At 50.1% G+C, this 141543-nt stretch overlaps 2 protein-coding genes across 13 annotated transcripts; one reads left to right on the top strand and one right to left on the bottom strand.

Annotated features, from left to right (window-relative positions):
• Positions 1–30179: 30179 nt before the first annotated feature.
• OPA1 (OPA1 mitochondrial dynamin like GTPase) lies at positions 30180–85489 on the bottom strand. 8 transcript variants are annotated; one of them, XM_083503971.1, is made up of 31 exons: positions 85306–85438; positions 81854–82172; positions 79498–79594; positions 77619–77726; positions 76836–76889; positions 75839–75906; positions 69949–70062; positions 66406–66459; positions 65625–65729; positions 65069–65155; positions 64112–64225; positions 63893–63973; positions 63156–63230; positions 62920–62991; positions 61445–61544; positions 60185–60315; positions 58474–58546; positions 58271–58343; positions 56432–56547; positions 55549–55613; positions 54971–55047; positions 52653–52818; positions 51458–51610; positions 50311–50419; positions 49958–50037; positions 49165–49305; positions 47739–47855; positions 45748–45841; positions 44168–44278; positions 33249–33329; positions 30180–32135 (listed from the first exon to the last, which is right to left on the bottom strand). In XM_083503971.1, the coding sequence occupies exons 1-30, from the start codon at positions 85332–85334 to the stop codon at positions 33262–33264; spliced, it is 3051 nt and encodes a 1016-aa protein (XP_083360097.1). In that variant the 5' UTR covers positions 85335–85438; the 3' UTR covers positions 30180–32135; positions 33249–33261. The 8 variants fall into 8 exon arrangements, with proteins under 8 accessions (XP_083360097.1, XP_083360096.1, XP_083360098.1 ...); XM_083503970.1 differs by having other exon boundaries at positions 30180–32132; XM_083503972.1 differs by lacking the exon at positions 76836–76889 and having other exon boundaries at positions 30180–32132; positions 85306–85489.
• Positions 85490–87907: 2418 nt separating this feature from the next.
• Positions 87908–135534, top strand: LOC310707134 (putative cation-transporting ATPase 13A4). 5 transcript variants are annotated; one of them, XM_083503931.1, is made up of 30 exons: positions 87908–89279; positions 96079–96252; positions 98085–98222; positions 101810–101880; positions 101974–102054; positions 103273–103342; positions 105188–105322; positions 106632–106704; positions 108006–108137; positions 109066–109230; positions 111842–111999; positions 112398–112586; positions 113743–113804; positions 114946–115096; positions 115477–115554; positions 116465–116624; positions 118470–118581; positions 119720–119844; positions 121810–121982; positions 122720–122842; positions 123243–123322; positions 125197–125239; positions 126804–126913; positions 127590–127686; positions 128027–128099; positions 128206–128321; positions 128496–128689; positions 130586–130674; positions 131968–132048; positions 134775–134918. In XM_083503931.1, the coding sequence occupies exons 1-30, from the start codon at positions 89217–89219 to the stop codon at positions 134786–134788; spliced, it is 3330 nt and encodes a 1109-aa protein (XP_083360057.1). In that variant the 5' UTR covers positions 87908–89216; the 3' UTR covers positions 134789–134918. The 5 variants fall into 5 exon arrangements, with proteins under 5 accessions (XP_083360057.1, XP_083360054.1, XP_083360056.1 ...); XM_083503928.1 differs by having other exon boundaries at positions 87910–89279; positions 128206–128380; positions 134775–135534; XM_083503929.1 differs by lacking the exon at positions 87908–89279 and adding an exon at positions 89897–89941 and having other exon boundaries at positions 128206–128380; positions 134775–135534.
• Positions 135535–141543: the final 6009 nt, after the last annotated feature.

The raw sequence follows: 141543 nt of genomic DNA, 5'->3' as shown, positions 1-141543 counted from the left end.
GGGTCCCCCAAGACCCCGAGATCCTTTTCAAGCCAGGTGTCCCCCACCCTATATTTGTGCATCTGGTTCTTTCTGCCTAAGTGCAGAAATTTACATTTGTCCCTTTTGAAATTCATTTATCAATCCTACAATTCTATTATCTTTTCATTGCATATGAATGCTCAAGGAGTCTAATATCGTGTAATTTATTGATTTTGTAAATCAAACCATGAAGCAAATATTAAACACAAACAGAGAGTGAGAAAACAGCAAGAAAGTAGATCAGGGAGAATTTGCTGGTGGTAAAAGTTGTTTGACGGGGGAGGGTCTCCTTTGGGAGGTGGTGGACCACAAAAATGCAGTTTCTTTCCCAAAGCGGATTTGTTCCCCTTTCATTGGCTTTAATTGCGCAAACCAAAATTTTCAGGATGTGCCTGAATTCCTCCCACGAAACGATGTCAGTCTCTTTCCCCCACATTTCCTCTCCACAGCAACCTTGCATGGTAGGTCAGGCTGAGAGGGAACGCCTGGCTCCAAGGCCACGCCTAGTACGCTTCATATCTGAACTGGATCAGGCCAGTGGCCCATCCACTCCAGGATCGTGTCCTCACAGTGGCCTCTTCCTGGAAATACGAAAGCAGGATTTGTGCACGAGAGCAGCGCTCTCCCCTCCTGCGATTTCCAGCAACCAAAATTCAGAAGCAGTGCTGCCCCTCATAGTGGAAACACGGTCTAGCCATCCTGGCTAGGAGCCCTCAAAAGCCCTCACTGCCTCCTGTGGCAGGGAGTTCCACAGTTTAAACGTGCCCTGCATGAAGAAGGTCTTCCTTTTCTCTGTCCTGAATCTCCCAACATCTGGTTGGAATAGGATGCTGGGCTGTGAGAACTGTGAGCACAGGATGCTGCTCTTATGTTCTTTGTGCCCTCAAGAGGTTTCTGAATTAGTTTGGGACTATTTTAAAAGAAACCTTTTGGAATTGTCTCCTCCAGCCAGGTCTGTGGTGCCTGTCTTGTGGAGCTTCCTTGTGGAAGCTAAGCAGGGTTTTCTCTTCCCTCCCTCTCACAAGTCCCAACTCGGTGTGGCTTTAATTTTTTAAAAAGGAATCATGCCATTCAGAAATACAGTAAAGTGAACTGCTTTGGTGAGGGGCTGGAGGGGGCTCTGCATTTTAATTCCCCTCATTAAGATCAATGGGTGTTTTTATGCATTTCCACCCAGAGCGAGGGGGGGGGGAATATCCTGCCTATCGATTCCCAGCACTGGAGAGATGAATAACGGGGGAATGTGCTAGGCGAGTTCTTTGTGGGTCTTGTGAGAGCCGCCACCAAGGAAATGTAGATGCATACAGAGATTGTGATTATGCTAACGAGGCACTAAATTAGTGCATTACATGCCCCATTAAGTCCGACTGTGCCAAACCTGAAAGTACTAATAAATTTTGTTTCTAGGGTCGGGAATAATTAAATGATGGATTCTCTGCCATTACTTAGCCTGGAAATTAAAGTTTGACAGCTGCTTGTCTGTTCCAATTTGCTTAAATGGCAGACTTCCATCGGGAGGGCCGGGTCGGGGCTGGGAGCTGGAGATGTTTCTCCAGGGGGGCATTTTCTCCAGCAGAGGTGCCCCCCCCCCAAGACTCAAGGCTCACCCACACTGCCTTTTGTGTATCAGGTCTGGCGTTTCCAAGCGCAGGTCCCAGCAAGTTCCTTTCCTGTCCCGGTTATTCTGCAGATTGACTTTTCCTCCACCAGTTTTCCGGGGGAAAGTGGCAGGACAAAAAAACCCGGGCTTCTGGGACCTGGAAAGTGCAGACGAGCCCTTCCAGGCTGAGATCTGGTGGATCCATTCGAGGGGCCGCTGGTGTTGTTGCCTCCTAACATTGACCGGCTGCTGCTCCAGCTGCACCCCCATCTGGCTCTGGTAAACTCTAGTCTGGATTACTGCAACACGTTAGATGCAGGGCTGCCTCTGAAGACAGTTTGGAAACTTCAGCTGGTGCAGAATCCAGTGGCCAGGTTGCTCACAACTGCACTGGCTCCCCATTAGTTTCTGGGCCCAATTCAAAGTGCAGTACCGCAACACCCCAAGGACCTATGACTTCCCTTCTTCTCTTTCTGTGGTTCATTTTACATAACATAAATCCCCGCATATTTTACAGAAACTATACCATTCAGTATTCCACTATTGCATCCATCAAAACTTATTTACACGGTTGAATTTATCTTAATGCTGCCAGCCTTTTCAGCTGTACACAGTTATTTCCCATATTCGGCTACAAGTGATCGCCAAAGAAGATGAAGAAGAAGAAGATACATTTTCCAATCTTCTTTAAACATGTGTTCTTCTTGTTCTCCGATTCTATATGTTGAGTCTGCAAGCTGCGCATATTCTGTCAACTTAAGTTGCCATTTGTCTTTAGTTGGGACCTCGCTCGTTTTCCATTTTTAGGCTAACAAAACAGGGGCCACAGTAGTAGCACACATAAATAACTTTTTTGACAGCTGGGAATGTCAGTCTGAATGATCACCACAGAAAGGATGCTGGGTTTTGGGGGGAAAGTACTTTTAAACTTTTTTTTTTTCAATTCATCATGGATCATTTTTCAATGCTCTTTTACCCTTTTACAAGTCCACCACATATGAAAGAAGGTTCCCTCAACCTCTTTGCATCTCCAGCACTTATCTGATTCAGTCTTGTACATCTTAGCAAGCCTACTCGGAGCTGAATACCACCTGTGAATCATTTTCAAGGACCACTTTCCTATACCTTCTGGATAGCCCAGCTGGTGCTGATAAAGCCAAGGTTGCCAGAGTTGGGTCCCTGTACGGGACAGCTGCATATTCCTGCACTGCAGCCGCTTGGACCTGATGATCCCAAGGTTCCTGATTCTAAAGCTTCTATGTGAACTGCCCCAGATCCTGAGACCATCCTCTGAGACCCTTCTTGGTGTGCTTCCTCCATGAGAGGTCCGAGGGTGGCATCCCAAGAAGGGGCCTTTTTTGCGGGGGCCCCCCATGTGTGGAAGTCTCTCCCCAGGGAGGCTCGCCTGGTGCCTTCACTCAGGGCCAGCCAAAGATAGATGAGCACCCAAGGTGTGCATCGCCGCTAGGGAAGAACAAGGAAGTTTGTGGGAAGGTTCAGGGAGGCAGGAGACAATATATTGTTTATTACTATCCTTCCTAACTTGTGCTAGCAAGATCCTTTACTTAGCAGAGTTTTACATTCCCCTTTTAAATGTACAGAGGGTAGCTGGTTGCAGGCTTGTGTAAGCCTGTTGCTATTATGTTCCTGGTAAAGGTAAAGGGACCCCTGACCATTAGGTCCATTGTGGCTGACTCTGGGGTTGCGGTGCTCATCTCGCTTTATTGGCCGAGGGAGCCAATCTACAGCTTCCAGGTCATGTGGCCAGCAGGACTGAGCCGCTTCTGACGAACCAGAGCAGCGCACGGAAATGCCGTTTACCTTCCCGCCGGAGCAGTTCCTATTTATCTACTTGCACTGGCATGCTTTCGAACTGCTAGGTTGGCAGGAGCAGGGACCGAGCAATGAGAGCTCACCCCGTTGCAGGGATTCGAACCGCTGACCTTCTGATCGGAAAGCCCTAGGCTCTGTGGTTTAACCCACAGCGCCACCCGCATCCTGGCAAGTTCCATTTATATCCCTCTTAAAAGAATAAACACACCACAATCTTGTTTAAAGTCAATAAAAGAACTTTACTCACATCATCAGTTCACAGTTGGATCCCTGAAGGCAGATTTAGTTACAAAGTATATACATGTGGATCTATCCCATATGGGAATAATCCCAGTGTCATCTGTTGGCTGAGAGGCAACAGAGCATTTCTAGCTAAGAGAAGCTGCTCCAACGACGGAGGAAGTCAAAGAGAGAGGGTGTGCTGCATGCCTTGTCCTTTTGTTACCTGGACAGGTAAGGTCACGCCCACCTCTAGTTACATGCAAAGGAAGTATGTCCCAGTCAGGAGGAAACAGGAAGTTTTTGACTGGCTGGACCAAACATTCCCCTGCATGTCCATTCTAGGAAAACAAGGAATGTTGTACTTGACTGCTACTTATGTATCACACCCCACAGAATTAAGATCTTCCTTGGGACCAGGGGGTGGGGGTGGGGTGAAGCTCTGCAGGCACCTTGTCAAAAGCTTTTCGGAAGTCCAAAGTTAATTCTGGAAGTGCACTAGGTCGCTGCCCGCTCAAAAACTTATGCATGCCAGATGAATTGTAATCAACCGGCATAAAACTAAAACAGATTAGACTATGCATGTAAATATAAGCATCTTAATCTGCAGTATGTTTATATGCATATGCATGTATGTATATGAAGAATTTGTAAATGAAGTAGTAGAAGGAATTTCGCCCAGCCCTGACTGCGGTTGTTTCCTAAACTTTTAAAAAGGATGAACTACCACACAATACATTTATGAACTGAATAAATGGGATGCAGCCACCAGAATCCCCGATGGATTATGCTTAAACCCACTGCTTCCTCCGTTTATAATAGGCATAGGAAATAATTGTGGGTTTAAATGAAATAAAATGTTGTTGTCAAGCCCATAGGTCAGGGCGAAGACAAGAGGGAGGCACAACAAATATGATCAATTTGGAACAATTGCTAGAAGTTCAGAAAAATTGCTGAAGAGCACCGGCATCAATTAATAACGCAACCTGTCTCAGTTTTAGTCATGCAAAGAATCAATCATTTCGGCATCTAAAAATGTCCAGCAGAGTTAAGCTGCCAAGCTGCAAAAACAGGCAGATGAAGACTTTCCCTTGCATTCAAGCCAGCAAACAAATTCCACTGCCGAGAACAGGAACAGAATGAACTCAAAATCTCGGCTCAGCATTTCATTTTGACAGATTTTGTTTGCCTGCGATTCTGTATTTCAGGGGGTTGGACTAGAGAACCCCTGGGGGTCCCTGCCAAATTTACAGTCCTGTGGGTCCAAGATTTGCCTGTCCGGGACAACGGAGCCAATGGCTCAGGGTGGAGACACTCAGGAACTTTGGCTCTGCAGATAAACAACGTAACAGCCAAACGGAAGAGAAAATATTTTCAAGCAAAATGCAATAAAGGGAAGGAGCATTGTAGCAACCGGCGCCGCACCCCCCCCCCCCGGGCTCATTATTATTTATTTATTTATTTATTTATTTATTTATTTATACCCCGCCCATCTGGCTGAGTTTCCCCAGCCACTCTGGGCAGCTCCCAATCAAGTATTAAAAACAATACAGCGTTAAATGTTAAAAACTTCCCTAAACAGGGCTGCCTTCAGATGTCTTTTAAAGAGAGGATAGCTACTTATTTCCTTCACATCTGAAGGGAGGGTGTTCCACAGGGTGGGCGCCACCACTGAGAAGGCCCTCTGCCTGGTTCCCTGTAACTTCACTTCTCACAGGGAGGGAACCGCCAGAAGGCCCTCGGAGCTGGACCTCAGTGTCCGGGCAGAACGATGGGGGTGGAGACACTCCTTCAGGTCTACTGGGCCTTTGGGGCCATTTAGAGCTTTCAAGGTCAGCACCAACACTTTGAATTGTGCTCGGAAACGTACTGGGAGCCAATGCAGATCTCTCAGAACCGGTGTTATGTGGTCCCGGCAGCCACTCCCAGTCCCCAGTCTAGCTGCCGCATTCTGGATTAATTGCAGTTTCCGGGTCACCTTCAAAGGTAGCCCTTTACATTTACATTTACTCCTAAGAGTTGACTTCCCTCTTTCCTTCTGGCTTTTTTATGTCGTCTCTAAGTTTTTCGCATTGTCTTTATCGATTTTGTATATTGTTCTTCTTTCAACTTTATCCGTACAGTGTCTATATACAAATAAATCTTTCTGTACATACACATCTTGTTGTTTGTCTATATGCACTTATAGATACAATTAGTTACCTTGATTGTATTTTACATTTTAATTCATATTGCCATTAACATCCAATAAAGTTTCTTTTAATTTCCCATTATGAGGTTTATTTCCATTCTACTTTCACTATTTCACCTTATCCTATGTATAACATAAATTTTCCCCATTCTTTTTGAAATGTTTCATCGCCCTGTTGTCGAATTTTCCCCATTAATTTGGCTATTTCCACATATTCCTTGTAAGGTCACAAAGACTATGGACAATTTAGATGGATAATAAAGTGGATAACAGACTGATAGGCAGATGTAAATATTGACACACATGGAGGGGATGGGAGGGAGTCATGAGATTCAGAGAAATCTCATTATAAGGATTTTTAATTGAATTTAGGTAAAGGGACCCCTGACCATTAGGTCCAGTCGTGGCCGACTCTGGGGTTGCGGCGCTCATCTCGCTTTACTGGCCGCGGGAGCCGGCGTACAGCTTCCGGGTCATGTGGCCAGCATGACTAAGCCGCTTCTGGTAAACCAGAGCAGCGCACGGAAACGCCGTTTACCTTCCCACCAGATTTATCTACTTGCACTTTGATGTGCTTTCGAACTGCTAGGTTGGCAGGAGCAGGGACCGAGCAACAGGAGCTCACCCCGTTGCAGGGATTCGAACCGTCAACCTTCTGATCGGCAAGTCCTAGGCTCTGTGGTTTAACCCACAGCGCCACCCACGTCCCATTTTAATTGAATTTGTTATTAGTTTATATTTTAAAAAATCAAATAAAAATTATTTTTTAAAAAAAGATAAAAACATATAATTTTTTTTAAAAAAAATCCATACCCTCCTCCCAGTTTATAAGGCCATAGAGTGTTGAATCAGCCCAAGGCCTGGGAGAAGAGGAAAGTTTTTGCCTGGTGCCTAAAGATTTGTAATGAAGAAGCCCAAGGGGAGAGCATTCCACATATAGGAGCCACCACAGAAAAGGCCCGTTCTCCTGTTGCCACCGGCCGGACCCTTCATGCACGGGGCACACAACAAAGAGCGTCAGAGGACAAGCACAGGATCCGGGTCTCTCTAGGAGGGGACAATCCTTGGAAAATAGGGAAATTTGGAGAGTCTGTCCTTCAGAGGAGTATAGCAGGCCACCACCCCCGCCCCCGCTGCCTTTTCTGAATACCACCCATCTTGTTCCTCACCCCACCTGCATCCAGGGGGAGCCGGTCTGGAGTCAGCTAGGACAGAAGAGCAAGAGAAATTACGATGAAAGAAGAATGGCAGACGAAAATAATGGACTATGCAGAATTGGACAAAATGACAGGAAGGATTCGAAACCTGCGGGACCAGAGATTTACAGAAGATTGGAAGAAGTACACGAACTATTTGAAGAGCATTTGTAATTAACAAATTACACTAGTAGGACTACAAGAAGTTTTGTAGGGAGAAATATACAAAGTGCTACGAAGTAGATAAAGAATAGAGATATTGGTTATGAGTTTGAAATGTAACAGGGAAAATAAGAAATGTATACTAAGAGATTAGATTGGAAAATTGTCAGACTGGACAGATGGAAGTCAAAATATTGAAGAAGGTGTAAAAATATGTTTAATTACTGTTGAAAATTTAATATGTTTAATTACTGTTGAAAATATATATATAATATATATATATTCTGATGCCAAGGATGTTCTGGCTGGCCCTAGCAAGAAGCGGGGAGGTTCAAGCCGTCCCAGGAGGTTTCCTGTCCTCCGCCTTCGCCCGCAAGAGCCCACGAGGGTCTCCAGCCCCCCAGCGTGGCCTCGGAGGTGGCCGCAACCGGCCTTTTGTCTCCCCACACAAAGCCGCTTTCTGCTCCGGCGGCTCCAAACAAGGTCTCCATTAACTCTGGCCCTGGCTGCAGCCGCACGTGCAAGAGAGAGGCCTTTAGCAGCTCCTGCAAGATGGAGACAGGCGGCCGAGGGGCGGCTCTCGCAGGCCAGACTCATTGGCTGGGTGTCACTGCTGATAGAAGAATTTAAGGTCTCAAATATCTAAATTAAATGTTCATAAATTTACAACACAAACACATACATGAGTATCAGTTACAGATAGGTAGCCGTGTTGGTCTGCCATAGTCAAAATAATTTTTTTTTTCTTTTTTTTCTTTTCTTCCAGTAGCACCTTAAAGACCAACTGAGTTAGTTCTAGGTATGAGCTTTCGTGTGCATGCACACTGAAGAATCTGAAGAAGTGTGCATGCACACGAAAGCTCATACCTAGAACTAACTCAGTTGGTCTTTAAGGTGCTACTGGAAGAAAAGAAAAAAAAGATTTTTTTTTTTTATTTTGACATACATGAGTATGTAAACCACGTGTCTGAAATAGTACAGGAGAGCAATCCTGAAGCCATTTTGACTGTTCCAAATGGACCTTAGATGTTTCTCTGCAAGGAGGAAGGAAATGGGAAAGCCTCTTCCTTGTCTTTTGCTTACCTGTCTTAAGGGTGTATTTGTGTATGAACAGGGTGAGCCTGTGACCGGGACTCAGGAATTAAAGTATTTACCATCCCAAAAGTTACTGCCCAAATAAGCAATCAGTGGCCATTGTCAGGTATCCTGGCAGACAGGATTTTTGTTGTAGAAAGCCTCTTTCTGTGATGTATGTATGATGTTTTTGGGGGTGGTCTTGAGCTACAGGGGGGCAGTTTCAAAAGTCTATATAAGACCTTGCACACCGTTGTTCTAGGTTCCTCCTCCCTCCATGCGTGGGGTGAGCGAGGACCCTGTTGCAACAGTTCAATAAAGATCAGGCTTACTAGCTGCTTTGCTTCTCAATATTCTCTGGTTAGCCTCTGTTATTTTCTCCCACCATTAGGGAACCCACTTAAGGGCCTTCTCGGTAGTGGCGCCCACCCTGTGGAACACCCTCCCACCAGACGTCAAAGAGAAGAACAACTACCAGACTTTTAGTAGACATCTGAAGGCAGGCCTGTTTAGGGAAGCTTTTGATGTTTAACAGACCACTGTATTTTAACATTTTGTTGGAAGCTGCCCAGAGTCGCTGGGGAAGCCCAGCCAGGTGGGCGGGTTATAAATAAATTATTATTGTTGTTGTTGTTGTTGTTGACTCTATATGGGCTCTTGGGTACCCCAGAAGGGAAAAGGAGCAGATTCTGTTTACATCACTGCCTATATTTACCTCCCTGGGAGCCTATTCAGGGCCCTTTGGGCAGTGGGGTGTCAACATGGAGGGCAGAGCAGGCTGCCGATGTCGCCATGGCAGCAATGTAGGAGGGGAGCCGTGGGAGAATCCCCAGATAGCCCCCCACCCCACCAAAGGGCCCACCAGAATGTTAGAATTCCTGCTCCCTGATTGCAGTCATGGGATTGTTGTCTATCCCATGACGGTGTATGTTTTGACTCCACCGAGTGGGAAGTGCTGGAGACAAGGTGTTTGTGTCACTGTGTTCCGTGAAGGGGGACTATTGTCCTTTGTCCTTTCTCTCTTTGCTGTCTGATCCTAGAGAGAGAGGGAGCCACGTTGCAGTGCTCTGTGTGTGTAAATAGATGTAAATAAAGTAGATTGGCCAAAATACTGAGTTGCTGATGTCTGTCACGCGAACTGTGAAGACTCTGTGGATCCCTAAGTGTGCCAGTGTCTGTTGGCATCGGTCGCTGTGATGGACGCTGCCATGTTGCTTTCAATATGCCAGTAAGATGATAACAACGTGTTGCCATGTCTGAGTGTCACTATTTGCTTATATCAAGTTTTCTTGCCAATAAAATTCCATAAACTGGAAAAGAAAGGAAAAAAGAAAGGCTCTTGCCCTGGGCTGCATCTTTGTGCCCAGCAAGAGTTGTTGCCAGCTCCCTCCTCTGCCACCTGGGCATTCACAGCCACTCCCAGGGCCCACCTGAAGAGCCCCCAGTGCCACTGTGTGCCGGTGAGAGTCTTACAACTAGCCATTAAAGCCGACATTGTTCTCGCAAAGAGAGGGAGGGAGGGAGGGGGAAGACACACCGAGACTTTTCTCACATCCAGCAATTTAGGTCACGGAGTCCCCCTTGGGAGCAGGGAAGAGAGCCCTGGCTGGGAAGCTAATGAAGATCTATGTTCCTGGCGAGGCAGCGCTCAGGGCAGGGAGAGGCCTCACGCAGCCACTCTCCGCAATTAGAACAAAATGCCAAAAGCCTCCCAGGCAAGGATGCTCTTTGCAAAAGCTGGACACCCCCAGACCACCCCCTGGAGAAAGATGTCCAGGAGGCCATCCCCAGAAATCTGAAATCCCCTTTGCAGGCTCCCCACCACACCCTGAAGAGCATCTCTGAATTGCCCCCTGTCAGTTTCTGTTCCCACAGGAGGAAACGGGCAATGTTTTGGTTTGTGATTTTCTTGCATTCCACCCCCCTTTCCCTTTTTCAGATAGCCCTATCTTGCTATGCAAAATGAACAGAAAGAAATTAGAGGAAATCAGACAGTCAGGCCACTCTCAAACCTGCTCCCCCCCCCCCCATTGGAGCAATTCATAGAGGCTGTTTAAGGACAATTAATAAGCTATTGTTCATCCAGAAGTTTGAAAAATGGGCTGAACCCTACAGGGAGGAAACTTTGGATTACCGTATTTTTTGCATTATAAGACTCACTTTTTCCCTCCTAAAAAGTAAGGGGAAATGTGTGTGCGTCTTATGGAGCGAATGCAGGCTGCGCACTATCCCAGAAGCCAGAACAGCAAGAGGGATTGCTGCTTTCACTGCGCAGTGATCCCTCTTGCTCTTCTGGCTTCTGAGATTCAGAATATTTTTTCCTTGTTTTCCTCCTCCAAAAACTAGGTGCGTCTTGTGGTCTGGTGCGTCTTATAGAGCGCAAAATATGGGCAGGGGTGCCACCTCGCCCTCGGGATTGTGGGTGCCCACCCCGCAACACAGATGTGTGAGTGTGACGTCCCATGCACATCTGCATCCAACCTCTGCTCAAAGACCTTCAACGTAGGAGTTCTTGCACAGCAAGAAAGGGCCATCTCAAAGACCTTCTGAAGGAGTTTGTTCCACTGTCAAACAGCTCTTACTGTCAGAAAGTTCTTCCTGATGTTTAGTCGGAATCTCCTTCCCTGCAACCTGAAGCCATGGGTTCGAGTCCTATGCACCAGAGCAGGAGAAAACAAGCTTGCTCCATCTTCCATATGCAACACTTAGGTTCCTAAGGAGGCCTGATCAAAATGCGGTGGACAACCCGTGCCACTCGGGGTGGTGAGCTGAAAAGGCAGCCTGCCACCCATCTGCCCCCTCAACGCCCCCCCCCCATTTACAGCAGTAGCAACAGCAGCTCCTGGGACTCTGCACCTCGAAGAGAGTCCCCCCCCCAGCTTAATATTAATTAGGGGCCCCACTTAAGGGTTTTATTCCAGCTACTTTCAAGAGAGAGCCATGAAAAGGCTTTTCATAAGTAATGGCAGCGGAGAATGGCAGCCGCTGTCACGCCAAGATTGCTGCAAATGGGCTATAATTAACACCTCCAGGAAAGGGTGGCTTGGCTTTCAGGCACGTGCAAGCACCTTTCTCAAAAAAGGTGATTAAAAGCTTGCAGGCAGTGGGTGGGGGGGGGGATGGAAGAGGAAGAGGCCAGAAAGGACCGCAGTGAATTGCAGGCAGGTTGCATCAACCTGTTTGGGTTGAGAAACAACCTGGGCCAGCGGTGCAAGGCAAGGGGGGAAACTCTTGACCCCGATATATCTTGGTAATGAAGTCCACAGAGGCGGCTTCCCCAGGAGCCGGTGACAGGCGATCCCGCAGCAGCAAGCTGGCCAGCGCTAATGGGGGGCTGTCGCTGGGCTTTTCCAGGTCACGGACTCCGAAGGGCAATTAAGTGCAATTGGAGGCCACAGACTGGGCTGGGCTGGGGGACCCCCTCGGTGGGCCCAGGTACCTGCGTCGTTAAAGGCCTGTAGCTTCAGCATGATGAATGGTTGCGGGCAGCGAAAGACCCAGCCGCCCATTAATCTGCCCTAATCAGCTTGAAAGCTGGCTTGGTTTATTTAGCAATTAAGTGTTTGGGGCGGGAGAAAATGATCCACCAGCCCTTGCAGTTGTGCAGGGCTGCCACCCCCCCCCCTCGGATAATGGCAGGCAGCTGCAGGGTCTCCCTTTTCCGCCGGGGAGAGCAAGCCGTGCCTTTTCAATTACCGTCATCAGCAAATGCTGGGAAATGGGCCCCCGGGGGTGTGGGGAGAGGCTCCCGGGGGGGGGGCCAGATCGACTCTTGAAGGGTGGTAATTGCCTCAGGCAGGCTCCAGGAGGAGGCCTCCAAAATGCTCCTCCAAGGAGCCATGGAGATGCATTCTGGAAATCAGGGTCTGGAAGCCAAGGCTTCAAAGGAAAGTTGGGCATGTTTAGCTGGGAGAAGAAGAGACTGAGAGGAGATGGGATGTTGTTGTTGTTTAGTCGTTTAGTCGTGTCGGCCTCTTCGTGACCCCCTGGACCAGAGCACGCCAGGCACTCCTGTCTTCCACTGCCTCCCTCAGTTTGGTCAAACTCATGCTGGTAGCTTCGAGAACACTGTCCCACCATCTCGTCCTCCTTCGTCCCCTTCTCCTTGTGCCCTCCATCTTTCCCAACATCAGGGTCTTTTCCAGGGAGTCTTCTCTTCTCATGAGGTGGCCAAAGTCTTGGAGCCTCAGCTTCAGGATCTGTCCTTCCAGTGAGCACTCAGGGCTGATTTCCTTCAGAATTGAGAGGTTGGATCTTCTTGCAGTCCATGGGACTCTCAAGAGTCTCATCCAGCACCAGAATTCAAAAGCATCAATTCTTTGGCGATCAGCCTTCTTTATGGTCCAGCTCTCACTTCCATACATCACTACTGGGAAAACCATAGCTTTTACTATACGGACCTTTGTTGGCAAGGTGATGTCTCTGCTTTTTAAGATGGAGATGGGATAGACGCCTTCAACTGTCCCAAGGGCTGCCCCAAGGAAGATGGGGCAAGGCTGTTTTCTCCTGCTCTGGAGGGGAGGACCAAGACAACAGACACAAATTATAAGAGGAGATTCCAACTAAACACCAGGAAGAACATTCTGGCCATGAGAGCTCTTTGAGGATGGAATGGACTCCCTTGGAAGGTATTTAAGCAGAGGTTGAATGACCATCTTTTTAGATATTACCACCCACACACTTCCGCTGCGCTTTTCTGCTTCTGAAATATACTCGGAGCCGAGAGTGGATTCCATGCTCTTTATTCGGCTCACAGTGGTGAGGAGGAATGGAAGTTCCCCCAGAATGTCTGCTTTATATACATTACTGACACAATGGGCCCCACGTGATTGGCTAATTCTGGGATTCTCCTGTAGGCCAATCAGGTTGCGAATTCACTTCCACCTGAATCTGGATTGGGTGGCTCCTGTGGACCAATCAGACTGCTGCATTCTGAATCCTATTGTTCTAGGACCAATCAGACTGCTGCCTTTTGGATCCTATCCAACTCAGTACACAACAGCTTCTGTGGTGACACCTCGGTAAAACCACTTCTTACGGTTTGTAGCAGAGTTTTCCCCGGAGGCAGAGGACAAGAACAGGAGTCATATTCAAATTCACAGTAAAGAGCTTCTTCATTGCTTGACTGGTTGCACAAGCATTTCTGCTACTTTTATGTTCAGTTTCTGTTAATTGATTCTTATGAAAACTTACAGATTCTGGCTTCACACAATTAACTCAAGGCAGTGTCAATTTACTCTTGGCAGAAAGCCAAGGTCTGCTTGACCTAGAAACTATTTGCAGTGATTGGTTAATGACCAGCACTCAACTCTGTTATCTAGGAATGCTAGTACAGTTTGGTGGTTAGGTGTGTTGAAGGAGTAGAAGTGCTGTGTATGGTTAAGAGAGAGAGAGAGAGAAAGAAAGGATTTATTTGCTTTGCTTTGTATGCAGAAACTCTGCTGGTTTTTTTCCTTTTAATAAATCCTGTAAATAGTTATTCTGAGTCTAGCTGACTAGTCATTTCCACCTCAACTAGCTTCTTCGCTGTGTATCTGAAGAAGTGTGCATGCACACGAAAGCTCATACCAAGAACTAACTTAGTTGGTCTTTAAGGTGCTACTGGAAGGAATTTTTTATTTTGACTATGGCAGACCAACACGGCTACCTACCTGTAACTACCTTCTTCGCTGTGCAGGAAAACTCTGCTACGTTTGGGCTAAAGCCATTAGGGCTATGCCTGACACTTCAAAGTTCCATGATTTTATATACAAGCTATTGACATTCCTTCTTTATCTCTCCAGCACGGTATAATCTCAGCCCAGTAATTAACAATCCTGACACAGCAAAACTCACAGTACCAGCAGCACAAACTGCCTTACTTCCAACCTCTGCCTCCACAGCTGAGAGACAGCCATGCTTCTTGAATCCACAGGAGGGCAGGGTGCTCTTGTGAATAATAATAATAATAATAATAATAATAATAATAATAATAATAATAATAATAATAATTTATTTATACTCCGCCCATCTGGCTGGGTTTCCCCAGCCACTCTGGGCGGCTTCCAACCAAATATTAAGATACAGTAATACATCAGACATTAAAAGCTTCCCTAAACAGGGCTGCCTTCAGATGTCTTGTAAATGTCATATAGTTGTTTATTTCCTTGACATCTGGTGGGTGGGCTTTCCATAGGGCAGGCACCACCACGGAGAAGGCCCTCTGTCTGGTTCCCTGTAACTTTGCTTCTCGCAAGGAGGGAACCGTGTCCAGGCTGAATGATGGGGGTGGAGATGCTCCTTCAGGTCTACTGGGCTGAGGCCATTTAGGGCTTTCAAGGTCAGCACCAACACTTTGAATTGTGCTCAGAAACATACTGGGAGCCAATGTAGGTCTTTCAGGACCGGTGTTATGTAGTCTCGGCGGCCGCCCCCAGTCACCAGTCTAGCTGCCACATTCTGGATTAGTTGCAGTTTCCGGGTCACCTTCCAAGGGAGCCCCACATATATCAAATCCTGCTTGTGTGTTTCCCAAGAAGTGCTGCATCTGGTTGGCTGTTGTGTTGCAGCAAGATGGAGGATCCTTTAGATCTCCTTAGACCAGGGGTCTGCAACCGTTAAGACTAAAAGAGCCACTTGGACCTGTTTCCGAAGAAAAAAAAACTGGGAGCCGCAAAACTCGTCATTATAAAAATAACTTTTTTGTCACTTTTTATTATTTCTTTGTTTGACCCCTCAGAATTACTCCTCCTCATAGAAATAAACGTTAAATTAACAAGATACCTTTTTCTGTGTGTGTGTTCTTCACTCCCCTTCAAAACAGTGACCAGCGTACATGCCCCCTTTCAATGCAGTGACCAGCGTACATGCCCCTTACAATGTAGCGGGCGGGCGGGACTAACGCACGCACCGCCCCCATGCGGCGTCACAGCCAGTACAGCGCCCGCCACAGTGGGGAGTGTTGGGGAGCACAATGCGCCTCCTCCCCTCGCTAGTATCCTCCCCGGAGCCGTGGCAAAGGTGTAAAAGAGCCACATGCGGCTCCGGAGCCGCGGGTTGCAGACCCCTGCCTTAGACCCATGGGCATAGCCAGAGGGGGCAGCAGTCCCCCCCCATTAAGTAAATAAATAAAAATAGTTAACTAACTGACCAATTGTGTTGCTGATAACTGGGTACTGCCCCCCCCAACAAGAAACCTGCCCCCAGCCAGTAAATCCTGGCTGCTCCCAGGCTTGGATCCCCACCACCCAGCCAGCCAACATGGGCCAATGGCCAGAGACTTCATAAAATTTACACACCACTAGATTTTGTTTTATTATTTCAAAAACCCTCAAAGGAAGAGGCTTTGCAAGGTCAGGAAACAAATACGGAACCTCTTCTTGGAAAAGCTCCTCAAAGCAGGAGCCCTTGTGTGTTGCTTCCCTGGCCTTGGGGAAAGATGCTGTGAGGAGGCTGAGAGCCAGAGCAGGATTCTGGTGGGCCACTGCTACCCCACAGGGCTGCTTCCCACAATGGGGCGCATAAGAACAGGGGGAGGGCAAGCTTTTCTGCCAGGAGCCCCACCAGGCGCAAGAGACACGGGGAGGGACCTCCTTGCCATCGCTAGACTCTGGGGCTAGGATTGGCTGAGTGCTTGGCAGAGAATAGGAGATTGACAGAAAGGCCTTAAGGACACATAAAATATGTGGGGGGCAGGAAAGTGTGTGTGTCTTGGCAATGTTGAGGAGGAAATCCTTTCCAAAACCGCTAGATGTTTTCTGTGGCAGGAGCTGCAGTGGAGCAGCCTCCACAGCCATCCTCCACGGTGGCACTGCTTGTTTCTCCCTGGGTAGCCTGCTGCCCAAACACCTTCCCACCTGCCTGTTCTGTGCCCCTCAGGACAATGTGGCCCCCCAATATCCCTGCTGGTCTTGCAGGGGCCTCTCCCCCCCTCCCAGCCATCTCATTTGGCTTTCTCCAGGGCATCATATTGGACCCCAAAGACAGAGAGCAGGATGACAGCATCCGCAGGGTGCTTTGGGGCAGAGAAAGGCTCTTCTGTGCCTGCCTCAAGCGCCCACTCATCCTCTCCTCCTGCCCCCAAATGCCCCCTTTTTATGAAAAAAAAGAGGGTGGCTTTGTTGGACCCTTCTCCTCCCCTGGCGGTGCCCTCCTCACAGGGACACAGCCAGCCTTGTTCTCCCCTGAAAGCCAGAGACGCGCTTTGTCCTGGGGGGGGGGGGTCCCCAAAGGCTCTGCAGCTGCTTTGGTGGTCGGAGGAAACGGGGAGACAATGGAGGCAACTCATTGGAAATATGGTTGCTTGTCACTAGCTGCCAAAAGGGGGTGCCCGCATGATCAATGAGGGCTGGGGGGGGAGCAGTCAGGCCAGAAGAGTGATTGGGGGGGGGGCTGCCAGGGGAGGAAGATGGCTGCCTCCACCTCACCCCGGCTCCTGTTTCCCAAGGCCTCCTTGCCACAAGGCGGAGAAGATGGAGACGGGCCATGGAAGAGGATTGGGACCAAAGAGAAGGGGGTGGGCCAGGGAAGCTGATGCCCCAGGAGGTGCAGGGGGCGGGCAGAGGCCACAGAATGGCCCCAGCCATTTCCCCATGCTTTCCCATGCAAACCCGCACCCCCCGGTTGCTTGGAACCCAAAGTGGGCTGCCTGCCTGCCTGATCCCCTTTCAGCAACACAGACAGGTGTTAACAGAGAAATCTGAGGGCAGCCAGTAGGCTTGGTCTTTACCTGCCACAAGGTGAAACAAGATGGAAGCCCCAAACAAAAGAGCCCCCAAACTTTTATTAGCTGCTAATCCCCATGTTACACCCCCCCCAAACTACATCACTCATACATCATGGTTACATCATGAAAGGGGAGGTCTGGTGGCAGTAATCTGAGCATCCTGGACTTCCTGACAGTAAGAGCTGTTTGACAGTGGAATTTGCTGCCAAGGAGTGTGGTGGAGTCTCCTACTTTGGAGGTCTTTAAGCAGAGGCTTGACAACCATATGTCAGGAGTGCTCTGATGGTGTTTCCTGCTTGGCAGGGGGTTGGACTCGATGGCCCTTGTGGTCTCTTCCAACTCTAGGATTCTATGATTCTTTGACCCTGCCCCATGGTTCCCCTTGCCCTCCACCAAACACCCATCAAGTGTAACAAAAGAGATATTTACATTCCCTGTTTCCCAGCCAAGTTCATCCCACCCTTTTGTCTTCACCTAGGTTTGTTCTTTCTGGAATGGCTACCTGTCTGGCACTCAGGTATCAGGATGCCAGGAATTATCACTCAGGCAGAGGGGCTGCTGAGGAGCTGAGCTCACCTGTCTATATGAATTTCTGAAGTTTTCCCTGTGAGCCAGTACATAGATACATTTATCATTTGGTATTGTGCAGCAGGGGCCCTTTGAATAGATAGGAAGAAACTGTGATGAAGTGTTTTGTGGGGACAAATCACAAAAGTCACAAAAGCGATGGTGCTGGTTTTGGTAGTGGGCTGCATGTGCATGATATCTGCTGGAGGGGCAAACCCCTCAACCTGTACATAAATTCCTGCAACACAGGAATATCCCCTGACCAAGGCAGCAGGCAGAGAGGCGCCCAGCTCCAGCTGCCCACTCCAGGAGGGACCTTGCTCTGCTTACGGGACCCCCCGCCATTGCTAAAGTGCAGGCAACTTCTATTGACATTCCCATGACTTGGCCTCACTGCTCAGTTGCACCTCTGAAAATCCTACCGCTGTTGCTACTAATCAATATTTCTCCTCCTCCTTTTGTTGGTTCTCAAAGGCACAAAGAAGGCAGACCGCAGGACTCTGCAGTGAACCTTCCCGCCCATTTGCTGCCAGGAGCGGCTTGTTTCAGGGTTGCTCGGACGTAACCATGGCAGGCCGCGGGGCTGCTGGCGCTTGGCTTTGCGGAGGAGGCGGAAATGTTCTAGTGGGAGAGCAAACAGGAGGGACTCTGCCTGGCCCTCGCGGGGTGTTGACACAGAGAGCATTATTCCAGGATCCATCGCCAAGTTGCACTTCAGGGGGACAAAAGGAGACAACCCTGTAAGCTGGCTCGGGGGGGGGGGCAGGACGGGGTTATCAAGCTCAAGATGTTAGTTCAATATTTGCCGCTGGACGGAAGGCGTTTGGGGCTTCCAGGAGTGTTGACATCATGCTTGGCCAGCTCAAGATGAACATATTCAGGAGAGCAGAGAAGGGGTGCCTGAGCGACAAACGGCGGCCACTCTGGGGGCAAAGAAAGGAGGCATGGGTTAATAAAAGCTGCTGCTAATGCTCGGGCCAGGTCAGTCTTCCTGCCCTCCCACTTTTATTTTTGCAACAGCCCCATGAGCTAGGAGAGGCTGAGTTAATATGTGCTCATAAGCAGCGATTGTTGTCAATAGATGCAGGAGGACAGGATGGAGGGGCCCAGTCGGCATACAGGGCACCAGTCCCAGGAACCCCTCTTGGCATCTCTACTCAGAGGGATGGAGCAAAAGCGTGCAGAGTTTCAGACTTTTTAGTTTAGAGACAAGGTGAATAAGAGGAGTTTATAAAATTAGGCATGGCAGGGAGGAAGTGGGCAGAGGAAAGTTTCCCCCCCCTCTCTCATAACCCCAAAAAACTTGGAAGATGTAGGACAGATGAAAGTCCTTCTATGTGCAGCACAGAGTTGAACTATGGAACTCCCTCCCACATGAGGCAGTGATGGCCACCAACTTGGATCTCAGTAAAAGAGGACTGGGCAAATTCATGGAGGAGGAGAGGGCAGCCGAGGGCTTCCAGCCACCACAGCGATGTTCTGCTGCAGAGTCAGGGGGGGCAATGCTTCTGAACCCCCGTTTCTGGAAAGCACTGGAGAGGATGGCATTGCTCCTGTGTTCAACTCCTCCTTGCTGGTTCCCCCCCCCCCCAGGCATCTCTGGTTGGCCACTGAAAGAAGAGGATGCTGGACTCCCTGGGCTGATCCTGCAAGCCCCTCAGAGCCTCTTCGCATCCCAGCCGAAAGCAGAGCTCTCCTCCAGGCACACAAAAGGCCTCGTCCGGCCGCTAAGCCCCCACTTGAGAAAGCCGAGTCAGATCACCAGACCCCCAGTTGGCGCAGGCAAAGCTCTTGGGGGATGAAGAGACACGGGGAGAGTCCATGAAGCTGGCTGGGATGGGGGGGTGGCTTCTGTCGCGTATTCCACGCGGCGTTTTCAGCAAAGCACTAAGAGTTCCAGGTTTTTCAGTGCAGTCCTTTTTAATGTGAGTTATACACAGGCTATATACAAAAGAAACAGTCCATACAGAGTACTTACAAACGAATACTCTCCACCACAGCACCACCACACTACAGCACAACCACCACACCCCCTGTTAAACAGGCTTTCCTTTTTAAAACAGGTGATAGCCAATTACACTAATCACACTCCTGCTGAGTCACTCTGACCCAGCAGAGTATTGCATCATCCTGTTGAAGCCTGCAGACTTATCCAGTATCCTGCGAATCCCAACACTCCTCCTTAAGTCAAAGGCTTGAGACCCAATAATTCTCTTAAGTCTCGAAATTTAGGAGCATCCAAACATTTTGTATACAAATCTGCCACATTACATTTTGTGTTACAGTGCTGTACCTTTAACACATTTCTTTCCAAAGCATTTTTCACATTTCCGTATCTTATAGCAATATGTTTACTTTTGCTCTTAAAGTTCTGTTGGTTAGCAAGTTGTTGTGCAGCCATGTTGTCACTTAGCACAGTGATTGGCATTTCAGAAGGTATTCCAAGCTCTTTTGTTAGGCAAGCAAACCACTCTATTTGTGATACACATTCGCTTATGGCTGAGTACTCTGCTTCACAAGTACTTGTGGCAACAAATGTTTGTTTCTGGGATTTCCACTGAACCAGGGCATTTCCAATATATATGGCATAGCCAGTGGTAGACTTTCCATTTTCTCTGTCCCCCCAGCTGGCATCAGCGTATGCATACACTTGCTGATCATGTCCTGTATCCAGCACCAGTTTGTAATCGTTTGTGCCTTTCAGATACCTTAGGATTCTTTTAAGTGCTACCCAATCTCTCTGAGCCGGGTCTGCACTTCTTTGGCTTAACATGTGCACTGCCAATGTTATGTCGGGTCTTGTCCAACAACTTAAATATAACAGAGAACCCAACAGAGAATGAAACGCTGTTGCATTCTCACATTTTTGCCCTTCTGGTTCATTTTTGTACTGGGTAGTTATGGGAGTGTCAACCTCATTTGCCCTCTCCATTCCATATGTCTTCAGTAACTTTTCGATTTTTTCCTTCTGACTCAGAGAGTAAACGCCCTCTTCATTTCTCTGAACCTCTACTCCTAAGTAATTCTGAATCTCTCCCAAATACTTCAGTTTGTATTTGTTACCTAGGCTGTTTATAAACCAAGACACTTGCTTTTGTGCAGTTGTTATTAGACAGATATCATCAACATACAAAAGTAAATAACAAACACTTCCTTGCACCATTGCTGAATATAAACAGGAATCAGCCAGGCTTTGTTTGAATCCCATCTTTTTCAAAGTTGTGTCTATGCATTCATGCCATAGACGTGCACTTTGGTGTAAACCGTATAGTGCCCTTTGCAGTTTTAACACCATACTGTCTTTTTCTAGCTCATAACCTGGTATTTGCTGTAAATATACCTCGGCGTCAATAGGAGCATTTAAATATGCTGAGGCAACATCAAAATGATTAACTTTTAACCCTCTCAGACTTGCCATTGCTAAAACTGATTTTACTGTTTCAGCCTTTGCTGTTGGGGCAAACACTTCATCATAATGTATCATTTTCCTCTGTGTAAAGCCCCGTGCAACCAACCTGGCTTTCCTCTGACAACTACCATCAGCCAGCTTTTTCACTTTAAAAACCCACTTACAGCTTATGGGCTTTTTACCTTCAGGCAATTCTGTAGGTACAAACACATTGTTGTTTAGCAGAGAGTTATACTCTGCCTGCATTGCCTTTAACCACGCCTCTTTCTCTAGAGTAGGTAACTCTTGCACTTCTTCAAAGTTTTCTGGCTCAGTTACACAAACCTGGTTTATGGTGGCTGGGAACCCATAACGGTCTGGAGGTTGACCTTTATTACTTCTTGCAGACCTCCTTGGTTCATTAATCTCACCCCCTGGGCTACTTTCAGGATTGCTTTTGGGGTGGATAGACTCTGTAGATCTACCTCCTCCTGTCCCTGTTGCACTTTCTTCTCTCCCCTGCTCCATGCTAGCAGTTGGAGTAAAATGCTCAACCTTTACCTCCTCCCTTTCAGTTTCTCTGGGAGAGCTGCCAATTCTTAACTTTGTTTCAGCTGCCTTATCAGGTATGCTCGGCAGTAAAACTTTTTCTGGCAGCAGGTTTGCATGTATCTTGGGCCAATTTCTTTGCTCATTAAAGCTGGCTGATCGACTATAACTCAAAAGGTTTTTATCATCTTCAAACCTGTAGGCTTTCGTACCGCTTTCATACCCAAGAAATAGCAACTGCTGTGCCCTTTTCCCACCTTTTCTTCGGTTTTTCACAGGTATGTCAACCCATGCCTTTGTCCCAAAGATTCTTAAATGTTGCAAACTGGGACTTTTGTTATAGAGAACTTTATAGGGTATGTCATCTAGTACCCTTGACCACAAGCGATTCCCAATATAATTCGCAGTCTTAATACTTTCAGCCCAGTACTTAATTGGAAGATTTGCATCTGCTAACAATGCTTTCATTTGTGTCTGCAAGACACCTCCCCTACGCTCTGCTACTCCGTTCTCCTGAGGCGTGGCCACATTGGTAAGCCTATGTTTAATCCCTTGGGCACGCAACCAGTTTCGTAGGGAGCTTGCCATAAACTCCCCTCCCCTGTCTGATTGAATAGAGGACACCTTTTCACCAAGTTGCCTTTCTACTCTTCTTACCCAGAACTTCAAAGTTTGGGCAACGTCAGACTTTTGCTTTAATGGATAGACCCAGCCAAATCTAGAAAAATCATCCACTAGGATTAAACAATATTTGTTGTGGGAGACACTTGGTGGAAAAGGACCAGTTACATCAGCATGAATCAACTCCAGTGGTTTTTTGGTTTCTCTCTGGCTTGCTCTTGCTACTGGGCAAGCCCTGCTTTTAACCTCCTTGCAGATATTGCAGTCTAAGTAATTATCACAACTTTTTATGTTTTTCATCCCCCCACACAACTCCAATGTTTTGTTTAGCACCTTATAGCTAGCATGAGCCAGACGCCTGTGCAGGAGATGAATACACATATCATGGGTCGGGACATTTTGCACATTTGCAACCTTAGATTCACACTGCAGTACATACATATTAGTTCTAAGGCTAGCATTTGCCAACACTGCCCCATTTTGCTTTATCTGGCACTGGTCTCCCACAAAATTTACTTCAAAGCCTGCTTTTGCCAAATCAGGAATGCTCAGGAGATTGTTTTGCAAACTAGGCACACACAACACATTCCTGAATGTGTGTCCCAGCTGTGGGAACACAACCTCCCCCTCACAAACCACATTAGCTTTCTGGCCCGTAGCAAGACTTACATGTTTTTTGTTTGAAGCCCTAGCATCAGTTAGCAGTCCTTTTCTTTTACAAAAGGTTTGAGAAGCTCCACTGTCCAGAACCCACAGCTCCTCATTTTCTTGACTATCTGCAGACACCCAAGCAGTAGACTCTCTCTGCTGCCTCCTGTGCTTCTGCTGTTTTTGTTGTTTCCTTGGGCAGTCCCACAGCAGATGTCCACTGGACTTGCAGCAAAAACACCTTTTTACTTTGTTGACCACCGGCTGGTCTGCAGCAGCTCCTCCTGGCTGTTTCTCCGGCTCCCGACACCTCTGCTCTTCCCGGCTGTTGTTCCCTCTGGGATGCTCCAACAGCTGGGCTGAGGTCATCTTTCGCTCGGCACGCCTGTCCTCCTCTGCATACAACCGTCCGGTCACGTATTCCAGAGTCAGCTTATCAGTCTCTACAGACTCGAGGGAGTTGACCAGCATATCATAGCTGTCATCAAGGGAACTCAGGACTATAAAGACTTTGTCCTCTTCCCCCACAGGCCTCCCTCTTAAGGCTAGCTCCTGGAAACAGCCTGTTAGGAATTTTAGGTGGTTTACCAGGGAGTCCCCCGGTTTCTTCCGACACCGGTACAGTCTCCTGGTTAGTGTTATCAGTGAGCCAGCTGTCTCTCGCACATGGACAGCCTTGAGCGCATTCCACGCCTCACTTGCCGTCACCTTATCAGCTACGTAGACTAGCTGGCTGTCGTCCACTCCAAGGATGATCGTAGCCAAAGCTTTCTCATCCTTTTCAAGCTGGGCCTCTGCTAGTGCCAGCTTTTCATCGTCGTCCTCACCCTCCTCAGGGGGCTGCGGTGGAGTTTCCACCACCTTCCACAGGCCCTCACGCTTGAGGAAGTGTTGCATGCGGACCGACCAGGTGCTGTAGTTCGTGGCCGTCAGCTTCTCCAGCAACACGCCAGTTCTGGACTGCTCCATCCCTGCAGCTCACCTCCAGCACCCACGGCTAGATAACTGCCACCTGTACTCTTGCGCAGCGGAAGCGTGCTGGGCCCATAACCCTGTCGCGTATTCCACGCGGCGTTTTCAGCAAAGCACTAAGAGTTCCAGGTTTTTCAGTGCAGTCCTTTTTAATGTGAGTTATACACAGGCTATATACAAAAGAAACAGTCCATACAGAGTACTTACAAACGAATACTCTCCACCACAGCACCACCACACTACAGCACAACCACCACACCCCCTGTTAAACAGGCTTTCCTTTTTAAAACAGGTGATAGCCAATTACACTAATCACACTCCTGCTGAGTCACTCTGACCCAGCAGAGTATTGCATCATCCTGTTGAAGCCTGCAGACTTATCCAGTATCCTGCGAATCCCAACAGCTTCCTGCCTTTCTGGGCTGTTTGTCCAAAGGATGAGGACCCCCCCCCCTTTCTCTGTGTGTGACCTACTGATCCTCTAGACCAGAGCCATGAATATTCCTGTAATCTCTTCCAGAGGCTCAACGGCCTCAGGGTCTTTTCATGGAGCAAAGCCTCTTGGGGCACCAGCAGCATCCCATGGCCCCACAAGTGTGGGGAGGAGGAGAGAGCCATCAATGGCTACAGGGGCAAAAGAAGACTTCTCTTCACCCTGGTCAAAGACCCAGCTTGGCACATTTGCATCCACACACACACACAGGCGGGGAGCCTCCATGGGGCCCCTCTGGAGGCTTCACTCCAGGCAGAAAATCTGGCTAGCCCTGCCCCCCCCCCATAACTATATGGTATAACTGTTCTGCTCTGTCTCCACAACTGGGGGACACCAATGCTTCCGAATACCAGTAGCTGGAAACCACAGGAGGGAGAGCTGTTGCTCTGGCGCTTGGATTCTGCTGGCAGGTTCCTCGCTGGGGCTTCTGGCTGGCTGCTGTGAGACCAGGCTGCCGGCTGATGTAATAAATGTAAATCTGCCCTTATTCCCTTATGGGGACACAAGAGCCCTTTCAGAGTCCTTTGCAGGTTCTCCATCGGTCGGAGAAAAGAACAAGAGGCCAAGCAGAGAATACTGAGAAGCAAAGCAGCTCGTAAGCCTGATCTTTATTGAACGGTTGCAACAGGGTCCTCACTCACCACACGCAGGAAGGAAGAGGGATCCAGAACAAAAGTGTGCAAGCCCTTATATAGACATTTTAAATTGCATACCTTGGAGTCCAAGACCACCCCCACCTCCACCCCAATACATCATACCTACATCACAGTAAGGGGTGGTCTACAACAGAAATCTGAGTGCATTGTTTACCTCATAATCTGAGTGTGTTGTTTATCTCCTGTCTAGCAAGTTACCTGTTAATGCGTACTTGATTGATACCTTGGGGAGCCTGGCCAGTCTTTTGTAATGATAAATACTTATTTCCTGAGCCAGATCACAGGCTCACCCTTAAGACAGGATTTGTGAAGGAAAAGACAATGGGGAGGTTTTTCCATTTGACTTTGCAGAGAAAACACCTGGTCAGTTTGGGAGTCAAAAGGGCTTCATGGCTGCTCTCCTGTGCAGCTTCAGACATGTGGTTTATATATCTATGTACGTGTTTGCCTGGTACATTTATGAACCTTTATTATATACATAAGACCTCAATTTCTTTATTTCAATGAGATGGGCTCCTTTAGGCCGGATCCAGCTGGGCTTTCCATGCCTTCCAAAGTGGGCTCTGCCCCCCAGACACAGGACAGGCCCTATGGCTCACCCCCACAGCTCCTGCTCCCTGGCAGAAGGCAGGCAACCCCCCAAAAGCCACAAGGGAATCTCTCCTGCCTTCCCACGAAGGAAAAGGTTGCAGGAGATAAGCCCAACTCTCAGGGTGCATCTCACTCGTCCGCTAGAGGTTTCTAAGCAGAGGTGCAATGACCATCTGCCGGGGATGATTTTGCAGAGATTCCTGCATGACAAACCACAGCAACTGGGACTCTTCCGGCAGCAGCGTGGGAGGGAAGTTGCAGAGGGCCCACCCAGTAGAAATAAAGAGGAGAGGGCGAGGAGGCCCCCTGACATGGGTGGGCCTCGACTTCCCTGGAATGCAACGGGGAGGAGGATCGGGACCACCTGCCAAGGGAGGGTAGAAGAACAGAAGTTCAGCCCCCCAGAGGCAGAGTGGCCACTTGGCTGAACAGTATAAGCAAAGTAGTTGCTCACACTCACCTAAACCGCCATTGCCGCAGCTGCTAAGAAGCAGTGTGGACAGCAGAATGAGGGCAGACTGGATTTCTGTGCCAGCTCTCAGGGATATTCAGCCCTGGGACAGCCAACCTGGTGCCCTGCAGACGTTGTGTGGATTCCGGTGACCATGGCTCAGTTGTCAGGGATGATGATGATGGGGTTCAGCAGCGGCATCTAGAGGGGCCCCACACTGGTGACCCCTGGCTCAGGTAATTAGGCTACTCATGCCCAATGACCAGCAAACTTCAAGCCTGTAACTCAGTGGCCTTTGCCAACCTGACACCCTCCAGAAGTTTCAGGATGCAATTCCCATCAGGCCCAAGTGACTAGTCCAAAGCAGCTGGAGGGCAGCAGGTTGGTGAAGGCTGGACTATAGGTACTGGACTGGGAGCTGTTAATGACAGGTCAGCAAGATCTAGAGGACAGAGAGTTGGGCAATGATTTGGCAGTTGAATCAACCATGATCAACTCTCTAATTTCCCCCAACCTCAACTAATGTGTGTGGGGGGGGCTGTACATTGTTCTGTGCAGAGAACAGCGGCTGCGATCTGGAAACCAAGCCTTACGAAGAAGGGTTGAGGGAGTTGGGTATGTTTAGCCTGGAGACGAGAAGACCGAGAGGTGATAAGAGAGCCACCTTCAGATATCTGCAGAGTTGTGCCCCACGGAAGATGGAGCACGCTTGATTCGAAGGACCGCAAATGAGATTCCAACTCAGTATTTGGAAGAACAGTGAGAAAAGTTCAAGAGTCGAATGGACTCCCTAGTGGACTCTCCAACCTTGGGAGGTTTCATAGAAGGGACCCCAGGGGTCATCCAGTCCAACCCTCTGCAGGAATCTCAGCTAAAGAATCCCTCACAGGAGGCCATTCAACCTCTGCTTAACCATCTCCAAGGAAGGAGAGTACCAGTTTGGAACAGCTCTTACCATCAGAAAGTTCTTCCTGATGTTTAGTTGGGATATATTTTTTTTCTTGCCATTTGAACCCTGGGCTTGGGGTCCTCCCCTCCAGAGAAGCAGAAAGCAGGCTCGCTCCACCTTCAGTCCGGCAGCCATTTAGATATTTGAGCTCTGTTTTTAAGCAGAGGGTTGATGACCGTTTTCATGAGATTCCTGCACTGCGGTTGCTCGGACCAGACAGCCCTCGGACATCCCGCCGTCTCCCCAACCCATCTTGCGCTCTCTTCTCACGCACATCATTCCTAAGGATCTCCTGCAAGGGGACAGGTTGTTCCCCAGATGTGAGTCTCCTTCCAGAGGGCTGGAGTTCAGGAGACGCCTGCAGCCCCGGCCTGTAAACAGGCCATCATTCATCGCAGAGGGAGAAGGGCAGGCAGCTGCGGAACAGGTGTGCAAGCCCTTGTGCTTTGCCGAAACCTGAGCAGGGCGCTCTGGGGGCTCCTGCCTGCCCCCCACCCCTTTAACCTGACACTTCCATGCAGCCGCTCTCCCCAGCAGCGCCAGGCGCGCCCGCCTTCTACCCAGGCTGTTTTCTGCTTGGCTGGGTGCAGACATGGCTTGCATTAACTCCCCAACCTGCCAGGAAATTATGGGAAACAAAAGGGCCCGAGATGTCCCTCAGCCTCCGACAAGCCCCAAAACAAATGGTACAGGAGCAGGGTCACAAAGGAATCCGACGCCCACCGCCCGCCCTGGAATTAATTTACCTACCTCAGAGCCCATTCAGGGGAGGGGGGGGCGGCTGCGACATGACAAGATCGGACAGGCCTCTGCCCGCCTCTGGGCTCCTTTGTGTCCCCCGCATAATAGACAAGGCGAGTGCATTGCAGGAGGGGTGGGTGGGCACCGTGTCGTCCCCCCAGCGATGGAGCAGGGCCTTTGTAAATGCTAATGGCTTTGGAGCAGGACGGAGGATGTTGGTTTTCACACAAAAACAGAAAAGAGGCATTGTGGGGAGAGGCTGGCAATAAACGTGTCATATCTGCGCATCAAAGGCTCTTGCAGGCCTCTCTCTCTCTGGGCAAATGATGCTCTCCTAGCGCTGTGCCAAAAATGTCTCCCTCGGTGTGCGTTTTCGTCTTCTTTTACCATTCTCCATTGGTTTGTGAGAAACGATGTTGCATCTGAGAAGTCAGGAAGGAGGTGTGGACATTTCGGGGGGCATTCTCATGGGTGGAGGGGCTGCAGGCAAGGAGGCGGAAGGAAGTTGGTTCCCTTTGGACTTTCCAAAGTGGTAACTTGGCCATCCTTTGGAAGCCACCCTCCTCCAGGTTTTGCAAGCAACATATAGAAAAATAGGTGCGCCAGGATAAACTTTGCACTAAAATGCTGGCCAGTTTTCACAAGGACTTATTTGAAAAATAAGACATAGAATCATAGAATCATAGAATCATAGAGTTGGAAGAGACCACAAGGGCCATCGAGTCCAACCCCCTGCCAAGCAGGAAACACCATCAGAGCACTCCTGACATATGGTTGTCAAGCCTCTGCTTGAAGACCTCCAAAGTAGGAGACTCCACCACACTCCTTGGCAGCAAATTCCACTGTCGAACAGCTCTTACTGTCAGGAAGTTCTTCCTAATGTTTAGGTGGAATCTTCTTTCTTGTAGTTTGGATCCATTGCTCCGTGTCCGCTTCTCTGGAGCAGCAGAAAACAACCTTTCTCCCTCCTCTATGTGACATCCTTTTATATATTTGAACATGGCTATCATATCACCCCTTAACCTCCTCTTCTCCAGGCTAAACATGCCCAGCTCCCTTAGCCGTTCCTCATAAGGCATCGTTTCCAGGCCTTGGACCATTTTGGTTGCCCTCCTGTGGACACGTTCCAGTTTGTCAGTGTCCTTCTTGAACTATGGTGCCCAGAACTGGACACAGTACTCCAGGTGAGGTCTGACCAGAGCAGAATACAGTGGCACTATTACTTCCCTTGATCTAGATGCTATACTCCTATTAATGCAGCCCAGAATTGCATTGGCTTTTTTAGCTGCCGCGTCACACTCTTGGCTCATGTCAAGTTTGTGGTCAACCAAGACTCCTAGATCCTTTTCACATGTACTGCTCTCAAGCCAGGTGTCACCCATCTTGTATTTGTGCTTCTCATTTTTTTTGCCCAAGTGCAATACTTTACATTTCTCCCTGTTAACATTCATCTTGTTTGTTTTGGCCCAGTTCTCTAATCTGTCAAGGTCGTTTTGAAGTGTGATCCTGTCCTCTGGGGTGTTAGCCACCCCTCCCAGTTTGGTGTCATCTGCAAATTTGATCAGGATGCCCTCAATCATAAACTGGATTGAGTTTCTCTCAGTGGATGCATTTGCCCATAAGAAGAGCCTGCCGGATCAGGCCTGCACCCTGCCCAGTTCAGGATCCTGTTCTCAGACTGGCCAACCAGCAAGCAGGATTTGAGCCCTGGAGCCACTGGGATTCAGATCCGCCTGGAATGAACAGCCCCCCCCCTTCCGTTAAAAGTGCCCATCAAACTGGTTCTGCAAGTTCATGGGCTGCATTGATGGACAAACTCCCGAGTAATGCACTATAATTTCTGTGTTCAAGCAAATCTTAAGATAATTAGGGTAATTTTGTTTTAATACAGTTTCAAGTAAAATGTAGTCGGCTGCCCTTTTCTTGATATGCTGGCTTGGGATAATTAAAAGGGGGGTGGAATCCATTTTCTTTGCACTCGGTGATCAGTATGAAATATCCAGCACTTCGCTGTTTTACCAAATGCAATCCATCTTGGCTAATTGAGGGGCTGAAAGATGAGTGTTTTAAGAAACGGTCAAATGCTGTTGCACGCTTCTGGAGAGAGAGAGAGAGAGAGAGAGAGAGAGAGAGAGAGAGAGAGAGAGAGAGGGAAGCCCCCCTGCCCACCGCTGAGAGGGGTCCTGTGACCCCAGAGCCTTCACTCTTCTAGCACACAAACATGGAGCATCTCCCTCTTGAATTAGGGGGACTCTTCCGAGATGCAGCTTCACTGTTGGGTCCAGGCAGCATGGCCCACAGCGTGGGAAGATGGGCGCTCCAGTCCACCAATATCTGAAGGGCACCACGTTGCCTGGTCAGGGCTGACTGGCAGAAAGGGCTCTTGGGGGTTCCCGGCAGAAAGCCTTTCCCCAGCCCTGCCCGGAGGAGCCACGGGGGAACTGGACCGCCTGGGGCGCAGCAGGTGCTCTGCTGCTGAGCTGGGGGTCCTGCCCCATTGCCTGAGCCCTTGGGGCAGATGCGCGGCATGCAAATAAAGAAGAGAGTAAGAAATTTAAGTGCTCAAAACCTCTCTTTATTTTGTTTTCCTTCAATGACATCTGCATTCAATAAATAACTTCCACGGGATATATCATGCTAAACGTCAGGTCGGCAACAGAGGCTTAAAACTGAAAAGTGGACCAGACAGAATAAAGTACGAGAAGAGGATTGGGGGGGCGGGGGGGGGCGGTAAGAGACGGGTCTTGGTGCAGCACCCCTTTTTGGGAAGGACCCCCTTCTGGGATCCTGAAGTTGCCTCTAGGAAGGCCAGAGCAGCTAAGAGGCTTTTGCGTCATTGAGGGCACAGAATCTCTGGCGTGCGGCCAAAAGCATTTGCTATACACACAAACACACAAAATGCCATCTCACTTTTTTTTTTTAAATAGCAGAGGAATGAGGAATGCTCTCTCCCATCACTCTCATTTTGGTTCTTGGCAACAGCTGCCTCTCCCTGCTCATCTTGTTTCCAGATTTCACAGAACACCATGCGGAGGAAGAGGGGGGCAGCAAAAGTAGTATCCCCTTCGCCGAAAAACAAAACAAAACTCCACCTCCCACCTGCGAAGTTCAGCAAGGCAGGATCCCCGGAGGACGACGGGAGAGAACTTGCAAGGCAGCGCTGTGTAGCCCATCGAAGGAAGCAGCCTGCCAGAAAGTCACTTGCGCAGAGGTGGAAAGGCAGACAATGCAGATGTGGGGATAGGGAGGGGGAGAGTGGGCACGAGGACATTTGGAAAGATACCTCGAAAAGCGGGAGAGGAAATGTTACTGGTAACGTGTATTTCTGCATTTAGGGCTGGCGCAAAACGACAGAGTCAACCCACAATGGATGCTTGGAGCTTCTCAAGGGGGGTGACGAGTGTCTGCACAGAGGGGGCAGTTTCTTCCACAATGCAGAGGAGACGGCTGGGTTTAAAGGGGCTGTGTGTGTGGAGGGCCGTGACCAGCACATGGCAGGGTCCCCTCTCCCGCCCAAAAGCCACAGGAGCCCTGCAGCATAAAAAAGCCAAACTGGGCGAGTCCCTGAAAGGAGCTTTCCCTCCAGAGTCTGCTCCTGCCACGCAGACCAAGAGCAAACTTCTTCAGAGCTTTTTGCCCCTCTCTAAGGCGCTTATTCCACATGTCTCAAAAGCGGCTGATGCGCAATGATTTATCTGGAACCTGACACTGCCGGTGGGATACTCAGGAAGGACTCCCTCTCAGCAAGCATAAAAATAAAAAGTGAAATGGAGCTGGCCAAAGTCCCACCCCAGGACCAAACTGCAATGAAATGGATAGTGGAGGATGCTGTTCTTGGAGCCAGATGCCCGTGAATGGGCCCCCAGGTGCCTGTTTGGACACAGCCTGGGAGCCCCCGCCAGGCTCACTCCCCCCTGCCCAGCTTCTCCCCAGTGCCTCAGTCAAGATCTGGCTCCGTAGAAGAGCATTGAAAGGCAGCTGCTCTCGCCTGGAGGGCCCCTCAGTGCGCTGCGTCACACAAACAAACAAACATTACGTAGGAGGTGTTGTCGACGTATGTACAAAGGCTAAAATTTTATTTCAAGCCCCTCGGGTTCGCCACGCAAAGGAGCCCCCGACCGGCTAAAACCACTAGAGGCGGCGGAAGGGGTCTTGCCACCCCAGAAAGAAAAACCCCCTACTTCTGGCCCCTCCCTGGAAAAAGAGAGAGGGAGCACTTGCAGAGTCTGGACACCACCCTCAAGGCATCATTTCCAGGTGAGAAAGCGTAGGTTTCCGTTGCCAGGTGTGCTTCCCTCGTCATTGTTACTGCCCCCGTCACCCAAAGGGCAGGTGGCAGCCAGGACCTCTCGTTGCCTCCTGCCAATTGTCTCCTTTCCCTGGGAGACATTCGGGGACACCCCTAAAAAGTGCAACAGGGAGGAGAGGAGGACCAGGAGGCGCCGTGGGGCCATTTCTAGTGCTTTGTGTGTTCCAGAAGAGGGGCTTTGTCTTCCTGTAGAAGCTCTGCTGAAACACAAACACAAATGGACTGAATTTGCAGAGAGAGACTGGACAGAGGACCCCTCCCCCCATTCCCCCCCCAAGTCATTTTTGCTTGCTGGGAACAGAAAAGCCGCCTCCCATCCTGGGTCACCATTCACTCGCCAGGTATCTCAATCAAGAGACAGGTCCCTGGCGCCATTTTTAAGCGAAACCCAGGAGGGTAAAAGAGCAAGACAAGAGGGAGAGATCGGCCCAGATTGACTGTCTTGCCCTCGGCTGGACTTGAGGGACGATTCCAACAGATTCCACATGAAAACGCTTATGGCCCTGTGGAGATGGCAGGACCAAATTGGTGGTGCATGCCCTTCTGGCTTGCCCTCTTTATAATGACTTGAGGAAGGAGATTATCACCCCTCTTTTATTGTCCATTCTGGGTCGCCCAGCCACTGCCACCGTGTCCTTTCTCTTGGCAAATCAAGACGGGCAGCTGACAGCAAAGGCTGCAAGGTTTTTAGCTGGGGCAATCAGAATAAGGTCCACTATTTGACCATTGATTCGAAACCCCAAAATGTATTTTATATAATTGACTTTTTCTTTCTATTCTTTGGATATTGTATTGTTGTTTTATTGCTGTGGCCGACGGCTGACGCAAATGAAGATTCATTTGTTCAGATTGGCCCAGAGCACGGGGCACCACAGGGCACAATGCCCCCCCCCCGGTGTGCCATGCTGGAACCGGGAGCCCCAGATTCAAATCTCCAATCAGCTAGGAAGCGTGTTAAGGTGGCTGAGGGGTCAAGAGGCAATTCCGACTAACACAGGAAGAACATTTGTACGATGAGGACTGTTCAGCAGTGGAAGAGGCTCCTTCGCAAGGTTTTTAAGCAGAGTTGGGTGGCCGTCTGTCAGAGATGACCCTTGGGGAGCATCTCAAAATTCTGTAAGACTTGGATGAAGCAGCAGGAGGATTAACGGAACAACCTTTTAGGGCCCTTCCAGGCAAAGATGGAGCTACGCAGTCCCTTGGAAAGACGAAGGGGGCTTCCTGCTTTCTGGCTGTTAACAAGAGCAAGACGAGCCTATTTTGGGCAGAGTCAGAGCGCTGCAGTTGCTCAGTGACCACCCAGAGCTCCTTACCTGTGCGGACCGGCTACTTCTCTTCTTGATGGAGGGCTTCAATGAAGACTTCAAGTTTCTCCTGGATCTCCCGAACCTTTTCTGGAAAAGTTAAGATGCTGCTGTCAGGACGGATGTCTCCAGGCTCAGATGCCTCCTCTCCCAAGTGGAAACAGGCCTGGCCTCCCTGAGGGAGGCTGCGGGGCTGGGCCCCCATCCCTGCCCCATAGGTGCCCTGGAGGCCTCCACAAGACCTGCCTCGTCCGCAGCCGGGAGCCTCTTCTGAAGCGGAGAGGGTGCCAGCACTCAGACTAAGGCCTGCATTGCTGTATTAATAATACTGTATTAACACATCATAGTTAAACTGCATTAATTAAATTTCCACCTTTTATTGTAGACTAATCTAGTATAAAGGTGTGCCTCAGAATTAACTGGTTGGCCAGCCTTGACAAAACTTCCTAAAAATAAAAATATGGCCTGCGTTTTTGCCGAGAAGTAATTTCAGGTTTAGAAGTTGTGAAAGCTCTGAGTGCAGCCGCTTCCATTACCACGAGCTCTTCAGAGGACAGGGTGGAGAGACATATAAATGTAAAAGATTGAATAACTGCAGATGCAGAAGCCTCTGAATGGCTTGTTCTTTTCAGGGGCTGATTTAGGAGGCCACAGTGTGTCTCCTCCAAATCAGGCTGCTTCCTAGGTCTCACGCAGCTCACTCTGCTTCAGCAAAGCACGATTAAATAGCATTTAATGGAAAGTTGCCCCTTGGCCAGCTCATAAAATATCCCAGAAGACAAAATAAAAATCACAATTCAGAGGTCCAGCCTTTCAAAAGAGGGCAGGGCAGGGTTCAAACTAACCAAACCAATTCAAAGCAAGACAGGCTAAGAGAAGTGCCCTGAATTTAAAGATGCTTTTGCAAAAGTTATAATCCAGACTTCGGCCTGTTTTGCTCACCCCCCCAACCATTTTTTCCTTTAAAAGGTCAGAGTTTATCTGGCAGTCTGCCCAGCAGTTGCAGGAGCAGCAGCTACAGCCACTTATCTGTCTATAGGCTTATCTATTTACCTGTCAGCAAAAGGCGCAATTGGTGGCAAAGCTGACCCGAAAACACCCACCCTGCCACTGGCCCACGGCTGAAGAGGCAGAAAACTCAAAACAAGGAGCCGCCCAAAGCTTGAGGAAGGGCAGAAGGGACAAAAGGGCAGCCCAATCTCTGCCCAAGCAGACCAGCCCCCGGACACCCAGCCTGCACCGCCGGCTTGGACTTGGGGGTGTCTCCAGAAAAGAAAAGCCACCCCCGAGTTACATGGCAGGTGAGAGAGCGGCAAAGAGCTCGCTCTTTCAGAGGCGCCAGAGGAGGAGGAAGTCTGCGGGGCCAGTTTATGGGGCAAAAGTAAAAATGAGACCCACAAGGCAGAAAGAAGCCAGAGCAGACTCTAGAGGACGTGCCCAGCTGGCATCCTGCGCCTGCAGAGTCCAGCCTGCCACCTGGTCTCCAGAAAACCTTCTCCCTTTCTAGAACATTATGCCGTCCTCTGTTGCTGAACGGCTGGACTAACTTAGCCAGCTAGCCCTGGTGATCATCTCATGATTATTGGATGGATTTCCCCCCTAAATTGATTTTTTAATTCTGAATTTATTGTTATTCATGTTTTATACGGCATTTTATGCTGTTTTTTGTTGCATCAGTTGTTTTAAGTTTCTTAAAATAAAAAAATTCCTTCCAGTAGCACCTTAAAGACCAACTAAGTTAGTTCTTGGTATGAGCTTTCGTGTGCATGCACACTTCTTCTTCACTTATTAAGTTTGTTGTTAGCCGCCTTGAGCCCGGTTTTCTGAACTGGGAAGGGCGGGGTATAAATAATTTTTTTTAATTATTATTATCATGGAAGATCACAGAGCCACAGAACAGTAGAGATGGAAGGGACTCTGAGCACTGACGGCCAGAAAGTTCCGGTGTTAGGCAGAATCTCCTTTCTTGTCACTTGAAGCCACGGGTTCGGGTCCTTCCATGTAGTGAAGCAAGTTTGGTTTCTGCTGCTCCAGAGAGGAGGCTTCAACTGCAGGGGCTGGGCTGGGTGACCCTGGGGGTCCCTTCCAACTCTACAGATTCCATGAACTCTCCCACCCCAAACTTTCTCCTGTTTCCCCCCCAAACTCTCAGGGCTCAGCACCCTCTCGCTGCCTTGCTTCCTCCCAACCTCTGCGCCCCAAAGCTGCTCCGATGGCTCCTGCACAAACAAGGTTCCCTTTGAGAGCTTTCAGCACTAGATATGGAGAGCCTGGTTCTCGTGACACCTGTTAAACAGCGGCCCCCGGGCCGGCCACCCCGCTTGCAACTTGGCAACAATGACACAGGCCCCAGTGAATGGCCATTCTCCTCCCCATTTACTTCGTGTTTGCTCAAAAGATGAGCCCGTTTCCCTCCACCCATTCATCCCGGGGTCCCTGATCTGGGTCATGAATATTCCCATAATCCCCTCTCCCAATCTCCCATAAACCCCCGGCTGACACAGAATGAAGAAATCCTCTATTCAGAGGCCTCAAGAGAGCCATTCATCCTGGCCGGCTCTTTATCTGCACATGAAACAACACCCACAGCCCCTCTCATTTTCTTTGCATTAATCCTCTGATACCGGCTCCAAAGGGGCTCAAAAACAGACTAATTGATCTGTAATTACGATCTGAATACACACTGTGAACACAGAAAACAGAGTGGGGAGGGAGGGGGACGGTTGCCGGTAACTGTGGGCACAGGATGGAACAGGATAGAGCGAGGGCTGGAAAAATAAAGAAAAACCCACCTCCCAGCACCCCCGTTCTTAGAGCTACTTCAACCCCCAACTTCTGTGATGGCATCACGCAAGAACGTATCATACAAAGAGGCCGCAGGATGAGGCCAAAGGGGACCCCCCCCAAGCCCAGCACCCTGTTCTCATATTGGCCAACCAGGTGCCCAGCAAGCAGGATTCATGCCCAAGAGCGGATCTCCCTTGCTGTGGTTTGCAGAAACTGGCACTCAGAAGCATCCCTCCCTCTGACCGTGGAGGCAGAGCCATCCTGGCAGAAGCCTTCAATGGCCCTCTCCTCCTCCACGAATCTGAAAGCCATCTGGGCAGATCACCATCATCACAAACCTCACTGAACTAGCCAAAGGTCATGACATCATCCACAAGCACCACCCGAGCAGGTGCCCATCACGCCTCCTGTGGGAGGGAGTTCCATAGTTTAACTCTGCGTTGAGTGAAGGAGGACGGCCCTTATCCACCTGGAATCTTTCAATGTTCAGCTTATGTCAGGGGACTGCCATCGGAACAGGGAAGGGAAGCAGAGGGGCAGCTGGGTTACAGGGACCCCCCGAAAATCTTGCAAAGCAGTTCCGGTGATGAGGGAAGCCACACCTCCAGTGGGGAAGAGGGGAAGGGACCGGAGGATGCTGCTGGGAGCCTCAGCACCGCTCCTGATCAAGCCGGCCAGGAGGGAAGCACGCCCCTTCCATCGCCCACCCTGCGCAGAGGTGTAAAATGCAAAGAAGGAAGGAAAAGGCTGGGGGTGACGAGGCTCTTATGTTGGGGGAGGACCCGGAAATGACCACTCCCGGATTCTGCTAGCGACTGAGGCACACATGAACTTGTGGCTCTGTACTGTAAATAGTTTTGCACCAGAATAAAACCTGTAAAAGACAGGTCGGAGTCCCGACTGATTACTCACGAGAAACCACCACTGCCGTCTGACAGCTTAGTTACAGGTGCACAAGTTCTAGTGTGAAGAAAATACTTCTCTCTTCACTTTCTCTATGCCATGTGCAAATTTGCAAACTTCCACCACGTCACCTGCTCCCTGTCTTTCTCTCAACTGAAAAGTCCCAAATGCTGCAACCTTTCTTTGCAAGAGAGTCTCTCCACACCCTGGATCCTTTCGGTTGCCCTTTTCTGAACCTTTCCAACCCTACAATATCCCTTTCGGGACGAGGCGCCCAGAACGCTCCTCGCATGCCTTTGTGCAGCCGCACAGAGAGACTGAAGGCTGCCTGAACCGGGCGATCTGAGCTCGGGTCGTGCCCTACTTCATTTCCCACCCCCTTCCTTTTTTCAAAAACCACTTTACATTAATGCCTGGCATTTTTGAACCAGTTTCCTCTTGCTCACATACCGCGCCGACCGGCAGGAAAAAGCAGAACTTTAAAGAGAAAGCCACCCAGGCTGCCCTTAAAGAGACAGTTCTCCATCGATCACTTGCGGAGACAGATTTATAATAAGAGGCCCCCCCCTCTGTTTCTTTAAGGCTGCAAAACCAGATGGGAAGTGAATGGACAGCCAGCGGGTCAAGAAAACACAGGGGAGGTTCCGCTTGTCTGCCGCATTTGTGTTCCCCGCAGAGAAAGGGGGTCAAGACGGAAGCAGCACGGCCGGCGGATGGAAAGGCCTCCTTTCTTCGCCCGCCTACAAAGGCCGGCGCTGTTCCCCTCGCCCCGCTGTCAAGCGGGGAGAAAGATTGGCTTGTCAAAAGGTCCCCGGCAGCCCCGGCTTCCCAAAGAGGCAGAGGCAGGCAAATGAATCCGGGGAGATTGTTAAACAATTAGCTCATTAGCGCCACGAAAGCGCCAGACAAAGGGCTGCCGAGCGGAAGGCGCTGGAGCGGGATTTATAGCAGTTCAGGGAGAGTCGCCCCATGAATCACGGCAGCGGAGGCTGTTGCGCAGGATTAAAAGGGAACGCTTGCAGGAGAGGCGGAGGAAGTCCGAGGAAGCGTGCGCGGCCGGCGAGGAGCACGCTCAAAGGGCGCATTGTCAGCAGCGCGCAAGGAGGCCGGTTGCTGCCTTCCTGGGAACCCCTGAATTGCAGAAGCAGAACAGAGCAGGACAGCCACCAGCCAAGGCAGCACAAGGGCGGGCACAGGGGGGCTCTCCAACCTGCAGCTGGAAAACCAGCCCCCACTCACAGTTTCAATGCAGCTCCCCCCCCCACTTGGCGCCAGCTGGGTGCTTCAGACTACAACTCCCATCCCAAAGTTGCGCAGGCTGGTGCTGTAGTGCGAATGGGAGAGCACCCAGTGGAAGAAGGCTGATTTAACCCAGGAACCTGCGTGCACCTATGTCAACACCACCCCCAACATCGCCTTGGCATCATGGAAGCCTCCCTAGGGACCTTGCGGAAAGACGGAAGCAAGGAGTCCTGGGCTGGGGCACAAAGGAGAACCACAGGACTGCAGTGGGGAGGGAGCCCAAGGGCTGTGCCAACCCCCTGCAATGAAGGAAGCGCAAAAGGAACTCTACTTTGCACCGTAAATAAATTGGCTGGTTGGGAAAGGACCCTGAGGAACACCTTTCAGGGCAGGAACAAAGGCAGGACTCCCAAGACACCGTCCAGAGCACCCGGGGTTTCCTTCCAGACCCTTTCTCTTCCCAATAATCCTGTGAACGGGGTCAGCTTCATCACTGAGCTTGGCTCTCTGCCACTCAATACTCCAAAGCCGCCAGCCCCACCCCCCGCTGGTTTCCTAGGAGAGACCCCTTCTTGGCACCTTCGGGAGCCACTGCTGCCATCCTGAGCTGGACATACTCTTAGAACGCGGCTGGGAACTGAGAGCGGTCGCTGAGACCACGTAACACTGGTCCTGAAAGACCTTCATTGGCTCCCAGTACTGTAACTGTGCCCCTGAAGGACCAGGTGCACAGCCTGGGAGTCATTTTGGACTCACAGCTGTCCATGGAGGCGCAGGTCAATTCTGTGTCCAGGGCAGCTGTTTACCAGCTCCACCTGGTACGCAGGCTGAGACCCTCCCTGCCTGCAGACTGTCTTGCATGCTCTGGTTATCTCCCGCTTGGACTACTGCAATGCGCTCTATGTGGGGCTACCTTGGAAGGTAACCCGGAAACCACAACTAATCCAGAATGCGGCAGCCAGACTGGTGACTGGGAGTGGCTGCCGAGACTACATAACACCAGTCCTGGAAGACCTACATTGGCTCCTAGTATGTTTCTGAGCACAATTCAAAGTGTTGGTGCTGACCTTTAAAGCCCTAAACGGCCTCAGTCCAGTATACCTGAAGGAGCGCCTCCACCCCCATCCTTCTGCCCGGACACTGAGGTCCAGCTCCGAGGGCCTTCTGGCGGTTCCCTAACTGTGAGAAGTGAGCTTACAGGGAACCAGGCAGAGGGCCTTCTCAGTGGTGGCGCCCGCCCTGTGGAACGCCCTCCCATCAGATGTCAAGGAAATAAACAACTATCTGACTTTTAAAAGACAACTGAAGGCAGCCCTGTATAGGGAAGTTTTTAATGTCTGATGTTTTATTGTGTTGAGAGCTGCCCAGAGTGGCTGGGAAAACCCAGCCAGAGGGATGGGGTATAAATAATAATTAATTATTAGTCAGTATGAAGCAGCTTCCTCTGGGGTGATGTCTGGACGGCAGGAGGCTTCCTGAGCGGCCAGCTAAGAGCAGCCTCCCAGAACCATCTCAAGGGCTGAGTTCGAGCGCAAGGGAAGATCTCCTGCTAGCAGCCCCCGCCTGCCTGCCTGCCTGCCTGCCTGCCTGCGTGTGGCCAAGCCTCTCTCCGTGGGAAGGGGCCTTTGTGCAGAACAAAGTCTCAACTCGCCTGCGACACCTGCCCAGGTGCCAGCATTTCACAGATTGACAATGCCGGGGGGGGGCTGGACACCCCCTCGCCGGCACGGCACGTCTCAGCTTTCCTGACAAGATTTCCCTCTCCTGCGCTCCCTCCCCATCAAGCACAGGCCGTTCTACGTAGCCGGGATTAAGAAAATCAGGAAGCTAGAACAGTCCCTTGATCGAAAACAGATTCTGCATATTTAGGAAGACCACTTCACGGCATTGGCAGATAAACACTCCTCCCAAACCATCACCACTTCCAAACTAATATCGGAATCAATACAAAATTTGTGGCTATTGGGAGAAAGCAGAGTTGAGCGGAATGAGAGGAAACCAAAGGAGGTGGACTACGACAGACTCTGCTATCAATGCCCTCTTGAAATAGCTCAGCGAGAGGCCAATAGCTCTGATACCTTTAGGACAAAGGCTTCCAATTGGTGGTCTGCGCTCCCCCCCCCCCCCAGGTCTGCGGCATCCTTCACATAACAAAAACTAACACAGAGACATATTTTTTTAAAAAAGTATGGGGCCCATGGCTTGGCTACTGAAAAACAGGCGGTCTGCAGTACTCAGCTAATTTGGCAACACTGTGTTCGGATATCCTATGTGCTTCGAGCCTAACATATTCCCACTTGGTTATCTGAATGATCAAGAAATGCTGTTTAAGCTTAAAACTGCTGCTCAAATTACAACAGCTAAAGATTAGGGGTGGGGGGGGGGGAAGCACACCTCAACCCTCTGAAAGGATCGAGGGGGAAAACGGTCCAAAGGAAAGCAGCCCAAACTTTCTCGACAGTCTCCCCAAAAGGCCAGAAGATTTGGCAGCTTGCTGTGTCCTCCCCCTCCCTCCAGGAGGAAAGCCTGGGCATGCGATGCAGCTGCGAGGAAGGGCTTCCTCCAGAGACAGGCGGGAAAGGCGCTGGCAAGCCCAGGCAGGCCCCAGAGAAAGGAACTTGGAAATGCACAAGCTGTCTCTGGGGGCAGCCGCTGCTGCTGCCTGGGAGATGCTGCAGCCACCGCAAGTGACAAAGGAGGGTAAACAGAGGCAGGAGGTCAGCATGCCAGCAAACCCGCCTCCCTCTTTCATGGGGATCCTCCTCCGAAAGGCAGCCCCCTGCTGCCCCCTGAAGCAGGGAAAAGGCATTTCGCGAAGGGTCTCTGCCTCTCCGGGAGCAGGAATGACGACAAGACTGCAGAGGCGCACCTGACCCAACGTTCTGGGCTCAAGCAAACACAAAAAGGAGCTGGAAAGTTTGCCTGGCATCGCAAAATCCCCACGGAAGCTGGGCCAGATTCTGCACATCGAGACTTTTCAACCAGTTGCCACCAGGGCTCTGAGCCGCATCCTGCTCAAGTCCTGAGTGAAGAGGCTCTTGGACTCATCTCTCGGGAAGGCCTTGGAGAAATGAGGCTGCTTCCCTCCCCACTGCCACTGGGAGAGAAATAGGAGAGGGACGTAGAAACCCCAGGGAACAGCCTCGCCACTTCCAGGTCTTGGGAAACCTGATCCTTTCCCAGAATAATTTCCAAGAGGCAACTAATTCTGGAGGGAGAGTGAACAAAACAGAAACACAGGAGGCGGCTGCTCAAAAACCCACAACTAGGCATATTACATGCATGATTGAATTTTTTTTAAAAAGAATATGCACTGAGAGAGAGAGACAGGCAGACAGACAGAAAGAAATATCAAGACTGGGACTGCAACAGGCAGCTTAACCCTCCTCAGGAAATCTTAGTTATGTGGCAGCACAGAAACACAGGGAGGAAAGAAATTCCCACCTGGCCTGGCCCTGGAGGGATGCTTCCTTCAGCCTCCCAGGGCAAATGGCAGCTTTGGAGGGCAAATTTGGCCAGCGCTATGGAGTAGGGGGCGAGGCTTAACTCTTTAAAAAATCAAATGCCGCCAGGCGTTTAGCACACGGTTAGTTTGGTCCTCGGGAACCAATTTCTCTCGGAGGCAGCAAGCCCCTGTCTCCACCCTGCAAATGTGTTATGCGGGACAAAGGCATGGCTAGACGAGGGCGGAGAAGAGCCCACCCATTAAAAGCTAATTCCTGGACAGAGGCTTATGTAACTCATTGGCTGTAAGTAGTACAGACAAGCCAGGATGTTTGGGTGAATATTATGGCATGCAAGCGCCTTTGCCCCCCTTTCCCAGATGTTCTGTGGCCATAAAACTTCGTACTTGATCCAGACCCAACAATATTAGCACAGAAACTATTGACATTCCAGAAGGCCACGGTATATTTATTAAGTTACTAAAAATCATATTTGAAGTTTTCATTCTCCCATAAAACACCTGGATTAGTTCTGTGGTATGGAAATTATTTTTAATAGTCTGCGCTCCTTTGCTTTTCTGAGGAATTTCTTCACTAGCAGGGATTTAACAGCCGTCATCGTAAGAGGGGGGGATGAGCACCCTAAGAAGAGGGGACCCAGCTCAACACAGAAGGCTCCACAGGCCGATGGAAAGTCCAGAACAAAAGGCTCACATGAAACTGGGCACTGAGCACCTGTCTGCCTCATGGCAGCCTCTCGACAGCAGAAGATGCTGCCCAAGAGCATCTCAGAGCCACGCAAACCATGACAAAGCCCCTCGGACAACCCAGCGCCATTCAGCGCTGACGTCTCCCCGCAACAGTGCAAGACTTCTGTGTGAGTGCCTGGAGGATGGATGGCAACTAATGGGTTGAGGCTGAATCCTGACATGACAGACGTACTGTTTTGGGGGGACAGGGGCAGGTGGGTGTGGGGGACTCCCTGGTCCTGAATGGGGTAACTGGGCCCCAGAAGGACCAGGTGCGCAGCCTGGGAGTCATTCTGGACTCACAGCTGTCCACAGAGGTGTAGGTCAGTTCTGTGTCCAGGGCAGCTGTCTACCAGCTACATCTGGTACGCAGGATGAGATCCTCCCTGCCCACGGTCTGTCTCACCAGAGTGGTGCATGCTCTGGTTATCTCTCGCTTGGACTACTGCAACGTGCTCTACGTGGGACTACGTTTGAAGGTGACCCAGAAACTGCAACTAATCCAGAATGCGGCAGCCAGACTGGTGACTGGGAGTGGTTGCTGGGACCATATAACACCAATCCTGAAAGACCTACATTGGCTTCCAGTACGCTTCCGAGCACAATTCAAAGTGTTGGTGCTGACCTTGAAAGCTCTAAACGGCCTTGGTCCAGTATACCTGAAGGAGTGTCTCCACCCCCATTGTTCAGCCCAGACACTGTGGTCCAGCTCTGAAGGCCTTCCGGCGGTTTCCTCATTGCAAGAAGCCAAGTTACAGGGAACCAGGCAGAGGGCCTTCTCGGTAGTGGCGCCTTCCCTGTGGAACACCCTCCCACCAGATGTCAAAGAAATAAACAACTATCTGACATTTACAAGACATCTGAAGGCAGCCCTGTTTAGGGAAGTTTTTAATGTCTGATGTTTTATTGCTTTATTAATAATAATAATAATATTCTGTTGGGAGCCACCCAGAGTGGCTGGGGAAACCCATTCAGGTGGGCGGGGTATCAATCGATCACTTAATCAATCATCATCATCTGCTGGCAAGCCCAAACAAGAGAGGCGCTTGCTGGCTGGCAAATGTTTCCTTCCAATTACTTCCAACCAGAGCTTAAAATACAAGGAGGCAGGTGAGGAAGAACCTCCTCAATGGCTGCTGCGTGTCACGCAGGCAATGTTATCACCTGCACCTTTACCGCCCAAGGTGCCGTGGTCGGCGGAAGAGTATTACGGCCTCCCGCCTCCAGCCCCTCGCTACAAAGGAAACGTCAAAAAATGCCTTCCAGATGTGATCTGCTCCTGCCGTCATGGAAAGAGGCACAGCATTCTCCCCTACAGCCAGGGAGGCGAAACCCTGACCGACCCAGAGGGCGTCTTTTCTTTGCACGAAATGCCTTTATGTGTTTTCCCCCCCTGGCTGGGCAACCAACTCTAAAGCTTGCTAGCCAAAACTGCCACAGCCGTTGGGACCGCTCAGAGGTGTCAGGAAGCTAGAAGGCGCTGAGAATGTAACAGGACAGCTTACTTAGAAAGGAACAGAGAAATGAATAAATATGGGGCCTGGGCGGTGTTCCCCTGAGCAGGCACCCCAGGGCAACCTTGCTTTGACCAGGTGGTTCCTTTAGCAGAGGGTGATGCTTCTGGCTTGAAATGACGGCCAAGCACTTTCTGGATTTGTAAGCATGCGCCTAATAAGAACCCACCAGATCTCTAACCCCAAGCAGAATTTCCAGAACGAAGGACCCGGCTTCTGCAGCAGGAGAGGGCCTTTTCCACGCGCTGCTGCTGCAGCCCCTGCAGCCCCTGGGCCAGAGAGATACTCACTGAGGTCCTCGGCCAGCTGGACTCTTTTCCCCGTGAGCAGCTTCATCTTCTTCTCGCAGTCCTCCGCAAAATCCTCCAGCACCTCTTTCACGTTCTTCTCCAGGCGCCTCACTGTCAGGGGGAAAACGGGAATTTAAAATATATTCATTTCTATTTCTACATCTGGGGTTGGGGTGAGGATAATAGCAGAGGGAGCGCTTGTACAAATAATCTTACATTCACGCAAAATACCTGCTGGAAGGGACAGGCCATGCCTGAACGATGCAAAAACAGCATCACCCCCCCCCCAATCCCAGTGCCAACCTCTCCAGAAGGATACCCAAGCTGTTGAGTCCAGGAGTAATCCGAGAGATCGGGGGTTAAGGATCTCCCCGCTCCCTCAAGGCTTGCCATGGGCCCCCCCCCCCACTGCCTTCCTGGATTTGATCTCGACCAAACCAGCTGAGCCACAGACAGTGGATACTCAAAAAGGAGCACTGGAGACTTCATTTTACACGTCAGTAATGAACAACTGCACCAATCTCTTCTGTGGGCATCAATGGACTTAGGAAAAATATAGTTTTTGAGTCACATGCCTTTTCAGCTCCTTAGTGACTATGCTTTTGTTTTTCAATACAGCTTCCAAAAAAATGTGATTCATTTAAGTAATATACACTGGTACCTTGGTTTAAGAACAGCTTAGTTTATGAACAACTTGGATTAAGAACGCTGCAAACCTGGAAGTAGGTGTTCTGGTTTGTGAACTTTGCCTTGGGAGCAGAACATGTTCCGCTTCCTGTTGAGTGTGTTCCATTTGTAAATTGAGTCCCCCGCTGCTATGGGAAAGCACACCCTGGTTTAAGAATGCTTTGGTTTAAGAACAGATTTCCGGAACGGATTAAGTTCGTAAACCAAGGTTCCTATGTATGGAGGACCTGATATACCGTATTTTTCGCTCTATAAGACGCGCCAGACCACAAGACGCACCTAGTTTTTGGAGGAGGAAAACAAGAAAAAAAATATTCTAAATCTCACAAGCCAGAACAGCAAGAGGGATCGCTGCGCAGTGAAAACAGCAATCCCTCTTGCTGTTCTGGCTTCTGGATAGCTGCGCAGCCTGCATTCGCTCCATAAGACGCACACACATTTCCCCTTACTTTTTAGGAGAGAAAAAGTGAGTCTTATAGAGCAAAAAATACGGTAATTTCCCCCACTGCTTACTTTCATTCTCCATCGTGATCCCATCCAGTTTGACTGTATTGACAAACCTTACGCTTGTTTTTATAATGATAAGGATGATAATAATAACAATAATGACATTTCTTAAATCCTACCCATCTGACTAGGTTACACTAGCCACTCTGGGCACCTTCCGACAAAAATGCACAGGAAAACAACAACAACAACAACAACATCGAACTTTAAAAACTTCCCGAAACAAAAAACGTTGGTGGGGAGGAAAAGGAGGCTTTGGAGAGGGCCAAAACTGCCTGCCCAGCCGGAGTCCAGGAGGCCAATGGCACTGCCAGCATCAAGCCAGGCTCCCACCACACCAAGGAAGAGCTTGCAGCCCGGCAGGGCAGCCTCCACAGGCCTCTCACCTTCCGTGTTGGTCAGCTGCTGCCTCAAGGTGTTGGCCGTGATGCCCAGCATCCGCTGAATCCGCCAGAACAGGACCACATCGTTGCACTCGAGCTGGAACCACACAGCGAGGAACAAGGGAGCATCAGGGAAGCAGCAAAGTGCCCACTAGGCCACATGGCGTCTTCTGTGGCTTCATTCATCATTTCTTCTCAATCCAAGCCAAAAAATGGTTTGATAGGCAAAAACCAGCCCCTGCAATTTGGCCCAGAAGCAGCCAGCAATGCTGGATGGGTACCTGTCCGTGCTTATTACATGCTCAAACCTTTCCGTGCTTATTGCAAGACCACCTAAAGCATCTGAAAACAATCCTTAGGCAGTCATCCCAGAAACAAAACACAGCAACTGATCAGTGATGCTGTCAGTGTAAGACGTATCACTCTTTTACGGGGCTACACTGGAATGGCTTTTCAAATGCATTTTCAGAATCTGAAGCTGTATAGACAGCTTTTTAAAAAGAAAAGTGGCATATAAATGCTTTTTTAAATAAAATATGAACAAGCAAATCCAACAGAAGATAAAGGACAGTGAAAGCTTGGTAACAGGGAAACAAGCACTGGTTATTCAAGGAAGAGCAGCTTAGCTGTGAAGCATTTTAAAAAGGTAAAGGACCCCTGACAGTTAAGTCCAGTCGCAGACAACTCTCGCTTTACAGGCCGAGGGAGCTGGCGTTTGTCCACAGACAGTTTTCCAGGTCATCTCACTTTATGCCTAAGCCACTTCTGGCGAACTAGAGCAATGCACGGAAACGCCATTTACCTTCCCGCCGGAGTGGTACCTATTTATCTACTTGCACTTTTTTGGGCGTGCTTTTGAAGTGCTAGGTTGGCAGGAGCAGGGACCGAGCAACGGGAGCTCACCCCGTTGCGGGGATTCAAACCGCCGACCTTCTGACTGGCAAGCCCAAGAGGCTCAGTGGTTTAAACCACAGCGCCACCCATTAAGCATTAAAAGGGGCACCCAAAAGGCACAGAGGGGCATCATCTCCCTGCATCTCCCAGGGCAGAGGGCGTCTCATGGCCCGGGGGCTGCCCTGCAAGGGGGCCCTATCCCTCATGCTCCTCACCTATGCAAGCAGCTAAGCTTCTGCTGGTGGAGACCTCAAGCCTGGTAATATTTAGCAAGGCCCCATTGATTTTCAGTAGGAAAAGAGGAAAGAGCTGTGGTGTCTGTAAGCAGCCTCAGCGAGTGCCTTGCTCACAGCCAGTGGAACGCAGGATCCTATCTAACACCACAAACTGGCATCAAAATGTCCTGCTTCACCCTGCTAGACCATCAAGGGCGGCCATCTGTCAGCGATCCTTCACCTGCGATTCCTGCATTGCAGGGGGTTGGGGGCCGGGTGTGACGACCTTTGGGGGCATCTTTCAACTCTACAAGTTCACAAGGGAGTTGTGGAAACCGTGGGAGGGCACACACTGAATCAGAACCAGAGGTGCTGTGAAGATGGGCAAGGGCAAAAGAGCAGCAGAAAGGAAAATGCCAAGTGTCTGCAAGAACTCCAGTTCATCGGCCCTGACAAAAGCCACTTCTTCTCTGCAAAATACTTTTAGAGCTCAACCCTTGAAGTCTTCCATCTTCTTCTTGGAAGAACTGCGTGGCCCACACAGCAAGGCTCGGCCCTGGGGGCTTCTCGGCCTTTCTACCGCTGCAGAGGACTCACATGTGGGGGGCAAGGCGGGCACTCAATCCCAGCTAAAGAGCCAGCCCTCTTTGTTGTGAGTCCCAGGAACTCAAGAGGGGCAGCCCCACAGAAGAGCGAGAGACGCAGGGACCAGATGCTCATCCCAAGACTACCACCTAGTGGAATGTCCCAAAAATATCATCCAGAGAAAGAGAGGGACTGGGGGAGGGGGGGCTGAGTGAGACCCCTCGCCTTTCCTGGCCAGACATCAGGGGAGGGCGGCGGCTGTTCCCTAAGTGCTCGTAACCTGCAAGTTCTTCCACTTACCTCAGAGTCCACAAAATGCCTCTGGTAGTAATAAAAGCCTCTCCGGCAGAGGTTGCAGTGGCCCAGGGCCTTCTTCAAGAAATGCCGCCTGTAAACCTGGTGCCAGGTGTCTTTAATCTGGGACCAAAGGGAGAGAGGAACATCTGGTTATCGTTGGCCCAAATCCGGACGGCCCCGGAGCACGTGCCGGCCGGCAGATGTTGCGCGGCGCTCAGAAGAAAGTGCAGCCTTTGCAAGCAGCTGAGAGAGAGGCTGGGCTGTCAGCCGAAGGGGCTCTGCTGGCTCACATGGACACCACCTCCCAAGAAGGGAGGAGGAAAAGCACCAGGTCTGTTTTGGGTTGTCGTTTTTACTGAAACCTGTCCAGCAGCCGCCTATTCCCTAGGGGGAAAGTGCTCCTGCAAACGGAGAGCACGGAAGAAACGTGCTCTCCTGAATCACGGCTGAAGCAGCATCTAGCACAGTGGTCAGCAACCTGTGGCCTGTGGGCCCACGGGGGTCGTTTAAATGGCCTCCAAACTGCCCCCAAACAGAGCCACCCGCTTGGCGAGTCCCTGCGTGCTGCGCTAAACCGGCACAATGCGGAGCGCGGACTCGCTTCCACAGCGCCGGAAATTGCGTCTACACAGACACCGAAAATCATGTCTGCGCAGATGTGATCTGGTCCCCGGAGTGATCTCCGCAGGAGTGAACCGGCCCAGGTGAGGTAAACCTTGCCCCCCCCCCCCCTGTTCTAGCAGGATTCAGCTCCCCCCCCCCAAACACAGTCTTCCGCTAATTGCATGCTCACAACCAGTCTGGGAATTTAGGAAAGGGTGACAGCTCAGGGATGCAGCAGTTACTTGGCATGCAGAAGGACTCAGGCCAGTCCCTGGCAGCCTCTCCAGACAGGGCTAGGACAGACGCCTGTCCGAAATACTGGAGGGTCACTGACACTCAGCGCAGACGACACCGAGCAGGGTGGACCAAGTGGTCAGACTTCTCTGTTCCTTGCTCAAGCTACTTTCCGAAATGTGGAAGTAAGTGGGAAATCTTGGGTAGAGAATTTGAATCCCCCATGGCCAAAACCAACATGCTATGAACTGCACTCCCTAAGAGTAGCCCAAGAAAACACACAGCCAGCTTTTGACGCCAACGTCTCACTCAGAGAGAGGGAGGGAGAAAGGGAAGGAAGGAAGGAAGACAGGGCATTTCTGCTAAGCCTTTCCCCTTATTACGACCATCAAACACACCTCCACACATACTTTGACCTCCCCAAGAATGTCTTGTAGCTTAACTTCCCGAAAAGCAACCAGCCATTTTGGCAGAACAGCAAACATTCACAACGGGCCTTGCTGGGACTGTTCACAGCCGATGATGGTTTCCATATTCAGAGCCCAGCCTTTCCCTGTTACTGGAACTGAAAGGAGCTGGCAGAGCTTCTTACCAGGCAGGGGTCCACGGCCACCCCGCGGGCCTCCAGGTTCTTCCGGACGGTTGTGACCTCGTCGTTTGCAAGGTAAGCCGGATGCTCTTCGTTGCATTTTATCATCTTCTCAAGCTCATTTTTCGTTTCATTGCGGATGGTCTTAAAACAAAAGAAATGCCAAAAGCTGAGCAAAGTTATAAGCACAAAAGCAGGGACAGAATGTTTCCAGCTTGTCTCCTGACTCACCCCCCCAACCCAATAAGCTGGTCCAAAACGGGGGCCTCCAAAGTTTTCTGGAAACATGGAAACCTTAACTTTAGTCAGTCTCGGGGGGGGGGCTGCCACCAGGAGCCCTTCCCTAGAGAGGGTATAGAAATACTGTAAGGAAATAATAAAATAATGAAATAGGTTGATTGTATAATCAAGGGGGGGGGGTGTGATCTTAGGGCCTCTTCGTCTAAGCACCCTCCCCCAATTTGGTTACTATGATGCTTCAATGGCACCAGGACTCCACATGCAGGGAATACATATTTCTATCTTGGGGGAAATTAGCACAAATAGCCACCGGCTGCCCTTGTGCAACTGCAACGCGAGACAAGGTGTGGCCTTGGGGTCACTCAGGTTTTCCGGAAAAGCACCTTGATCTGGGCACACCTCTGCAGACCCAGGAATTGCACAGCAAGTGTGCTCTCCTCCCATGTTTTGATCAGGCTTCTTCATTTCAGCTAACATTATTACAGACATATATATATATATATATTATTGCAGCTGGGCCAGAGAATCCCAGGGCAACACCTGGGCAGCTTTTTACCTGTTCTTTGGTGCGCCCCACCCAGTAGAGCCACCTTTTCTTCCAGTCTGGGCCCACCATGTCTTCAATGACTGATTCAGCTGGACAAGAACACAAAGAGCACAACACTGAGTACACAACACCACACTGTGATTTTCTCTCCCTCCCTCTCATGGTGAGCAACCACTGATTTAATAAGCAGCATTCTGGACTGCCTGCAAAGGGGGGAGCAGCTGCAGGAGGAGGAGGACAGGTCAGGACGGAAGAGACAACAGCGCCCTGACCAAGGGGCGACCAGGAGGATTTAATGGTAGCATCTGGTGGCAAAAGCTCAGCTCCCGAGAAAGGCAGCCAAGGGGGAGAGGAGCACTCACTGTCTTTCAGGCGACTGTGCAGGGTCTCCTCCATGAACTGAATCGCTGCGTCCCACTGCTGCTTGTCCGAGATGGAGCGGTCCTCCAGGGCGTTGTGCTGGATCACTCTCTGCCAAAGCACAGGGCAGCCGTCAGGTCCCCAAAGGGGCTCTGCTTTTCTCCCCCTTAAAGCAACCCAACTTCCACATGCGCAGCAAAAGCACCAGATAATTCAGAAGCTTGTTCCTCAAGAATTCTCAAAGCAAAGCTGCTGGAAGAGCCGACATGCTCCAGGCCAGCTCAAGTGAGCTCACTGCAAGTGGCAGCAGAGCAGGGAAAAGGGAGTCCCTGTGATCTGATTTCAGATCCCTCTCTTTCTGGGAAGGACAAGCTTGGAGTTATGATGGACTGCGAAATGGATTCAGCCTTCTTCAGGTGTTTCGTTTGACTCCATGAGGGCAAAACACACGTAAGAGGGAGAACACCTCTATGCTCACAGCTTCCGCATGAAGATCAGGAGTTGAGGGGTGGTCTGTGTGCCCCCAACCCCAGTTACACATTTGTTGCCTTAGTCAGACTGAATACCGCCCAAAAGACATTCAAACGTTGGGCTGAGCGTCACTGTAGCATTTTGGGTATACAGTCATACCTTGTGTTGCGTTCCGCTCTCGTTACGGACTTTCAGCTTACGAACGCAGAAGCGCTTGATCGCGCCATGCACATGCACAGAAGAGGCGCTCTAGTTGCGGACTTTTCAGGGTGCGAATGGCACCCCAAAATGGATTAAGTCCGCAACTAGAGGTACCACTGTAGAGATGTGAAGGCCAAGAAATGACAACAACAATAAAGGAAAAAACATTTCCTCCTCTTTCCACTTTTTCTGGGTATTCATCCAATTTCTGTTTTTCACCCTGGCCTTCACATGTCTATCCAGGTAATGATATAGATCCAATTAATCAAGTCAATGAACAAATTTCTGAGCAGTGATGCCAACGCCACCACTGGAAGCCCCACCAACCAAAGAAAGGCTCTGGCAACTCCTTCGTCCGTGCATAAAGAGACAATATTTTAAAACCAGAAAAGCGCACACAAAGCCTTGTCGAAAGAGAGAGGGATTCTTTTCTTCCATGCCATGGAAATATATTAAGGGAAAGGATTAAGGCCCCACCAGGCTGTCTTCTGCTCTCTCGTTCCACTTGTGGCGCTTGATGCTCTCATCCTTCACGGCTTGCTTCAGTTTGTCAAAGATGTCGTCGTGCTCTTTGCCCTTCTCTTCCGTCATGAAGCGAGCAAACTCCTCCTGGAGGGTCTCCCAGGCAACCTGCAGATGGGGAAACAGAGTCCGGCCTTGAGAAGCGGCTCAACGCTGGAGGCACCAGACTGGGCTCAGACAAGCGCTGAGGCCAGCAGAGGGAAGCAGATCTAACACGAGATGTGGAAACCGACTCACAATAACAGGGGGGCGGGGGGGGGGGACACACGGGACGACCGCCTGTGCCCTGACACTGAAGATGCCCAACACGGAATGATAACCGACAGAGCCACTTCCGTGAGGGAAGTGAAAGGTTGAACTGGAGAGGGTGGGTGGGGCGCAGAGGAGACACCAGACAGCATATGAGAAGGGGCTGTTTCCAGAGCTGTGCAGAGAGGGTTGCTATGCAGGAAGAAAGGTGAGGTGGGAAGAGATGCCAGAGGCATGTGGGAAGAAGGGAGGGGGCAGCCTGTGGGGCTGGCTGAGGAGTAGAGTGGGTGGAAGAGGCACTCTGAAAGACCACAACTGGTGATGGCACAGAACTGAGGCGTGGGGGGCAAGGACACCAGAAGAGCCCTGCTAAACCAGACGTGCATCCTTCCCCTGCAATGGCCACCCCAATGCCCACAGTGGGAATCCCGCAAGCAGGACATGGGGGTGTCAAGAAGAAACCTTCAGCCACAGGGGGCTCATTGAGACTGCAGGGCTCCAGGAAAGCGGCCTGGGCATCCACACACTTTCTCTCAAAAAGGGAGAATGGATTTCCCAAGGGAATTGAGCTCTGCAAAGAGGCAGGCACCTCTGGATCTGCTCCAAGGACATGCCTAGTCTTCACTCACTTGCCACTGTGGGCAATCCTTTGCATAACCCTAAAATGAATCTATGACAGGCTTCCTCAACCTCGGCCCTGCAGATGTTTTTGGCCTACAACTCCCATGATCCCTAGCTAGCAGGACCAGTGGTCAGGGATGGTGGGAGTTGTAGTCTCAAAACAGCTGGAGGGCCGAGGTTGAGCAAGCCTGATCTAAGAGAATCGGGGGGGGGGGGGGAGAGAAGGAGATTCAGCCGAGGCACCCCTCTGCTTACGCACGTCAACCCCAAACGGTCTCACCTCCACGGCCTTGTTGGGCAGCTGTTTGTCTGTCCACTGCTTCAGCTTGATGTCCACTGTGGTGTTGAAGGTGCCAGAGTTTGTGGTTTGTGCTGCTGGGAGGTAGATGTTTTCTATCACGTGCGTCGAGACCCTGTCCCACAAGGTCTTCTGAAGGATCTCTTCCCTAAAGGGGGGGAGGGACAACCAGAGGTCTTTTTGCATCCCCACAGGTGCTCCAGAGGGAGACCCAGTGGCAAAAAGAGGTTTGTTCCCCAGGAGAGACTCCCCAGAAAAAAAACACTGCACACAACCCTTGGAACTGAACCCTCACATGAATTGAATTGAATTGATTAATTTCGGTCACAGACCAGTTCCAGTTCACATACAATATCAGGGAAGTCATAAAACACGATAAGGATACATTTGAATTTCAATTGGGTATAATAGGAGCAATACAGATATAGTGGCAGTTAAAAATATATGTTAAATCTTAATCACTAAAATATAACCTAAAATTGTCATTTAAGGCCTTAGTCATTACGGTAGCACAGCTTGTTCCCTAAGTTTTATGGCAGTCGCACAGAATTTGGCCACCCTTAGCTTGATCTCTGGATCCTTGTTCTCTACCAGGGATTTTAGACACTGAAGTTCAGACGCATTTGGAGATTTTTGTATAGCAGGGATGATAAGTACCGAATGTATATCCCTGTAGAAACGACAGCATAACAAGACATGAGAGACAGTTTCTACCTCCATCAAGCCGCAGGGGCAGACTCGTTCCGCGTATGGTTTACCCTCGAATCTGCCCTGCAATAAGGCAGATGGCAGAACGTTGAATCTAACGAGGGTGAATGACCGTCTGTATTTAGGTATTTGTAATTTTGACAGATATATTGCGGAGGTAAACCCTCTCCCATTATCTTTTATTCATGTCACACACGTGACATTGCAGTTCCACATCCCAAATTCATTGGCGGATTATTGCTCTAGCTTTCTCATAACCCACAGCACCCTCACATGAGACGCCACCGTACTATACTGCATGGAGCAAATGGATGAGAGCGTAGCCTGCTGAAAACCAACTTGACTACAGCTTGCTTCTCAAGGCAAGCAGCAGCAGCAGCAGATCCCTGCACTCCTCTCCTGTGATTGTGAGGATCATCCAGCAGGATCACTGGAAACCCTTTTTGCTAAACTCCAGCCTTTGCTTGATTGCTACGGAGAGCGTCTCCCTTTTGTGGTAAGCTCAAATTGCCAAGTGAGCCCAGATGGGTTCAGACTTGCTCTGCTCTTTAACAGTAGAGCAGGCAGCCAGGTTTTCAAACCTTGTATAAGAGTTATTTATGAGAACTTAAAAGGAACTGAAGAATTTAAAGAAAAAGCAAAAAAAAAAAACCCTCTAAAAGCATGGATTACTATTGTGTTTGGCCAAATGATGGTTTACGTCAAGTTCTGGCCCAAAGCAAATTAATCCGTTCAGCGAACGCTGTTCCCGGAATGCGACACGTTTCAGTTCATCCATCAAAGCCTCCTGGCCTGACCTGGCAGGAGAGGATCTAAAAGGCTCTGTGCAAAACGCTCCACAAGGAACTGCCTGCCTGGGAGAAAAGAGTCTCCAGCGAGAAAACACTGTGTTGCTAAAACGGAATCAAACAGGGTCAACTTCCTGGCGGTCCCCAGCCCTGAAGGCTGCAAAGGAGGACTGGGCCAGTGCTCCAGCAGCACCTCCTTGTGAAATTGCCGGAGGGCCTGCACATGCACACATAGCCCTGCAGCCATTCCCGGGTCCTGGCCTGGTCTTTGCCCTAAAGGTCGGCAAAGGGAGCCAAACTGGGCAGAAGATGCACACAGACACAGCTTCCCATGCCTTTCATAAAGTCCAACTTTTCAGGGCGCAGACTCTCTCTCTTTCCTTTTTTTCTTTTCTTTTGGTTTTCATTTAAGTAAAGAGCAGAGTATTTACAGCCTTCTGCAAAGAGTTGCTCTTGCCTAAATTTAGAAAAGACTCTCCCCTCTCTGCTGGCTTCGATAACTCATGGACGAAGAACAGTCAACAGCAGACGGTAGGATTTCTCTTAAGAGAGCAGCAAACTTGCCAGTCCTCCCCCAGCATGGCCAGGGGTTGCCAAAGTCAGACACGCAGAACCAATAAATGTTTCATAGGGAGAAAGGAGTGGATGGATCCCAGATGGGCTTTTCTGAGATATATGGCATCATCACAGGATCACGGAGAACACAGGGCAGCCTATTATAATCTTCGCAGAACCTGCTCTATAAACCAAAAAGCCAGTGCAGAACGAAGAAGCAAAGTAAAAATCTCCAACTAATTACTGTACCAGTGTTTTGGTGTCACCTGGCTCAAGCTTATGACTTCATCGAGGATTTCGTTCTTTGCTTTTTCAAACAGTTCATTCTAGACAGAAAAACGAGAAGCGCTTGTAGTCATTGAGACGCTTGCGATAAGTCAGACGGATGAACGTACATGGACATGCTGTGCGGATTCAGAGCCCTGGGGCTATCAAGCTCAAGGATGGGCAAACGACAGGCCGCTCCTTCAATGAAATTAACTGGGGGCCCTTGAGTGGCCCCCTTCAAACACAGAGACCCCTCAAGCAGCAGTTCTGATGTTCATTGAGCTGCTCAAGATGCCCCGATTCCCCTCCCAGGTCCAGTCCTCCCCCCTCCCTCCTGCCCCCCCCAGCCCATGTGCGCCCAGGACAAAAGCACAAAAAGCTACGCAGTGATACTGATCAACAGGTCTCCCCGAGGAAGCTACTCCGTAACTGCAGCAGCAGTGCCAGCAGGACGGGGCTCCCAGCCCGGGTAAAACACAGGCCGACCGTCTCCCATCAAAGCTCTCCCAAAAAGAGGATGGAGATCAAGGCCCCCTCTGTCAGCCAGGAAATGGACTTACCCGGTCAAGTTCTCGCAAGCGGGGGTAGTTATTCTTCCACTCAGTCTCCAGATTAAAGCGGGTTGCTACGGGGAGAAATTAAGGGGAAGAGAGGTCAAATCCATGGCTAGTTTATCTGGAGCCAGAGAGTCACCCTCTAAAGTGAGGGGGCAGCAGCCGACTCCTGCCCCTGGGGACCCGACTGAATGAGCTGCGCCAATTGTGGAAATTGGGGGGGGGGGGCTTTCTGTGCCTGGAGCAATGGATACGGAAGGTGCCTCCACACCATTTTCATGCCTCCCCCTCAAGCGAGCCTGGGGGGGGGGGCTGCCAGGGAAAGAAGGGGGCTGGAAAGTCAGTTTCCACCCATCCTCTTCTTATGTGGGGCTCTAGGCAATGCAGAAACAAGACCCATGCCAAAAAATGCACAGCATATTAAAGAACCAGGTTGGGAAAGACGTCCATTCCAACCCCCCAGCACACGTTTTGCCTTCGTACTGGAAGGCAAGCGCATTCCGACACGTGGATCCTGTCCGTCAACGGTGTGTCACTCGCAAACTGCTGCGCAGCTTAAAACGTTTGCAGCGCACAGATTTCTATTGATTGCATACAATTTGTACACAAACTTCAAAGCAGTTTACAAAATCGGTAAAACAATAAAATTGTCAGTATGGAAAAACGACAACCGTTCAAAACTTTCAAAAGGTTAAAACAACAAACAACAGACTAACCTTCCAACTTTTTTGGATAAGTCCAGAAAGCTGTTTCCAGTAAGAATCCTGGGGAGGGCCCAGCAATACTCCCCTTATCCAGGGGAATCAGACACCAGGACAGGCCCGGCTCCTGAGAAGAGAGGGACTCCTCAGTCCCAGGCTTCCCACAGATCTGCCAGCGCAAGCGTTACCTTTGAAAGCGTCCGCCTGCTGCTCCACAGACTCTCGCACCATTTTCCAAAAACAGTCCGACACGGCCAGGCTGAGGTTCCGCGTGGTCACCTGGTGGGCCTTCAGCATGCAGTTCCTGCAAGGGACACGACAGAGACACAAACGCTGGGGCGGATTTGCAAGCGAGAGAACACCTTCCCCAACAAAAAAATTAAAGAAGCAAATACAGGGGAAAGGGGGGAAACTGGTAGTGGTGCTGGGGCAGGGGGAATCACGTTGTAGTCCACACCTCAAAATACACCAGAGTAGACAGTCCCATTTCACAAATGTTTGAGGTTTTATTGCTTATTATTATTATTCTGTTGGGAGCCGCCCAGAGTGGCTGGGGAAACCCAGCCAGATGGATGGGGTATAATTAATAAATTTATTATTGTTGTTATTATTATTATTACTCCTCGTAGTAGTAGTTGTGATTCCTACATTGAAGGGGGTTCGACTAGGTCAGGGGTCAGCAAACTTTTCCAGCAGGGGGCCGGTCCACTGTCCCTCAGACCTTGTGGGGGGGCCGGACTATATTTTTTTTTGGGGGGGGGGACTGAACAATTCCTATGCCCCACAAATAACCCAGAGATGCATTTTAAATAAAAGGACACATTATACTCATGTAAAAACACTGATTCCTGGACCGTCCGCGGGCTGGATTGAGAAGGCGATTGGGCCAGATCCAGCCCTCGGGCCTTAGGTTGCCTACCCATGGACTAGGTATCCTGGGTGTCCAACTCTGCAATTCTATGGTTTTCCTCTGGAGCCAGTATAATTTCATTTAGGAAGGAGGACCTTGTGAGACATCAGAAACAGGGATCCACAAATGGGCGGCTCCTGGGCTCCTGCTGGTTTCCCCAACATGGAGAAGGGGCATATAGTCCCCCAGTTTCACTGTGCAAAGCTGGGGATGGTGCCCACCCCATGTCCCCCCATTAGCTCCAAACTGGGGCTCATCGTTCGGTCTAGAGAAAGGAAGGCTGCTGACCACAGGGCGTGAATTTGAGAAGCCTGCCCAGAACTAAGAGAAAGACGGGCAGAGCATAGAAGCACATTCTGTGCTCCTGTCCTGCGGCAGGATGGAACTTCTCAGCCAGAATGAAGCTCCAGCCCTAAAGCACACGGACTAAGGACTAGGGAGCAGACACAGAAGGACCCGGCCCAAGGCTGGACCTTCAAGGAAGGCAGAGTCCATTCATCTGCGGTTGTATCCAGTGGTAGCTTTGCATTAATGGAAATCATTTGCGCTCATGCAAAGGCCCGGTGCCCCGATTTCTGCTGATCTTTCCTACCTACTGAAGTTCTCTGCACTTTATCCCACACTGTTACCAAGAGTCCCTGAACCCCAGGGGGCAGCTTTCTGAGACACAAAGTGTTTTCCATTAACACAAAGCCATTGCTTGGATACAACCGTGTTAGGTTTTCCTATGAATTATCTTCAGGTCCAAATCCCTCTGGGAATGTTGCACACAACCTCTGCATTTCTCCAGATCAGAGGTTGGGAGTTTCTGGATTATTCCCGAGGCATTTCCACTGGGCTCTCGCACAGGATTAAGCCCACACATGACATTTCTGAGGGCTGAAAGGCCCCCATTTTGGTGACGAAAGCTTCCACAAGCTCATCAGGGAAGTCATGTGGAGTCGGAGAGTCTTTCAGGACGGCCCGTTCAAAGCAACCCCTCAGGCGATCACACTTTGCTTCTTGACAAACCATGTCAGCCCATGTTTCACACACACCGCCCCCTAAAGCCTGCACTGCCCACTGGCACTAAAACCAGCAAGAGGCACTTCAAAAACAAGAACAAAGATTGGCATACTTGAGTAGTTTGGAGTTTTGGAAAAATTCCTCTTCGTACTCTTTAATAGATTCAATACTTTCGCAGCTATTTCCTAGAGGCAGCCAGGTTGGGGGGCAGGGGGAGAGGGCGGGAGGGAGAGAGGAAAAAAACAACACCACTCAGCACTGTCCAGCATACGCACTGTGCCTCCACCCGCTGGCCCAATGCAAAGCTAGGATTACCTTTTCCTGTGACGACTGCAAAATACCCAAGAGCCTTCATTGGAAAGAGCTTGCCTTCAATTATCTGCTGGATCTGTGAAAACGGGAAAGCAGCAAAGCTGATCTCGTAGGAATTCTCGGCTTTCCTTTACTCAAACAGTGAAACAAGATACAAAATAGGAAAGAGCGGTCGGAGGGGGGTGCGGGGGGTGGCATCTTAGCCTGACAAAAGCCATGAAAGCCGGTCCTGAATCAAGTTCAGGGGCTTAAAAAACCCTCTGCAACAGCCCAGCGCTGATGCCTGCTTTAACTATCTGCAGAGTGCTTTAAAAATAAGGAGTAGACTCTTTTGTAAAAGGAGCAATTATAACACTCTTACACATACAAAAACCTGGGAACTTTTAAATATTGGGCTATCTCCCAGGTAGCAACTTTTCTCATAAGCTATAACTGTTTTTATCAAAACAAAAAAATTCCTTCCAGTAGCACCTTAAAGACCAACTAAGTTAGTTCTTGGTATGAGCTTTCATGTGCATGCACACTTCTTCAGATATGTTTTCAGATATGTTTCAGATATGTTTTTATCAAAGAAAAAGAAACAGTTCCACATACACACTCCTGGGGGGTTGGGGGAGCCCATAAAAGTTTGCTGACTTCAGAAAACAAGCTTTCCTGGTGCCGCAGTCAGAGAAAAGCCTGGACAAAACCCTTGGCCTTCTCAGTTGTGGCCCCAACCCTCTGGGACTGCCCCCCCCCCCATGCTCAGCCCATTCAGAAGCAAGTGCAGTGGATTTTAAGCAGCTCCCAGAGACTCACCTGTCTGCAGGGGCCCTTTCTGGCTCCTGCATCACTGCAGTGATGTATTTTATGTCTGATGTAGAAGTAACTTTAAATTGTAATTTCATATGATTTTATGTAAACTACATAGGAATTCTAAGTATTAAGAATTATAACATGACTAGAGAGGAGATGCTGACTAATCATTAAGAAGAACTTTCTGACATTAAGAGCTGCTCAACAGTGGAACGGACTCCCTCAGAAGGTGGTGGACTCTTTTGAACAGAGGCTGGATGGCCATCGCTCACGGGTTGTTTAGCTGTGATTCCTGCTTTGCAGAAGTTTTGACTAGATGACCCTTGGAGTCCCTTTCTATAAATATTTTCGATCAATCAAATCAATCCGGAAACAAAAAGCAGAGTCACGCAGTGTCTGCAGAGCAAACCTGACACCTTTGAGAACTGAAGCCATTTAATGACTCCCAACAGCTCTGGGAATCAAGTTGTCAAAATACAGTGGTGCCTCGCAAGACGAAAATAATCTGTTCCGCGAGTCTCTTTGTCTAGCGGTTTTTTCGTCTTCCGAAGCAACCCTATTAGCAGCTTAGCGGATTAGTGCTATTAGCGGTTTAGCGGCTATTAAAGGCTTAGCGGCTAAAAGGCTATTAGCGGCTTAGAAAAAGGGGGGGGGGAGCGAAAAAAATCGCAAGACTTGCAAGACGTTTTCATCTTGCGAAGCAAGCCCATAGGGAAATTTGTCTTGCGAAGCACATCGAAAAACGGAAAACCATTTCGTCTAGCGGGTTTTTCGTCTTGCAAGGCATTCGTCTTGCGGGGCACCACTGTAAGAAGTTCCTTTGGGATCTTCCAGCAGAAGTTTCTCTTCTTGCCCTGCCCGGAGGCCCCGTCAGCATCTGCTGGACAAAATCATTCCTCCACACCCTCCTCTTCCTCACCCTGCTTGGACTGGCCACGTTTTTCTCGGCGAGGTCCACTTTTGTCAGAACAAAGATTGTCCTTTTGCCCTGAGGGTCCATTTGGCTGACCAAGTCGGTGACGATGCTGCGCTCGGCGTCCACAGACCCATCTGGAAACGAAGCAGATTGGCCATAACCTCGCAGAACATGCAAAGCGCTTTCAGCAACAAAGCAGGAGCTGAACAACTCATTTGAAGTCGAAATAAATAAAAAAATTGTCCAGTAGCACCTCAGAGACCAACTAAGTTTGTTCTGGGAATAAGCTTTCGTGTGCATGCACACTTCTTCAGATGCACTGAAACAGAAGTCACCAGACCCTTATACAGTGGCACCTCTGGATGCAAACGGGATCTGTTGTGGAGCCCTGTTTGCATCCAGAAGCGAACGCAACCTGCGTCTGTGCGTGCCGCATTTTGCTACTTCTGTGCATGATGTCATTTTGAGCGTCTGCACATGTGCAAACAGCGAGACCTGTAAGTAATGCATTCCCTTCCTTCCGGGTCACTGCGGAGCGCAACCCGAAAACGCTCAACCTGAAGCAACTTTAACCCAAGGTATGACTGTATATGAGGGACGCGGGTGGCGCTGTGGGTTAAACCACAGAGCCTAGGACTTGCCCATCAGAAGGTCAGCGGTTCGAATCCCCGCGATGGGGTGAGCTCCCATTGCTCAGTCCCTGCTCCTGCCAACCTAGCAGTTCGAAAGCACCTCAAAGTGCAAGTAGATAAATTATGACTGTATATAGTGGGAGGGTGGGGTGGGGTTTTTCTCAGAACGCTAGTAGGAGATGGGTGATAGGCTCAATGGGTATGGTAAACCTGTAAACAGTCTTTAACAGTCGTCAACAGGTTTACAAACTTTGTTGGTCTCTAAGGTGCTACTGGACAATTTTTAATTTTTTTAATTTATTTCGACTGCGTCAGACCAACACGGCTACCACCTGAATCGAAACTCATTTGAAGGTAAGAGCTATACCCAGAACATGCCCAGTGGCTCAACTTGGGGCCCCAGAAAGCACAACTGATTAACAGAGTCCCAAAGCCAGAAAAAAGAAGAGGCGGCCAGCTAATTCCATCCCTCTGCTCTGCCCTGCCCTCCACAACCCCAAAGAAGGAGCAGGCGTGGTCTGTGCTCACAAACAAGTCTCCCAAGAACCAGAGGGAATGACTGGTGACGTTGCAGGGATTTATTAGCCAAGACACAAGGACATTCCAGTTGCTCTCCGACCTCCTCCTTTACCTTGAATGCAAAGGATGATGGCGTTGGGATTCTGCATGTAGGCTTTGCTGATGCTGAAGATCGTCTCCTTTGTGTCTGGGGCCATCCCTGACGTCACCGTCTGGGGAAAGAGATCAGGAAGGGCAGGAAAAGAGCAACAGGTGGTGTCAAAGAACTGGGAGGAAGCAGATGGATCAGATATCCCTGGCAGGTGCATGCCCAGCTTTTTTAAAAACGCTATCCTTGGAAGGAGGTTCAACAACATCTCTCGGCAGCTGATTTCAAGAACTGCTCTCAAGTTCTTGAAGGCGGTAAGACCATAAGAGCGGCCCTAACATTATGATATGTATGTGAGAGAGAAAGTGTTATCTATAAATATGAGCCAAGCATTTCCCCACCTCCCTGTGGTTATTAGGAGAAATTGGGGGCAACCAGGCAGCGGATGATAGTGGAAGAACACATCTATAGTTTATAGTTTTTCAGTGTCCAGGACAGCTGTCTCCCAGCTCCATCTGGCACGCAGGCTGAGACCCTCCCTGCCCGCAGACTGTCTCACTAGAGTGGTGCATGCTCTAGTTATCTTCTGCTTGGACTTCTGCAACTAGAAGGTGACCCAGAAACTGCAACTAATCCAAAATGCAGCAGCTAGACTGGTGACTGGGAGCGGCCGCCAAGACCATATAACACTGGTCCTGAGAGACCTGCATTGGCTCCCAGGATGTTTCCAAGCACAATTCAAAGTGCTGGTGCTGACCTTTAATGCCCTAAACAGCCTCGGTCCTGTATACCTGAAGGAGCGTCTCCACCCCCATTGTTCAGTGCAGACACTGTGGTCCAGCTCTGAGGGCCTTCTGGCGGTTCCTTCACCACGAGAAGCAAAGTTACAGGGAACCAGGCAGAGGGCCTTCTCAGTGGTGGCGCCCATCCTGTAGAATGCCCTCCCATCAGATGTCAAGGAAAGAAACAACTATATGACTTTTAGAAGACGTTTGAAGGCAGCCCTGTTTAGGGAAGCTTTCAATATTTGATGAATCATTGTATTTTAATATTCTGCTGGAAGCTGCCCAGAGTGGCTGGGGAAACTCAGCCAGATGGGCGGGTTATATATATATATATAAATAAATAAATAAATAACTTATTATTATCATTACTACTACAAATAGTTATTATTATTTATTATTATTATTATTAAATCACAGTAATAAGGCTGGGAAAGGAGTGTATGGATGATAAAACAAATCATATCAAAACTAAACGCAAAAAAAATTGCAAAAAATTCCACCTCCCACCAACCTTCCTGTAAAGACATGTTCACTCTGCACCAAAATTCAGTTAACCACGTTGTCAGGTGGGTGATTCCAAAGTGAAGGTGCCACCACTGAGAAGCCCCTGCCTGAAGTCCCAGGTGGACCCAGGAGCCTGGGAAAAGTCCACTGCAGCCCATCTCAAAGGAACAGGGAGGATCAGAGGAGGAGAAAGAAGCATTGCCTACTCACGCTAATGACGCCCGGCAAATCCACCAGGACCATCCTTTGCAGGCCAGGACCCTTAACGCTGAGGGAGATGGTCTGCAGAAGGAAACAAGGAAGAGCGAGTTCCACGTCAGGGAGCCTCCTTTTAAAGAAAAATACTACGTAGAAAACAATGCTCAGGGCGCCCCACAAGCAAGTGCTGGATGGGGACCCAAGGGAGCTCTGGGACCAGCGGAAAGAAGTCAGCAGCCAGGCCTCACCTCAGTGCTGACGGTGCAGCCGTCACTCACGCTCTTCCTCATCCTGATCTCAATCTCATTCCTCAAGGCTGCCAGCTGTTGAAGCACAATCAGAGGTCACAACCAGAAACCAGGCACAGCGAGGAAATTTAAGGACTATTTGAATAAATGTTGTAATATAAAAAATTAGAAATTACTTGAAAGAAACAAATAGGCCTAGGATTAAACTAAATTATAATTAAATAAATGGGATTTAGAATGTTAAGAAAAGTGAATAAGATGGACTATAATTGGAAATTGTTTTAGTTTAATAATGATATTGGAAAGCTGTTACTTTTAACTACAAGGAAACTCAGAAGGGAGGGACTTGAGGAAGTCAACCAAGATGTTTAAAAGGTTGGATTTGTGAAGAATTAAGTTTGATGTTATTGTTTATCTGTTTATTGTTCCTTCCCACCCCCCTTCTTTCTTTCTGTTTTTGTGTATCATTCTGCTTTGTGGTTTGTGTTATCATTGTGGAAAATCTATAAAAATTTATAGATAAAAATCTATAAAAATTTATAGATAAAAATCTATTAAAAAAAGAAAGAAAGAAACCAGGCACAGCCCCGTTTCAACAGGTGTCCAGTTCTGTTTTCTTCATTTTAACAGGGAAAGGAACGTTCAAGACACATGTCTGTCTCGCCCCCAATGAAAGTGATCAGGTGTACAATGCAAACGATTTCCACGGCTGCAAAATGTTCTTTCTTCCAACTTACATCCTCCTCCTTGGTCAGATCAAACTCTCGAGAGCTGTCCTTGAACATGGCCACGTGGTGGGGACCTTCACTGAGGGTGACCTAGTGGACCGAGGGGAGAAACAGCAGCAGGCAGCAATTAAAGCAAAAACCCTTGGAGCAAGTTTCACGAGAGCCACACAAGGAGGGGGACGGATGCCTTTTTGTGCCTCCAACACTTGCTAAATTCAGTGTTCTCACCTTAACGGGCGAACGAGTCATCATTTCCCCAGAGCCTCGAGGGAAGATCCGGGCTTGAGCGATCATCTCCAGCACACTGGTTTTTCCAGCGCTCTGATCTCCAACCACTACAACCTTGAAGGGAAACATTCAAATCACCAGCTTTTAACCGAAACTCATGCGCCAGCCACCCTCGACCCGTGACAAAGCGCACTTTTTACCAGGCTACTCCAGATTATATATCAGGAATTGGCTTCCTTAGTTGTTCTGTACCTATGGGACCGCCTCTCCTGGTCTGCCCCGCGGAGGACCTTAAGGTCCACAAATAACAACACTTTGGAGGTCCCAAGCCTCAAGGAGGTGAGATTGGTCTCAACTAGGGCCAGGGCCTTTTCAGTACTGGCCCCAACTTGGTGGAATGCTCTGTCCCAAGAGACTAGGGCCCTGCAGGACTTGACATCTTTCCACAGGGCCTGCAAGACAGAGTTGTTCCACCTGGCCTTTGGTTTGGACTCGGTCTGACCCTTATGTTTCCCTCCCCTTATGGTCTTGTTTTATCAGCTACTTTAAAATGAGGCTGCATTTTAAATTGCATTTTAACCTGCATTTTAAGTTGGGGTTCCCCCCTCTCTTTCCCCCCATTATGTTTTTACTATGATTTTATTGGTGTTAGCTGCCCTGAGCCCAGCTATGGCCGGGGAGGGCGGGGTATAAATAAAATTTGTTGTTGTTGTTGTTGTTGTTGTTGTTGTTGTTGGGGAAAAGCTTTTCAGAAGATAAATTCAGAAGATCCCATTGTATTTATTTAAAGAAAACGTAGAAACTAGTTACTTTTTACTTAAGATGTCCCCAAATCAAGCAAAACGTTGCCTATCTACTGTTAAAAAACAACACCACGTGTGGTTGAACTGGAGGGCATTAAGCTATGCCAGTCTTTACTGCAAATGTGAAATGGCTGAACACTGATCGCTCACTTACCCGAGGTAAATGATCATGGGTATTGTAGCTGGCATCGTAATCTGACAGAGTATCCAGGACTTCAGAATACATGTCAATCAAAGATTTCTAAGAAAGAACAAGAGAATGAATGAAAGAAAGCTAATTTGAACTGTGCCCAAAGGATCAGAAAGACTTCTGGAAGCACCGAAAACCAAGTGTCTGTTTGCTCTCCTATCTCTGCAGCTTAATCATAGAATCATAGAATCATAGAATTGGAAGAGACCACAAGGGCCATCGAGTCCAACCCCCTGCCAAGCAGGAAACACCTAATCTAGGAGACCAATAATGGCAGAGCAGGCTGTGTCTTACACTGGAACCAGGATAGGCCATCAGGATAGGATCCCAGAATGCAAACTGGCATTTCCCTTCAGAAGAAGCACCAATCACTCAAGGAAATGGCTTCATTTTTTTAGTAACCAAAACTACTGCTGAAAGGGGCAAGCACAGATGAGCAAAGATGGAAGAGAAGGCCCGGCAATGGGGAAACTGGGGAAGTTTTGTGCAAGTTTTGCATTCGGGGTGGGGGGGGGGATACCTTCAGCTTCCTCTGGTGGATGCCTTTGTCATCTTTCTGCAAGACAATCTTCCTGAGCTCTTTGTTCTCCTTCTCTAAACGCTCAAGCATCCGTTGATATTTCAACTGCAAAACAATAATGAAACTTTGAAAACTGGGGGGTGGGGGGGTCAGGGTAAGAGGGGAGCATGAAGGCAAAGAAAGGAGACTCAGTGCTAACAGGGCCCTGCTCTCTTGGACCAAATCTGCCCTAGCAGCATAGTTACATCACCACCATCATAAATAAATGAATTGCCTAATGGACTCTGACCTAATGAAATGTAATAGAACACATTTGAACCAACTGATGAAATTCAACAGAAAGCGTTGCATCCTTGGCTGAATTCATAAGCTCAGTCACTTAAGGAAGGATTCTGACTGAATTCAGCAGAAAATTGGGCAGTGATGTAAGAGGCTGATAGAACCAAATAGAAAAAAAATTGAAAAGATTTGGGAAGGTCTTTTTAACTTGAATAATGGAATTTGCACACTCGCACAACATCATTCGGAGTCTGAAACGTCTCTTCTCTCAGGTTGCATCCCCATGAATGACACAAACAGGTGTCTGTGATCGGCCACCCACAGAGTTGCGCTGTTCACCTTTTGTTTGTTTCGCTTTTAAATAGTATAGCCCCGCCCCTGCCCTTCAATATGGAGCCTGGTCGACATCAAAGCTCTGGAAGTTAATGAATTTGCAGCGAGTCAGACCCAATTCCTTTGCCCCGTGTGAATTGTGGCTGTAAGACCGGCCAGGCCGCCCTACCTGAGTGCGCAGGAGTTCTTCTTGCAGCTGATCTACCTTTTCTTTGTCAGAAACCTGCAAGAGGCACAAGCATAAATGTCTTGGGCTTATTTTATGTTCAGGAGACAAAGAAAGAACCTCCAATCAAGTTCTCTTTGTCAAAGCGACAGAGAAAGAAACTCAGGCATCTCTTTAATTCACGCAACTTGAGATAATGGCTGGTACACTCACTCACCCCTTTAAAAAGAAAAGTCAACACTTCTGACTATCACCTTACAACCCCATAACGTTACTTGGCAAGGCAGCCTCAGGTGCAGTCTTCGTTAAATCGTCATTCTAGAAGCCCCCAAGCGCAGGGTTATTTGCTGAAGCCCCTTGGAACTTGGCGGGTCTCGTATGTGCGCTGATGCCCAGCGGTGGGAGGCATGTGCCAGGATAAGTAAAGACCCTGGAGTTTGGGAAGGAGCCCTCGCTTAGCTGCCAGGCTTTGCTCCATGTACTTCACAGCCCACTAATGCCCCAGGGTCAACTGGGTCTTGCAGTGAACTGTTCCAGTGTGGCAAAGCCTTCTGTTCTACTCCACATATGCAAAGAGATTTCTAGAGCTGGTTTTTATTTAAAAAAAGGAAGTCCTGTTTTTGCTCTGGCTCCAGAAATGGCGGTCTAGGCCACAAACAACTTTGCTGTCCAGAAAAAGCAGGAGGACATTCAAGATGGGAAAGTGCCAGATTTGAAACATCCCAGCTGCCACCCAGCACAGGAGGACAGAGAAAGGACACTGATGTGAGTGGCTGTGGCTCCCACAAAGGGATGCTGGACATAGCTAGCGACACGCTTCCCTGCAGATGGGCTGGAGGCCCAGCCACTCATCTCAAAGAAGGCCAACACTTGCCAGCAGGCCTCTAGGGCTGGGCATTCTCCCAAGGGGCAGCCAGAAGTCCTACTTTGAAACAGGAAGCAACTTATAATACGCTTTGAGCATGTAAAAGGTCCGGTTTTAATGACCAAGAAGAAACAAAAGACATAACAGCTTCCACTGGCAACTAATAGGCTTGCCTGAGCACCCTCAAACAAACCCAGAATGGGTGAATTCCCTGCTTCAAGAACTGTGTTTGTTAGGTGCATGAGAAAACTAACTGCCTAGTGAAAACTTGCATGTTTCATTTGCTCTCACATAATCTCTCTCTCATGCACACATGCATGGGCACACCTCTGTGCATGAATGATCTTTTCTTTTGGGGGGAGCTCCTTTTCCCTTTGGAATCTGAACACAAAGCAGAGGTGGGCTCACACTGCCTTTTATTGTGACCCTGGAGCTTTCGCTTTGTGTGTGTTCCATGAAGGGACCTGACTTTTGTTTGACAACTTCTGAGAGAAGGAGCTGGAATCCTCCCATTCTAACTTATTTGCCAAACGCTGCAGGTGATAAAAGAAGCAGGCACACACGCCCCAGGGAGGCCGGTGATGCACGTTTTTAGATTCTCAGGATGGAGGCAGTTGATCGTTCTTTATGAAAGCAAGGAAAGAAGCAGCCACTGACACGCCCATCCGACGTGTCATCTATTATCTAAATAGCAAAGGCTGGGGAGGGAAGCGGAGGTGTCTGGGGGCCCCGGGAGCAAAGAGCAGGGGAATGACACACAGCACAGGGGCCAACTGCAAGATCCTGCTCGTTCCATCGCTGCTTGTGCAGGACACGTGCTTTGTGCCTTGTGGCTGCTGTCACATTTTCAGTAGCTCCTGCCAACCCCATGGGCAGGCTGGCCACAATCCACGGCTCTGCAGGGCACTCTGGCACACGCAGACCTCTGCGCAACGGAGAACGTTTCTCCGTGCTGAAGCCAGAGCCAGCTTTGTACACACAGCGGGACATGCAAAGCTGTTCCCAACAGTCGAGCGAAAAGGGCAGCACTCTCTCCCTGCACAGAAGCCAAGGAAAAGCCTGAGCAGACGCCACTATATGGCAGCAGGGAACAAGCAGGCTTCTGAGGCACTGATCCAAAAGCAAGCAAGCCTAGGCGCTCCTGGTTTCTGAAGACATTTCTGCTTCTGGCAGATCCCCATTTCTACAGCTGCTCCTCGACTTCACAGGATTTGGTCCCCGCTCACAAATAGCATCCGAGGGGGCTCCAGGGAAAAGTCATAATACCTGTGTGTTGTGTCTATCATGGGCTCTGTTTCATGGGCCCATCGCTCAAATTTGCAGTCCCACAAGCAGAGGAGTTATGTCCCACACTGGTCATATAAACCAGCCAGCCCATTTCAGCCCCTACTGAAAAGCTGCCCTAAGCAATTTCCCTATTCAAAATTATGACCAAGCAGAGTGTGAGGAGGAGAGCTGTGCTGGATCGGACCAAAAAGGGTCTCTCTTACTTCCAGCAGGGGCCAACCAGGTGCTTCCAGGGAGCTCATAAAGGCATCCACCCTCCCCTTTGTTTCCAGCGCTGGGGATTCAGAGAGAGAGAGAGAGGCAGGGATCGTCCCCTTGATAGAGCCATTTGACAATGGGTGGCCCTCCCTCTGCCAGGGGTGCTGTGGCTGGGATTCCTGCACTGCACAAGAAGGGTGGATTTGATTTAAATCACTAGTCAGTAAGACTTGATTTATATCATTTTTTTACAGACTCATTCTCGCTGGTATAATCTTAATATTTACAACCAGATGAAGGTTTCATTTCTGGAATAATAAATTTTCAGAGTAGTTTTTACAATTATACCAAAAAGTACTGATTTGATTATGCTATTAGAAATCCATAGACAGATAATTATTAAATTACTGTGAGGTTTAATAAGTTAACTGTTTATATTTGGACAACTTTTCTGCTGTATGTTACTGGAAGGAGAAAATTAATCCTTTCAATAACAATTTAAACAATTTATTTAACTAAAACAATAACATTATAGCATATGTATCCATATTTGTTAACTGATATGGTTAAACAATTAAAAAAACACACAACTTAGACTGAGTTTTAGCACACACGAAAAACTTAAACCAATCCTTATTTCCTGATGAATAGCCTTTGGACTATAATGTAACTTCAGAAGAAAACTACCGGTAACTTTAGCAAGGTTTTTCCTCCAAAAGCATTTTATTTTAAAAATCTGATTAAAAAATAAAATTTAAAAAATCAAATTTTAAAAAAAATAATCATTGATTTTTATCCATCCTGCGGCCGAGGTTGGGCTAGATGACCCTCCGCGTCCCTTTCAGCTCTATGAGGCTATGAATATTCAGCTAAAAGTTAGTAGAACAAGTTAGTGGGGTTCCAGAAACAAAATTAAGTGCAGATCTTTCCCACGACGAACATCAGTTTTGATCACAGCATTAAAACCCCAGAAATCGCCATGCTGAAAGACAGTGCGATGAGAAAACTTTCACAGACAAGGAACTGCTGCAAGATCGCTGCCAGGGCCCACAACCAGAGTCGAATCAAGGATTCATTGGTTGGTATCAAATCACAGCGTCCGATGGGGATGGATTGGATTAGATTAGAACTGGTTTTTGGGGAGGGGGGAGTGAGAGAAGAATTGCACAGCACCCCCCGTGCCTTTCAGTCATCACCTTTCGCTTCTGCTGGGAGGAGCCTGGGCCCAATTGGTCAGTGGCTCTGCGCGCCTCCTCCTCTTCGTGCTGCTGGATTTGCTGCTGCAAGAGAATGAGCTCGCCCAGGAGACCCTGCCGCAAGTTTACAACGAGGAGGAGAAGGGAGAAAAATATGGAGGTGAGGGGAGCGATAATGGTCAACCAAAGGGTGCAACACAAAGGCAGGCGGGGGCACGGAAAAGGGGGGGGGGCTCACACAGACACAAGAAGAGAGGAACAGAAATCAAGGCGCCACAGCCGCTGCTTCCTAGGGACATTTAGGGGCCCCTCCAGACGTCTTTTTTATTGTGCATCCATGATGATTCACGCTCACGATGCTATCAGGGAGGTTATACTGTTTCAGCTGCAACCGGCGCCTATCCTGCAGTTTGCTGCGAAAAATGTCCTATTACTGCATCCACAACGTGCAGCTGCAAACGCCCACAGTGAAAGAGCAGTCTGAGGAGGCCCTCAGAATTAAAGTTAAAGATGTTTTAAACAGTGTTGTCAAGACACAGGTGCTTTGAAGGGACAACTGTCACTGGAATGTAGGAAGCCTGCTGCCTTGTGCCAACTCTGAGCATTGGTCCATCTAGCTTAGTATTGTCTACACAGACTGGCAGCAGCTCTCCAGGGTTTGAGGCAGAGGAGACACCCAGCCAGAACTGGAGATGCCAGAGATTGGACCTGGGAGCTTCCTCAGGCCAGGCAGACGCTCTACCCCTGAGCTCCAGCCTGTCCCCTTGTCCCCAGGGCTGCTTAGGGAAATAGGCAACATCCAAGCCAAAAGAAAATGGGCGTTGTCTGAAGAGCTTTTTAAAACCCCAGAAGCCAAGAAGCTGTGGAATAACAAGGAAAGCGAATCCTTTCTTACTTGGGAAGATCATGCCTTCAGCATGAAACTGAAATACACACATCAGTATATCAATTCAGCTATGCCACAGATGTGTACAAATGCAACTGAACAACTGACCCAATATTGCGAAAAAGTAGTAATAATTTCATTTCTCTGAACTCTCTTAAACAGCCCCATGGCTAGAAAACGACTTCAGGGTGGGGACACAGCACACACATGCACAGAGACAAGAAGGCGCACATGAACTCAAAATGCACTCTCCTGGGAGATGCATTTTGCAAACACAAACACAACAGGCCTGGAACGAGAAGCCTTAAGAAACAAAGCTCACAGATCCTTGCTATACTCCAAAAAAAAGGTCAGTCGTGTTAGCAGTCTTCTACAACAAAGTGGCTCTGTATCTTGGCGACTGCTCTGAACGAGAAGCTGCCTTCCATCAGGACACCCTTGTTGACGAAAAATAAGCCAAATGTCACAGCACCAGACTGTTTCGTGCATGGCCCTTTTGCCAAACGCCATCACTGGCGACCGCTGGCATCGGGAGCAGATCCTGGAACAGCCTCCGATTCACTGGGCGGAAGGGGAGGGACAAGCTCAAAGGAAGCGGAGTGACTTGGGTGGGTGGGCAGAGTCAAGGCTGCGTGTTTGTTCAAAGGACGCAGGTCAGTTAAGCAGCCTCTCGTAAGATGCCAAGGGTTCCATTGAGGTGAATGTGCTATTCTTTTTTAAGCCATATATGAACTGCCTCCAGCCATATACAGTGGTGCCTTGCAAGACGAAATTAATTCGTTCCGCAAGTTTCTTCTTCTTGCGAGTTTTTCGTCTTGCGATGCACGGTTTCCCATAGTAATGCATTGAAAATCAATTAATGCGTTCCTAGGGAAACCGACTTCAGACCAGGTCCGGGGACAGTCTTCTGAAGGCTGGGGGGGGGGGGACAAGGGCTTTTCTTCCCACCCCCAGTATTTTAAAAAACCCCAGGACAGCGGAGGGCTTCTCCGCTGTCCGGGGCGATCTTAAAATGCTGGCGGGCGGCATTTTAAAATCGCCCCGGGACAGCGGAGGACTTCTCCGCTGTCCGGGGCCATTTAAAAGCCCCTGGGAAGGCAGGCAGGGGGGACAAAGACTTTTGCCCCCCGCCAGCCTTCAGAAGAGGTCCTGGACCTCTTCTGAAGGCTGGCGGGGGCGAAAGTCTTTGCTCCCCCCACCTGCCTTCAAAAGCTGTCCGGCCAAGGCTTCGCGGACCTCTGCCGGCATGCCGAAGCCTGCGCGCGCTGACATCAGCGCGCGCAGGCTTCGCGGAGCGCTCCGCCAGCAGCGGCAGCGCTGCCGCTGCTGGCGGAGACTTGCCCGCATGCCGAAGCCTGCACGCGCTGACATCAGCGCGCCCAGGCTTCGCGGAGCGCTCCGCCAGCAGCGGCAGCGCTGCCGCTGCTGGCGGAGACTTGCCCGCAGGCCGAAGCCTGCGCGCGCTGACATCAGCGCGCCCAGGCTTCGCAGACCTCTCCTGCCTTCAAAAGCCGTCCGGGATAGCGGGAAGCGCTTCCCTGCTATCCCGGACTGCTTTTAAAATGCTGGCGCTGGGGAGCAAAGCCTTTCGGCCCCCGCCAGCCTTCCTGGACCTCTTCTGAAGGCCGGAGGGGGGGGGAAAGGCTTTGCTCCCCACCGCTAGCATTTAAAAGAGGTCCCCGGAGATTTCCCTATGGGCTTTCGTCTTGCGAAGCAAGCCCATAGGGAAATTCGTTTTGCGAAGCGCCTCCAAAATGGAAAACCCTTTCGTCTAGCGGGTTTTCCGTCTTGCGAGGCGTTCGTCTTGCGGGGTACCACTGTATAGCATCTCAGAGTCCAGCTCAAATTTGTTTTGGAAAGAACGCTTTTAATCTTCATGGTTGCAGGAGGTCTTTGCTATCCTATTGGCCACTCCTGAAAATTCCCATAATGCTTAAGGGTGCTGCAAGCATCACGCTAGTGAGAGACCTCTATGATACCAGGAGGAATCGATGCTTGCTCAAGGTCTCTTCTAAATTTCTCCCTAACTTTCTCTGCTTCTGTAGTGGAAAGTATCAGGCTTTCCTGAAAACTGGGAAACTACAACAGAGTTGACCCGTGCAAACAGTTGTAGGGCGTAGACAGAAATGATGCAGTTTTACTTGTGAAAAACTGGTGATGCCACAGGAACAAATAAACAATTTATAAGAAAAAAAGCGGAGGGGGGGGGGCTACAAAAAGGTAGAATGAAAACCAGCGCAACCTCTCGGCCACGCGACACCATCTCTCAGGCCTTTCGAAGTACTGGTGGCCTTATTTTAGCTGCAGGGCCAGAGAGAAGGCAAAGAGTGATCATTTTGGAAGACAAGCCCAAACGCAGTTTCCCACAGATCAGGAGTGCAATCCAGAAGGAGGTGGCCGTGCCTTTGGGACTGCGATTCCTGCTTTCCAGGGGGTTGGGTGAGATGATCCTTGGTGTGATGCTATGACCCAGCCATTCCCACCCGGATGAAACACAGTTTAGTTTCCCTAGGAAGCACTTGGCATTTCCCTTCACCCTTGGAAAGAAGCAAACGTCTCCACAATCTCTCTAGCAGCAAATTTAAGGGTCTCTACCCAACTACTGAGGGACGTGGGTGGCGCTGTGGGTTAAACCACAGAGCCTAGGACTTGCCGATCAGAAGGTCGGCGGTTCGAATCCCCGCAACGGGGTGAGCTCCCGTTACTCAGTCCCTGCTCCTGCCAACCTAGCAGTTCGAAAGCACAGCAAAGTGCAAGTAGATAAATAGGTACCGCTCCGGCGGGAAGGTAAAGGGCGTTTCCGTGCGCTGCTCTGGTTCGCCAGAAGTGGCTTAGTTATGCTGGCCACATGACCCGGAAGCTGTACGCCGGCTCCCTCGGTCAGTAAAGTGAGATGAGCGCCGCAACCCCAGAGTCAGTCACGACTGGACCTAATGGTCAGGGGTCCCTATACTTTTACTCAACTACTTGGATAAGGCAAGTAGTCGCAATGACTGTTTACCACCTCCAATACCGGAGGCTGCCCAGCTCTAAATGGCACCTGCTGGGAATCACAAGGGCAAAGGGCGTTGCTGCTGCCCTCGGGGCATCCTGCTTGGGGGCATCCTGCCCTGGGCACCTGGCTGGCCACTATGAGAACCGGAGGATGGACTAGAAGGGCCCCCTCTGGCCTCATCCAGCAGCTGCAAGGCTCTTCCTGCGCATGGATCTGTGCAGGTAACCTTGTTTCATAAGAGACTGTAGAAACTGAAGAGGGATTTTTGCTCTCTCTCCTCTTGCTGGAACTGCCACTCGGACACATCACTTGAATTTATGGAAAATTTGACTCTCTGGTGGGCTGCTGGGCCAGAGCAAATTCTTCTAAGCAGCTTTTCCAACTGACTAACGTTGCTTGCGTAACCCATCCATTTGAGGTGTGGCCATTTTAAGATCCCATGCCAGGAAAATGTATAGATAAATTTTCATTAAAAAGGTCTTCGGAGTAGCTTACGAAAACTGAACAAAATCCAGATAAAAATACTAATATACATATGCCCATGAATGAATGGAGAGCAACCAAAAATCCAACACCACAGCAACGAAGTCTCACCAGCTTTTCCTCACAGGCACACAGAGTATCAGCAGAGGCAGCCTGTAAGGAGGACTGTGCAGGTTTCGTGTGTGCTTGCCTGCCCGTCTGGGGATAGGTTGCCTTCTTTTGCCTTCCGGAAGTATTACATCACGGCACACACACTAGAGTCACGCTGCTCCTGCTTTCCCGACAGAGTTCCTCTTGCCCCGACAGTTCAGGGCTAAGACACTCTGGGGAAAGGGTCACCAAGGCAACCCCCAAGCCCAGAACTAAGTAAAAGGTATTTGGGCTATTTGCTAATTTGACGAGAGAGGGTGATGCGGAAACAAAGAGGCTACTCCACATTAACAGGCCTTGATGAAGAGTGGAAACAGCCATGCTCACCTTCCTAGGAACTAGGTCAGGGGGTGCAGTGGTTAGAGTGCTGGACCGGGACCTGGGAGACCAGGGTGGTTCAAATCCCCCCTCAGCCGTGAAGTTCTGAGTGACCTTGGGCCAGTCCCAGCCCCCCAGCCTAACCTAAACCACACAGTTACTGCCTGGGAGCCTCAATTACAATTGCAGGCTTCCCATAAGCATCTGGTTGGCCGCTGCAAGAAAAGAAATGTGGACTGGATGAGCCTTTGGTCTGATCTAGCAGGCCTCATCGTATGCCTGTATCATGGCTCAAGTTGCTACTGTAGCCTGTAAATGCTGAAACTGCTTGAGTCTTCCATATCCTTGAGGCTGCCTCTTTCACTCCATGCCATAATGAAGAGTGACCTGCAAGGCCATCCCTGTGACTCCACCTAGGCATCAAGGCCAAACAGCAAAGGCGGCAGAGATCCCTCCCTCTGGAAGCTTGCCTGAGCTTCAGCATTTTCTAGGAGTGCTGAAAGATCCGCACTGCATTGGCCAGCATTTAATAACATGGGTAAAGCAGGTGGGGATTAATTTTGGTGCATCCACAATGCTTAGGATTTTAGTTGGGCATTTCACCTTGCCAGTTTTATTGCTGTGTTTCTAAAAGATGGCTATTGACCTGAGAATGGAGTGCGTTAGAAAATGAGACACACAAGTCGATGCACTTCTGGTTGGGCTGCACATGACCAGCTAGAAATTTAAAGCAGTAGTTCTCTTAACTCCGGGAGGCTCCTTCTGACAATGTGGGAAGTCTTGGTTTAAACACTGAAGGTTGGAAATTGCTCCATACACCAAGTACGCCCAGGCCTGAGTTTTCAAAGCAGATGCGTCCCAGAGATTTCTGACTTGACTAACGCATTGCCCTGCAGAAGCTGCTGGACTTTGACTTCCGTCAGGGTCAGCGGCCACACGGCCAATGGTGTCGGGGTGGAGATAGGAGCTGCAGTCCAGCTACACATTTCCTACCCCTGGCCTGCAATTTCCTTACGCTTGTTTGCCACATAGGGGAGCAGTTCTCCTTCCAAGCTTACCTTCTTGTATTGTTTCTCAGCTTCACATCCCTGTTCCGTAGCTCGGAAAGCCGTGTCCCCAGGAGAACCTGGGAAGAAAGAGGAAGGACTCGCGTCACGTGGCACATGGCACAAAAACAGCAAAGGCTCTTAATGCAAGTCTGCTCTTCCTCTCCCTGGTACACAAGAATCTGCCCCCACATACACACATCTGGAGAGATCTAAAGCAGGGGTCAGCAAAATTTTCAGTCCACTGTCCCTCAGAACTTGTGGTGGGCTGGACTATATTTGTTGGGGGGGGGGTGAACGAATTCCTATGTCCCACAAAGAACCCAGAGATGCATTTTAAATCAAAGCACACATTCTACTCATGTAAAAATACGCTGACTGTCCACGGGCTGGATTTAGAAGGTGACTGGGCCAGATCCGGCCCCTGGGCCTTAGTTTGCCTACACATGATCTACAGCAAGGGTTGCTTGTTTGCTGGGGGTAGCGAATATGCAGTACAACAGAGAGAACACCGAGGTCACTGCAGTCACCCTCAGCTACGTTCACAGGAAGTATCTCTGCTGATGGAGCAGGAATTCACTGCCAGGCTAGTGTGACGTATTCAACATTCAGGCAGCAGGCGGGTGTGGGTGTGTCAGACATGCCCCTCACTGTGGCAGGGGAAGGGACTGCCAGTCTGTCAATGGGTGCAGCGAAAGGTTTTCCTTTATGCAAACAACTGAAAGTTTTAAAATGAAGGATGCACATGAAGCACTGATCTTCTGCTCTCCCTCAGGAACGCTGTTTGCACAAGTTGAAAAACAGAACTTTTATGAGAAGCAGCCATCTTACCTAGCAGACCAGCTTCACAGCATACTCAAATCATAAAACTTAAAAGTATCCCGTTGTAACTGACGAAGCGCCCTTCTACACTTGCCAGGTTTCCCCCCCCCCCTTTGCATTGCATTTAGCATTTTTTTAGATGTGGAGGAATGTTAAGGGACAGGTAAAAAAAGTGCTTTTTACACACCTAATAACAGAAGTAGATCAGAAGCTCCTATGACTTCACTAATCAAATTGTAACCTGTGGAAAACCAGCAAAAAAGGGGAAATAAAAATTATAAATACAAACAAATGGCAAAGCAAATGTGAGACGTTTCCGTCTCAGACACTGCGAGGGCCAGACAGACAGAATGGCAAACTTACCAAATGTGGCAGGCCAACCGATACAGGCAGGTGGGTTGAGAATGATTCACAATGAAGTGAAAATTACAATAGACTTTTTTCTAAAAAAATCTGAAAGCACATAGGAGGATCTCATCTACTTGTCATTAGTTTCCAAGTACGTCCCTGACATTCATCCCACTCCCTGGGCAAAGAGCAATCTGCTCAGGGAGGGCAAATACTGCTGAAAGGAGACAGAGAGAGGCCGCTGCCCGCTTCCTGGCAAGTGGTAGCGCCACAATGGCAGAAGCCTCCAAGTCCCTGAACCAAGAAGGTGTTGGTGACAGAGGCAGGGCCCTGTTAAGCATTAGCAAAGGCTCAGTACGATGGAAACGGCTGCTTCAGGTGTGATAATCTGGGAGGAAGGACTGCAGGGCCCTGAAAATGTCCAGCAGCCATCACTAAACCAGAGGAGCCCTTTGCCCATGCATGGCAATATGTTCAGATGCTCACGTTTGCATAAATGCCCAAACTGCCCGGGGGGGGGGGGAGGAACTGGGCACTGCGAAGCAAACATTCAGTCCAACACTGCTTAAGTCACCAGAAAGGGCAGGTTTGTATAACTCAACCAGATGAAAAATTCCCTTACCAGGTGTGAGGAAACCCGACAGTGATCTGAGGCTCTCTCCAATCTTCTCGAAATCAGGCAGCAGCTTAGCGAGCTCTTCTGAATCAGGAAGAGCTTTTGTAAGTTTTTCTAGGAAAAGCAAAGGGAAAGTTAGCCCCTTTGGGGTTGTTTTAGGTAAAAAGAACAGCCTGTCATCTCCCTAGCTGGGGAGTGGCGGGGGAAACCCTGCCAGATGGGCAGGGTATAAATAAATTATCATCATCATCTTTAACCTGGACGGTTATGTTCAGAATTTCTTAATGGCTCTTTATATACTTTAGCAAGCTCTACTGCAGAAGATTTCTAAATGTGTTTCATAAATGATACACCATACCATCCCGATACACAGGATGTCCTCTGAACACATACAGAAGTCAGAATCCTATCAACATTTAAGAGGGCCCAGTCAGCTTTGAGGTATAACAATTCAGATGCAAGCACCTCACTATTTTTAACGTGTCCTGCGCAACTCGTTTTATGAATGGGAAACTGCAGCTGAGAGATGGTGTTGGCTTCAGAGGTGCCACACCATTGAACCCAGACCTCCTGGGACCCAAATATAAGAACCGTGCCAACAGAGCTGGAAGAATTATCTTGCTCCTGAAGGAGTTACAGACTTAGCTTGGCCCCTGCACCAGCAAGGATGGCCTTGTTTCTAAGCAGGTGGCAGTGAATCAGAAATTCCAGTTCCTTATACTTCTCGTGCAAAACAGAAAACATGCCTATCAGTGACACAGTAGGCTGAAACCCCAAAACCCCGGGAGCGAGGTGTTAACTTCTGGGGAAACTCTGGTTTCCTGGCAAACTGCTTCAGAGCAGGAGGGCGGCAAGATCCTGGGGAGACCAGCAGGAACCTGGCTGAAAGCAAGGAGCCATCAGGAAGAGGAGGGGGAAGTCTCTCAGGCTAGGAAGTATAAATTCTCCTGGGCCACCACTGCAAATATTTTAAGGGAACCAGTCCTGCGCTACAGTTAAGGCAGGTCCAGCTCTGCTGCAAAGGCTGACTCCATGACTCTGGTACCAGAGCCGAGGAAGCAGCGTTTATAGCAATGTTGTCATCATTTTTTTCTTCTTCTTATTCGGCAATCCCTCGTAGCCGAGTCAGATTGTCTCCCATAAACACGGTTTTAAGAGTGAGTCCGTAAGTGACTATGGAGGCCAATTCTGGACCCACATGTCCTTCCACAGTGGGGACATTGGTTTCTGGGCGGGAGTTGATCACAGTGAGGGTTTGCCAAGTCTTCCTTCCTCTTAGCACGTTTCTCCCTTGCGTCCTGAGTTTGAGAGTCTTCAAAGCCCATGACACCTTTGGTAAAGGCTGTTCTCCAGTTGGAGCACTCGCAGGCAAGCGTTTCCCAATTGTTGGTGTTTATACTACATTTTTAAAGATTTGCCTTAAGACAACGGTGCTACTCCCAGAACAGCAAGAAGGAGCCCACCTCCCATGCCAGGCCAAGGCTCCATACCAAACGGTTATCTGGCATCTCAATCTGCATTTGATATGGCCTCCCCCCCCACCCTCAACTGCACTCTTGAAAAGCCATGTGTGCTTTTGTACTATTTAACAGTACACTGCTTGACTGTTAAAAAACCCCTCAAAGTGGTACACAAAAACATTTTTTTTAATTGGATGGGATTTCATTGTTTTACTGCTGGAGTATATCCTTTAGTATGAGCCACACAGAGATTTGGAGAGAGTAAAATAAACAATATCAGGGAATATTATGCAATAAAAACGTTTGGTTTTCTGAAATGTATTTTTTTTAAATCCCCAGAAATGATGCCTGTCCCTTTGTATAAATGATTATCAAAGTTCCGCAACAACTTGGCATCAGAGGAAAAATGAAAAGCTGGCACCAACCGAGGTCAACGTATTCATCAAGTTCCCATATGAAGTCAGGGATAATCCACTTGTACTCAGTGAGATCAGGCACCATCTCCTTCCATTGGTCATATGTCTAAATTAGAAGTGAGAAAGACATCAACAAACTTTTGCATTAGCTACTACGATGACTAGAACAAAACTGCAAGTCTGCAGTGTACAAGACTATTCCTTCCTCCAGCCTTCTGACTGAATAACAGAATTGGAATGGGACCCTTGCAGTCATCTAGTCCACCCCCTGCAATGCAGGGTTCTCAACTGAAGCATCCCTGACCGAGGGCCACCCAACCTCTGCTTGAAAACCTCCAAGGAAGGCGACTCCACCACCTTCCAAGAGAGTCCATTCCACTCTCAAACAGAATGTTCTTCCTAATGTTTAGTCAGAATACCCTGTCTTGTCATATATACCCAAATCAATGGGTTGCATTTATGTTTTTAAAAAGTAATTCATCAGCACCAGGTCCTTTTTCAAGTTGCCTTTTGAGTCTGGGAACTTCACATGCAAAATGGGCAGGAGCTCCCTTTGATCAGGGTGAGGGCCAAAGAAGAGCCCCAGGAGGGCGCTGACCTCGCAGGGTACACCTCTGTTTCGTTGACTGGCTTATCACTGAGCTCCATATGATCAGTGCTTCTCCTCCTCACTCAAGGCTGAGTAAGACCACCTGGCTGGCCCTGCCTTTCCCGTGGCTGAAACTATAGAAGCAGCAGCTGCCTAGAGGTTGCCAGCCTTTGGGCAGACATCCATCTGCTCCTTGTGCTGCTGAGAAGAAAACCAGTCAAACCAAGCTGTGCCTTTTTGCCCCTGGTGAGGAATCTCCTTCCCAGAGGGGTTCTGTCTGCTCAGCAGCACTCCCCAATAAACTACTTTGCAAATTACTGTGTGTTTGAACTGCATAATAATTGTAGATTGAAGTGTGTTTGCTTAATGTGCATAATGCAACCATATTGTTTTGCTGACAGAAATGCTAGATTTCCAGTGCTTTGGTACTGCTGTGAGTAACTATGAGCTGTGTTGCAGAAGAAACATAATACAGGCAGCTAGAATTCATAGGTGAAAGAGCCCTGGCGGCACAGTGAGGCAGATGCACAAGTAGAATAGGACAGCTCATAGCCCTCGAAAGATCTTTGCCCTCCTGTAATTTGCAAATCATCTCATCAGCCACAATAACCACCTGGTGATAAGAACCATAATCGGCTTATCCAGCTGCTTTAATCCTGAGCTTTGCCTGTTTCAGGGAGTATAACTGGGAGAGGGAATATAAAACTTTCTCCTTCCCAACTTCAACCTCTGCACATCTCTCATGACTCCACCGCCATCAAAACCAAGTTGCTTCTTGCAGCACACCTCAAATTAGGAGATGCCACTACAGCTTGGAGCTGTCATGAGAGAAGGGGACTTCCCCATTCAGAAAGTAGCAGCAACACTCCAGAGGACTTCTCCACTTCTACCGATGCTTCACATGCAAGAAAGGGAAGGAAGGGTACCCTCTCCTGCCATCAGTTCATGGCACCATCACTAGGGAAGAAGAAACGTAGAGAGCACCATCCTAGAGAAACCTAGCTCCATCTTGAAAAGCTATTTTTTCACTTCACCCCAGATGAAACGTGAAGATGGTTGAGAGCAGTGTTTCCTAAACTCTCCAGCTGTTTTTGAACTACAATTCCATACATCCCTGACCACTGCTCCTGCTAGCTAGGGATGATGGGAGTTGTAGTCCAAAAAACAACAGGCGACCCAAGTTTGGGAAACACTGGTCTAGAGGCCTGGAGCAAGGAGAGCCCCCAGGAAAAGTAAGGGGCTGGCATAAATTTGATGAGGGTTGGAGCAAAGGCTGGGGCTTTCCCACACTGAAAAGCAACCCTATTCCACTCCTGGATCTGAAGGAATATCAGCTAGGAATTTGGTAACTCTTTCATTGTCCTTTTGCACCATTTGCATAAGTCTGTGTTTGCAAGATGAGAACCCACTTCCTAGATCAGGGCCAATCTTGGCTGGCCAGGGGCTCCAACCTGGCCAAGGGTTCCACTGTTACTCAACCACAGGCAACTTCCCTTGGCAGTCCAAGGGTTCTTGCACAGCTGTCAGCAACTGAGCCGAACCGCTCAACTGCACCTGTGAAAAAGGCACTCCCTGAAGGCACTTTAAAAAATCCTGCCAGAGTCTGTCACTAAGGTAGCTGATCTTACTTTCTATGAAGCAACTTCCTTGCCTTAGATCAACAACTGTGTACTGTCCATCCCCAAATTTTTAGTTCTTCTGACAATGAGTCTAGAGTCACTGTGCCAACACACCGTACGGATGGCACAGACCAGTCACTACTCCAGAGCTAAGTACCTTTTTGGCTGTGTAGCCGCCGCCCACAGCAGATCCTAAGACGAGATAGCGAAGCTTCAGAAGCCTGGAAGCCACTCTGGCTAGCCAAAAGGTCCTGTGGGGCTGGGATCCATGCTTTACAAGAAGGAGTTTGCTGCTGCGCAAGGGAAGGTGATTAAGAGCAGAGAACGGCTGCGCTGAGATCCGTAACGGCAGCCTTTGAAATCTGGAAAGAGGATGGCGGGAATGATGAATACTCCGGGAAACGAGATGCAGTTTCTGCAGCGGCGACTTCCCTCTGACTCCATAGGTCCCACTTGCTAGGTGTTGACAGACAACGCTGAAGGAGAAGACAAAGAACTTATTTGCACATGCAACGCTGTTCCAGCTTTAATCAAGATTCTAATCTCCCACCCGCAGAACTACTCAAAGCAGACCCTGCACACCAGCATCCCATTCTTCTGAGCACCCCCCCCCCAGCTGTCCCTGAACCACCAGCTGCTGACTCCCAAAAGGTAGCACAAGATTTTCAGTAGCCGGTTGCAAGGCGGGGGGGGGGGGAGTATTGGGAAGGGAGCAAAGGGTAAGGCTTGCTGCACCAACAAATAACTACGTGGGATTGTGGAAATTGCTCTCTCTGCTGAGGGTCTCCTCAGCATCCTTCACATGAGCGCAGCTCACAGGTTTCAGAGTCCTCACCCAAGTCTCTGTGAAATCCTGGGATCAGCAACTTATGAGTATGGAGAAGCACACAAGTGGTCATCCTATGCTATCATCTACGTACATCATGGTTAAGGTACAGTACCTAACCAATACTGAAACCCACATTATAACACGCCAGTCCAATTGTTAGGTCCTAAGCAGTAAGGAATGAGGTAAGTCGCTACGTGGCCCTTGTGTAGCTGGCCGGACATGAGGAAAACACAGCCACGTGCTTTTGCTGTTACAGGAACATCACAGCAAGATTAAAGTCTTTATAAAACTCCCAATTCAACGGCCACCGAAACACAGAAAATTCCTTTCAATCGTGCATTGGCTAAATAAAGTAGATGTCACTGCAACTTGGGACCAGCTGCTTCCTTGCTGCAGAGGTGCGAGGAAAGCAGGCGCTCCAAGGCTGGGAATAATAAATTATTATTATTACTTATTATTATTAGACAGAAGGCATCCGCTGTTGTGGCCGGGAGGCACCGTCAAAGCACAAAATGCATAACGTAAGAACAGCAGCAAAAAACACCCTGCCTTCATATAGGACAGGCATAGGCAAACTCCGGCCCTCCGGATGTTTGGGACTACAATTCCCATCATCCCAAGCTTACAGGTCCAGTGGTCAGGGATGATTTAGATTTAGATAAATTTATTGTCATTGTCCGTATATACACAGTATACACAACAACGAAAATCAAACACCCACCCAAAGACCGGGTTCACATATACATTTGCACGTATCTCCGAACTCTCATCCTATTTAGACATAATCTATAAAACATAACATAATCCAGAATATAGCATGACCTATTAAAAACACAACATAACCTAAAACCTATCTCATTCCTTCCACTCCCTACTTACTAAACCTTGCAACTGGCCCTGAGATCATTATTTAGTGCAATCAGAGCTCTTGGATAGAAACTATTCAGAAGGCGTGTGGTTCGTGTTTTCATTGTCCTATATCTTCTGCCCGAAGGCAATAGTTCAAAGAAGTTGTGAGCAGGGTGGGTGGGATCTCTCAGAATATTATGTGACTTCTTCAAGATGCGAGACGTGAAGATCTCATCCAGGGTTGGTAGTCGGAGCCCAATAACGTTCTGGGCAATTTTAATTGTTCGCTGTAAAGCTTTTTTATCCGTTTCAGAGCTGCTCCCATACCACAATAATATACTATAGGTTAGGACACTCTCGATGGTACTATGATAATAGGACAGGAGTAGGTGCTGGGATAGATTCAGTCCCCTGGGCATTCTCAGGAAATACAACCTCCCCTGCACCTTCCTCACAACCATATTAATGATGGGAATTGTAGTCCCAAACATAGCTGTCAACCATCCCTTATTTGGCGGGAAACTCCCTTATCCCAACGCCGTGTCCCGCTGCTGTCCCTTATTGATGATGTCCCTTAAATTTCCCGGGTTTCATGCTCGCCCAGCTTGGGAGGGAAGCAGCGGCTTGGTGTCCTCCGCCGCGCGAGAGAGAGCGCGCATGAGCTACCGCGTCTCCATCTCTCCCTTTTCCCCCTCAGGCGTGTGTCATGAGGAGACGGGCGGCAGCGGGTGGGCAGGCAGCCCCTCTCTTGCGAGACTTCCGCCGCGCTGCCAGGGGAAGCTGGAGGCGGCGGCTGAGGAGGCAGCCTGAGGGAGGAGGAAGAGGAGGGGATGGGGAGGGACGCAGAAGGGCGGCGCTTCAGTGGCCGCTGCCGCGCTGCAACCACCTCATGCTGGGCTCGCGGGTGGTGTGGGCGTGAGTCTCTCTCCCTCCCCCCTCCCTCTCGGGTAGGGAAGGCCGATGGAACTCCTTGCACCAGGACGACGGCAGCCCCGACGTGCTGCTTAGCATACCCTCCAACCAGTGCAGTATCTTAATGTAGTGATTTCCCCCTCTGCATCCCTTTCATAACTCTATTTTTATAAATCATTTGTCCATCCATAGTTCCAATTTTTACTACAAATTTCTGTCAATCCTACCAATGTATGTAACTCTTGACAATAGCTTTTCAACTAAATTATAACCTTTCCCCATTCTTGATTAAAGAGGTCCTCTTCCTGGTTTCTAATTCTGCCTGTAAGCTTTGCCATCTCGACGTCGTTCATCAGTTTTGTCTGCCCCTCTCCTTTGGTGGGAGTTCTAGACCCTTAGGATCATCTAGTCCAACCCACTGCAAACACAGTCAGTGGCAGCCAAAGCAGCACGGCTTCATCAGTGGCGGATTTCTGTATAAGCCAAGCAAAACCCCTTATTTTGGCTGCTGACCCCTTATTTTCGAGGCTGCTGGTCCCTTGTTTTCAAATCTATAAGTTGACAGCCATGGTCCCAAACACCTGGAGGGTTTGCCTATGCCTGATATAGGACGTGCACGCGGCCCGAGGGGCGGGGGATAAATGATAAAGTCCTCATTCTTGTCCATGATTCTCCATCATCATCACCATCCTAAATAATAATTTTATTATTTCTACCCCGCCCCCCTGGCAGGGTTTCCCCAGCCACTCTGGGTGGGCGGCTTAAAGCAAATATTGTATTTTAATATTAATATTCCTCCAAGGTGGAAAGCTTCCCTCCCCCGGGGGGGGCGCATGCAGCCCCTCGGGGGGAGGGCAGGAGGGGCGCGGGGAGCCATTCCACCCCCCCCCCAGGGAGGCCGGTGTGGGGGCCCCAAGGTCGCCGCCCGGGCGAGGGGGGGAGAGGTTAGGCCTGAGGCCTCCGGCTCCCTCTCCCCTCCCCCCCGGCCCTGCCAGGGAGGCCGCCCCCTTCCGTCTCACCAGGCGGCGCGGGCGCTGCTCCTCCACATCCCGGCGTCTCGCCCTCCCTCTCGGCCCGCCAAGGGGCTCCCTCGCCCGGTGCGACGCCCAAAACACGCCGACGCCGCCGACGCCCGGAAGCGGAAGAGGCGGGCGGAGCGCTGGGAGGGAGACACCGCCCCCCTCGCCGAGGGACATAGACGCACGAAGCCTAGAGAGGCGACGCCGCGGAAGGGAAGGCGAGGAGGCAGGGGCGAGGCGGGGCAAGGGGAGGGGCTGGAAGGATCACGTGGTGCTGGATGCTCCTCCCCTGGCAGAGCCTCTCGCCGCCAGAAAGGCGGGATCCTCCTCCTTGCAAGCCGCGAGTTCGAGTCCTGCCCTCCCGAGCGAGGAGGAAACGGGCAGAAGAGAGGGGGAAATAGAAATAGTAATAGTAGTAGTAGTAGTAATAATAATAATAATAATATTTTAATAAATAATAGTAAATAATAAATTTAGCTTAATGGTTGCCATCAATTTGATTTTAATTAATTTTTATAATGAAATGTTTTAGAATGTTGCACTATTTTATTGTTGTTAGCCGACCTGAGCCCGGCTTCGGCTGGGGAGGGCAGGAGATAAATAAAATTTATTATTATTATTATTATTATTATTATTATTATTATTACAGACACATCACCTTGCCAACAAAGGTCCGTATAGTTCAAGCTCTGGTTTTCCCAGTAGTGATGTATGGAAGTGAGAGCTGGACCATAAAGAAGGCTGATCGCCGGAGAATGGATGCTTTTGAATTCTGGTGCTGGAGGAGACTCTTGAGAGTCCCATGGACTGCAAGAAGATCCAACCTCTCCATTCTGAAGGAAATCAGCCCTGAGTGCTCACTGGAAGGACAGATCCTGAAGCTGAGGCTCCAAGACTTTGGCCACCTCATGAGAAGAGAAGACTCCCTGGAAAAGACCCTGATGTTGGGAAAGATGGAGGGCACAAGGAGAAGGGGACGACAGAGGACGAGATGGTGGGACAGTGCTCTCGAAGCTACCAACATGAGGGTGGCAGTGGAAGACAGGAGTGCCTGGCATGCTCTGGTCCAGGGGGTCACAAAGAGTCGGACACGACTAAACAACTAAACAACAACAACAAATAATAAATTATTATTGCTGTTGTTGTTAGTAAGACTGTTTTTGTTTAAATTATTATTATTATGGTGGGACACTATGACTTCTGTTGATCTAGACTTTTGGGGTTTTTTAAAAAAAAATTATTGAACAATTTTAGCAAACATATTATCAATCAATTGTATTCCCACCCCCCCAAGGACTTCCCTCAGCTCCCCTCCCTGGTTTCTTTGCCCATATTATCCTCTGCATATTGCAAAATTGTACATATCGTTGCCTTAGCTATCATATATTCAACTGATAACTTTGTGAATGTTTATTCAAAACCTGCCAAGGAGTCCAAATCGTTTTGTTGTCTTTCTGGATAATTTGTAAAAAGGTCCCATTCTTCCTTGAAGCCACGGTTGTCCTTATTACGCAGTTTGTATGTCAACTTTGCCAACTCCGCATAGCTCATCAATTTTTCTTGCCACTGTTCTTTCGCTGGGATTTCCTCATTCTTCCATCCTTGTGCTAACAAGTCTCTTGCCGCTGTTGTAGCGTACATAAATAGATTCTTTGTTTTTTTGGCAGGTCTTTCCCTACAATCCCTAACAAAAATGCTTCAGGTTTCTTTACAAATGTCATTTAAAACTTTTTTTCCCAATTCATTGTATATCATTTCTCACTTTAAAAAAAATTCTGTACATTCCCACCACATATGATAAAAAGTACCTTCTTTTTCTTTACATTTCCAGCATACGTTTGACCCTGTTTTATACATTTTTGCTGGACACTAGACGTCTGTTGATGCAGCCTAGAAGAGCATTAGCTTTCCTTGCTGCTGCATCACGTTGCTGACTCATGTGAAGCTTGGGGTCCCCCAAGACCCCTAAATCTTTTTCACATGTACTGCTAGTAAGCCAAGTGTCCCCCATCTTATACAGTCATACCTCGGGTTGAATGTTCTTCAGGTTGAGCGCGTTCGGATTGTGCTCTGCGGCAACCCGGAAGTAACGGAGCGCGTTACTTCGGGGTTTCACCACTCGCGCATGCACAGGCGGTCAAAATGACATCTTGCGCATGTGCGGAAGCAGCGGAACGCGACACGCGCAGACGCGCTGTCGTGTCTTACGTTCCACTCAGGATGTGAACGGGGCTCCGGAACGGATCCCGTTCGCATCCCGAGGTACCACTGTATTTGTGCTTCTGGTTCTTCCTGCCTCAGTGCAGAGCCTGATATTTGTCCCTATTGGTTTATATGAATTATGAAGCACGACACACAGAAGGGAAGTGCCTTCAGCATATAGTATGGTCTGGCTTGTATAAATCCATCATTCACACACACACATGTATACAGTACATATTTTTATATATGTATAATCACTATAGGGACGTGGGTGGCACTGTTCTCTAAACCACAGAGACTAGGACTTGCCGATCAGTCGGTGGTTTGAATCCCCATGACGGGGTGAGCTCCCGTTGCTCGGTCCCTGCTCCTGCCAACCTAGTAGTTCAAAAGCACGTCAAAGTGCAAGTAGATAAATAGGTACCACTCCGGTGGGAAGGTAAATGGCATTTCCGTGTGCTGCTCTGGTTTGCCAGAAGCGGCTTAGTCATGCTGGCCACATGACCCGGAAGCTGTCTGCGGACAAACGCCGGCTCCCTCGGCCAGTAAAGCGAGATGAGCGCCGCAACCCCAGAGTCGGCCACGACTGCACCTAACAGTCAGGGGTCCCTTTACCTTTACCTTTATAATCACCACCTGATTCCTCTAATAAAGAAAGTAAAGAAACATTGACAAAAGAGCCACGATCGTAGGAAACCAGTGTATTATTGTGCTCAGATCCTGCTTGTGAGTTTCCCACAACTGGCATCTGGTTGGCCAGTCTGAGACCTGGATGCTAGACAGAACACGGCTCCTTTGGCCTGATCCTGCGGGCTCTTATGTTCTCAGGCAGGCTCTGAGTGCGAGAGCAACTCTCCTCTCCTGTGGATTCCAGGTAATGGGATTCAGAAGCATTGCTGTCCAGACTGGAGGCAGAGCAGAGCCATCAGGGTCCAGAGCCGCAGACATCTCTCTCCTCCATGAATTCGTCTTGTCCTCTTTTAAAGCCATCCAAGTTGGTGACCAGCCCTGCCTCCTGTGGCAAGGAGTTCCACCGATTAACTCTGCATGTGCGAAGGAGTGAATCTTCCACCGTTTGACTTCATGGGATGCCCATGAGCTCGACCATTAGGCGAGATGGAGAAGAACGTTTCTCTGTCCCCTTTCTCCGTGCCAGGCACCATCACATGAACTTCTCTTCCTCTCCTGCTCCCTTTTCCGTCTCCTTTCGCCCCGCTGAGGAGGTGGGTCTCTCCTTCGGTCGCTGAGCCCTGCCAAAGTTTGGCAGCACGTGGCAAAGTTCATTTGTACAGAGAGAGAGACGGCGATCAATCAAGACCTGCTTTTCTGCTTCTGACAAACACGCTGCCCGGCTCAGAGAAATCCCATAATCTTTCCTGGCGAAGCACTCCCCTTTTTTGGCCGGTCCCCAGCAGAAGAATGCAGCCGGGCTCCGTCTCCCCACCTCCAGCGCTCTCTCTGAACGGGCCAAGGATCTTCTGGCAGCGGATGCCAGAGCAGGACGGGCGAGGAGGGCCAGGTGGATCCTACCTGGAGCCATGGGGCGGAGCTGTCTGTCTGGAGGAAGGTGTGTCCCTAGCCAGCTTCCTTGGCATATAAGGGGTGACCCCTCCCGGGTGTCCTGGCAAGGCTTGCAGCAGCGACAGTGACCCTGGGGAGAGTCCGGGGAATACTTGGAGGCCTCAGGAGACCAGTGCAGACAGCTTCCCATGGGGAGGAAACATGGAGGGAACCACCAGGCTTTGCTCAACGAGGGAGAAGAGGCTGAAATGGTGAGTCCCAGACCCTAAAAGCGCAAGCGGGTTGGGTGCGTTGTAGCGGGTTGGGCTGGATGACCTTTGGGGTCCCTTCCAACTCTGCCATTCTATGAGTCCCCCTCTAGCAGAAGCGAGCAGGGAGCCAAGGGGAGCTTGGAAATGGAAAGGGGAAAGCTGTCTTTTGCCAGCTGTTTTTGTTGATAAGTGTTTCCTTCTGCTCTGGTGGGTAGGGCTTGAACCCAGGGCTTCAAGTGACAGGAAAGGAGATTGCGATTAAACAAGAACCTTCCGACAGGAAGAGCCGTTTGACAGGGGAGGAAGGTGATGGACTCTCAGAGGAAGTTGCTGAATTAGTCAGGCCAATTTCTTTGTAAGGCAGCGGCCTTAGCTGACCTCCTGGATGTCCCCATCAGCATCCCCAAAGAATGAGCCAGGGTGCAAGAGACAGGACTGGAGGAGGGACCTCCCCCCCCCCCTCACCTGCCTGCTAGGTAGGAGAATAAGATCCAGAGAGTTGTGAGTGAGCAGAGCTGGGAGCAGGAGACAGAGACTCGCTTGCTCTGCGCTGGACCCAAAGCCCGGACTACATCCTATGCTCAGGTTGTATCTGCGTGCAGATAAACCCAGATATCCTAAAGGCACCGCAGGGTCTTTCGTTCCAAGGAAACTGAACCCAGGTAAAGTGCCTTGAACCCTGGATTCTCTCTCGGCTCAGAAATTGGGGTGGCGCAGAACATTATGTTAAATATGTGGAACACATCTGGCTTAAACCTTTCCCCATGGAGGCTCCTGAACCAAATGGAAACCCTTCTGGGAATACTAAGTTTCTAACTTAGCAGCAGTCCTGCGTTAGCTCTGCTCTGCTTCCCATGGGCAGCTCCCAAGACAGCGCCTGCTGCCCATTCCTGGCCGTATCCTGTCTTGCACAGCAGCAGCAGCAGCAGCAGCAGCAGTCCCTTCAAAGGGTTAATTTCTCCAGACATCTTTCAACATTCATTGCCCAGAGGGATTGTGGCTGCGGTCCTGGGCAAATTTACCTTCAGGCAGGAATCCAAACTGAAATCAGACGGATGGCTGTCTGTCATGGATGCTCCAGTTGGAGGTTTCCTGCATTGCTGGGGGTTGGACTAGATGGCCCCTGAGGGTCCCTTGCAACTCTACAATTCTCCGGTACAAACCTCAGGGTTGCATCCTCTCCTAGGAGGCTGGTCACATAAGCCTTGCGTTTCTGTGGACTATGCTAGACCTGACACTAAGAGCGTCCTTAGAAACCAAGTCTGTTTTGAAAAATGGAAGGAGCAGGAGCGGAGGTCCCGATTCTCCTCAGGGCTGCTGTGCTTGCAAAGAAGCGCTCTAACCCCTTCGTCCCCAACTGACTCCGGAGTGAGTCACTGCAAATGACTGAACCAGCAGGACTCACCCAGACGGCTGTTCCTCCAAAGTGGTAACATCAAGTAATGCTGTGAGTCGTACATCCTCATCTCTGGCAACCGCAGGGACGCCCGCTGCTGCTGCTCCTGTTGAGCTGGTTCCACCGATTTGGGGGGGGAAGTCGCGTTTCCAACAACAGCGAAAAACAGACCGTAAAAGGAAGCGGAAAGAAGATGAACAGCAATGGAGAACGTCGGAGTCAAAGGATCAAAGGCTAGACTGCAAAAGTTTAAAAGGCTTGGGAGAGCAAAAAGGTCTGCTCCTGGCCCCCCCAAAATGGAAAAGTAGGCGATTGATGGTGGTGGTGGGAGCTCTGTTCAAGAGACCCTCCCTGGTTTCCACCTGCCTCTGCTTTCCACCTGTCCATGCGGGGGCTTCATGACTAGAGAGAGGGGAGAGAGTGGGAGCCGCTAGGCTTTGCTTGCAAAATGCTGGTGGACAAATTCTGCTTCTTTAAACGCCAGCCCTGCAGTGTCCTTTTGTTGCAGGGAGAGGGATCAGGGCTCGGCCGCTGACTTGGCACAGGCAGAAGAAAATGGCAGAGACCCTGTTTCCTGCTCAGCACTGGGTTCCTGCTTTCTGCAGCGCCCCAGAAGCTCCCCAAGACCGGCTAGTTGCCCAGGGCTCAGGGCCGTCTTACCCATAGGTGCTAGGGGTGCGGGGCACCTGGGCGCTGGGCTCTCAGGGGCACCAGGCCGAGAGTCTGGGGCCCGAGAGTTGAGTCCAGGGAAGAGCCTGTCCGTCCATCGGAGCTCTGCGGTGGGCTCTTCTGCTGCGGGCGGCTCTGCGCTGCGAGTTCGGGGGCGACCGAGGCAGTGAGGCGACTGGCCAGCTCTGCCCTCCTACACACCTGGGACTGGGCAACCTGGGGGGTGGGGAGACCAGGCGGATCTTTGCACCCTGGCGCCGCATGTGCTTCAGACAGCCCTGCCAGTGCTCTAGAAGCAGTGCCAAGCCCTGCCCTTATCTGCATGGCACCGTGTGGGGCAGGTGGGCATGGCTTGCCCCAAACAGTCTCGCAGGCCCATTGGGTGAGAGGCTGGCAGGCCAAGATGGGCCAGAGGTTACACCATCATTTCCGAGTGCCCCCCAAATGCCAAGACCATCATGACAACCCTTATGCCACTACGGCTCCTCACTGTGCCACGCAGAGTCCTGGGTGGGTCAGATATAGGATCTCCCATGTGTTTATCTATGTGCTGTGTGGAGAAGTACTCCCAGTGCCTGTTTTCCTCTTCCCTCCTGATTCTTTTTTCCTCTTGTGTCATGTCTGTTAGATTGTCAGCAGGGACTGACATATTTTAGGGTTTGCCAAGAGCTTAGATAAACTTCAGGTCTTTGTAATTAATGACGGTGGTAGCATAAACTGAATTTAATAATGAAAAGAGTGATTTTAAAGTGGTGCCGAAGAGCCAACGGGAAAGCCTTTTGGAAGTCTCTTGTGAGAACTGCCGCTCTTGGCATGCCGGCCCCCCGAGGATTGACCAGAAGTCAATACGGCCCTCGGCCTTTAAAACCTTGCCCACCCCCCACCTCCCCAGTGTCTGCTGCAGTTTCAGACGTGGCTCATCTCTTGGGCTAAACTCCCACTTGGTTTTCCTTGAAGACGTGCCATCGGGGTCTCTGGTGAACCCGCAAGTCCTGCAACTGCAGCAGGCAGCCGTTCTGTCAACCCATCAACCGCACAGTTTCGTGCAAAAACTGGATTTAAAATGTTTGTGGTTTTTGGGTAGTTGTTTCTTTCTGGGTTTGGTATTACTCAGCAATCTGTGGCATGTGCTTAGCCCACAAGCTGTGATCCAAAGGAATGATGCAGATTACACAACTGTTTCCTTTTGGTCATTTTAATCATCTTTGCGGCCGGACGGAGAGCCGGCCAAGTTAAGGACGGGGTGTTGCTCTGCTGCGGCTGGAGGGTAGCAGGAATTGTGGCAGGTGGGGAAGGAGGGGCAGAAAGAGTATCTGCCATGCAGAGTATCGCCTTCACACTGGCATTTGCCTCTGCCTCTCAAAAACTCCGTCACTTGCCGAGTCATAAGCAGATACTGAGCCTGGATTTGCAGCTTTTCTGTGGTTCCCGTCTCAACTTTTTGTGGTGGTGGTGGCGGGGAAGACAGATACAGTGCTCCTTTGTGCTACACATAGCAAAACTCTGGAACTCCCTTCCACTGGAAGCAGTGATGGACATCAGCCTGGGTGTCTTATGAACAACAGAGGTTTACAGACTGTCTCAAGGCAAATCCAAAAAAATGTAGTATAAACACCGACAACTGGGAAACACTGGCCTGCGAGCGCTCCAGTTGGAGAACAGTTGGAGAATGTGTCATGGGCATTGAAGACGCTCAAACTCAGGACGCAAGGGAGAAACGTGCTAAGAGGAAGGCATGCTGGCAAATCCACACCGTGATCAACTCCCATCCAGAAACCTATGTCCCCACTGTAGAAGGACGTATGGGTCCAGAATTGGCCTCCACAGTCACTTACGGACTCACTTTTAAAAACTGTGTTCATGGAAGGCAATCTTACTCCGCTACGAGTGATTGCCAAAGAGAAGAGAGAAGAGGATTAGGCAAATTTGTGGCTGTTGAAGGCTACTAGCCAGGAGGGCTTTGCTGTGCCTCCGCAGAGAGAGGCCACCAGCTGGGATAACTTTAAAAGAGGATTGGACCAAATCATGGAGGAGGAGGAGAGGGCCAGGGATGCTTCTGAATGACAGTTGCTGGAAACTGCCCAAAGAGAGGGTTCCTCTTGTGCCCAGATCCTGCTTGTGGTTCTCCCGTTGGGCCACCAGGTCGGCCGCTGTGAGAACAGGATGCTGGCCAGGACGGGCCGCTGGCCTGATCCTGCCGGCTTGTCTTATGCTCTTCTGTTCCATATCCCAAGCGGCCTCAGGGGCAGGTTGCTCTCAACCTCCTCCATGTCAAGAGGTCTGAAAGACACCTGCTCAAAAAAGCAGATTCATGCAGATTTCATGCATTTTCCATTTGACCCGGGGAACGCAGGAAGGATGGATTGTGATTGACATATGCAAATAGTTACAACTCAGTTGAGCAGTTGGGGGAGTGGTGCAGAAAAAACAAATTACTCCTTAACTTAAAGAAAACAAAAGAGACCATTGTGGACTTTAGGAAATGTAAATTGAATATTCAGCCACTTATTATTGAGGGGAAGTGCGTGGAACAGGTCTCGGTGTTTCGATTTCTGGGAATAGAGTTGAGAGACCACCTAACCTGGGGAGAAAACAGCAAAGACCTCGTGAAGAGAGCACAGGGGAGGTTATATTTCCTGAGAATCCTCTGGAAAAATAATCTCTCCAAGGACCTGTTGATGGCATTTTACCATTGCACTGTGGAGAGTGTATTGGCATGGTCTGTGTGTGTGGTTTGGGAGCTGCACGGCCAGGGGAAAAACAATGCTGTCTAGGGTTGTAAAGACCGCGGAGAGAAGAATTGGGTGCACTCTTCCCACCTTGGATCATATCTATGCTTCCAGGTGCCATAAAAAAGCTGCAGAGATAGCGCAGGATAGTGCGCACCCCGGAAATAATCTCTTTCAGCTTCTACCTTCTGGAAGAACGTACAGGGTTATAAAGACTAGGACTAGCCGCCTGAGAAACAGTTTCTACACAAATGCCATTCTAGTTCTAAACACAGCATAAGGACTCTCTCTAGTATATTGTATTTTAAAATGGGGTTTCGAGTTTTTAGGTTTAGGTTTTAGATTTTCAGTTTCATTGTTCTGTATGGGACAATGACAATAAAGATATCGTATCGTATCAGTTAGGGAGATGGGGGTGCAGCTCCACCTGGAGAAGCCATCAGGAAGTGAACCTGGTTCCTTCTGCATGCCGGACAGACGCTCTTCCTCTTATCCGCCTGCTCTTTCCCATTAAATTCCAAAGTTCCCTTCTTAGTATTGTCAGGGCTGCCCAGGAAAACATGGTGGGGTTGTGTATAAAATCACTCACATGCACACATGGTCAATGAACAGAAATCAGAGAGGAGCTCGTGTAATTTTCCGGAGGTGTAGCCTACAGAATCCCTATGGTGTGGGACTGGTTACAATTTCAAATTGCATGTAAACCTGGGGGGGGGGGGGACGGGAAGCACCTACCCAGGGCCAAAATGTCGAGGTCGGTCGATCAAATGTGAAATGGAATCATGGGATGGCAGAGTTGGAAAGGGGCCCAAGGGGGGGGATCATCTAGTTCAGCCCCCAGGAATCACAAACACTGAGGCTTCCTGCAACCTCTCCTTAGGCCAGGGGTCAGCAAACGTTTTCAGCAGGGGGGCGCTCTGCGGTTCCTCGGACCTTGTGGGGGGCCGGAGTATATTTTGGAAGAAGAAAAATGAAGGAATTCCTATGCTCCACAAATAACCCAGAGATGCATTTGAAATAAAAGGGCACATTCTACTCGTGTAAAAACACGCGGATTCCCGGACTGTCTGCGGGCCAGATTTAGAAGGCAATTGGGCCAGATCCAGCCCTCGGGCCTTAGTTTGCCTGCACATGCCATAGGCTTTTCATTCAAGGAGCTTGTAGGTGGAGGTGTGGGGCGGAGGTGCTTTGAACACCCAAAACAAAGATAGCAGCCACTATCAGAATCCCAAATCGGACTGGAAATTCCATCCCCAAAGCTCCTCATCTTCCCGCAAAACGTCCCAGCCTCTGGCATCTATGCACACCTTCTGCCTTTAATCCCTTTGCCCCGTGCATCTCAATATTCTTGAAGATGGCCTCTCTAGACCTGGGGAATGCAAGCTCCAGCCTCGGAGGGTGTGGGCTGTTCTTAGATTAGCATCTCGGAGGCAGAGAGCGCAATGCAGGCAGCCAGGTGAGTTTTGGGTGGGCAGAGATTCAGGAAAGGGGCTGATTCACGAAAGCTGGTGAAATAGACTCGGAGTCGAGAGTGGATTTCATGCTCTTTATTCAGCTCAGAGGAGTGAGGAATGGAAGTTCCCTCGAAATGTCTGCTTTATATACATTATTTACACAATGGGCCGCACGTGATTGGCTAATTCCGGGATTCTCCTGTAGGCCTATCCGGTTGTGGATTCACTTCCACCTGGAGCTGGATTGGGTGGCTCCTGTGGACCAATCAGACTGCTACATTCCGAATCCTATTGTTCTAGGACCAATCAGACTGCTGCATTCTGGATCCTATTGTTCTAGGACCAATCAGACAGCTGCCTTTTGGATCCTATTCAACTCAGTACATAACAGAGGGTGTGGGCTGTTCTTAGATTAGCATCTCAGAGGCAGAGAGCGCAGTGCAGCCAGGTGAGTTTTGGGTGGGCAGAGATTAGGAAAGGGGCTGATTCATGAAAGGTGGGGAGAGGATGTTTCTTGACCTACGCTGCTTCCCATGCCCTTTCATCTGCAGGAGATGTTTGGCTACAAAACCGAAGTCTGCCGGAGGGCCTTGTGCCTCGCTGGGTACGTCCTGTCCTGCGGAGTCCTCCTCCTCCTCTTCTACTGGAAGCCCGAGTGGGACGTGTGGGCAAACTGCGTGCCCTGCGACTTGGAAGAGGCCGACGTTGTCCTGCTCTGCACCACAGTAGGAGGAGATTTTGTTCTGGAAATGTTACTAGTGGGAAGTTGGAAAACCCAAGGGTCTTGGCCAGGGGTTCTCAGTTTTTTGGGGTGGGGGCCCTGTCTCCCTGGTTCCATAAACTCATCCCCAGTGCACACCACCCCATAAAAGCATTCTTCAGGTTAGCAGGTGGCACGACCCTCTAAGGAAGATAATGAAACCATAAAATTCAGAAGGGGGGCATTGTATAAAATTCAGAAGGGGGGCATTGTAACCCTCCAGGGGCTCTACGACCCACCAGCGCTCTAGGCGCTCTATTCTCAGTCCTGTGTTTTGCAAACTCGGCCCCCACCGCTTGGTTATGAAAGCTTCTTGAACTATTTGGATCCAAACCCCATTTTTAATGGCTAGATCAGACCTCAGAGGCTGCGTAGGCACCATAAATGTCAAGTGCACGGGTCCCCTCAATTAATCCTGGGAACTGCGGAGCTACAGTTCCCAGCACCCTTCGAATCATAGAATTGTAGAGTTGGAAGGGACCACCGAGGTTCATCTAGTCCAGCCTTTCTCCACCTGTGGGTCCCCAGATGTTGTTGAACTACATCTCCCATCACCCCTAGCTAGCAAGGCCAGAGCTCAGGGATGATGGGAGTTGTAGTCCAACAACATCTGGGGAGCCACAGGTTGAGAACCGCTGATAGTCCAACCCCTGGCAATGCAAGGATGTCAGCTATAGCATCCCTGACCGATGGCCACCCAACCTCCAAGGAAGGAGAGTCCACCGCCTTCCAAGCAAGACGTTCCACAGCCAAGCAGCTCTTACTGTCAGAAAGGTTTTTCCGAATGTTGAGTTGGCATCTCATAACTCAAAGCCATGGGTTCGAGTCCTACCCTCCGGAGCAGGAGAACACAAACTTGTTCCCTCCTCCATGGGACAGCCCTTCAGGTGTCTGACGATGGCTCTCGTACGTCCTCTCAGTTTCCTCTTCTCCAGCTCCTTCAACCGTTCCTCATCAGGCTCAGCTTCCAGACCCTTGATTGTCCTGGTCCCCCTTCTCTGCAGACCTTCCAGCCAGTGGCGTAGCGTGGGTTCTCAGCACCCGGGGCAAGTAATTTGCGCCCCCTAACCCGGGGCAAGGCAAGTAATTTGCGCCCCCTAACCGTGGATTTTAGCACTCGAGTCTCTTCCGCGCCCCCCCAGATGTTGCGCCAGGTGCAGCAGGCCCCCCTGCACCCCCCACGCTACGCCACTGCTCCCACCACAAGTCTTCAGGACAGCCATCCGAAGGCTGGCGCGGGGAGAAGGTCTCTCCGCCCCACCGCCAGGCTTCGGAGGAGGTCCGAGGACAGTGGGGTTCCTGCTTCCTCGAGGAGGGCCGGCCAAACGCGCCCCCCCCAAATGTTGCGCCCGGTGCGGCCGGCACCCCTGGCACCCCCCACGCTACGCCACTGCTTCCAGCTTGTTCATATCTTTCTTAAATTGTGGTGTCCAGAACTGGACACAGGACTCCCGGTGGGGTCTGGTCAAGGCGGGAGAGGGTTCTTAATGCAGGATTCTTTCATGTGCTTTACCTGACTCATGTGTAAGAGGCCCAGTAAGCATCTGGGCCTAGGGAGCTTGCTCAAAAGGGGTAGAGAGTAAAGTCAGGCGGAAATCTGACTTGCCTGACCAGTGGAATAACCTCAAGTGGATTTGCCACAAGAAGCGCCAGTCTCACCCCAGTAAGTGGTTAGATGCGAGCCTGTGGCAAGGCAGGGCAGGATCCTGCCTCTTTGATCCACCCAGGTCCTCCTCATTACCTGCGCTGTGGTTCCAGGACTCATCATCATTTGGGCTTCTGCTCGCTTTTCTCCAGGACGAATTTCACGTCTACACCCGGAAGAAGGTGGTTTGGCTCTCTGTGGCCGCCCTCGGCCGCCTTGACCCCACGCACCCCCTCCGTGCTGATGAAGGCTCTCTCCTGAACAAAGTCATCGCGAGGCCGGAGTTGAAAGTAAGGGGGAACCCGGAACCGAGGGGCTGGGTGGTGGCGTCACACGGGGCCCCCAATTATGACTCCTTGATTTCATTTTTGGATCGCCTCCTGGGAAGCATCTCAAAGCAATTTCACAATGCAATAAAAGAGCAGATACAACAATAACACCCCCCTCCAGTGGTTTAGTTTAATTAATTCAACAAGCTGATGAGCTTGATCTGGCGATAGCTGCTTCTCAAAGTCTGAGGGTCATTTACACCTCTGGTGCCCCCTTGCCTCTAACCAGGTCTTGGGTTGACTTGATGGACATCCTAGACCCTTTTAAAATGTGGCTCTTTGGGGGGAATGTGAGTTATTGGGTTATTGTTCTTATTTTGATTTTATATATTGTGATCTTTTCTGTGAACTGTCCTGAGACCTCCGGGTATAGGTCAGTATATAAATTCTAATAATAATAATAACAATGATGATGATGATGATGATGATAATGGGCCCCCTAGGGAATCCTGCTGCCTCTGGGGGGTGCTCTACCACATGGTACGGCCCTAGGTTTCCTATATTTCAAAAAGTGAAAATCCGGACACAGAAGTTGCTGTGCTTTTTCCTGGACATCCCAGCGATTTCCGCCCGGACGCTGTTTCCGATGGCCAAATCCCGACTCTGTCATCTGGCAACCCTCTACAGTCCCGCCCCTGCAACCTGCTTGGCTCCTCCCCTCCGCTCCACCCACCAGAGGCTCCTCCCACTCTCACTGCTCTAGCCCCGCCCATAGAAGCCTCCTCCCCTCATCCTGGGTAGCCAAGTGCGCCTCTGGATTATCCCAGGAGATGCCATGCGCTTCCCAGATGGGTCTGGCTGTGGCTGGGAACGCAACCCCCGCATGAGGGCTGTGCTTGCTGTTTCTGCCGCCCTGCCAGGGTCATTGATTGATTGATTGATTGATTGATTGATTGATTTTCCAAAATTTTAGACAAAGAAACATAAATCTTAACTGTACTTGATCTAATCTTAGTAACATTGTTAAGTGACGTCCTCAAATCCCCCTAGCTGAATCTCAGTGTATATCATTGTAACAGTTTTCCAAAACCAATTTTTCTCATAAAATTAACTTAATCACTTAACATCTTTCTTTCTTTTCCTTTTAACTTTAAACACATTATTTTCTAACATCACATAATTAAATCCTAAGCCTATCTGATATTTGCAAGTTTTTCCAATTAAATTATCTTAGCGTATTTAAGTCAATAGTCTTTGAATTTCATCCATTCCTCCTGGTACTCCTCCTTGCCAGGGTGATTTATTGTTCTGTTTTACTGCATTAATGCTCTACCAGCTCCCACCCTCTTATGCAGGGGTCAGCAAACTTTTTCAGGAGGGGGCTGGTCTACTGTCCCTCAGACCTTGTGGGGGGCCAGACTATACAGTGGTGTCTCTGGTTGCGAACGGGATCCATTCTGCAGGCCCATTCACAACATGAGCAGAACATAACACACAGCGGCGCGTCTCCACACGCACAGGTTGCGATTCAGTGCTTCTGCGCATGCGCGTGATGTCATTTTGTGCATCTGCGCATGCGCGAGCGGCAAAACCCGGAAGTAGCCCTTTCCGGGACTTCCAGGTCGCCGTGGGATGCAACCTGAAAAAACGTATCAAGAAGCAAACGTAACATGAGGTATGACTGTATTTTTTTGGGGGGGGGGAACCCAAAACGAATTCCTATGCCCCACAAAGAACCCAGAGATGCATTTTAAATAAAAGCACACATTCTACTCATGTAAAAACATGCTGATTCCCGGACCATCTGCAGGCCAGATTGAGAAGGCGATTGGGCCGGATCCGGCCCGCGGGCCTTAGGTTGCCTACCCCTGCTCTTATGCATCACCCTCCAATGCTGGCTGGCAAGATTTGGAGGGTGGCATCCTTCAAGGGATGTGTTTCAGAAGGAGGCTGGGGTGTGGGGTGTCGGTGGAATCCCAACACCCCGAAATAATAGATCAGAAAAATGAATGCATCAGTCATGGCTTCTGAGCGGAAAGGGAAAAGGGTCTGGACTCTGCCGGGAACAATGTCTCAGCAGAGGAGTCTGGTCCTGCGAGGAAGGCTGGCGGGGGCCGAGGGTCGTGTGGTGGCTCAGAGCCTCACCTGCAGCCCCAGAAGCTCCCTGTTCGAATCCCACCCCAGCCACCTGCAGCTTTGGGGCTTCTCTCAGCCAGGAGAGCAGCCAAGAGCGAGGGCAGCTTTCCTCCCTCTTTTTTTAAAATAACTTTTTATTCAAAATTAAAACAAATCATATTATCCAGAAACATATCATCCTTATTCCCCCCCCATTTTTCCTCCCTCCCCCCACAAAACCCACCCCCCAACTTCCATCAGTTCCAGTCTTTTATTTCTCCAAAAATGCTGTTTTCTGCATGTTACACAGTAGTATAAATCCTCAAATTATTTAGCTGATTATTATTGTCAGGGGTTCAGGAGCAGAGGCACAGGAAAGGGAGGAAACAGAGAGCGAGGGGGAGGAATCCGAAGGTAATATGAGCGACGACAGCGGACCGAGATCTCCGAGTCTTTCCAGTGAGTCGGAAGATTCTCAGAAAGGGGCGCCAGTGGTCAGAGCAAGGGGGGTGCCTAGGGGAACACCCCAGGAAGAAGGGACCAGAGGGGGTTCAGAGAGCAGCAGTTGGAAATCGGGACCAGCGTCCCCACCAGAGCGCAGTAGGGGGGAGGAGTCCCAGGTATCGGGATCTGGCGGCTCTCCGCAAGAGGGAGGACAGGAGTTAGGATTGGCCACACCTCCATCGGGGAACGAGGAAACGGTTAAGAGGAAGGTTGAAGGCTGCGCGCGCGCGCCAAGTTCAAATGCACAGGAAGGCGGCGCAGTAAGCAGCCCGGATAGAGAGCCAGGTCCTAAAGCCCGACGCAAAGAGGGAGAAGAGTCGGGGGGGGGTCAGCGTCAGAAGAGTCCAGGAAGGAAGAGACCACGGGGGGTAGAGGGACCCAGAGGAGAAGGGAAAGAAGGAAGAGGTGGAGCAAGGCGAGAGTATTAAGTTGGTGTACAGGGGGCGGAGACTCAGACGGAGCTTCGCCGGTCTAGCTTCTAAGACGTAGAGCTGCGCGCTGCGGCTTTGAAATGGAAACTGTAACTCAATAAAGACTTTTATACAGTACTGCTGGCTAGCGTGGTCCTCTGTGAGCTGGGACCTGGAAGCGGCTCTGACAATTATCAATAAAAAGTTTGTGAATGTTTATTCAAAACCAGCCAAGGAGTCCAGTTCGCTTTGTTGCGTCTTCAGATACTTTTTAAAGGGTTCCCATTCATCCTTAAAGTCTCAGTTATCCTTGTCCCGTAGCTTGTAGGTCAGTTTTGCCAGTTCTGCATAGTCCACCAATTTTTCTTGCCATGATTCTTTAGTTGGGGTTTCTTCAGTCTTCCATCCTTGTCCTATTAAAACTCTCGCGGCCGTTGTCGCATACATGAAGATGTTTTTCAGCTTTTTTGGCAGATCTTTCCCTACAATCCCTAACAAAAATTCTTCAGGCTTTTAAACAAATGTTAAATGGAACAGCTTTCCTCCCTTGACACTCGCACCCATTGTTTGGTTTTCCAGGCGAGGTGCCTCCAAGTCCAGAAGATCCGATATGCCTGGGACTTTTCTGCCAAGCGGTTCGTGAAGGTCGGGTGAGTCACCTTGCGCCCGCCTGCCACCGGCAAAGCACTGGGCAGGAACAAAGGCTCTCTTGTGGTTCTACGGCAGGTCTCCTTCTCTTGCAGGGTCCTCGAGGAGACACACACCTGCGCAGAGATCCATGCAAAGTTTGGGTCTGGGCTGACCAGCACAGAGCAGGGCATCAGGTACTTGCTTCACAGAATCCTAGAGTTGGATGGGACCCCCAGCGCTCATCTAGTCCAGCCCCCTGCAAAGAAGGAATCAGAACATGCATGCATCCGATAAGGAAGAAGTCGTGGTTGATCTAAAATCAGCCGCTCAAAGCATCATCATCATCACTTTTAGTTTGTATACCGCCTTTCTATCTTACAATACTCAAGGTGGTTTGCAAGCTGAAGAAACAAAGAATGTACACCTTACAGCAATCTAATGCAATACAAAAATGTGATAATAAAATAGCTTTAAAATAAGCAATCTACATCAAATAAAGTAACATTCAACAATCATTAGAATAGTATGGAATAATAATGTCAGCATATAAAAATTAAACAGAAACCCACTCTTAACAATTACAATAAATAATTTCGAAATTACAATCAATAAAATAACGGCAAGCCCCAGTGCATAAAATAATACAATACAAATTGAGAAGCAGAGACTGGAGGGTGAGGCAAGGCAGGTGGAAGGAGGCCTTACCTGATGGAGTCTCTCCCCTCACCTTGGCAGGAGCGGCGGGGGTCTCCAAAAGGGCAGGCTGGAGCCCCACACAGGGCCAGCTCAGTCCATGGAGCACGAGACTCCGGATCTCAGAGTTGTGGGTTTGAGTCCTGTGCTGGACAAGAAGATTCCTGCATTGCAGGGGGGTGGGATTGGGGATGACCCTCATGGTCCCTTCCAACTCTTGTGGCCCTCACATGCCGTCCCTCTGAGGTGGAAGCCCCAGAGAGTCGGGGGGGGGGACAGAACCCCCCCCCCCGGAGGTCCCTTCTCCAAGGTGGCACCAACAAGACTGCAAGCAGGCATCCTTCAAAGGGCACGGCCGGGTCATGTCCCTGATGAACCAGCCCCTTACAGGGTGGGGAACGTCCTCCTGATGTCCGCCCCCTTTCTGTTCCTTAAAAGCTCCTGCTGTTTGCCTCCCCCTTGCCCCCCCCCCGGAGTGGGGAGGGGCGGCAGGTGCCTCAGGAGCCCCTTGTATTTCAATTAATTGATTGTGATTTTATGTAAAGTGTGTTACTTTGGCTGTTGTTGGCCGCTCTGAGCCCAGCTTTGGCTGGGGAGGGCGGGGTATAAATAAAATTATTTTATTTTTATTTTTATTATTGTTGTTGTTGTTGTTGTTGTTGTTATTGGTGGACCAGCCATCCCATGGACTCCCTTTTCTCTCTCTCTCTCATCCGCAGGAGCGTCATCTGTGGGCCCAACGCCATCGACGTCGAGATCGCGCCCGTCTGGAAGCTGCTCTTCAAAGAGGTGCTTCTTCCTGCCAGGAGGCAGCTGTCTCTGTTTATCTATATCTATCTTGCTGCAAATACTCTTATCTTTTTTTTGTACAGTGGTACCTTGGTTACCAAACTTAATCTGTTCCCGAAGTCCGTTCCAAAACCAAGGCAAGCTTTCCCATAGAAAGGAATGCAAAATGGATTGATCCATTCCAGACTTTTAAAAACAACACCTAAAACAGCAATTTCACATGAATTTTACTATCTCCATAAAATGATCCATAAAATGAAAGCAATAATCAATGTGCTGTACTATAAAATAAATAAGACAGCATTGCAGATGATAAAAATTAAATTAATGTTTTTCCTTACCTGCACTGATGATAGTCATTGTTTGGACGGGGGGGCTTTTATCCATTTCCGCAGTCACACAGTCGGTCAATCAGTAGCTGAACTGGGTTCCACACAGTCACAAAAACTAATTAACCGAAAAAGCCTCAAAAACAAAAACGCAAAATAAATAGCAAAATCAAAAGCACCAAATACAATGGTCTCTTGGTTCTCAAACTTAATCCATTCTGGAAGTCCGTTTGACTTCCGAAATGTTCGAAAACCAAGGCGCGGCTTCTGATTGGTGCAGGCGCCCCGGAAACAAGAGCTGACAGCCGCATCGGTAGTTTGGCTTCTGAAAAACGTTTGAAAACCAGAACACTTATTTCCGGGTTTCTGGTGTTTGGGAATCAAGGCTTTTGAGAACCAAGGTAGCACTGTAAATTGCTTTGAGAGGGTTTTTGTTTTGTTTTGTTTTTTTACAATCAAGTGGTGTATAAATCTTTACAAAATGTCATGTTCTTTATTTATTCTTTATTAAATTTATGTACTGTACCTCCCCATCACAGGGTTTATGGTATCAAGGCCCACGAATGCATCACATAATAGGCAGCTGAAGAATCGTCCTCTCCTGCCTCCTTCCTTGAGGTCCTCCGTGGCTCCCGGCGGTTGGGACCCGTTAGCTTCTCCCATCTCCAGGGTGACGCTGCCCTGCCGGGAAGCCAAGCCCTTGGCAGGCAGATCAGCCCTTTAATCAACAAGAGATTTAGCCTGCTCCTGCCAGAACATCCTGCTCTCGCTCCAGCGCCAGTCCTGCCACCATCGCCATTCGGAATTTGGAGATTTTGGGAACTGACCGAGAGCCAAGTCGGTCTCATGAAAGCCTGGCTTGCAAAGAAGCCTCCGGGGAGGAATTAGGCCCCCCATGCTGGGCCAAATGGGAGGTGGAGGGGGGCGGCCTTTTCTGAGTCATGGTTGGACCAAAGGGGGGGGGAGGAAGTTTCCAGGGGGCAGGGATGCTGAGCCTTAGTGGGGCACCCCAGAAGTTGCCCATCTCCCATCAGCCCCAGGAAGATGCCAGCATGGCCAGGGGTCAGGGAGGGGGAGAAGGAGGGGAGTTGGAGCCCCCCAGCCGCCCAATGATCTTGACTTTTCTGCAGGGCAGAAAGATTCAGAGACTCCCCATTTCCTTCCCCTCCAAACCACCAGCCCAGCCCTCTGAAAAGCACCCTAGTTTCTGGTTCCCCCACATCTATTTATTTATTTTATTTAGTTCATCAAATTTATATACCACTTGATTGCAAAACAACAACAACCACCCTTAAAGTAGTTTGCAAAACGTTTAAGCAATGAAAATCCAGAGAAAGTGCTTGCATGCCAGAGAGAAGGTTTTGCTTGGGCTAGAGAGCGCCGCCAATGCGTCCAGGATGGGGCAAGGCTCCTGCTCTTGGTGGTGTGGCCATGGGCACAAGGGGTGGGTCGTGGCAGAAAGCCGCCTGCGAGTGCCCCTCACCCAGCCTCCCTTCTCTTTTCTGTTGCTGGGCAGGTGCTGAACCCGTTCTACGTCTTCCAGCTGTTCAGCGTCTGCCTGTGGTTTGCGGAGGAATACATTGAGTACTCCGTGGCCATCATCCTCATGTCTCTGCTCTCCATCTCTCTCACCGTGTACGACCTCAGGAAGGTGAGCAGGAGGGAGGGGTCTCGCCCAGGTAGGCGGGGTGGGGGGTGGGCACCTCATCGACCTCAGGCCATGCCGGATTTAAAGGTAAAGGGACCCCTGACCATTAGGTCCAGTCGTGACTGACTCTGGGGTTGCGGCGCTCATCTCGCTTTACTGGCCGAGGGAGCTGGCATGCAGCTTCCGAGTCATGTGGCCAGCATGACTAAGCCACTTCTGGTGAACCAGAGCAGTGCACGGAAACACCGTTTACCTTCCTGCCGGAGTGGTACCTATTTATCTACTTGCACTTGACGTGCTTTTGAACTGCTAGGTGGGCAGGAGCAGGGACTGAGCAATGGGAGCTCACCCCGTCGTGGGGATTTGAACCGCCGACCTTCTGATCGGCAAGTTCTAGGCTCTGTGATTTAACCCACAGCACCACCCACATCCCTAGTACTGGATTTACATATAAGCTAAACAAGCTTTAGCTCACGCCCCCACTATCTTGCCCCCCCCAAGAAAAAAATAAAGGAAAAAAAAGCTGAATGTACATTTCCAAAATATGAGATAAAAAACAAATAAAATGAAACCGACGTACAGCAGCCGTGTTTTGTGTTGTGTAGGCTCCTATGATGTAAGTCATGGGCCCCACCTGCTAGCCTGGTCCCTGCAGGATCTGATCACAAGAGCAGGACTCTTCCCTCCTGTGGTTTCCAGCAACCGGGATTCAGAAGCACGGCTGCCTCCGACTGGGAAGGGAGTGTGGCCAGCAGCCATCCATAGCCCTCTCCCTCTTCATGAATTTGCCCAGTCCTCTTTCAAAGCCCTGTGGAACGCCCTCCCACTAAATGTCAAAGAGAACAGCAACTACCAGACTTTTTGAAGACATCTGAAGACAGCCCTGTTTAGGGAAGCTTTTAATATTTGATGTAGTACAGTATTTTAATATTTTGTTGGAAGCCATCCAGAGTGGCTGGGGAAGTGCAGCCAGATGGGTGGGGTATAAATAATAAATTATTATTATTATCATCATCATCCATGTTGCTGGCTGTCTCTGCCTCCAGTGGGAGGGAGTTCCACAGTTTAACTCTGTGCTGTGTGAAGAAGACTTTGCAGCTGGAATCCTGCGAGGTCGGAAGGGTCCCCTTCAAAGCAGGGAGCTGACCCCCCCCACAGCTGCTGCCTGGGCTGTAAACTGGTTGGATGGGATACCAATCCTGTTCCCTTTCCTGGTGCTGGAAGCGCAGCAGGGAAACGAGGGCTGGGGGCCGTTGGGCGGCTCTTGGCTGCTTCCCAGAGAGATGCGCCTCTTTTCTTTCCGTGTCCACAGCAATCCGTGAAGCTGCACCGGCTGGTGGAATCCCACAATGGCGTCCTGGTCAAGGTCCTCAGGAAGGAAACAGGTGAGCCCAGGACCAGGGCAGGCCCCTCTCCCTGCTGCCTGCTGCACCGCTCTGGGCAGCGAGGGTCCGGATCTCCTCTCCCCCCTCCCTTCTCTGCCTTCCCTCCACCTCCACTGCAGCCCAGGAGCTGGAAGGGATCCCCAAAGGTCCTCTAGTCCAGCCCTCTGCAAGGCAGGAATCGTGGCTGAGGGTGAGGTGCAGAAGGGGACAGTCTTATGTGGGAATGTTGTAGATACTAGGAGAGGATACAGCGGTATCTCGGGTTACAGACGCTTCAGGTTACAGACTCTGCTAACCCAGAAATAGTACAGTCATACCTTGGGTTAAATGTGCTTCAGGTTGAGCGTTTTCAGGCTACACTCCACGGCGACCCGGAAGTAATGGAGCGCGTTACTTCTGGGTTTTGCCGCTCGCGCATGCGCAGACATTCAAACTGATGTCACGCTCATGCACGGAAGCGGCAAATTGCAGGCGTGGGTTGCATTCACTTCAGGACGCGAACGGGGCTCCGGAACGGATCCTGTTCGCATCCAGAGGTACCACTGTACCTTGGGTTAAGAACTTTGCTTCAGGGTGAGAACAGAAATCGTGCTCTGGCGGCGCGGCGGCAGCAGGAGGCCCCATTAGCTAAAGTGGTGCTTCAGGTTAAGAACAGTTTCAGGTTAAGAACGGACCTCCAGAATGAATTAAGTACTTAACCTGAGGTACCGCTGTATATTGATTTAATAGCATCCTTCCTCTCTCACGCTTGTGAGTCAACAGCAGAGTGCATTCCCCAATACACACAGCAGTGGAGGAAGCTGCAAGGACGCCTGGGGCGGTGCGCCCAGGGGCAGAGCGAGCCACCCATGGGGCGGGGCGCACTGCGGGGCGTCTGGAGTCTGCCTGCCTCCTCCCACTCAGCTGCCCTATAGTTGGGGGGGAGGCAGCAGGTGGACCGTTTGGGCAGGAGAGAAACACGGCTCAGGGGTGCTAAAGGCTCCGTGTTTCCTCGCCTGTTGTCTAATTTTCCATGTTAATTTGGCTATTTCTGCATATTCCATTACCTTCTGTCGCCATTCTTCTGCTGTTGGTATTTGCTGTTGTTTCCAGACCTGGGCTAGCCGCTGTTGTTGCACATAAAAACAATTTCTGGTTGTTCTTGACTGCCTACAACAATTTCTGGTTGTTCTTCTCCTACCATTCCTAACAAGAATGCCTCTGGCTTTTTCAAAAACGTCCATCTAAAGATCTTCTTTAGTTCATTGTATAGTTCCTCCTGATGTTCCAGAGAAACCTTTGCCTCTCTCCACTCCAACCAGGTGTCCAGGAGGTGGAGTCTCGCCATCTGGTGCCCGGAGACACCCTGGTTTTGGGAGGGGGCCGGAGCCTGCTGCCCTGTGATGCCGTCCTGATCCACGGCCAGTGCGTTGTGAACGAAGCTATGCTGACAGGTGAGGAGGAGGAGGAGGAGGAAGGTGGTGTCGCCTTGTGCGGCTGAGGGATGCTCCCAGGGGGCAGGGGTGCCCTGCCTGGGTGAAGGTGCCCAGGGAAAGTGGCAGCCCCAGAGCCAAGCGCCAGGAGCCAGACTCAGCAGCGCAGGAAGAGGCAGAAGCTGCCACAAAATCGGGGCCGGATTGAGGTTGGATGCGGCCCTCAGCTCTGAAGCTAATTGGGCCTTGTCCAGCTGTCCTTTGTCAACAACAAATTGTCGCTGTTTCTTTCATTTTGAATACATGCTATATGGTAATTGATGGACCTCACAGGTATCTCAGGCCATTTGCACATCACAAAATATGTATTTTATCAAAGCAATTGTTGAACTGAAATACAATTAAGAAGAAGTCTATTAATGGTGAAATAATGATTAAGTTTTAACTTAAAATGATTTTTTATTCATAACTAACTTAACATTGGCATTTGGCAATAACAAAAGTTCCTTTAGAAACGCAGTTTACAAAGACTCATAAACTAGTCTCTAGAAACGTGCTATAACATGAAATAATAATAGGTGTAAATATATGATTCAAACTACTAATAATTAAAAATAGCAGAATGTAGGCACCCTAGATATAGAAAGGGAGCAGGCTAGCAGGCGGGGCCCCTGACTTACATCATGGGAGCCGACACAACACAAAACACAGTTGCTGGATGTAGCTTTTATTTTATTTGGTTTTTATTTTATATTTTGGAAATGTGCATCCAGTTTTTTCCTTTACATTTTTTGGGGGGCCCCCAAGAGAGTGGGGCCCTAAGCTAGAGCTTGTTGAGCTTATACGTAAATCCAGCACTGCACAGAATCCTAGAACTGGGAAGGGATTCCCAGAGGTCCTCTATCCCCCCCCCCCATTGCCTCTTTAATGCAAGTCTGCTCTCCTCCAGGAGAGAGCATCCCAGTCACAAAGACCTGCTTGCCTGGGGGCGACCAGGACAGCGGCCGGCCTTGGCGAGAGAGCTGTGCTGAGGATTTCCGTAGACACCTTCTTTTCTGTGGGACGGAGGTTATCCAGGCCAAGGGTCCAGTGAGAGCCGTCGTTCTGCGGACCGGTGGGTGACAGCATTGGCCGGGAGCAGGGCGGCAGGGGGAGGGGGCTTCTGTCTGATTTGCTGAGTGTCACCCTGTCACATCCTGGATTGTAGAACTGTAGAGCTGAGAGGGACCCCCAAAGGCCATCCATCCCAACCCCCGGCAATGCAGGAATCGCAGCTCAGGAATCCCTGATGGGGGGCCACCCAGCCATCTTGTTCCCTCTCTCCTCTCTCCTCTGTCCCTAAGGTCAGTGCAGAGAGGCCTCTGGGTTGGCCCAGTCCAGGCACCAGATCTGAACTGGGAGGGCACGGGGGCCCTTCTCCCAGGGGGGCCAGGGGAGCCAGGGGGGCTCTGGAGTGGCTTCAGGGCTTTGCAGAATCCGACCCCTCCCCCGGACATGCTCTCTTCACCTGTGCAAGGTGAATGGCATCATTTTTACCCCATGTGTCCCTCCCCTTCGCCTGAGCACACGGTGGAGTCCTGGGTTGCGGTCTACAAAGAGGGAAGGGGGTGAGATTCTGCCCTCCAGCAAGCTTCCTAGCCCAATCCATACAGGGGGAACCAAAAGGAACACAACAAGGTTTATTTATGTCATTCATCTACAAAAATATTTATATGCTGCTAGTTCACAGTGGGGATGGGACGTGGGTGGCGCTGTGGTCTAAGCCACTGAGCCTCTTGGGCTTGCCGATCGGAAGGTCGGCGGTTCAAATCCCCGTGACGGGGTGAGCTCCTGTTGCTCGGTCCCTGCTCCTGTCCACCTAGCAGTTCGAAAGCACATCAAAGTGCAAGTAGATAAATAGGTACTGCTCCAGCGGGAAGGTAAACGGCGTTTCCGTGCGCTGCTCTGGTTTGCCAGAAGTGGCTTAGTCATGCTGGCCACATGACCTGGAAGCTGTACACCGGCTCCCTCGGCCAATAAAGCGAGATGAGCGCCGCTACCCCAGAGTTGCCCGCGACTGGACCTAATGGTCAGGGGTCCCTTTACCTTTTACCTTAGTTCACAGGGGAGAAAAAGCAAAGTGATTCACAGTATTTATTGCATAAAGGCATATAGCAAAAACCGTATTAAAAAATAATAATAATTAACCATCAGTTAACCATTCAGAGAAACCCAGCCTCCACTATCTCTATATTCCACTTCTCATCTTCTGCCCTGAACCCTCACTTCTGGAACTGCACCCCCAAACTCCCAAGCCCTCCCTAACCCCACCCTGAGCCCAGCCCCACATTTAGGGACTTGTAACTCAGAGCTGTGGGGCGTTGAGGCTCCCCTTTTGCGGTTTGCATTTTGGGTGCCACCCCACAGGAGGCAGCGACAGCCACTCATCCTGATGGCTTTAGAGAAGGATTGTGCAAATTCATGGAGGAAGAGAAGCCTAGCCAGGATGGCTGTTGGTCTGCCCTCAGATATTATTACATTGCATCACATTATTATATGAGGCAGTCATGCTTCTGAATCCTGTGGGAATGTTCAGGGTGACAGGAGAGGATATATTGTTCATTAATATCCTTCCTAACCTGCGCTGGCAAGATCCTTTACTTAGCACAGTTTACATTCCCCTTCTTACACGCACAGCAGATAGCTGGTTGCAGGTCGTGTGAGCCTCTCACTATTACACAATTCAGTCTGTCTCAGATTGAATTGTATGTTCCTGGTATGTTCCCTTGAATCCCTCTTAAAATAATGATGATGATGATGATGATGATGATGATGATGATGATGATGATGATTCATTATTTATACCCCGCCAATCTGGCTGAGTTTCCCCAGCCACTCTGGACGGTTCCCAATCGAGTGTTAAAAACAATACAGCATTAAATATAAAAAACTTCCCTGAACAGGGCTGCCTTCAGATGTCTTCTAAAAGTCAGGTAGTTGTTTATTTCCTTGACATCTGATGGGAGGGCGTTCCACAGGGCAGGCGCCACTACCGAGAAGGCCCTCTGCCTGGTTCTCTGTAACCTCACTTCTCGCAGGGAGGGAACCGCCAGAAGCTGGAGCTGGACCTCAGTGTCCGAGCAGAATGATGGGGGTGGAGACGCTCCTTCAGGTCTACTGGGCCTTTGAGGCCATTTAGGGCTTTCAAGGTCAACACCAACACTTTGAATGCGATAATCTTATTCAAAATCAATAAAAGAAGTTTACTCACATCAGTTCACAGTTGGATTCCTGAAGGAAGACTTTAGTTACAAATATGTACATGTGGATCTACCCCATATGGGGGAATAATCCCAGTCAAAAAGAGAGAGGTGTGCTGTGTGACTTGTCTTTTTGTTACCTGGACAGGTAAGGCCATGCCCACCTTCCATCACATGCAAAAGGAAGGATGCTCCAGCCAGGAGGAACAGGAAGTTTCGACTGGCTGGACCAAACATCCTCTTGCATGTCCACTCTAGGAAAACAAGGAATGTTGTACTTGACTGCCTCTCATGGATCACATCCCACAAATCCCAGTTGCTGGAAAACAAAGGCGAGGAGAGTTGTCCTTGTGCTCAAATCCTGCCTTCAGGTTTTCCCCACTGGGGCATCTCCTCGGCCACTGTGAGAGCAGGGTGCTGGACGGGGTGGGACACCGGCCTCATCCAGCCCAGGCTCTTCTCAGCTTCTCCTGCTCTGCCTTCCAGGTTTCAACACAGCGAAAGGTGATCTGGTGAGGTCCATTCTGTACCCAAAGCCCCTGAATTTCCGCCTCTACAGGGACGGTGTCCGGTTCCTACTGTGTCTCATTGGGATCGCGGCCGTCGGGATGGTCTATGCCGTCTGCGTCTTTGTCCTCAACGGGGTGAGTGGTTGGTGCCCAAAGAGCGGATCTCCCATGGGATCCTCCAGGGGGAGGGGAGAACCCTGCTCAGAAACCCCTCCCTTCAGAAACCGGGGAGACACTCTTTGCGCAGATGCGACAAACACACACACACACACAATTTTAATTTATTTTCCATTTAATATTATACATTCACATCATTATTATCTACTTTTCCTCCCTGGCTCTTTTTTGTTACTTTTGTTAGTTTTTGTTACTATTATTATTATTATTATTATTATTATTATTATTATTATTATTATTATTGCTGTGGAAGCAGAGCATAGCCATTGAGGCTGGTAGGAGCCATGGGTTTCACGTGGCCTTTCCAACCTGCCCTGCTGCTCTGGGTGCTAATTCTGCTCCCTTCCCTGAGCCAGGAGGAGGCTGGCGAGGTGGTGAAGAAGGCGCTAGACGTGATCACCATTGCGGTCCCTCCCGCCCTGCCGGCTGCGCTGACCACGGGGATCATTTACACCCAGAGGCGGCTGAAGAAAAAAGGGATCTTCTGTATCAGCCCCCAGAGGATCAATGTGTGCGGCCAGCTGAACCTCATCTGCTTTGACAAGGTGCGCGGGGAGGGGGAGCCCAGCTGGGGAGTCAGCAGGGAGAGAAAGCCCCCTTGGCCTGGAGGAATTTGGGGGTCTTCAAGGCTCTTGGCTTGGCTGATGGGAAGCCGCAGAATGTTCACAAGCAGTCCAGGTATGGCCACCCCAGCCTACTGCAACACCCTCCTTCCGTCCAGCGTCCAGTTAGAGGCTTTAGGGAAGCAAATCTGAATTCCGACTGCTCTTCAGAGCTGCAGTGCTCCTGCTCCTGGAGGATAATATTTCTTCCCAGTTTGAGACTAGTAGTACAGTCATATCTCATGTTACGTCTGCTTCATGTTACGTTCTTTCAGCTTACGTCCCGCGGCAACCCGGAAGTACCAGAAAGGGTTACTTTCGGGTTTCACCGCTCGCGCATGCGCAGAAGAACAAAATGGCATGCGCATGTGCAGAAGTGGCGAATCACAACCCGTGCGTGTGCAGATGCACCGCTGTGGGTTGCGCTCTTTTCATTTTGCGAGCGGGCCTCTAGAATGGATCCCATTCACAACCAGAGGTACCACTGTAGTAGCAGTATTTCAATTCTATACCACTTTATATTTTAAAGAAAAATCTTAAAGTGGTTTACAGCGTATTAAAACATCCATAAAACATTCCGAAGAAAGTCAAATATAGAGCATACAGTCAAAGCAACATAATTCAGAGAAAATTAAATATTAAAGATTTCAAAATAAAACATTACAAGGGAGGTCAACATGTTCAGCACAAAGTTAACCAAAATAAACTTAAACATTTCAAAAAACACACACACCACATTGCTAAGTGAAGTCAAATATAAAATGCACATTTCAAGGAGTGTAATTGACTATGAAGCTAAACCACGCTTGCTCTCAGCCTCCGCCCTGCGTCCGAAGGAGCACAGCACCCAAGGGAGAAGGGGCCCTTGAGCGCCAAGTGGGAAGCCCTCTAGGAGCCTGAGGGTGGGGTGGGGTTACCTCCATGCTGAGCTCTGTTGATGAGGCCCCTGACCCCCCAAGGAAGGTCCCCAGGCCAGCTGCCCTTTCCCCCATGGCTCCTCTTCCTCTTCCTCTTCCTCCAGCTTCAGGTCTTGCAATGCCTTGTTTTGTCCTTACCCGCCATCCTGGCACCTCTGACCAATTCCCCTGCCCCTCCCCAGACTGGCACCTTAACCGAAGACGGACTGGATCTCTGGGGACTGGTCTTGGCCAAAGGAAAGAGGTACCTGCCTGTCTCGTATTTCCACCAAAGAAAACTCCCTGTGTTGCCAAACAGAACACTCTGAACAACAACAAGCAACACGTCGGCTAATAATATACTGACAATATTTTTTATAACACTACAGTGGACCCTCTAGTTACGTACCGCTCTGGATACGTAACTTTCGGGTTATGAATGCGGCAAACCCGGAAGTGTATAGTTCGGGGCATGCGCAGAAGCACTCAGTCATGCCGTGCACGTGTGCAGAAGCAGTGCCTCTGCCTACGGACTTTTTGGGTTGCAGACGGACCCCTGGAACGAATTTAATTCGTATCCAGAGGGTCCATTGTTTCAAAATTCATAAACAGAAGATGTATAACATGTGCATGGAGTCACAAACTAATAAGGATCAAATCAATGTTCCATGAACAGGAATGGCAGGAGTGGGAAATCACTGTCAAAGATCACTGCAATGGAGGCAGAAGGCCTTTCCACAATCAAAATTCCACAAACATGAGATGATGGGTGCTCCGAACATCGCAATAGGGTGCTCCGAGCACAGCAGCAGACAGGACAGTTCTTCCAGGATAATGAACTGTTTCAATGATAATTCTCCATCTGCTAGCAATAATACAAAATGAAATCCATTATGTTCAAATACAATACAGTCATACCTTGGGTTACAGATGCTTCAGGTTGTGTTTTTTCGGGTTGCGGACCGCCAAAACCCGGAAGTACCGGAATGGGTTACTTCCAGGTTTCGGCAGTGGTGCATGTGCAGAAGCGCTGAATTGCAACCCGCGTGTGCGCAGACATGCCGCTGCAGGTTGCGAATGTGCATCCCGCACGGATCACGTTTGCAACCTGAACGTCCACTCTACTGAGATTGAAATGTCAGTATATTATTAGCCGACGTGTTGCTTGTTGTCATCTCATATTTCCATGTAGCTCTTCAGTTTCCAGGGTGGTTTCGAATGACTAATAATACGCTGCGCTGTGCTACAGTTCCTGCATTGCAGGGGGGTGGACTGGATGACCCCTGGGGACCCCTCCCAGCTGGACGGTTCTGTGATTCTTGACTGGGAGACTTTTTGCAGGCTCAGAAACACCCCTCTGGGCGCCCTGCTTGCCTCATGCCGCCTGCTCTCCTCTCTCCCCCCAGCTTCCAGGCTGCCCACTGCCTCTCCTCCGGCCCCCCGCTGCCCTGGGGCCTGGCCTGCGGAGCCATGGCCAGCTGCCACTCCTTGGTGGTCCTGGACGGGAAGATCCAGGGAGATCCACTGGACCTGAAGATGTTCGAGGCGACCGGCTGGGTGAAGCTCTCTCTTTGCTGTGCAGAAGCTCAGGACTCGGGGGGCGGGGAGAGTGTGCCAGCTCTGGGGGGGGGAGTGGGGGGGGAGTGCCGCTTGGCAGGCCAGGCTGGTGGGAAAGCCCTTTGCACCCTTTGCACCCGGTGGCTCCTTCAGGAGAGCATCCCTCTGCCCTTCTCTCCCCTCCAAGGGCACAGGGATCTCTTTTGGCAGAGACTGCTTTTCAGACAGCTCAGTCGGAAGAGCATGAGACTCTTATTATTATTTTTATAGAGTTTTATTAATTTTCAGCATATCATTTTCAACAGTAATTAAACATATTTTAACGTAAGCTATGTTAATCCTAACTGGGATCTGCTGTTGTATTTAACTTGAATAAACAGGAAATTGAGGATTCCAGCAGAGAAGATGGAGAATGGGCAGGTGCCGTGATAGTCAGGCCAGGAGTCAAGGCCCAACAGGTGAGCCCAGGCGTCTGTCACTCACCTTGGACAGGTAGAGTGGGGGGGGGGGGCAGGCAGATCAGGCAACTTGCTGACCCAGAAGTCCGTCTCCCTCCACTTCTGCATTCCTCTGGGATTAATGAATCTCTTCCTGCCCAAGGAGAGGCAGAGACTAGCCCAAGGTCACCCAGTGAGTTTCATGGCTGAGCAGGGATTCGAACCCAAGCCCAGCACTTTCACCACTGTCCTTGCTCTCCAGGTTCTAGATTTAAATGCCCCCCCCAGTCACTGTCAGGGGGGCTTCAGAGTGTGTGATTATAATCGGGAAAACACTCTGTGTGGATGGGGGTTGATCCTCCCGCAGTGCCATGGCCCTGATCCAAGTCGTGCCCCCAGCAGTTGCTACAGGGCATAGCTGTCAACTTTTCCCTTTTCTTGCGAGGAATCCTATTCGGAGTAAGGGAATTTCCCTTTAAAAAAGGGAAAGTGAAATATACTCAGAGTCGAGAGTGGATTTCATGCTCTTTATTCAGCTCAGAGGACTGAGGAATGAAATTTCCCCCCAAATATCTGCTTTATATACATTACTTACACAATGGGCTGCATGTGATTGGCTAATTCCGGAATTCTACTGTAAGCCAATCAGGTTGTGGATTCACTTCCATCTGGAGCTGGATTGGGTGGCTCCTGTGGACCAATCATACTGCTGCATTGTTCTAGGACCAATCAGACTGCTGCATTTTGGATCCTATTGTTCTAGGACCAATCAGACTGCTGCATTTTGGATCCTATTCAACTCAGTACATAGCAGAAATGTTGACAGCTATGCTCCAGGGCCCCTGCTGCCGGACCCCTGGGACCCCTGGCCAGGAGCCCCTCTCCCCCCTCGCTGCACCCGGTGCCCTGTTCCTCTTGCCTGTCTCCCCAGGGTGCTGCTGCCGTGGGTGGCATGGCCATCTTGCGCCAGTTCCCGTTCTCTTCAGCCCTGCAGAGGATGTCCGTCGTCGCCCAGGAGTTTGGTGGGGAGCGCCACATCTACATGAAGGGGGCGCCCGAGAGAGTGGTCGGCTTCTGCTGGCCAGAGACAGGTGACTGCCCCCTTCTCTCCCCCCTACCCCATGCCATTTGGGGGGTGGTCTTTGCGGAGACCTCCTTCCGCAGGGCCTGTAAGACAGAGCTATTGCGCCTGGCTTTCAATTTGAACTTTTATTCCCCTTCCTTCCCTCCCTCTCCCCTTTTTCTGAAGATTCCCCGCTCTGGGATCCCACAGCTAATTCTCCCCTGGTCTCCTCGCTGGCTCAAATGGGACTAATTTAGCCAGCTAGCCCTGGTGATCATCTAATGTTTATTGGATGGATTCCCCCCCCCCCCCATATTGATTTTTGGATTCTGAATTTATTGTTATTCACATTTTATACTGTATTTTAAGCTGTTTTTTGTTGCATCAATTGTTTTAAATTTGTCGTTAGCTGCCCTGAGCCCGGTTTTCTGAACCCGGAAGGGCGGGGTATAAATAAAAAATTATTATTATTATTATCAAGGCCTCTCAGGACTGGGACTTGCCCCCCCTTGCTTAGCTGAGTTTGGGGACCCGCCCTGAGCCAGGATCCTGCCCTGCCATGGAGAGATGCTCTCCTTCTCAGCAGGCAGGAATGGAGGAATGGAGAGGCTCTGGCCTCAAGCACTCTGCATGTGGGCAGAAGGGTCTCTCAGGAAAGGCTTTGGGTCCCATCCCTGGGCAGCCACCCAGTTCTGTGCAACCGCCTACGGCTTTGCTCTGCCTCCACAGTTGGAGGCAGCCATGATTCTGAATCTCAGTTGCTGGAAAGAGCAGGAAGGGAGATGTGCTCTTGTGCTCTGATCCTGCTCACAGGTTTCCCTCTGGGGCTGCTGGTCGGCCCCTGTGAGCAGGACCGGATTGAGGTTTGATGAGGCCCTCAGCTACTGAAGGTAATGGAGCCTTTAATATTTCCAGCTGTCCTTTGTCAACAACAAATTGTCGCTGGTTTTTTGTGTTGAATATATGCTATATGGTCATTTATGGACCTCATAGGTATCTAAGCAATGACAAACCTAGACAGCATCTTAAAAAGCAGAGACATCACCTTGCCAACAAAGGTCCGTATAGTAAAAGCTCTGGTTTTGCCAGTAGTAATGTATGGAAGTGAGAGCTGGACCATAAAGAAGGCTGATCGCCGAAGAATGGGTGCTTTTGAATTCTGGTGCTGGAGGAGACTCTTGAGAGTCCCATGGACTGCAAGAAGATCCAACCTCTCCATTCTGAAGGAAATCAGCCCTGAGTGCTCACTGGAAGGACAGATCCTGAAGCTGAGGCTCCAAGACTTTGGCCACCTCATGAGAAGAGAAGACTCCCTGGAAAAGACCCTGATGTTGGGAAAGATGGAGGGCACAAGGAGAAGGGGATGACAGAGGACGAGATGGCTGGACAGTGTTCTCGAAGCTACCAGCATGAGTCTGACCAAACTGCGGGAGGCAGTGGAAGACAGGAGGGCCTGGCGTGCTCTGGTCCAGGGGGTCACGAAGAGTCGGACACGACTAAACGACTAAAAAACAACAATAGGTTATCTCAAGCCATTTGCACATGTTGCCATGCCACCAGTCCATGCAGAATGTAGGCACCCTATATATAGAAAGGAGCAAAGCAGGGATATTTTAGGGAGCAGGCGGAGCCCATGACTTACATCCTAGGAGCTGACACAACACAAAACACTGTTGCTGTATGTAGGTTTAATTGTATTTGTTTTTTATCTTAATTTTTTTGACATGTACATCCAGGTTTTTTCCTTTAATTTGGGGGGGGGGGCTCGAAGAGAGTGGGGCCCTAATCTAGAGCTGGCCCTGCCTGTGAGAGCAGGGCCTGGGGCCGGAGGGGCCACTTCTAGCAGACTCTCTTTCTGTCCTTGCGTTCCCAGTGCCCAACACCTTCCCCAGCAAACTCCAGCATTACACCTGTCGGGGCTTCAGAGTCATTGGGCTGGCGCAAAAAAGTCTGCCGGCGGGAATGGAAGTGGCTTCCCTGACAAGGTAAAAGAGAAAGCCTCTGTGTGTGTGTGTGTGTGTGTGTGTGTGAGAGAGAGAGAGAGAGAGAGAGAGAGAGGGATGGATGTCCAGGATCCTCTGAAGTGGACAGTGCCGACCAAAGCTCTCTGCCTGAGGTCATTCTAAAACAGGGGTCAGCAAATGTACTGCGCCTCAGGCTGGTGTCTCCAGTGCTGATCACGCAGTGGGCTGAAGGGCAGGGGAGCGTGTGCCCATATGTGTGCACACACGCTATTTCAGGTGCACTTCTGGGTTGGAGGAGCACCGGAAATAGCTTGTGCGCATGTGCACGGGCCTCCTCCAACCCGGATGTGCACCACAAATAACGCTTGCACAAGCTATTTCAGGTGCTCCTCTGACCTGGAAGTGGGCAGCCGTGCAGCACAGCGCCAGTAAGAGCGGGTGGCGGGGGTTGCCGCAGGCTGGATAAACGAACCCCTCGGGCCTGCGGGCCTTAGTCTGGGGACCCCTGTTCTAGAAACTAGCTAAACCCACAGGAGGCTGGGAGAAAGTCACGGGTCCAGCAGAGCCAGAAAGCAAAGCCCAGACTCCATAGCAGCGCCTGAGGAGTTAGAACTCGCCTCTGAGGCTGGAGACGCTGCCTGTTTTTTTAAGGCAGCAAAATCCATGTGGTTGGCTGGTTGCTTCCCACTCCCTCGCCATTTCCACATTTGGAGACATTGGATTATACGGCCTTGAAAACTCATGGAGTCATCAGCCTGCGGGGATGGAAGGGAACCTGAGGGTCATCTAGTTCCAAAGCTTGCAGTGCTAGAATCTTAGCTCAAGAAACCCTGGCAGGCACCCTGAAGCAGAGGCTGGATGGCTGCTGCGGTGAGGTCCGTGGAGGCAATTGGTTGCCCATGGTGGGAAGCAGAATACTGGACTGGGCAGCCCTCCCTGGCCTGATCCAGGAGGGCTCCCAAGAAGAGCTCTGCAGCAGGATCAGACCAAGGGCTTCCCAGGTCCAGCATTGGCCTTTTGCAATCTTCTCTAGTTCAACCCTAGTTCAAGGGCAAAGGCCTGACTCAGAGCCTTATTCTGCTCCCTGTTAGCTTGGCCACTTCAGGATGCGGCCAGTTGGATCTCTGTAGCCCTGACCCGCCTGCTTCTTCCATCCAAGGGAGCAGCTGGAGTCTGGCCTGACCTTCCTGGGACTCCTGATCCTGGAGAACCGGCTGAAAAGCGAGACGAGGCCTGTCCTGGAGGAGCTCAGCGCCGCTCGCATCCGGAGCGTGATGGTTACAGGTGGGAGAGCCGGTTGGGGTGCTGGAAGCCAGAGAAAGAGGGGTCCCTTCGGTGCTGAGCTCCCTGACCCAGTTTCAAAGGCCCCTGGGCTGACAGAGCTCTCCAGAGGTGGCTGGGAATACCTGTCCTTTCCCCCAGCACCAATCAGCGTGCAAAGTGCTTTAAATCCCTCATTTCATTTATTCACATAGCAACCCCAAGACTGTCCCTCAAGCTTCCCAGCTGTGCAGGGTCTTGAACCCGTAATGTCGGCCAATAAACCTGGAACACTTCAGCCTCGGATGGGCTCGCAGAAGAACATGCAGCCTGCCTCTCTCCATCCTGTGGGAATGTTCAGGGATGCAGAAGAGGATTTATTGTTTGATTATAGCCTTTTCCAACTTGTGTTAACAAGTTCCACAATTTAGCAGAGTAACATTACCCTTTTAAAAGTTGCAGCGGATGCTTTTCCTCAGGCTCGCTAAAGCCTCTATAATAACTGTTCTGGTATTTTCCCCTGATTCCTTCATAAAAGATAAGACACGACACAGTCTTCTATAAAAGTATAAAAAGGTTTACTCACTCACATTCTGTTCACAATCGGATTCCAGAAGGCAGACTTAGTTTCCAGGTGTATGTTAATTTTCTAGGCTATCTCATAAGGAGACAGTCCCTTTGTCCTCTCTTGGCTGGAGCCAAGAGAGAGTCTTTGGCTAAGCAGATGTTGCTTCTTCGATGCAGGTAGTCAAAGGGAGAGAGATGGCTGCCCTGCCCTGTGCTTTTGTCGTTACCTGCGCAGGTGAGGCCACGCCCACCTCTAGTCACATGCAGAGGAAGTCTGTCCCAGCCCAGAAGGAAACAGGAAGGACAAACATTCCTCCCCAGGTGTAAACATGTTCACTCTAGGAATGTTGTACTTGACTGCTCTTGTGCTTCACATCCCACACAATCCATCCCTTGTCATTGTCTTCTCTCTCAAGCTGCCCACCATAATAGAATGGTAGATTTAGGAGGGGTCCTCTTGTCCAGCCCCCTGACATATGGCCACCCAGCCTCTGTCTAAAAGCCTCCACGGAGGAAAGTCCCCCCCCTTCTGAGGGTGACCGTTCCATTGTCAAACAGCTCTGATAATAATCATAATCATAATACAGTGGTGCCCCGCAAGACGAATGCCTCGCAAGACGGAAAACTCGCTAGATGAAAGAGTTTTCCGTTTTGGAGGTGCTTCGCAAAACGAATCTCCTATGGGCTTGCTTCGCAAGACGAAAATGTCTTGCGAGTTCCTGCGGGTTTTCCCCCCTCCCCCCTTTTTCTAAGCCGCTAAGCCGCTTATCAGCTGATCCGATAAGCCGATAAGCCGCTAAAAGCCGCTAATAGTGCTAATAGCGCTAATCCGTCAATGGGCTTGCTTCGCAAGACAAAAAAACCGCTAGACGAAGAGAATCACAGAACGGATTCTTTTCGTCTTGCGAGGCACCACTGTAACAAATTTTATTATTTGTACCACTCCCATCTGACTGAGTTGCCCCAGCTACTCTGGGCAGCTTCCAACATACCGTATTTTCACGCTATAAGATGCACCAGACCATAAGATGCACCTAGTTTTTAGAGGAGGAAAACAAGGAAAAAAATATTCTGAATCCCAGAAGCCAGAACAGCAAGAGGAATCTCTGCACAGCGATCCCTCTTGCTGTTCTGGCTTCTGGGATAGCTGTGCAGCCTGCAATCGCTCCATAAGACACACACACATTTCCCCTTACTTTTTAGGAGGGAAAAAGTGTGTCTTAGAGAGCAAAAAATACGGTATATAAAAACATAATAAACATTAGAAAATTCTTCCTGCTGCCAGAAAGTTCTTCCTAACGTTTAGTCTGAAGGAGTGCAGCCCGTTCCTCTTGGCAGAGCCGAAGAATTTGTGCGGAGTGCCACCTCTGGACGTCAAGATCCCAACGCGCAGGGGATGACGCCCCTGTCTTGACTTTCCAGGTGACAACATTCAGACAGCAATCACCGTCGCCCGAAATGCCGGCCTGATTCCTCCCGGCAGCCGAGTGATCCTTGTGGAGTCGAGCGGCCAGCCTGGGCTTCCCTCGCCCTCCGTCACCTGGGAGCTCCTGGAGGAGAGGAAAGAAGACCAGGGCGACAGCAGCGAGTCCAAGGTAAGGGTCCCGGGGGGCTCCCTGGAGGGGGTTCCTTCTCCCCGCTTCTGGATCCTGGGTGGGGCTGGCAGAGCAGAGTAAAGGATGCCAGGCAAAAGAGGGCATGACCCAGGGGTGTCCGAGCGGCCCTCAGCACCTTCTGACCTAGCACAGAGCCCCCGAGTGTGGCCTGGGCATCCGTCCCAGGGCACCTCTGTTTTTTGGGTCTTTGTTTTAATTAATCTTTATTGGTTTAAAATCAACACATACACACAAAGAAAATTCAGGAAAAAAGAGCAAATAAAAAAAGAAAACAAAGACATGACAAAATTATACAAAAGGGAAAAAATATAGAATACATCATTTACAAACAAACAAACCACGATATGTAACACTGCTTCACAAATGCACAAAAATATTTCCATCATCAGCTTCTGACTTTCTTGATGTGGGTCCTTTTTTTCCTCGATTCCTTGCCTCTGATTTTCCCTAAATCTTGTTTGTATCCTTTTTACCTTATTTCAATTCGAGAGTTATTCGAAGCATTCTCAAGTTTCTATACGGAGACCCTGTTCTTTTAGATACTCTTTATACATCTCCCATTCCTTTTTAAACTTTTGGGTCAATCGATCTCTATTCCCCCCCCCCCCGTCATATATGCTACTTCCATGTATTCTGAGTGACCTGCCTCTGCCGGGTGGGATCCTGGTCTGACGCCAGAAGCAGCAGCTGCCTCTTCCCTTCCTCCTCTTTTGCAGGAGAGAGACCTGGAAGTGGGAGGAGGAAGAGGGCCTGATCCTGGAAGGGGCAGCTACCACTTCTGCCTGGATGGGAGAACCTACGAGGTCCTCAGTCAGCACTTCAGGCACTTGCTCCCAAAGGTGAGTTGGGACCCCGGGGGGCGTCTCTCGGGGGGGGGGCGCACAGCACATTCAGACAGAGCCCTTCGTTTGGGGGAGGGCAATAGAGCGTCTGTTTGGCATGCAGAAGGCCCCTGCTTCTGCCCTGTCTGGCAGCATCTCCAGGTAGGGCTGGGAGAGCAGCTGCTGCTGCTGCTGCCAGTTGAGCGGGCAATATGGCCCATGCTCTGACCTGGAACAAGGCAGCATGCTGTGCTTCCAAGGAGGCTGGTCGGATCCAGACAGGCCTGGGAGGCCCCCCAGGCTGCCTCTGCCCTTCTGCCCGCCCGCCTGGGCGCTGGCACAAGCCGCTGCGCCAGGCCCCTTCCCCAGCCTGCCCCTGAGGTTGGGCCTGGACTCTGCGCCCTCTTTCTCCCCGCAGCTTCTCCTGGACGGGACGGTGTTCGCTCGGATGTCTCCGCCTCAGAAGGCCAGCCTGGTGCAGGAGCTCCAGAAGATGGAGTGAGTGAGCCCAAGCTCAGGAAACACACAGTGGGGGGGGGGGGAGGCAGTGTGGTGCAATGGTTAGAGCGCTGGGAAATGCCAGGGTCCAAATCCCCGTTCAGCCCTGAAGCCCACTGGGTGGGAGGTGGCCTGGTCGCGCACTCTCGGCCTGGTCTACCTCACAGGGTTGTTGGGAGAGTAAAAGTTGGAGAACCACCTTAAGGTGTCCTTCAAAACCTTCAGAATTTAAGCCACGTTCTGCCATCTCTAGGAATCTTAAAACGTGTCTTGAGCTATTATTGCCACCTGGCTGCAGCAGAGGGAATGCAGTGAGCCTGCTCTAGATCATTATATATTATATAATATTATATATTTACTCCAGGTGGCTTACAGATAAAAATAAGAGGCGCTAAAAACATGGGGGGGGGGAATCATTAAAAGACAATTAAACATTGGTAGAATTAAATCTATATCTATACTATGTGGTTGGCTTTCCTGATTTTTGTACAAGTGCCCAGGAACATTAGCAGCAGAGGGCTGTTAAAGGGCTTCTGTGCCAAAATTCCTGCTAGGGTTTCCTGCTCTCTGCTCAGAAGGCAGAAGTGCTGCAATTTGCCAACGCCTTGCCTGACCTGCGTGATTTTGGGCTCACCCAGACTTCCTTTTGCGCTGCGCTTTCCAGCAACAGACTTCAAAGCTCTGGGTTTTCTTTTGTTTGGTTTTGCCCTCAGCATAAACCCACGTTTTACCCCTGAAGCAGAGCAAATGTTGATCTGCCGAAAACCTGTTGCTGTTTGCTCTGACGGCGGGTTTCCCGGGGAAAGTGCGAGGGCAAATAATAATAATAATAATAATAATAATAATAATAATAATAATAATAATAATAATGGTTTGTTATTTATACCCCGCCGATCTGACTGGGCCACTCTGGGAGGCTTCCAACCAAATATCAAAAACAATACAGTGTCAGACATTAAAAACTTCCCTAAACAGGATGGCCTTCAGGTGTCTTTTAAAAGTAAAATAGTTGTTTATTGCCTTGACATCTGCTGGGATGGTGTTCCACAGGGCGGGCGCCACCACCAAGAAGGCCCTCTGCCTGGTTCCCTGTAGCTTGGCTTCTTGCAGCGAGGGAACTGCCAGAAGGCCCTCGGTGCTGGATCTCAGTGTCCAGGCAGCAAAGAGGGGGAGAAATGTTGGCCAGCAAAGAGGGGGGGGGATGGCTCAGTCCAATGCTGTGCATGGTTCTAATGAACATGCAGAGATCCAACTAAGCTGGATGTGGCTTGTTACTTCAATGTCAGGAGAAACTTTGTGTACATAGACTCTGCTATTGAAGTGAATTTGACAGTTTGTGCTGGACCTCAGTGTCCGGGCATAACAATGGGGGTGGAGATGCTCCTTCAGGAATACTGGGCCGAGGCCATTTGGGGCTTTAAAGATCAGCACCGACACATTGAATTGCGCTTGGAAACTGGGAGCCAACGCAGATCTCTCAGGACCGATGTTATGTGGTCTTGGCGGCCGCTCCCAGTCCCCAGTCTAGCTGCCGCATTCTGGATTAATTGCAGTTTCCGAGTCACCTTCAAAGGTAGCCCCACGTAGAGCGCATTGCACTAGTCCAAGCGGGAAATAACTAGAGCATGCGCCACTCTAGCGAGACAGTCCGCAGGCAGATAGGGTCTCATCCTGCATACCAGATGGAGCTGGTAGACAGCTGCCCTGGACACAGAATTGACCTTCACCTGAACAGGTTAAGCAACCCTGAACACTCTGCTCGGACGCGGAGCTTTAAAGCACAAATGCTCTGCCGAGAAAGACGATGCAAAAGGGAGTCTGGACGAGTCCTTTCTGCGTGTGTTTGCGTGACTTTCCCCCCTTTCCTTTCCCAGCTACTTCGTGGGCATGTGTGGAGACGGTGCCAACGACTGCGGGGTCAGTATACGGAACTATATTTCGAAACCTTCCAAAGGGGTCCATCGTCTCCGGGGAGGGGCAGCCTATTACAGGCAGGTGCAGGACGGACCAGATCCACGGGCAAATGCCACCTGCAACTGGTCCTGAGCAAGGCTGAGAGCGGCGGCTCCTCTGAGTCCATGGGCTGCTCCTTAGCAGAACCTGCAGCCGGAGCGCCCAGTTCCTTTCTCCCTCCTGGGCTGCAGAGGCCTCTTTTGCCCAGGGATGCCCATGGACCTGCTGCTGTGCCCTCCTTTTTTAGGGCACCCTGCGCTTTGGAACTCCCTGTCGATGGATATCCGCCAGGCGCTTGTGCAATTCACTTTTTGGTCCCCACTTAAAGCCCTCTTGCTTAGACAAGCCTGTTCAGGTGATTGGAAAATCAATGCAAGCTTCAATCTGTTGCAGTCTGCTGCTATTTTAACTTTTCAAAAGTCATATATATATATATATATATATATATATATATATATATATGCTTTCGTAGATTTTCACGGGTACAGGAATGCAGGTTTTGGTGTCTTCAACTCAAACACTGAGATCCTGCTCTGTTCCAGTAACAAGAAGCCGAAAGCACCAGCCTGAAGATGACGAGTGAGACCTCGTCGAAACGTCGCCTAGACACCCCAACTCTTACACGGGAAGACACCCGAAGACACCAAAACCTGCATATATATATATATATATATATAATTATTATAATTATAATTATATTATAATTATTATATATTATTATTATTATTATTATTATTATTATTATTATTATTATTATTAAGATTTTGAAAAAAAATTATACATATAAAACAAAACCATTTCGAACATTAAAATACCCTTAGACTGCTTTCCCTCCCTTCATGGGTTCCATCTTTAAAATTGAATTTACTTCATCTTTTACCCTTATCTATCTATTATACAGTATAACCATAATTACCATAAAAAAATCACATTGCAAGTGTCTTTACATCCCTGCCAAAGATTTTTAACTGTTTACAGTGGTCCTTAAAATAAATTACAAATTTACTCCAGTCTTTAGAAAATACTTGATCTTCCTGGTTTCAGATCTTTCCCGTCAGTTTTTCAAAAGTCTTAGGACTGCTGCTGTCAATTTATGTTATTGATAATTTTACTTGCTTTGTCTTTTCTTTGCTTGGTTGCGGTTTTTATTTTTACAATCCTAGAATCGTGGAGTTGGAAGGCACCCTGAGGGCATCCAGTCCAGCCCCCTGCAATGCAGGAATCTTTTTAGCCCACGTGGGTCTTGAACCCGCAGCCCTGAGCTTAAGAGTCTGATGCTTTACCCGCTGAGCTAACTAAAATAAACTCCCAGGCCGGCCACACACTTCCTTCCCCCACGGCCGCCCCAGAGTATTGCCAGCTGCTTCGAGGGGTTGCTGGCCTGCCGGGTCTGCAGAGCGCAAGGTGGTGTGTGTCTGGGGTGCTGGCGGCGGCATCTCAGGGCGTGTCGGTCGCCCGGGGGTTCCTGCACTGCAAGCGCGTCCTTCCTTGCCCCAAGTCCTGAGACTGGGCTGCTGTTGCCTTTCAGGCCCTGAAAGTGGCCCATGTTGGAATCTCCCTCTCCGAGCAGGAGGCCTCGGTGGCTTCCCCCTTCACCTCCAAGACCCCCAACATCGAGTGCGTCCCAGAGCTGATCAGGTGAGCCCCAGAGTCCTGTGGGGAAGGTGGGGCCCTCTCTCCCCCTGGTGAGCAGAATCAAGCCGGGGGGTGGGGTGGGGACGCAGTGTTGAGATTTCCATTCTGCCTTAAGGAACAGACATGTGGAATTGTTACGTGTCACAGGTCTGTTTACATTCCAGCACAGTATGCTGGGAACTTCCGTTGTGTGTATAGCTTTTGCTTTTCCAGTTCTCTCTGAGACGACACAAGAGAGAGGCGACATGTTTCTTTGTCCTGATTTATGATTAATAAATCTGTAGTTGTAGCATGCTTCCACAAGCCTCAGGCCTATTCTGTGTGCGCAGTTCGCTCTGCTGATAGCGTGCCCTGGCTTTGAAGCCCGGGTCGCTGATTCACATCGGAGCACAGGCCAATGGAAGGAGGCGGCACAGCTGGGGCTTGCCAGCTGGCCTCCCGGCCCCCTGCATGTCGAGACGCAGAGTGGGGGTGCTGAGCTGGCACAGGTTGGCAGGAGGCCGTGCAGAGGGCTTGAAACCGCCCAAGAGGCCCCACTTTCCTCCTTTGCCTGGTTCCCAGTTCTCTAAGTCATAGAAGTGTAAAGTTGGAGGGGATCCTGTAGTCCACCCCCGCTGCAACACAGGCCTCTCCAGGCCCTCCTTGCCAACCCTTCTCCCTCTCCTCCTTCTCCCCGCAGGCAAGGCCGTTGTGCCCTCGTCACCTCCTTCTGCATGTTCAAATACATGGCTCTCTACAGCACCATCCAGTACCTGGGAGTCCTGCTCCTCTACTGGGTACAGGGCCAGGGGAAGGGGGTGGGCACGGGGGGGGGTGTCTCTCCAATGGCCGGGTGTCCTCCATGCCTCATCCGGAGGGCCAGGGAGCTGCTGCACTCCAAACCAAGGGATTCTACCCCCTTCCGAGGGAGTCTGTGGAACAGTTCTTACCCTCCTGAAAGGGTCCTTCCTTGCAAGTTGACTCCATTGGTTTGGATGCTGCCCTCTGGAGCAGCAGGAATCCGGTTGGCTCCGGGCCCCCTTTCCAGCCAGCACAGAAGGGGCCATGTGGCTCCGTTGGGGGTGCCTGGGCCCTGGACCCTCAACCTGGCTCCCTCCTGCTCTTCTTCTTTTCCAGCAACTGAACACCTTTGGGAATTACCAGTTTCTGTTCCAAGACCTGGCCATCAGCACTCTCGTTGGCATGACAAGTAAGCGCTTCCTAGCAACTCCAGGTTAGGGTGCCGGCCCTTCTGGGCTCCGGGGGCCTTCTGGCTGCCCCAGGGACATCCCCACCGCCCGCCTCTCTCTTTGCAGTGAGCCTGAATCAGGCCCACCCCAAGCTGGTTCCTCACAGGCCCCCTGCCCGGCTCACCTCTCCGCCTCTGCTGCTCTCCCTGGGGCTCAACCTCCTCCTCAGCCTGGCCATGCAGGTCTGCGGCTTCGTCCTGGTGCAGAAGCAGCCCTGGTACTCCACCAGAGACCTCCTCAGGTAGGGAGGCCTGGCTGCTGCCTGGAGATGGGCTGGGGGACCCTCCTGGGGGGAAGGTGGGGGAGAGAAGGCTGGCTCCTGGCATCCCTGATTCCATCCCCGGGGTCCTTTTCAGCGCCTGCTCTCCTGGGAACAAAAGCGACGCCACGTTCCCTGCCTCGCCCAGCAACCGGACGGAGGCCGATGTGGACAACGGGTACAAGAGCTACGAAAACACCACCGTGTGGCTTCTCTCCACCTTCAACTGCCTCCTGGTGGCTCTGGTCTTCTCCAAGGGGAAGCCCTTCAGGCAACCTGTGTACAGAAACCGTAAGAGCAACGAGATCGACTGGTGGGGTTGTGGGTGGAGAGAGATGTGGCCCCTCGGAGACCCCAAGAGCCAGAATCCCCATCGGAGGCTTCATGCCTCCCTCCTGAGAGTCGGAGGTGGGCTGCATCCAGACCCTCCCCGCCTTCCTGAAGCCTCGCAAGTCCTCTCCCTTTGGGTCGGCCTTTGGACAACGCTTGGTCCATTTTTATTTTGACGTGGTTGGTTAGAACTCTAGGACCCTCATACATATGGGACCGCCTCTCCCGATCTGCCCCGCGGAGGACCTTAAGGTCCATATATAGCAACACCCTCGAGGTCCCGGGCCCTAAGGAAGTCAGATTAGCCTCAACCAGAGCCAGGGCCTTTTCAACACTGGCTCTGGCCTGGTGGAACGCTCTGTGTGCTGGTCCCGTGGGTTACCAGAGATGCAAGGTCCAAGTCTGGTCCGTGGTCAAAGGTGCAACATGGAGGCAGTTCGCAGTAGCTGAAGCCGGGTGCAGGGCAGGGAGTCAGGAACAGGCTTGCATGCAGGGAGCCAGGGTGGGTCAGGAACTCAGGCAGGAACTAGCAACCAACAACGTTGCTCCCCCAACTTGGGACTGGGGCTGGCCGGCTTTTATCTGCCCCGAGGCATAGGGCGGCCCCAGTCCACAGGTGACTTGCCTCTCCTGGCCTGGAGGCGAGCACTCCTCCTGTGGGAACTTAGTTCCCTCCGCCTCTCTGCCCTGAGCCTCTGCAGCTCAGGAGAGGCTGGAGGGCTACCGGACCCAGAGGCAACCTCAGCCTCCCCTGACAGGGCTGGGAGTGGAGCACCTGCAGGCAATGGGTCCTCCATCACCTCAGGAACCAGAGCAGACTCAGCTGACGCCTGCACCTGAGGATCCAGCACAGGTGAGGACCCTTCAGGCTTAAGCCCCAGCCCCGGCTCAGCTGGTTCTGGAGGCGGGGAATCCTGTGCAGGTTGGGATTCCTCAGGTTCAGCCTCCGAGTCCGAATCCCAGGCCATCACACCCTGCCTCATGAGACCAGGGCCCTGCGGGATCTGACTTCTTTCCGCTGGGCCTGTAAGACAGAGTTGTTCCACCTGGCCTTTGGCTTAGAATCAGTTTGATTCCCTCCCCTTCTTTCCTTTTTCCTTTTTCCTTCTGTGATGGAACTCCTATTTGGGGACTTCCCTGGCTTTTTTTCCTGACCCACGTAGGACCAGTCTGGATAGTTGGCCTTGGTGAAGATTTGACGTTTTCATCCCCAAAAAGTTTCTGATTTGAGTTTCTATTGAAATGAGGCTGCATTTTAATGTTGTATTTTAATCTTGTTTTTAAGTTGTATCTTAAGTAATTGTTTTATATCTGGTGTTAGCTGCCCTGAGCCCGGTCTTGGCTGGGGAGAGCGGGGTATAAATAAAATTATTATTATTATTATTATTATTATTATTATTATTATTATTATTATACCATGAATCATGGAATTGTAGAGTTGAAAGGGACTCCGTAGGGATGCAATGCAGGAATTGCAACGGAAGCATCCATGACCGAGGGCCACCCAGCCTCTGCTTAAAAACCTCCAAGGAAGAAGAGTCCACCACCTCCTGAGGAGACCCTTCCCCTGCGCAATGGCTCTTCCTTTTGGAAAGCTCTTCCTCGTCTTCATTTGGAATCTCCTTCCTTGTCTTCAGATCCCTCAGTTCAGATCCCATCCAGAAAACAAGCCTGCTCCCTGCCAGCTCTGCAGGCTGCTGAAGCCCCCAGGCCCTCTCTCAACTCCCCGTGATTCCTGCATTGCAGGGGCTTGGACTAGATGACCTTTGGGGACCCCCGACTCTCCAGTTCCATGGCTCTGTGCCCCCCCAACGGCCTTCCTCCCCCAGTTCACCCCCAACTGCCTTTTCCTTCCAGATGTCTTTGTCCTGGTCTTGGCACTGCAGCTGGCCGTCTGCCTCTTCTTCCTCTTTGCCCACATCGAGGGTCTCTATGCCACGATGGATGTGAGTAGAAATGCCCCCCCTCGCCCCAAGTGCTGCAGCTCGTCCCTAGTCCCCCCCCTCCCGCTGCCCCTCTGGGGGTCTCCCGGTAGGCCTGGCGTGAGACCCCTCCCTAAAGCCCTGCAGGGCCCTCTTTCAGGCAGCTTATAAGGTTCCTATGTGGGAGGGGCCCCACCTAACACCCCCCTCCCTTAAAATAATCCTCCTGCCCAGATGCTTAGGAAGTTATTTTAACCTGGTTTAGCATTTTAACTTTTCACACGTTTTAAAGCATTGTGAATTTTTCAGGATCATTTTTTTCTTTTTTAAATAAACCACTTTGAGCCCCCCCCCTTTTACAGTCCAGCAGTGTATACAACTTATGAAAGAAAGAAATACTTTTTTTAAAAAAAGTACCCCCCCCCCCCGCAGGTTCTGATCCCCTGTGCATCTCCTTCCCTTGCTGTCATCCCAGACGTATATTTAACTGGGGTTAAAAAATAGCACAATTAATCACTAGCTCCACCCCTGAGTGGATTGAGGGCCAGATTCAGGGCAAGTGGTGGCCCCCAAGCCATCTCAAGAACCTGCAGTGTGCAAAGGCAGCCACCAGGTGGCCTCATAACAGAAGTTTCCCTTCTGCTCCTTGCAGAGGCCTCTACCTTAGATTTTAAAGCAAGGGAAATTATGTACTGTTGTGTTTTAAAAACACCCATTTTTAACTGTTTTTACGGTGCATTTGTAAATTGCCTCGAGACACGTGGAGAAGGCGATTCAGGAATATGAGTTAATAACAAGCATAAAAATGAAGAATGGTATCTTTGTAACACTGATGCTCAGGAGAGCTGGTGGGCTTAGCGGTTAGGAATGCTGGGCTAGGGACCTGGGAGAGACCCAGATTCGAATCCTGCCTCCCCGCTCACACATCAAGCTCTCCCTGGGTGGGCCAGTACCTGCCTCTCAGTCTGACTCTACCTCACAGGGCTGTTGTGTGGGGGGGGGGTTAGAGACGGGGAACCATGCCCACCCCCTTGAGCCCTTGGGATGAAAGGCAGCATATAAGTGCAATACATGAAATTAAATTGAAATAAATGATAACAGCAACTGATGCAACTACACCCACTGGAGTAAAATAGAGCATCCCAGAGGCGGGGGGGGGGGGAGAGACTGCAAAGTGGGCATGGAAACGGGGTCTTTGGACTGGGCATGCTTGGCAGGGGGCATGGCTGGCAGTGCCCCCCCGCCCTGGCTGTGCCTTCTCCCCCTCCATCCTCCCATGTCTCTGACCTGCTTCTGCCTCCATCCCCCCCCCCCCAGCTTGTCTGCACTCCCATCCTTTGGAGATTCTCCCTGCTGGGCCTGCTGCTGATCACCTTCACCGTCTCCCTGGTCATCGAGGTGAGTTGGACCCATTGGCTTCCCCCGCCTGGGCTGCTCAAGGCCCCCTGAAGGGCTGCAGGGGGTGTGAGAGCCCAGTCCAATCCTCCTCCTCCTCTTGGGATACGTGTGGGAATGTTCAGAGAGGCAGGAGAAGATATATTGTTGAATAATATCCTTCCTAACTTGCGCTAGCAGGTTCTATAACTTAGCAGAGTTCTAACATTCCCCTTTTAAAATGTGCAGCGGTTCGCTTGCAGCAGGCTAGTTTTAGCCTTTCAATATAAGATTCCTGGTAATCCCCTTTAAGGTAAAGGTAAAGGGACCCCTGACCATAAGGTCCAGTCGTGGACGACTCTGGGGTTGCCGCGCTCATCTCGCTTTACTGGCCGAGGGAGCCGGCGTACAGCTTCCGGGTCATGTGGCCAGCATGACTAAGCCGCCTCTGGCGAACCAGAGCAGTGCACGGAAACGCCGTTTACCTTCCCGCCAGAGCGGTACCTATTTATCTCCTTGCACTTTGATATGCTTTCGAACTGCTAGGTTGGCAGGAGCTGGGACTGAGCAATGGGAGCTCACCCTGTCGCGGGGATTCAAACCGCTGACCTTCTGATCGGCAAGTCCTAGGCTCTGTGGTTTAACCCACAGCGCCACCCACATCCCTGTAATCCCCTTTACTCCTCTTTAAAAGGAATAGGCACGACACAGTCTTGTGTAAAAAGTATAAAAGAAGTTTACTCACATTCAGTCAGTTCACAGATGAATCCCTGAAGGCAGACTTAGGTATAAACAAGTATAAACATGTAGAATCTATCCGATAAGGAGATGGTTCCTTTGTGTTCTGTTGGCTGGAAGCTGAAGAGATGTTGCTTCTTCTATAAATGGAGTCAGAGACAGAGAGAGAGGGCTTTGTGACTTGCCCCTTTGTGTTACCTGGACAGGTAAGGTCATGCCCATCTCTGGTCACATGCAGAGGAAGTCTGTCCCAGCCCAGGAGGAAACAGGAAGTTTTTCTACTGGCTGAACCAAGCACCCCCTTGCACGTCCACTCTAGGAATGTTGTACTTCACTGCTACCTGTGTTTCGCATCCCACAATGCAGGGCTTGTCCCGGCTGCACCCCAGGAATGGCAAGGAGGGTCTTCCCAACTGCACTTATCGTGGCTGACTGTGTTTTGGACGGATCTCTTTGAAATCCATACAGTGGTACCTTGGTTCTAGAACTTAATCCATTCTGGGAGTCCGTTCGACTCACGAAACCGTTCAGAAACCAAGGCACGGCTTCCGATTGGCTGCAGAAGCTTCCTGCACTCAATCAGAAGCAGCGTAAGCCGCGTCAAACATTTGGCTTCTGAAAAACGTTTGCAAACCGGAACACTTACTTCCGGGTTTGCGGCGCTCAGGAGCCAATTTGTTTGGGAGCCAAGTCGTTCGAGTACCAAGGTACCACTGTATTTTAATTCTGGTCGTGTTCAGTTACATTTTCATGATCATCTCAGTTTTGGGCACTTTCTGTTTTATCTGCAGAAGCTGCCTTGATTCCTGGGCTGGGGAAAAAGCAGACTAAGGATAAATTTTATCTATCATCTATCTATCTATCTATCATCTATCTATCTATCTATCTATCTATCTATCTATCTATCTATCTATCATCTATCTATCTATATCTATCTATATCTATCTATCATCTACAGTGGTACCCCGCAAGACGAACGCCTCGCGAGACGAAAAACTCGCAAAACGAAAGGTTTTTTCGTTTTCGAGTTGCCTCGCAAGACGAATTTCCCTATGGGCTTGCTTTGCAAAACGAAGCTTGCCCCGGGGACAGCGGGTCTTCTCTTTTGAAGCAAGGGGCGGCGGGGAGAAGCGATCTTCTCCCCGCAGCCCCAGGTCCGGGGACAGCGGGAAGCGCAGCGCTTCTTCCCCGCTGCCCCCGGACCTCTTTTGAAGCAAGGGGCTGCGGGGAGATCGCTTCTCCCGGTGCTCTGAAGCGGGGCGGGGGGGCGGGAACACCTTCTGAAGGCGGGCGGGGGGCGAAAGTCTTTGTCCCCCCTGCCTACCTTCCCAGGGGCTTTTAAATCGCCCCGGACAGCGGAGAAGTCCTCCGCTGTCCCGGGGCGATTTTAAAATGCCGCCCGCCAGCATTTTAAGATCGCCCGGACAGCGGAGAAGTCCTCCGCTGTCCCAGGGTTTTTTAAAATGCTGGGGGTGGGAAGAAAAGCCCTTGCCCCCCCCCCCAGCCTTCAGAAGAGGTCCGGGGATAGACTGTCCCCGGACCTGGTCTGAAGGCGGTTTCCCTAGGAACGCATTAATTGATTTTCAATGCATTCCTATGGGAAACCGTGCATCGCAAGACGAAAAACTCGCAAGACGAAGAGACTTGCGGAACGAATTAATTTCGTCTTGCGAGGCACCACTGTATCTATCTATCTATCTATCTATCATCTATCTATCTATCTATCTATCTATCTATCCATCTATCTATCTATCTATCTCAGCTTTAGGCCAACAGCCATTCGTCCGAAGGACACAGGATAAAAATGCAAGATGAAAACACAAAATACATGACTCAATAACAAAAACAAAAGCAATCACTCCATTCCCACACACAAATTAATTATTATTATTATTATTATTATTATTATTATTATTATTATTATTAAATGAATACGGAGCCTGCTGAGGCTTCAGTTCCACTTGCTCTGCCTCTTCCCCACGCAAGGGCCTGATCCCCCTTCTCTCTTGCAGGAGGCCGTCATTGAGAACAGAGCCCTGTGGGCGCTTCTGAAGAGAGCCTCTGGGTACCAATCCAGGAGCCGATACCAGAAGCTGCGGAGGGCCCTGGAGAAGGACCCCTCTTGGCCGCCCCTCAACCGAACGGACTCTGCAAGCCCCGACGCGGTTCGCGTGGCTGGCTTTGGGGCGGCTTACAGCAACCCGGCGTTTGTGAGCCACGAAGAGCCCGTCTGCGGGCCGAGCGTCTGAAGCGAGGTTGCCACGTCTGCATCTCAAGGGCCACCTCCTTGCTCCCTGGTCAAAAGTGGGTGCCATTGGCAGCAGCAAGGGGCAGCCCTGAGGGCAGGATTCCTTGGCCGACGGAGAGGCGGGCGCAGGCCTCGGCTGCTGCTGTTTGGACAAAGCTTGGGAGGCCAGATCCGGCTCTGCCACTAGGTGCCATCCGAAGCCCTCGAGGTGGCAGCCCCGTGCGTGGCCGGCCGGCCAGCCTGCCACCTCCACCACCAGCACAGAAGCAGTGCCAGAATTGGGTCTGAAACAGCACAAGATCCTTCGGAGCCTGTGGGTTCTCTCGCGATCTTGCCCCAAATGGGCACTGATGCCAGCGCTGCTTCTCTGCCCGTGGTGGAGGCGGCAAAGCAGGCAGAGAAGCAGGGTCTGCTTGTGGGGAGTTTATCCTGCGTTGCTTCACGCTGTTACCCTGCCCTGCTCCAGAGCAATTGCCCCAACAAACCTTGATTTTTCTAAAAAATAAAAAAGCGAGTTTGTTGCAGAAGCACACCAGATGCCGTTTACTGGCACAGCCTGAAGTTCTTCCTTTGCAGCTCAATCTCACGCTCAATATGACGACTGTCTGGAAGCAGCCTTGGAAGCAGCCCATAGTTTGTGGCAGTGGGGCGGGGGGGGGCAAGGAGAGTTGGGGGACGACGACTCATGAACGAGTCTCTGAATAAAGCTTCTTCCTGGGACTGGCAGGTGGGGAGATGTGCTTGCGATGTCCCTTTGGGGCACCTGGTTGTCTACTGAGACCGCTGCTGGACCACCTGAGCCATGGACCTGATCCAGGGAACTCTGTGTGCAGAGATAGACTGAGACAGCAGAACCTCCGTGGTCAGGAGCAGCCTACCTCTGAATCCCTGTTGCTGCGAGGACAGGATCCTGCACCGGATGGGATCCCCTCTTGGGCCTGGCCCAGCTGCTGCAAAGCTCTCTGAAATAAACTCGGAGTCGAGAGTGGATTTCATGCTCTTTATTCAGCTCATAGTGGTGAGGAGGAATGGAAGTTCCCCCAGAATGTCTGCTTTATATACATTATTGACACAATGGGCCGCAGGTGATTGGCTAATTCTGGGATTCTCCTGTAGGCCAATCAGGTTGCGGATTCACTTCCACCTGGAGCTGGATTGGGTGGCTCCTGTGGACCAGTCAGACTGCTGCATTCTGAATCCTATTCTTCTAGGACCAATCAGACTGCTGCCTTTTGGATCCTATTCAGCTCAGTGCATAACACTCTCCTTTGGGCCTCACGAAGTGAAGGGGGTGCTAGTGAGGGGGTGCAGAGCCCACAAGAGGCAGGGAAGCCTCTCACCCTGAGCAAGAACCACCTTCCTTTTATTATATATAATATAACAAAAATAACAGAAAGAAAAGACAAAGAACAACAAACGTAACAACTACAGCAAAGAAAACTGTACATAAAAACAATATCAAATCCATGAAATGGGATTCTCCGAATCCCATGACTTCCTCTCCACCCCGGTTCCTTTATTTTTTCTCTCAACTGCACATCATTTCCAGGAACCGCCTTCCTGAGCCAGGAACACCCGGCTGCTCTGTCGCTGCTGTCTACTCGGGAGCAACTAGGAGGGCTGCTGGAGGCCAAACGGGTGGAATTTTCCTTGCTCTGTGCTGCTATATAGCCTAGGCCTAAAGAGGGTACAGATGCCTGATGATTGTCTTCCAAAGCAACTACTCTGTTTCAGACTTTAAAATGGAAAGCGTAATGCTGGTGGTCAACAAAAGAGGTTCAAAGACTGTCTAAAGGCATTTTTTTAAAAAAAAAATAGTGTAAACACTGACAACTGGGAAACACTGGCCTGCGAGCGCTCCAATTGGAGAACAGCCTTTCCCAAAGGTGTCCTGGGCTTTGAAGACACTCGAACTCAGGACGCAAGGGAGAAAGGTGGTAAGAGGAAGGCACGCTTGGCAAACCCTCACCGTGATCGACTCCCGTCTGGAAACCTATGTCCCCACTGTGGAGGGACGTGTGGATCCAGAATTGGCCCCCACAGCTACTTACGGACTCATGGTTAAAACCGTGTTCATGGAAGACAATCTTACTTTGCTACGAGGGATCGCTGAAGAAGAAGATGACTTCATGTTTTTAGAAGCACAAGGGGCTGCATCAGAGGTATGGGGCAGAGGGGGTGGGCGGGGGGAGAGAACCTAGAGGAGAATTGCTCAGGTGTCTCACTGCTGCTCAGTTGCCCAAGAAGGAGAGGAAGAAGGAGCAGCTCCTCTCTGACGGCTTTGAGGTTGAGATCCAAAGCTATGGGAAAGTGCAGCTGGGAAACACAACCCTGGTAATTAGGCCAGTTAATTGGCTTGTGCATTTCACATCCTGATTGGCAGGCGAGCATGGAGGAAGAGAGAGGATTTGCATAGAGGAAATCAACTGGGCACAGGACGCCCTTTTCTTCCCTTGAAGAGCCGGGGAAACACTGATCATTGCCAGAGAACTCTTTAGAATAAATGTGTGCAGAGAGAAAGGTTCTTTTGCTATTAATCCATTGGCGCCTTGAGAGCCACGTGCAAAATAGTAACAGAACTCTTTCCCTGGTGAGCACACAAGGTGTGGCAACACAGAAACCAGCATTTGGTCCCCAGGAAACACTCGGAAAGTTGCAGGGATGCTGTTTGTGCCATATTTCCCAATTCTCTGCATGTGACGAGAATCCAGGGGAGCGTCAGGAAGGCATGAGGTCATGGGAGGGTTACTGGTGCCTTGCAACACGTGGTTTATGCGCAGAGAGTGGCAGGTGCGCCTCCCAAGAGGGGGAGAGGGCTCTGCTCTGTCTCCGCAGTTGCAGGCAGTGATGCTTCTGAATCCCAGTTGCTGGATAATTTTGCTCTTTGGCTCAAATCTTGCTTGCAGGGTCCTATTGGGGGACAGGGAGCAGGCGGGTGTGGGGAACTCCCTGATCCTGAATGGGGCAACTGTGCCCCTGAAGGACCAGGTGCGCAGCCTGGGAGTCATTTTGGACTCACAGCTGTCCATGGAGGCGCAGGTTAATTCTGTGTCCAATGCAGCTGTTTACCAGCTCCATCTGGTACACAGGATGAGACCCTCCCTGCCCATGGACTGTCTTGCCATAGTGGTGCATGCTCTGGTTATCTCTCGCTTGGACTACTGCAATGCACTCTATGTGGGGCTACCTTTGAAGGTGACCCGGAAACTGCAATTAATCCAGAATGCGGCAGCTAGACTGGTGCCTGGAAGCGGCTGCTGAGACCATATATCACTGGTTCTGAAAGACCTAAATTGGCTCCCAGGACATTTCCAAGCACAATGCAAAGTGTTGGTGCTGACCTTGAAAGCCCTAAACGGCCTCGGTCCTGTAAACCTGAAGGAGCGTCTCCACCCCCATCCTTCTGCCCGGACACTGAGCTCCAGCGCCGAGGGCCTTCTGGAGATTTCCTCACTGCGAGAAGCCAAGTTACAGGGAACCAGGCAGGGGGCCTTCTCGGTGGTGGCGCCCGCCCTGTGAAACACCCTCCCATCAGATGTCAAGGAAATAAACAGCTCTCTGACTTTTAGAAGACATCTGAAGGCAGCCCTGTTTAGGGAAGTTTTTAATGTTTGATTCTATTTTAAATATTCTGTTGGGAGCCACCCAAAGTGGCTGGGGAAACCCAGCCAGATGGGCGGGGTATAAATAAGTAATTATTATTATTATTATTATTATTATTATTATTATTATTATTATTATTATTATTATTATTATTATATGGGGAAAACTAGGCTTTATTTCACCTGGGCCAAAGACCCAGTTTGGCACTCCCTGCATGGATTTGCACACATGCACAAACATGCTGGGAGCCTCAATGGCACCCCTCTGGAGGCTTCATCTGGGTCAAAATTTTTGTCTAGCCCCCCTGTAGCTGCGGACCTGATCCAGCATGGGTCTTCTTACTTCCTGAAGCCGCCTCTTCACCTTTGCTGGGCTAACTCCAACAGAAGCCTCATATTCCCTGCTCCTCCTCAGGCTTCCAAGGGAACTCCCAGCCCGGTAAGAGGCTGGCAGAGAGCCCCTGCGCCCGCCATCTCTCAGCCTGACCCCGCGCCCGTCTCGGCTGGGCCTGCGTCTTTTGCACTTTCCACAGACTGAGGCTGAGCATATTCTGCAGCTGGAGGAGGGAGGAAGCATCTCGGTCCCCTTCTCTCCCCCAAAGCCCCTCTCCTTCCAGGAGAGCCCAGGCAGAGAAAGCAAAGGGCTCTTGCCAGGCGGCAGACCGTTCAAGGTAATCTCCACCAGCCCAACCAGTTTGACCAGTCTGGCATAGTCCCTCCTACACTCAAGCGCCTCAGGGCAGGGAGGGAGCAGGAGGTCATCCTCTCAAGCCCCTAATCCTATTAGGGGCAGCAAGCGGAATATTCCTACCAGGGATGGACTCCAACTTTCCCTCTGCCAGCTGGCAGGAAAGAGGCGCACGGCTACCCAGAGGGCAAACAGGGTTGCCAGTCCCTGATTCACACACCTGTGCAAAGCAGGCAGTTGCATGCCAGCCTGGGAGTCACCTGGGCTTTCGGTGGAGGGGCGGGTGTGACCTCACGCGATGACAAAGAGCCGGATCAGGAAAGAGGAGACCGGGACAGGGGCTGCCCCAGCTTCTCCTTTGGGTCCCATCTTGCCACACAGGGACTTGTAGGGCTCAGAGGATCTGAATGTATAAGAACTTGCTTCCTTCCATGACGGGATGCAGCACAAGTCATGAGTTCACAGCAGGAGGAAGAAGGATTGCCATGCAAACTCTTCCCCAAAGCCACCCCCTTTCTTGCGCTGGAGGGCAGGACTCGAACCCGTGACTTCAAGGTACAAGAAAGGAGATTCCAACTGAACATCAGGAAGAACTTTCTGACAGTAAGAGCTGTTTGGCAGTGGAACAGACACCCACAAGAAGTGGTGGACTCCCCTTCCTTTGAGATTTTAAGCAGATTTTAAGCGGGCCTCCTGCCAGGGATTCTGTAGCTACCGTATTTTCTTGAGTGTAATATACACCTTTTTTGGCCAAATTATGTCGCAAACATTAGGGTGCAGGTCAGATTTGATGGTGCATATACATTCCTCAGCAGATTCTTCCTTGGCTTCAAGGTTTAGAAACTAGAGGTGCACATTCGATTCAATGGTGCATTCAATTAGTGTAAATGCGGTATGTTTCTTGCAGAGCAGGGGGGTGGACTAGATGACCCTGGGGGTCCCTTCCAACACTTCTGTGATTCCTCACAGGGGAGTCACTCCGCCCCCAGAGCCAGCTTCCTCAGGTATACAATTGTTCCATGAACAACTGGGCCACACCTCAGGGAATGTCTTCTTCAGCAAAACTGCGTTCAGCAGGCACAGGGAAATCCCCATTTACGCAGGAGTTCTGTTCCTGCCGCCGCCCCTGTCACCGGGAGCATGTGAGCGGGGATTCCCAAGCTCTGCGCCCCACCTGCCCTGCCACCACCTGCTTCCAGCGCTGAACACAGCGGTCAGAGGACTGGAACTTCATGGCAGCACAAGGACCCTTGTCCCATTTCTTTTCTTTTTTTAAATATTTTGTATTAAATTTTCCAACATACATTTATAATATCCAATCTAAATTTGTCACATATTTTCCCTTTTTGACTTCCTTCAACCTCTCTGACAATCATCCATTATTCAAATTTTTGAAAACGCATTTCCTAATTTTATATTGCATTTTATAAACCTTCACCTCTAGGTTTTCATCAATACAATAGTCCTCTAACGTTCACAGAGCTTCTTGAAATCCCACTAGCGTTATTTGCTCATCACATACACATTTCAGATAATCTGTTAATTTTCCCCCAGTCTTCGATGAACTTTTGATCTCGTATATATCTGATCTTTCCTGTTAGTTTATCCAGTTCTGCATAATCCATCAATTTCATTCTCCATTCTTCGAGCGTCGGCAATTGTTCCTGTTTCCATTTTTGGGCCAGTAGTATTCTCGCTGCTATTGCTGCATATTGAAAAAGTTTACAATCCTTTCTATTTATTTCATTTCCTAGTATACCTAAAAGAAAAGCCTCTGGTTTCTTAACAAACGTATATTTCAACATCTTTTTCATCTCATTGCATATCATTTCCCAGAAACCCTTGTCCCATTTCGGCTGGTGATTGAATCCAGAGGGCTTGAACTGCAGCACTAAAAGCCCAATCACAAGCTAAGATCCCTTCCCCTGCCCTTTATGCACAAACTCCACACGAACGTAACACTTCATGCCTCAGAAGGCAGTGGAGGCTCTAGTCCACAGAGACTCTGGTGCAAATCGGTTGTCTTTTAAGGTGCACTACAAAAGTCTGGTGTCATCCACGGCTCTGAGCACTAGTCATTTGCTTTTCCTGGTAATCACTATATTTCTTCCAATCTTTTTGAAATGTTTGTTTGCTATAACCTCTGATCGCATCTGTCCATCTTGCCAGTTCAACGTAACTAAATAATCTATCTTGCCATTCTTGTTTCGCTGGAATTATTTCTCTCTCTCTCCCCCCCCCCC

Source organism: Podarcis liolepis (assembly GCF_965112155.1).
Source record: "Podarcis liolepis genome assembly, chromosome: 5".
NCBI classification, from domain to species: domain Eukaryota; kingdom Metazoa; phylum Chordata; class Lepidosauria; order Squamata; family Lacertidae; genus Podarcis; species Podarcis liolepis.
The sequence above is the reverse complement of the archived record's forward strand: the minus strand, read 5'-3'. Positions and strand labels throughout refer to the sequence as shown.

Coding starts and splice junctions, on each gene's coding strand:
- LOC310707134 (XM_083503928.1), top strand. CDS start 89,217: ATGGGGAGGAAACATGGAGGGAACCACCAGGCTTTGCTCAACGAGGGA. Junction 102,055..103,272: donor AGCACAGAGCAGGGCATCAG/GTACTTGCTTCA, acceptor TCTCATCCGCAG/GAGCGTCATCTGTGGGCCCA. Junction 109,231..111,841: donor AGCCGTCGTTCTGCGGACCG/GTGGGTGACAGC, acceptor TCTGCCTTCCAG/GTTTCAACACAGCGAAAGGT.
- OPA1 (XM_083503971.1), bottom strand. CDS start 85,334: ATGTGGAGGAGCAGCGCCCGCGCCGCCTG. Junction 76,890..77,618: donor GTCGGGTTTCCTCACACCTG/GTAAGGGAATTT, acceptor GGTTTTCCACAG/GTTACAATTTGATTAGTGAA. Junction 63,974..64,111: donor TGACTCGTTCGCCCGTTAAG/GTGAGAACACTG, acceptor TCGGTCCACTAG/GTCACCCTCAGTGAAGGTCC.